We start from the raw sequence: 106,900 nt of genomic DNA, 5'->3' as shown, positions 1-106,900 counted from the left end.
AGTCTCAGTAGAGTTTTTGACAAGGGTTTACGTCTCCCTTGATTAAAAAAAATTCCAGGAAATGCAACATATTTTAAAACTATACCCCTAATACTTTTCATTTAAGTGTAAGTATAAACAGGAGTTGTGTTCTCAGTCCAGGTTTAGATGTCAAACTCTTTTGGCCCAGGTTTTAAAACCTGCATATTTTGCCTACACAGAGTTTGTTAGGATGTTGGAAAGCTCTGCAGGGGTTCAGGGTGTGGACCGGCCCTGTATATCCCAAGATGTCCTCTGTTCTTGGCCCCTGCCCAAGGGATGCCGGTTGTACTCCAGCTCTCATCATAGTGATGATCAAAAATGTCCCCCGAAATTTCCAAAGTAGACTTCAAGACTGGGCTTTTCCTTCCTTGAAAGCTCTCCTGTCTTTCTAAAGAAGGATCCTGCTCTACACTTCTTCAGGTTACCTAATACCACCCAGCACTGAGATATATTAAGGGTAGCTTGCTGACTCCGTTGAGTTGATTTTCTAAAGCTGATTCTGTTAAACTGAGTTTTTCTTATTAGCGCGTACTGAAGGACTGCTCCTAGGGCCAGATCTTCCAGGACTCTGTCTCTGATGGCATCACTAGGAACGGGGTCATAGGGCAGCACACTGCTGCCCAGAGGGCTGAGTACGCCATAACTTTGTGGCCAGCACCACCAAATGCCAGGGACGTTTCTGGAACATCCGCACCTTTTACTTATTTGGTTGTTAGAGTTCATCATACAAGTCATTTCCACACCTCCCAGGAGGCTGTCTGGCATTTTTAACCCCATTCCAGTGCCTTCCCAGTGTTGAATGGTCCAGCCTTGGTGCAGGGGATAGTAGTACTTGGGCGGGACCGGCTGAACGGAAACTAGCTGTTCACATCCTCTGCAGGCAGCACAGGCTCTCAGCTGTTCTGGAAATTATGGTGCTCCCAGATTCTTGTGGTTCTCTGTGCCCTCCTTTCCTGACCCGCCATTCACCATTCCCAGCTGTCCTCATCTTCACCCTGGAGGGATTTCCCTCCTGCCTTGCTTTCCATAGCTACCTTGGAAAGCAAGCTCCAGGAGCATTCTCCTCTGCCAGGGCTGCTGGGTGTCAGGAGGAAGAGAGGGAGCCAAAAGAAGGAAAGGAGGAATAGGAGATGCACCTTTCTCCCTTTCACTGTAATTAGATAGTAAATGCTTAGTCTTGGTCTTGGAGATTAGTAATCCCTGACCCCCATTTATCAGTTTTGGGGAATTGATAAAAGGCTGATTGACCACGTGATTCTTGGAAAGGCTGTGCTCTGCTCTCCAATGTCCTAAATCACGGACAGTGGCCCCCAATCAGGATCTTGTCGGGTTCCTGTCTCCTAGCACAGGCTCTCGCTCTGTGTTAGGTCTCACCTTGGTGGCTACTTTTCTGACCTCTGCCTCCAAAGGTTAGGAAATATGTCTGTGTGTTGTCGGGGAGAGTAGAACCCATCCGTTCCAGCCTCCAGACCACATTTCCAGCGGGTGCTCCCAGATGGCAACAAGCATTACCTCAGGTGGACAGCAGGGGGCAGGAGGGGACCAAGAATATCGTGTCCCCCATTTCTTGGATTCTTCCCTGGCCTGAATCTTTCCTTCTGCTACATTTCAACTTTCTGCCTCTGTTTAAACAGGATTTAGTACATGTGGCAAACATTTAGCTTTTGCGGTTCTACAAGGTGTTTGATTCTCTGATTCCTCTTAACAAGGCTGAATCCTGCTTCCATTCTCATTCAGATAGGCCAGCTTGAACCAAAGCGTATAGCTTTCAAGAAGAAACTTACCAGATGTAAAGAAATAGAAGCTAAACTATAGTATCTGTGGATATACATTGGTGTAATAAAACTTTAAAGAAGTCAGGAAAACGACTATTATAAAAGTCAAGATAGTCATTAATTTGGGGGGTGGGGACAAGACCATGATTGGAATGCCACATGGCTGGGGTGGGGGGCAGGGGCTTCTGAAGCAGCTAAGGAAAGTTCTGGGTGCTGGCAATGAGAGTTTTCACCTTATAATTTGTACATTTTTGTATCATTTCTGTATCTGTATTTATCTTAAAATAAAAATGTTAGAATAAACAATTCCATCAAAAGGCAGAGATTATCAGATTGGATTAAAAAACATGATCCAGCTCTATGCTGCCTCCAGGAGACACTTCAGAATCTAGGCAATAAGTAGATGGAAAGTAAATGATTAGCAAAGGGACATCATGTGAGCAGCTACCACGGGAAAGCTGGAGTGGCTCTGTTGATATCAGAAAACATAGACATAAAGGTTTTATAATGATACAAGGGTCTATCGATCAAGGAGATGTGCATTTAACAGTAGAGCACTAAAGGGACTGAAGTAGAACAGACTGAAATGCAGAGAGAAATATTTCAACAATAGTTGGAGACGTCAATACCCCTACTTTCTTTCCTTCTTTCTTACCTTTTTTTTTTTTTTAAGGATTTTATTTATTTATTTGACAGAGAGAGAGGTCACAAGTAGGCAGAGTGGCAGGCAGAGAGAGAGAGGAAGGGAAGCAGGCTCCCCACTGAGCAGAAAGCCAGAAGCAGGGCTGGATCCCAGGACTCTGGGATAATGACCCAAGTCGAAGGCAGAGGCTTTAACCTACTGAGCCACCAAGGCGCCCCAATACTCCTACTTTCAATAATGGATAGAGCAACTAGACAAGATCAATAAGGGAATGGAAGCCTTGAATGACTCAAGAAACCAAACTAGACCTAACATGTATAGAATCCTCCACCCCACAAGAGAGTATACATTCTCTTCAAGTGCACCGGACACCATCTGTTAGGCCATCAAATACACCTCAATAAATGTAAAAGGAGAGAAATAGTACAAAGTGTGTTCTCCAGCCACTGGTGGAATGAAATCAGAAATCAATAGCAGGAAAACAATTGGGAAACTCACAGATTTGTGGAAATTCGACAGCACACTCCTAGATAACCTATGGGCCAAATAAGAAATCAAAGGAAGTAGAAACTACTTCAAGATGGATGAAAACTAAGATACAAAATACCAAAAACTTACATTATGCAGCTAAACCAAGGCTTAGAGAACTTATCGCTATAAATTTCTATATTGAGAAAGAACAAAGATTTAAAAAGCCTTATACATGATTGTTTCTAGCAGCATTATTTACAATCACAAAAAGATGGACATCCCCCCCAAATGTTCAGCAACTGATGAATAGGTAAACAGAATGTGGTATAGCCATATAATGGGATCTTATTTGGCCTTAGAAAAAAATGAAGTACGGATACATGCTATAATGTGGATGGACCTTGAAAACATGCCCAGTGAAAGAAGCCAATCACAAAAGGCCCAGATTACCTGGCTCCATGCATATGAAATGTCCAGAACACAGAAATCTATGGAGACATAAAGGAGATGATGCTTACTTTTGGGGCTGGGGGAGGACTGTGAGCACAGAGGGATGATAATGAAAACACTTGGAGGTGTTTGTTTGTTTGTTTGTTTGAAACGAGGCAAATGTTCTAAAACTGTAGTGATAGTTGGAAATGTCTGTCAGTACACACACAAAAAAATCACCGAATGGTACACTTTAAATAGGTGAATTGCTTGGTATATGCCTTACATCTCAATAAAACTTTTTTTTTTTTTAAGTTAAAAAATGAAACACCACTATAAAAGAGAAACACTGCTCTAAGTAGCTTCGACTACATTTGACCAGACATATTTGGGTGGATCTGTAAATCCAGGCCTAACTACTACTACTGCCAATAAATGTAAATAGTAGAAGCTTAGTTTTTCTTAACTTTACTCAACTTAAGCTATACTTGTTCTGTGTAAATAAATATGATCATAGATTTTTATGCTTGATCTGTCTTCAGCATTTTTTAAAAAAATATTTCATATTAGCTTTTGTGATTAGTTTTTTTAAAAAGCTGTGTGCAATTTTAAGGCAAATATGCTGAAGGTTAGGTCATAATTCTCCCTACTCTGTGTAAAAAACCATCAAACTGTTTTCCAAAGGCTCTCTGCCCTTTTGCATAGCCAGTGGGAACCAATGGGAGTTCTAGTTGCCCTCCATCCTCACCAGCCCGTGATAGGTTTTTTCTTTTTTAAGCCTTTCTAATAGGCACGTAGTGCAGCTAAAGTTGCAGTTTTAATCTGTATTTTCCTAATGAATTATGCTGATGAATATTTTTTCATGTGTTTACTTGCCACTCGTATCATTGCTTCGGTTAAAGCAATGATAAGTAACCCATTTTTCAAAAACAGTTGGGTGATTTTTTTCCTTCCTATCGAGTTCTGAGAGTTTCTTGAAAAAAAATCTTCATACAAGTTCTTCACCAGATGCGTGTTTGACACGTATTTTCTCCTAGTCTGCAGCTCGTCTTCATTTTCTTAACAGCATCATTAGAAGAACAGACCTTTAAAAATTTTTATAAGGTTCGATTTATCATTTTTTTAATTTTTCAAAATTTATTTTGCTACTTCTGTTTTCAGAGACTTTTTATGCAATGAGAAAGATTTTGAAGCATTTCGAGCAGGGGGGCGATATACAGAAAAAGATGAAAAAAACCACTTGATCTGATTGAAGACAACAATATGAATTGGAGTAGAAATAAATTTAGAGTAAGAAAAATCAGCTGTTATAATAAATTAGGTGTGAAATAAATGAGGACTCAAGCAATGCAGTAACAACAGGAATTGCAGTTTATTAAAATTTCATCGCTGCTTAACTAGAATGTACTAATGATGGAACAGAGTTAGTTTCAGTCCGGGTTAGATCGTCCAGAAGGAGATCAAGAGTCCTCTGACTGGCAACATGAGAAGGATCAACGTCCTTAATTCCATCAGACTTGTTCCTCAAATGTACTCCTCCTCCTCCCCCTTTTTTTGGTATCGTGATTTCCTATGCAGTCAGGAAATAAATTTTCTTTATGTTTTAACCACGATGTTTATATCAGTTACCTATTACTGTATCACAAACCAACCCAAAACTTAGATTTTATTTAGCTCATGATTGGGAAGACCAGCTGGGTGGTTCTTGCAGTTCCTGCTGGGTCCTCTCACACCTCTGTGGCTGGCTTTGCTCATCTCCGTTGGGCTCTCCCTCATCTCTCAGTGCCTTGCTACAGTGGTGTCTCTGCTCCATATGTCCTTGCATGTTCCACAAGGCTGGTTTGGGGTTGTTTGCTTAGGGTTGTTGGCAGCTGGCAGTGTTCCAAGAGATTGAGCTGAAGTATGCAAGGTCTCTTGGGATCCAGGGTCAGAACTGATAAGTGTTTTCCATTGCGCTTTATTAGGGAAAAAACAAAAAACAAAAACAAACAAAAAAACCCCAAGTCAAACCCAGACCGGATTCAAGGAGTAAATGCAGGGAGGAGAGTAATTGTGGCTGTTTTTACAAGCTATTTCAGAGTCTGTCTTCTGACCTGGCCTAAGGTCATTTTGTGATTTTTTTTTTTTTTTTTTTTGGAAAGAAAAACATTTTTAGAGACCCTTTCTCTGAGAGTTGATGGTAAAGGGATTATTTCTAAGACCAACTTTCATTGGATTCATTATTGCAAAATCTGGGGCCCTTAAAAATGAGCCAGAATTACAATCTAATGTGGAAATCCCAATTCTTGTTATTTGCCTCCCCTAAGGATAAGAAACAGCCGCATTATTAAGTGCTGTACTTTGCTACAAATATTAACTAACAACAATTGACCCTCTCTGGGATTTTCCATTTAGTTATTTACTGGAAGCTGTTCCTGTAATTTTCAATAGCGCTGTTATCTATGAGATTGTCTTTCTTTTAACTGTGCTGGGTTTTCAGATGCATTAATACAGCTTAATATCTCTTCCTGTTGCTTCTCTAATTAAAAGCTTGTTGGATTTCCAAATAAGAAATACTATATCCCAGCACCAGCAATAAAGACTGCTAATAATTAGGAGAAAAACGTCAGCAAGGGACGACATTAATCAGACGTGAGGGATCTTCTGGTCAGTCCAAGAAAAGGGGCCAGGGATCTGGATAGGATTGTAGGGGAAATGATGAGGTTCTGAGAAACCAGCCTCCCGGGAGAGGGGCTGCTGCAGATGGAGGACCGCCAACGGGCAGCCTGAATGTAGTTCAGATGCCCTGTTCCAAGCCGGATTTGTGATTCCTGGGTCCCAGAAGGACAGCCTGCATGTGCCTTTTCAATCATTCTCTCTCTCCTTCCCTTGCTTCCTGAACTCCCTCACTCCCCTCCTCGGCCTGTGTGCTGACTTTGGTCTTCACCGCAGACCGTAGCTCCACGCGTTATAAGAATCAGCCACTAGATGGCGCCAGCTGCCTAGATTCCAGTGCTTTCCTTCGCTAGCTCCGCAGGTCCTCGCCGAGAACGCAAGGTCTGAGGAAGGCTTCTCCGCTCTGCCACTGTCCTTCTCAGTCTCCCACTTCCCTCTCTCTCCACCTTCTCACCTATCCCCCATCCCACGGAGAAAATTCTTTCTCCCGGCAGCAGCTTGTGCACGCGTGATCTCGAAGCCGAGGAAACAAGTGCGCGCGCGCGTGCGTGTGTGCGCGCGCGCGTGCGTGTTTGGCGTGGAATGGCGCTGAGTGGGGAGGGAGAGGGCACTTGCGGGGACCGCCAGATCTTTGGACGGCCTCTCTGAAGGCACAGCTTTAACTCTGGGCGAGAAAGAAGGGACGGCAACTGCTTCCTCTTCTCTCTCGAGTGTCCCCCGGGGCTGCTCCGCAGGCACCTTAGCCTACTACCATTTCAAAAAAGTCTGAACCCATTCCTTCCTTCTCTCTCCCCGGTCGCATCCCCGCCTACTCTTTCTTTGTGGAGCCCCCTGCCCCTTCATTACAGCCGTGAAACCCAGTCATTGCCACCAAAAAGCCGTCCAGCGGCCTATCCAGCTTTCCCGGTCCCATCCAACCTGCCCCTGGTTAATGCGGCCCCGCTTGACGGCTACCCGGGCCGTCCTAACGTCCTCGTCCCTGTGCCCAGAACACGGCGGTGTGTTGGAACAGAGCAGTGGTGTTGACCCTGGGGCCACAGCAGCGACGTTTAACCCGAAATCTTAAGGGTGGGCACCTGGATGGCTCAGCCTTCCGCTCAGGTCATGATCTCAGGGTCCTGGGATCGAGCCCCGCATCGGGTTCTCTGCTCCGTGGGGAACCTGCTTCCTCCTCTCCCTCTGCCCGCCTCTCTGTCTACTTGTGATCTCTGTCTGTCAAATAAATAAGTAAAATCTTAAAAAAAAAAAAAAAGAAAAAAAAAATCTTGAGGGTGAAAGTTAGCTGGAAGTTAGCCAGGTAAAAACATTCTCATAAACAGTGGTTCCTAACCCGGCGCCCCTGGATTTTGCCCCGCAGGGAACTTTTGGCAATGTCTGTGGACAGTTTTGGTTGTTACAACCAGGGGTAGGTGTACTGGGATCCAGTGGGTAGAGTGCAGGAAGGCTGCTAAATATCCCACAACACCCAGGACAACCCCCACAATGAAGAATTATTCAGGCCCCAAATGTCAATAGTGCTGGGTTGAGGAACTCCCAGAGGAAGCAGCACAGGGATGAGGGAACATGTCTTGTGTTTTGAGGAACTAGATAGTCTTGTTATGGTGGGAAGGCATGGTGGGGAGATACGGCTAATGACCTGAGTGTGCCCAGTTGCACTCAGGAGTGTACACTCTGTCCTCAAGCCACCAGAGACTCCCTACAGCTACTGGAGCCACACACTTTATTCCAAGGGTCATTGAGAGCCACCGGAGCCTTGGATATAGTGAATGAAAAGGCACAGTTTCAGTCACTGGTGTCAACAAGGCATCCTTGTCCAGACCTCTGTAGAATAAATGTTGGAATGCCATGATACTTCTGAAGAAAACTGGAAGTAATTATATTCATTTATGTCACTAAACAAACAGATGAATTGAATTTATATATTAAAGCACTGTTCTAAGTTTCATAAAGGTTTTTTACCATTTATCCTCCCAACACCCTTATACAATAGGGACCTTGTAAATTTTGCTTCTAAATCCTTGCTTTTTTTCAGATGGGGACACAGAAGCCGTGAGAGAATAAACCACCTTCCAAATGTCACATAACAGGTTGGTAGTAAGTTCAAGATTTTTCACCCAGAGCTGCAAGGCACAGCTCAGGTTCTTAACCAGAAGCTATGTTGTCATTGTACGATTTTGCCATATTTCCAAAGAGAAATGAGAAGTCAGTAGTCATCACCTTTTGTATATTTCCAGTAGTCTTGAAAAATAACACACGGGTTTCATGTCCTTTCTTGGACAACTTTGCATATGTGTATTTATTTTTAAATACTAAATCCATTAATATCTTAAAAGAATTGGGAAAAAATTTCACATACCCCCAACACTTATGGTCTTCAAAAATAAATGATGAGAACAAATGACTTAAGCATTGTTTCACAAGTTAGGAAATGGTAAAAACCAAGAAAAGTAGAAAAAAAGAATTAAAAGCAGAAATTAATAAATTGGAAAACAAAAATCTTTGGAAATTCTAAATTTTGTTATTTGGAAAACTAGAGACATAGATAAACTGTTAATCTAATTTTTAAAAAGGATATAAAATCACATATTAGAAAAGATAAGGTAGTACTAATTGAAAAACCAGAGGAAATTAGAAGAATACTATTTTTGCTTAATATTATGGAACTACATTTGAGCAGTGATATGAAATTTGTTGATATTCTAGAAACATACCTAGTAACAAAGCCAATCCTAGAAGGAGAATACATAGCTCAAGTACAAGAGAAGAAATAGAGAAATTTCCCAAAGAGGTACTATCAGTTCCCACAAAAAGCTCCAGATCCAGATGGGTTCATGGAAATAGTTTACTCTATCTTTGAAGAACTTGAAATTCCAATGTTGTTTAAATTTATAGGAAACAAGGAAAAATCTCCACATTTATTTTATGATGTGAAAAGTTTCAGTATCAAGATAAAAGTGAGAATTATAGACCGATCTTTATTTTGACTATTAGGAAACAAAAGTGTAAACAGAATTCAATAGCAAATTAATGCCAATAATATTCAACAACTAATACAGATTTATTCCAAAAATGTTAGGATTTTTTTTTTAAAAGGAAGTGTGATGATTAATGTGTCTACATGGCTGGACCACAGTGCCCAGACCGTTGGTCATAAGATAGGTATTATGTTAAGCTTTAGGAGATGGGGCCAAAAGCTTTTCCAAAGGTGCTTACTGTATAACTTTATGCTTCCCCTGGCATTATATGAAATTTAAAACTGCTTTGTTTCCTCACCAAGAGTGGGTACTATCAATCTCTTAAATTTTAGTTATTCTTGTGGATGTGGAACTGTGTATTACATTATGGTTTCAGTATTTATTCCTCTATTAAATAATGACACTGAGCATCTTATAGGTTTACTAGGACATTTGGATATTCTCTTTTGTCAAGTGCCTGCTAAAATCTCTTGTCCGTTTTTCTTTTGAGTTGACAGTCTTTTTTTGTATTGATTTGGAAATGTTTTGAAAATATTTTCTGTATACAAATCTCTTGAGAGTTATATAGATATTTGCTAATGTCTTCTACTATCTGATTTCTAATTTTATTCTCATGATATGATATTTCATGAATAGAAGTCCTTAATGTTAATGTAGCCCAACTTGCCAGTCTTTTCTCCTTTAGTTCGTTCTGTTGAGGTTCTAGTTAAGAAATCGTAGTCTTTCTCAAGTTCATGAAAATGTTTCCCTATGTTATATTTTTGATGTTCTTTTAAAAATCATTTACATTTAAGTTTTTGGTTTGTCTCAAGTTTATACTTGTGTAAAAGGTGAAGTCAAGGGCTACATTCATTTTTTTTCCTTATGGCTATTCAGTTGACCTGGCACCATTAATTGATAAGACCAACCTTTCCCCAGTGTTCCGTGGTACTTCTGTATTCATTTCCTATGGCTACTGTAACAAATTCCCACAAACTTGGTGAGTTCAGGCACCAAGACAGAAATTTATTCTCTCACAGTTCTAGAGGCCAAAAATTCAAAATCACTACTGCTGGGCTGTATGTTGTGATCTCTCTGTCCAATAAATAAATAAAAATCTTAAAAAAAAACTCTTAAAAAAATCAGTCTATGTCTGGACCTTGTGTTTTATTCCACTGATCCGTTTGTCTCTCTTTGTGCTGTTATCAAATTATGGTGATTTTATTTTATACTAATTTTATTATATATCTTTTTTTTCTGTATTTTAAAAAATTATTTATTTTCAGCATAAAATAAATAACATACCAGTATGTTGGCAGGGCGGCCCTCCCTCTAGAGACTCCAAGGGAGAAGCATTCCTTGCCCCAGCATTCCTGTTCATGGACTTATCACTGCAGTTTTGCCTCCATCTTCACATGACCTCCTGTGTGTGTGTGTGTGTGTGTGTGTGTGTGTAGTCTCCTTTTGCCTGTCTCATATAAAGACACTGTGATGGCCTTTAGGGCCCATCAGATGACCCAGGATCATTTCCTCATTTCAGTGTTCTTAATCAAATCTCCGAAGGTTTTACCATGTAAAGTAACATTCACAGGTTCTAGAGACTAAGATTTGATATCTTTGGGGGTACATTTTTCAGCCCAGTAGAGTCACCAACCATCAAAAATCGGGTGTTCAGGGGCGCCTGGGTGGCTCAGCGGGTTGGGCCTCTGCCTTTGGCTCGGGTTATGGTCTCATGGTCCTGGGATTGAGCCCCGCATTGGGCTCTCTGCTCGGTGGGGAGCCTGCTTCCTCCTCTCTCTCTGCCTGCTTCTCTGCCTACTTGTGATCTCTCTGTCCAATAAATAAATAAAAATCTTAAAAAAAAACTCTTAAAAAAAAATCAGTCCATGTCTGGACTTTGTGTTTTATTCCACTGATCCGTTTATCTCTCTTTGTGCTGTTATCACATTATGGTGATTTTATTTTATACTGATTTTATTATATATCTTTTTTTTCTGTATTTTTTAAAATTATTTATTTTCAGCATAACAGTATTCATTATTTTTTCACCACACCCAGTGCTCCATGCAATCCGTGCCCTCTATAATACCCACCACCTGGTACCCCGACCTCCCACCCCCCCTCCACTTCAAACCTCTCAGATTGTTTTTCAGAGTCCATAGTCTTCCTTGATTCACTTCCCTTTCCAATTTACCCCAACTCCCTTCTCTCTAACTCCCCATGTCCTCCGTGCTTTTTGTTATGCTCCACAAATAAGTGAAACCATATGATAATTGACTCTCTCTGCTTGACTTATTTCACTCAGCATATTCTCTTCGAGTCCCGTCCATGTTGCTACAAAAGTTGGGTATTCATCCTTTCTGATGGAGGCATAATACTCCATAGTGTATATGGACCACATTTTCCTTATCTATTCATCCGTTGAAGGGCATTCTTGACATCTGTTGGCATCTTTTGGTAAATCTTTTTATTTTTCCAGGGTTGTCTTGGCTTCTTTCCCCCCTTTTACTTTTCTTTATAAATTCTAGAATCAGCTTGTCAAAAACTGGGGCTAGGATTTTTTTTGACTGAAATTCCTTTGCATCTAAAAATCCATGTAGGAGGTAACTGACATCTTCAACAGTATCAAGTCATCCAGTCAATGAATGTGGTAATGTTCATCCCTTTGTTTTTTTAAAAAATATTTTTCAGTAATGTGTTATAGTTTTCTCTGAAGAAATAACACCTTTTTTTTTAAAAAAAGATTTTATTTATTTATTTGACACAGAGAGAGATATCACAAGTAGGCAGAGAGGCAGGCAGAGAGGGAGGGGGAAGCAGGCTCCCCGCTGAGCAGAGAGCCAGATGTGGGCCTTGATCCCAGGACCCTGGGATCGTGACCTGAGCTGAAGGGAGAGGCTTAACCCACTGAGCCACCCAGGCACCCAAAATAACATCTTAGAAAGCTATTCTGGTGATTAACTTTTTGATTTTTTTGAAAATGTTATTTTATTTAAAAAATTTATTTTCCATCCTTCATTGCATGTCTAAAGAAATAGTTAACTTTTTCCATAAAATAACCTTGTTAAATTTATTTATTAAGCATTCTACATTATCTGTATTTTAAAAACATTTCTGCACACAATCATGTTGTCTGCAAATCCTGACTTAATAAAATGCAACGTAAAATAGTACTTTTTCCACACTTCTGTTAATGCAAAAACCCCTTAGAATTACATATTTTAATTTTACATACCTATTAATTTCTTTAAACAAATATTATTTTTATACAATCAATATCAATATTTATTTAGATTCATGGTCATATGGACCTTTCTTATTTTTGCTCTTTATCTTTTTCTGCATTACCAGGATTAATCTGGAATTATTTTCCTTATGTCTTTGGCATTCTGTTTACTGTAGATCTGCTGATGAATTTTCTGTTTTCCATGGTCTGAACTGTCTTATTATTTTTAAGGATGTTTCTTTCTGGGGAAGAATTTAAGTTCAGCAGTTGTTTTCTTTCGGTACTTGAAGATGTCATTCCATTGTCTTCTGTATTCCATTATAGAAATTGAGAAGTAGGCTGTCATTCTTATTTTGTTTTTTTGAAGAAAATGTCTTCTTTTTCCTCTAGTTACTTTCAACACATTTTTTTGTTTGTTTTCAGCAGTTTTACTGTGATAAATCTAGGGGTGGCATTTTTTGTTTGTTTTGTTTTTTTGTATTTTCCTGGTTGGGGAATTTTCTGGTTGAGGTTCATAATATTTCTCAAACCTGTGACTTAATGTCTTTCATCAATTGAAGATAATTTTTATCTGGTATTACTTTACATATTGCTTCAGTAGTGCCTTTTGTTCTCTACATTCCCTCCCGGACTACATATATTTTTGCCATGGCTTACATGTCTCTTACTCCATCCTTCCTTCTTTTTCAGGCTTCACTTTTGATATTTCCTTCTTATCTACTGCCAGCTAATTTTTCTCTCCCTCCCCCATCTCTGTCTCCATCTATTTTATTTTTTTTTAAGATTTTATTTATTTACTTGACAGAGACATCACAAGTAGTCAGAGAGGCAGGCGAGAGAGAGAGGAGGAAGCAGGCTCTCCACCGAGCAGAGAGCCTGATGTGGGACTCGATCCTAGGACTCTGAGATCATGACCTGAGTCGAAGGCAGAGGCTTAATCCACTGAGCCACCCAGGCACCCTCTCCATCTATTTTAGATATAGACCTAGAGCTCTATCTATATATGTACATTGCTGTTAGACACATCAGTTGAGATTTTTAATTTCAGTTTTGCATTTTTAATTCAATTTTTCTATTGTGCAATTTATATTCTCCAATGAAATCTACCATCTTGTCATCTAATTTCTTGAACAACAGTAATCACTTATTTTAAAGACCATATCTGATAAACCAATATTTTATCACCTGTGGCTCAGGGGTTATTATCTGCTTCTTTCTTTCTTTTCTTGATTTTTTCTTTTAATTTTATTTGTTTATTTATTTGGCACAGAGAGAGAGAGAGATCACAAGTAGGCAGAGAGGCAGGCAGAGAGAGACGGGGGAAGCAGGCTCCCTGCCAAGCAGAGATCCCAATGTGGCGCTTGAACCCAGGACCCTGAGATCATGATCTGAGCTGAAGGCAGAGGCTTAGCCCACTGTGCACCCAGGTGCCCCTCTTTTTTTTTTATTTTTAAAGAAGATTTTATTTATTTTTGTGAGAGAGAGAGCAAGTGAGCACACAAGCAGTGGGGAGGGGCAAAGAGAAAAGCAGACTCCCCACTGAGGGGGGAGCCTGATGAGGGACTTGATGCCAGGACCCTGGGATCATGACCTAGGCCAAAGGCAGACGCTTAACAACTGAGCCACCCAGGCACCTTGTTTTACTTTCTCTCTTTCTCATGAAAGAAATCATCTTGTTTTATTTACTGATGTAACAATAATTTTTTATAATAATTTAAATTCCTTTATTGAACACAACACTTTGGAGATGCTCTGGATGGTGTTATCTAGGCCTAGAGAGGGTTTATTTTCATCTCTGGAAGGAAATTAGAGTAAGATACAATCATTTTAATCCAATCAGATATTGAGTTAATTTGAAGTCAGGCTTTGGTCTTTGTAAGGGATGTTTTATTTCTGGTTCATGCCCATTCCTGCCATGTAGGTCATTTAGGTCTCTCAAAGGAAATCCTGAGGAGTTTAATAGGGCTCCTCCTCCACTTATTTCCCTTATGACTTGTAAGAATGCAGGAAATCCTTGCTCAGCTTCTCTGTATCTTCATAACCACTGGTGAATCATCAAATTCCTTGATCAGAAAAGTAGTTTGAAATTAATGCCCAGCTCACCCCTTTGTAAGTTCCTTCTCTCCAGAATCTTGTTTCTTCAAGTTCTCACTGGCTTTGTAGTTCTCCAATGTCTTCAAATATATATTCAAAAACATATTCCTGCGCATTTCTAGGTGATTTTAGTGAGATAGTTGTTCTGAAACCAGCTACTCTGTCATTACCAGAAGGATTCATTTCTGATTACTTATATTTATAGTATGCACAGTTTTCCCAGAGGAGCTTTTAGAAGAGGTAGAAGAATGGTAAGTGTTCTGTGTGAAGCGAGGTGAAATTTTTCTTATGATGCAGGGTTTGGTATATAAGCTCATTTAACTTTTATTTCTTTTCTGTGAACTGGGTAAACATGTATGGGATTTTTCTTTTTCTTCACTAAAAGAAAATGTTTATGGCTTCTGTGTTTATGTTTCTCATTCTTCCTTTTACTTTACAAAGACTTTCAGGGAAATGAAGGAAAAATTCTAACTTTATAATGCTGTCTTCACATTACAAGTCTGATCTCATTTTCATTTTAGTTGTATCACTCTGGCTATTGTCTGGAACATTATTTCAGTAAAAGATTGGCATGAACCTGAATGTACATGAATGCAAGATGGTTAAATAAATTATGATAAATTCATATAATGAAATACAACCATTAAAAATAATTAGATAGCTTTCTATGTAATGATATGGAACTATTCCAAGAAGTATTAAGTGAGAAAACCAAGATGTGGACCAATGTGTGTGCTATTACTGCTACTATCTGTGTGGGAAAAAATGTTTATGCATTTTTTATAAGTAATTAAATTGTCTTTAGAATAATATAAAAGAATTTGTAAAATTTGTTACTTTCTAGAAAAAGTTACTCCTAGGGAGTGGGATGAGGCCACTAGGAGACAGGTCTCAGATGGACATTAAATTTTCAATGCATATCACTCTTTATCTTTTGAATATTGTACTGTGGGCATGTGTAACCTATTCAATAGTGGAAATAAAATGTTTTTTAGATGGAAACATTCATCTTTACTATACTCTAAAATAATCTTCATTTGTGGACATTATTATACTACCTATAACCTTCCATTATTTTTCTACTAATATACATATTTTATATAATTATAACCAGAATTTTGTTATTTTTAAATATCAATTTTCATATTTTTATAATGTTGAAAATTATCTTCAAATTTAGCATGATGTTTTGTTAGTTCATGTACCATAATTTACTAATCCTTTCCCCAGTGTTGGTCATTTATATATTTACATGTTTCCTTATTATGTGTAACATGGGGTTGAGTATCTGTGAATGTGTATTCATTTGGATTCTATAATTAGCTCTAAAACTTTATGGTTATTTGGTAAGGCTGAGTGAAAATAAAATAAGCACTCTATGGAGTAGAAAAAAGGTTAAGAATGATTATAGATGATACTTTGACTTACCCATGATAAGCATGGCAATTTTCATTTATTCTAACATTTGTCTATATGGACAAAATAAACAGAGTTGTTGCTCTTTAAATATACATACAGTGCAAATTGAACTCTTAGGAAATAATGCACTTAAAGAATCATTAATTATTACCTAATTACTTGCACCACTGTGGCATGGACAGAAAAGTGCTCTGCAATGATGAAGTTGTCAATTATAGTTGATAATTAAGGGGCCAGGTGCATGTTTAACTTAACAAGATAAATATCTGCCCAGATGTTGTTTGTCTGCTGCTTCATTACCAGGTAGGTTAGAAGATTTTCATAAACTAGAAAGACTATTAAATGCATAACCTTGCTACATCAAGAAATCTTTAACAAATCTGTTATTCTAACCAATATTCACTTAGGAAGACCGTTCATCAGATTTCCTGGAGAGCTGGAGTAAGAATTAGTATGTGTCTATAATACCATATTTGAAGATTATCAATGAAATGGCTATTTGAATATAAAATAGAGAAAAAATATAGCAGTACTAGAAGTTGGAGATGATGGCTTTGCATGCCAGAAACACGAAGGAATGTATGCAGTATTTAAATACCAGCTTGCAAGAAGACAACAAAGAATCAGTTCATGTGTGGACCCTTACAAGGAACCTAAGAGCCTAGCATGTGAGAGGTGAAGATTCTGGCAGACATATAGTAAAATAAATGACTTGTTATCCTAAAAATGGAGGCCAGACCATATTACTCCTTGTGTGTCTGCTCTGAACACCAGACAGATGGTGGCTCAAACAACAGGACCTTATTTTCTCAGAGATCTGGAGGCTGGAAGTTTAAGTCTAAGGTACTGGCAGGATTGGTTTCTCCAGAGACCTCTCTCATAGGCTTGAAGATGACTGCCTTGTGCTATGTCCTCTCATGGCCTTTTCTCTGTCCATGTGCATCTCTGATGTCTCTTCTTATAAGGACACAATCGTATTCTCTTAGAGCAACCAGGGTGAACAACAAACAGGAACTCTTTTAGTATTTTTTTTTCTGTTCTGTGATTATAAAATGATTTCAAAATAAAAAGTTAAAATTTCTATGTCCTGTATTCTTTTTTTATTTTTTTAAGGGTAAGCTCTACACAGGGCTTGAACTTACAAACCAAGATCAAGGGTTGCATGCTCTACCAACTGAGCTAGCCAGGGCAGGGCACTGTGTCCTCTATTCTTGAGTTCAGTTTGGCCAGATATAAAATATTTGGCTTATATTTTATTTTCTTGAATATGTAAATTTTACTGTATTATTTTCTGGTGTGTCATATTACTGACAAAAAATACATGATAATTTGATTTTCTTTCCCCTATCAGGGACTTAGTCCTTTTATTTGAGTATCTAAAACATGTTTTCTTTTCTTTTCTTTTTTTTTAAAGTTTGATAGAACTAGTAGAATATGTCTTTGTTTGGCCATCCCAGGCAAATTTTTCCAACATTTGGTATGTCCTTTCAATGAATGAAATGAAATTGAAAAATGAATTATACATTTTTCAATTTAGTTCATTTTAATTTAATGTTTCTGTAAAGGTTTCCCCAACTTTTTATTTTAAAAAATTTGTAGTGTCTAGAAGAATTGAAAGAATATCAGTGCAAATATCCATATACAGTTCATCAGTTGTCAAGATTTTACCAGTTGTCAAGATTTTACACTTGCTCTATGTCTGTCTATACATGTATGTGCATTATTTATTTATATTTGTCAAACTTTTGAGAATATAAAATGCATAAAAACTTCTTGGGAGCTACTACTTATTTAATAATTGGCCCTTGTGGCAAAATAAATATGAATAAGATCCATATAAAGAGGTCTAAACAAGTTGGGCCAGCAGTTCTTAATAGTCACTGGTTATTATTCTGGGGCTATGAAATAATCACATTTAATATTTTTTTCATAATACCATTCTCCTCTTAGTCCACATAAACTTAAGTAAAGATGGGGCAAATTTTCAATTTACTTGACTTATCAAATAATAATAATCCAGAAATTAGTAATAGCCACCATTTATTAAGCATTTACTATATAAGTGACATTAGATTAGGAGATTTCACAGACTGAAAGATCATTTATTTTTTACAAGATGTTGGCAAGGGAAGTAGTATTCTCCCTGTTTTTACAGTGGAACACATAGAAGCAGATAAGTTAAGGAACATACAGTTGACCACATCTTACTAAGTGATAGAAAGAGGATAGTAAGATCTGTCCCAACCCAAGCCCTGATCTTTCCACTACAGAACACAGAATATTTGGAAAACTCAATGCGTGGTCTAGAAAAAATGTCTAAAAGTCTGAATGACTCACATGGGCCAATCTGTACTGGTTGAGACGAAGGGCTGTTTTCTGAAGCTCATTCCTCTTTATGACGCTCAGATATCCCTTAATGCCTAGTTCTGTGGGTATCAGAAAAGAGAACATTTCTTATCCAGGGTGGTTCCTGTGTGAAAGGTCTCCATGCAGCTTGACTTCCCAGAGAATTCATGTTTTGCCCCTTTGGAAGTAGGTTTGGGATTTCCCTTCTTGGTGTGTGACGTTGCTAAGCTCTTGGTGTGGCAGGCAATCAGGCCAGCATTCCAGCACCCACTGTGTTCCACTTCAAGTAACGGTCCTGATTAGGTAGGAGCTTGAATCCATAGTGTGACCTCGAGGAGAAAGAATATGGCTTGGGCAATTCTAATTCTGTCTTTGTTTTTGAGATCAGCAGTTTACGTACATAGTTCCTTATTTTTTTTTTAAATCAGCTTTAATGAGGATTAATTTGCCTACATGTATTTTGGCATTTTCTCTTTCCCCTCCTTCTTTTCTGACTTACCATAACATATTTATTAAAAAATGCAAATAAGACAGAAATAAATGATAGAACTTGAAAGTTTCTTTCATTTAAAAACAAAGTTTGTTGGGTACTTATGATGTCTATATATATATATATATATATATATATTATATATATATTATATATATATAATCTCCTCACTCATTTCTTTTCTTTTTTTTCCTTTATTAACATATAAGGTATTATTGGTTTCAGAGGTACAGATGTTTGTGATTCATTGGTCTTACATAATACCCAATTCTAATGACAACACATTTCTTCCCCAATGTTCATTACCCAGTTACCCCATCCCTCTACCTCTCTCCCTTCCAGCAATACTCAGTTTGTTTCCTATGATTAAGAGTCTCTTATAGTTTGTCTCCCTCTCTGGTTTCATCTTGTTTTATTTTCCCTCCCTTCCTCTATGATCTTCTGCCTTGTTTCTCAAATTCCACTTATCAGCAAGATCATATGATAATTGTATTTCTCTGCTTGAATTATTTTGCTTAGCATAATGCCCTCTGGTTCCATCCATATCATTGCAAATGGCAAGATTTCATTTTCGATAGCTGCATAATATTCCTGTGTGTGTGTGTGTGTGTGTGTGTGTGTGTGTGTGTGCATGTGTATATATATATACATACATATATGTATATATATATATACCATATCTTCTTTATCCATTCATGTGTCAATGGATAACTTGGCTCTTTCCATAGTTTGACTGTTATAGACATTGCTGCTATAAACATTGGGGCACAGTGTCCCTTCAGGTCACTACATTTATATCTTTGGGGTAAATACCCAGTAAGTGCACTTGCTGGGTCATAGGGTAGCTCTATTTTCAACTTTTTGAGGAACCTCCATACCGTTTTCCAGAGTGGCTGCACTAGTTTGCATTCTCACCAGCAGTGAGGGAGGGTTCCCCCTTTTCCACATCCTCGCCAACATCTGTCATTTCCTGACTTGTTAATTTTAGCCATTCTGAGTGGTGTGTGATGGTATCTCGTTGTGGTTTTGATTTGTATTTCCCTGATGCTGAGTGATGTTGAGCATTTTTTCATGTATCCGTTGGCCATTTGGATGTCTTCTTTAGAGAAATGTCTATTCATGTCTTCTGCCCAACCTTGATTGGATTATTCTTTGGGTGTTGAATTTGATACGTTCTTTATATATTTTGAATACTAGCCCTTTATTTGATATGTCATTTGCAAATATCTTCTCTCATTCTGTCAGTTGTCTTTTGTTTTTGTCAGTGGTTTTCTTTGCTGTGTAAAAGCTTTTTATCTTAATGAAGTTCTAACAGTTCATTTTTGCCTTAGTTTCCCTTGCCTTTGGAGACGTGCCTAGTAAGAAATTGCTGTGGCCAAGGTCAAAGAGGTTGCTGCCTGTGCTCTCCAATATTTTGATGGATTCCTATCTCACATTTAGGTCTTTCATCCATTTTAAATCTATTTTTGTGTGTGGTATAAGGAAATGGTCCAGTTTCATTTTTCTACATGTGGCTGTCCAATTTTCTCAAACCACTTATTGAAGAGACTGTCCTTTTTCCATTGTATATCCTTTCCTGCTTTGTCAAAGATTAGTTGACCATAGGGTTGAGGGTCCGTTTCTGGGATCTCTATTCTGTTCCATTGATCTATGTCTGTTTTTGTGCCAGTACCATATTATCTTGATGATTACAGCTTTGTAATAGAGCTTGAAGTCCGGAAGTGTGATGCCACCAGTTTTGGTTTTCTTTTTCTTTTTCAACATTACTTTGGCTATTTGGGACCTTTTCAGGTTCTGTACCAATTTTAGGATTATGTATTCCAGCTCTGTGAAAAAAGTTGATGGTATTTTGGTAGGGATTTCATTGAATGTGTAAATTGCTCTAGGTAGCATAGATATTTTAACAATATTTGTTCTTCTAATCCATGGCCATGAATGTTTTTCCAATTTTTTGTCTTCTTCTATTTCCTTCATGTGAGTTCTATAGTTTTCTGAGTACAGATCCTTTGCCTCTTGGGTTAGGTTTATTCCTAGGTATCTTACAGTTTGGGGTATAATTGTAAATGGGATTGGCTCCATAATTTCTTTGTCTTCTCATTGCTAAATTCCTGTATGAGTTCTAGTAATTTGGGAGTGGAGTCTTTTGGGTTTTCCACATAGAATATCATGTCATTTGCAAAGAGTTCTTCTTTGCCAATTCAGATGCCTTTTGTTTCTTTTTGTTATCTGATTTCTGAGGCTAGGACTTTTAGTACTCTATTGAACAGCAGTGGTGATAGTGGACATCCCTGCTGTGTTCTTGACCTTAGGGAAAACGTTCTCAGTTTTTCCCCATTGAAAATGATATTCACTGTGGGCTTTTCATAGATGGCTTTTATGAGATTGAGGTATGTTCCCTCTATCCCTATACTGTGAAGAGTTTTAATCAAGAAAGAATGCTGCACTTTGTCGAATGCTTTTTCTGTCTCTATTGAGAGGATCATATGGTTCTTATCCTTTCTTTTATTTATGTAGTGTGTCACATTGACTGATTTGCCAATGTTGAACCATCCTTGGGGCCTAGGATCAAATCCCACTTGGTTGTGGTGAATAATCGTTTTAATGTACTGTTGAATCCTGTTGGCTAGTATTTTGGTGATAATTTTTATATTCATGTTCATCAGGATATCACCATGGTCTGTAATTCTTTTTGGTGGTGTCTTTATCTGGTTTTGGGATCAAGGTAATTCTGGCCTCATAAAAAGAGTTAGGAACTTTTCCTTCCATTTTTATTTTTTGAAATAGCTTCAGAACATATATATTAATTCTTGTTTAAATGTTTGGTAGAATTCTCCTGGGAAGCCATCCAGCTCTGGTCTCTTGCTTATTGGGAGATTTTTGATTACTGTTTCAATTTCCTTGATGGTGATGGGTCTGTTTAGGTTTTCTGTTTCCTCCTATTTTGGTTTTAATAGTTCATGCATCTCTAGGAATGCATCTATTTCTTCCAGATTGCCTAACTTGTTGGCATATAGTTGCTCATAATATGTTCTTATAATTGTTCATATTTCTTTGGTGTTGGTTTTGATCTCTCCTCTTTCATTTATGGTTGTATTTATTTGGGTCTTTTCTCTTTGCTGTTGATAAGTCTGACCAGGGGTTTATCAATCTTATTAATTTTTTCAAAGAACCAGTTCCTAGTTTTGTTGATCCATTCTACTGTTCTTTTGGTTTCTATTTCATTGATTTCTGCTCTTACCTTTATTATTTCTTTTCTCCTACTGGGTTTAGTCTTATTTCCTGTTCTTTCTCCAGCTCCTTTTGGTATAAGGTTAGGTTGTGTATTTGAGATCTTTCTTGTTTCCTGAGAAATATCCTAACTCATTTCTTGCAACAACTCTATGAACAGGCATTATTACTCCTATTTTGCAGAGAATGGAAGTGAGACACACGGATTAAGTCATCTTTCCAGAAGGCCTACCAGGTAACAAAATCATCTTCTTAATCATTGCACTGAACTGCATTAATTCTTGCTTGGCTGACTCGCAAGCTTTCTCACTTCGGCTCTGTTGTGGTCCTTCTGCCACATGATCCTTTTCAGAATATTTTCTCCTCTGTCTTTGACTTCAGTGGTATCTTTTTCTGATGGCTTATACTATGGGGAACTCACTAGCTAGGAGGCTTTTTAAGAGCAAGTAGTAATTCTGTTTACTTACACAGCAGCAGTGCCTGTAGCACATGGAGTTGCTAAGTAGTAAATCTTCATAGAAACAGTAAGTAAACAAACAGAATTTTTAACCAACAGTCCCTTTTATGCAGTATCTTACTTAGTCCTATGAAAGTAAAATAAACTCTGTTTTAAAGGGATAAGGTACACTGTTCACTGTTCAATTCAAGTCATGATTTTCATACTATCAATTGTTTATGCAAAGATTTTATAAGAATAATAACATGAAGAGTTTAGGATTTTTTTATGCGCTGTCTGGAGAAGCCAAATGTTCTTTTTTATATATTAATGTTGATTTGTCTTCCATCATCTTCTGTTTTTTCTATTTCATGTAGGCACTTTTCTCTCATGCCCAGGTTATAGCTCTCTTGCCCCAGACTTCTTGGTTTGCATTCGATGTCCTCTACCTCATGCCAGTAGTCATCGTGCCATCGGTAAATGTACTTTAAGAATCCAGTCCAGTTGGCCACTTCCCTCAGCCTCCTTTCTCTTCTAAAGCCAAAACTTTCTAGGGAAGAAAAGTTAAAACCCCACCTGAACTCTCTTCTATGTAGGTAGCTTGGCTTCATACCCCATATTTCTCCCTGCTTTGTATTTGTTTTCTGAGGAATCATGTAGGTGGGAACAGGCTGTGGGTTTGAAGAACTTTGGCAGCTTTTCCTTCAGAGGTTGCTGAGCACTTGCTGTTAGAGGACATTTTCACCTCTCTAGGGTCTTCACGTAGGCACCTTCTTTGGCCTCCAATAGATCTTCACCTATCCTTAGGACCCCCTAGGAGGTCACGCTTGCCATGCCCTATGCTCCTGTCTAATTCAGCCATGATCATTGAGGAGCCGGATTTCAAACCTGCCACTGGTTTGCAATTTGACCTTTTAGAAGTTTGTAGACCTTCCCCAACCTCATGGGAATCAGAACTTACTTCAGAAAGAGAATAGTGAATTGAGAGTTGTGGAATACAGGTCTTAAAAAAAAACTAGTAGCGAAAAAAGTTAATTATGCCAGTGTTTCTCCACCCAATTTGTTGATGAAAGAGCCTCCAAAATCATTACCTGTCAATCCCATCCTTTAGATAAAAGACTCTTCCTTTGAAAACAGTCATCACATGAAAATCTGAAAGCCAATATCAATATTTATTAGGGGACACACATCCCTCCTGTCCTGTCATATCATGGATTTATAGTACAATCAGTTATCCTGGGGTCCCTGAGCTCTTTCAAGGGTTGTGCTGAAATTAAACATGTCGGCTGTTCTTTGGGAGAATCACACAGTTTCAGACATTTGTGTAGCTGACTTGCGTGCAGAAGTATGAAAGTAGTTCTTTTGAATCTCTACTTGGCAAAATATTTCTTCTTTTATTTCCCCTGCCCCTGTTGTTGCTGGCACTTGGTATCTGAAGACCAAGTGCCTCTGGGAGTGGCTGACATGTGCTTCTGTGACTATATAGGTCAAAAGGGAGTTGAAGTTGTATGTTGGCCCCTGAGTGCAAAGAAGAAACAGAAAGATTAAAGGTCACTGAAAGATGTGCCAGAGGAATAAGAAACTTACAATTGAGAGGAAAGAAAAAATCTTTTTAAGAATTATTTTTGGAGAAAGATTAGGTCAATCAGGAATGTTAAAAACGTTCAATATGGAAAATAAGGAAGAGCAAATGGTCCACAGCAAATCTGTGCCACAACAGATTTAGGAAGGACCCGCATGGCTCTTTCCTAGAGGTAGCTATAACCTTCCCTCAATGGTCAAGGACTCTGAGTTGTGTATCGGGTATAATTCTCCTTTTTTCATCTTCAAGAATTTTCTAGGAGCAAGGATCAAAGGCATTTGTTGAATGAGTTAATGAGGAAGTAAATGAATGAAGGGAACAGAACAAGAACAAGGATACTTCCTCTCTGACCTGGTCAGACAGCACCTGGATCATTGTGCTCAAACCAAAGGACCGCTGAGATGGTGACGCTGTGGAAACCATGTCAGATGAGGGATTTCAAAGAAACTGGGCAAAGTTAGCTCTCAAGAGGGGACATTTTAAGGCTGTGGACATACTACATAGTTGCTTCCAAGTAGTTAAAGTCTCAGTGAATTAAATAAAAAACTCAGCGGCTGCTGGGGGCCAGCACTGGGCCTGGAACCCGGAATGTGGAGAAGATGAAAATGAATATGTCCTGCCTTCTGGACATCTCTCATGTGGGAAGGAAAAGGAGACTGATTCTGGCAGTTGGAAGATAAGATTTCAGTTTCATCGAAGGAAAAAGATCTTTACAAACAGACCCAAGTGACAAGGGGCTGCGTACAAGACAGCAAGGCTTCCTGCTGTGGTGGTTCAGTAGTGTAGGTGACAAGGAATTGTAGATGTTCTCTGCATTCCGGTAGGGACAGGATGACCACCTACGACAGGGCTATTCTTGGGCAGGATTCTCCATTCCCTTCCATCTCTCATGAACTCTGTGTTTTTGAATCATAAGGTTTGGGAGAGGAAAGAGGCTAAAATAGCCAATTAATAAAGGGAGCATAGTTTGAGTTCACTAAATCATACTGATAATAGCTAACTTCTGCTGAGAGTTTACCAAGTCCTTGGCGGTGGTGGGCAGCACCTCTCTGATGAGGTTGAACTATTTTGTTTTCTTTTCCCAGCAGGGAAAACAGCTGAAGTAACTTGCCCAAAGAGCCACAGCAGGTCACTCATCATGGGGACGGAGGGGACATGCTTGAACCTCCAGGCTGAGCCACCTCGCTTACTCAGACCTTGTGTCATTTCTTGACTCAAACCTGCACTTGTGTGCCTGCCAGGAATGATACCTTTAGGGATTGTGGGAGTGCATTTAATTTTGCTACAACTTGCAGAAGCTCATGTGAGGGCACACCAACTGTATGAGACTGTGGGAATGTGAAGAGCTCTGGAAAATTACTTAGAGGAAAGGTTCTTACCTGACTTTGTGTGTGTGCGTGCACGCTCACGTCCATCACTCTATGAAGAGATCTGTAGCTTTAAACATGTTTTTATAGGGATGACCCATAACCTCAAAAAAAGTTTAAGAAATGCTAATGTAAGGTCTGCCACAGCTCCCGCGGGGAAAAGAGAGAGCCCATCCAAGCATGGGCTTTTATTCACAAAAGGAGTCAGCAAGCTTGAAAAAGAAAAAACAAAACCAAACCCCAGCAATTGCAGTTATTAAACCAATTCATTCTGATTGTAGGAATCATCTAGATTTAACCTTGTGGGATTCACTTTACTAGGTCTTTCAGACTCTATGAGGAGGCATTTAATGGATGCTGCTGTTTCCCTAAAGGAAGTTGGGAGCACAGGAAGAACACAGGAACTAACTGGGCTGGGGAAATGAGGATTGCTCACTGTCTTGACTTCAGCACCCCTCCCCTAGGGTTTTGCAATATTCAACAGTAGAGTCTCTGAATGATCATTTTGTTTCCACAAAACTTCATTTCTCCCACCTTCGATCCTTGCCTGACACCATCAAGCATCGCATGGCAGTGAAAACAAAGGCAACAAAATGGAAACTGGATAGATCAAAAGCAATCAGATTTCCAAGTAGAAAATTCATCTCTGTTTCTGAGCATCTGAAGATGCTATTAACATTGTTGCTGAATGCTTTTGATGCCAGAAGAAAACTCCTTGCATAATAACTGCGTGCTCATTCATGCTATCTGTGAAGACTGTTTTTTGACAGAAAACTTCTGCGAAAGCTACTGGGAGAAGAGAGGGTTGATTTTATTAACTAGTTTTATATTAAACACTTAATGATTCTATTCCCATATTTCTGTTGACACTACATAAGAGATCAGTATCACTTGTCTTTGTGTTTATAGTCCCTTCTCTTACAGGAAATGACCCAGGAAAAAGAAAGAAAAGCAAATATTTTTCAACAAATGAAAAAGATCACTTCTGTTTTGACTTAGTTTCTTTTCTTTTCTTTCTTAATTCTCATACCTTCTTTGGAAGGATGGCCCCTTGCCTAAGTGTCCATCACCACTTTACATGAACTTGCTAACATCTCCCTTACTATGTACCCAGCTTTGGACTTCCCAGTATAGTTTTAGCAGATTAAGGATTTTTATTCTTTATCAGAGGTGGTTCTGGATTTGTTAGCCATGAGGCTGCGGATCAGTATATATTGGTTCTGTTGATTACATCAAGGTGCTAATAAGATGGAATAATATAATTGATGTACGAACAGTTGCCACACTTTATAAACTGCTTTCATATGCAGATCTCTTCTAATTTTAATAAATCCTGTTATCTTGGAAAAAAGTCCAACTTTCCTAGAAAAATATATTAGGTGATTATCTCTGGCGAATCCTGACAGATACCTATGGTACCTATGTCCATGTCTGTGTCTCTCTCTATTATCTCTCTGTCTCTGTTTTTGAGGTCACATCTCCTTTGCTACTAGAGCAGTATGTAGCTGAGACTTCTTTTCCACTGAGAAGAGAGTTAGCCCACATGCTTGCTGGAGATGGGGAAGATTCCAAGTCTTGATCCTCCTCTAATTTCTATGAGCCAGAGAGTCAGCTTGTTTCTCTTGACTGTTTTTTTTTTTTTTTTTAAGGTTGTGTCAGTTTTACAGATGAGTGGCCATATTCATTAAATGCAGGCTTAACTAGTTTAATGGAGAGGGTCTGGGGGCCAGAGAGGGAGTAGCCTATGGTTTGCTCTGTGGACAACAGTGCTAATAATGGAAGCACATATAGCCACTGCTCTTAACAGTATTAGCAATTATTTTTCTTTACAAATCTGATTTATTTTTATTAGACTTTATTTTTTAGAACTGTTTTAAATTTATGAAAAAGTTGCCAATGCAGTACAAAGTTCCCATACACCCCATACGTTGTTTCCCCTATTACTAACAGCTTACATCAGTGTGTTGTATTTGTTATAACTCATGAACCAATAATGGTATGTTATTATTAACTAAAGTCCCTAGTTTATTCAGATTTCCTTCACTTTTACCTGATGTCCTTTTTCCATTCCAGGATCCCACCCAGGCTGCCCTACTACATTTAGGCTTCTTTTTTTTTTTTTCTGTGACAATTTCTCAGACTTTCCTTGTTTTGATGACTTGGCAGTTTTGAAGAGTCATTGTCAGGTGTTCTGCAGATGCCCACAATTGGAATTTATCTGATGTTTTTCTCAGGATTAGATGGGGGATATGGGAGAAGGTTCATGGAGGCAAAGCACCATCTTCATCACATCATTTCAAAGTAAAAGGTCCCCCGATGATAGGTCCCTGATCAAAGGAGTGAGACTGATACAAAGCGAAAGTCAAGCAAAGCTTTATTTCACACCAAGCATCGAGAATCAAACTGACCATTTGGGGCCACCTCTTACAGAGAGGGCGACCACCCCCAACCTCACAGACTAACTTTTATAGAGCAAAGGCCATGTGGTTGAGCCTGACCACGCACAGGTCGCCAATGAGATTGCAAAACACAGAGAAAGCTGCACAGTCATGCTAGGTCACACACTGGGTGGCCAATTGAATTACAATTCACCCCATAGTAGCTATTTGAACTAGCCTATCACCTTGGTCAGAATTGGTGCCCAAAAGGCAGGGCCCACACTCCTTGGTAGCTAGGAAGACAGTATGCACGCCTCACTGATTGGATGTCTCCCCCTGACCTGACTCATCTCTGCATCCGGGCTCTGTTATCTCCGCCTGACCTGACCCACCCTTGTATTTGGGCTCTGTTACCTGGGACTGGTCGACTATATTATACTAGTTTCCCGGACTTGCTTTTCAGTAAGTCCCCTGGGGGGAGGTAGGGTCAGTTTAAGTTTTACTGCACAAACAACAAAATGGCTATTTAATCCAAGATGGAATTGCTCTGGCTAAATAGGCCCTTACAAAAGGTATATATTATCAACATGATTCCTGACTGTAGATGTTGACCTTGATAACCTGGATGACATGGCATCTGTCAGATTCACCCCTGGAAAGTTACTTTTCCCAAAACTCACTATGTGCTGCCCACATCTGAGAAATAGGGAGTTATTTTGCCCTCCTTCAGGATAGAGTCTCTACATAAACTATTTGTATTCTTCTGTATGGGAAATTTGTCTCTTTCCCCTCAGAAATCACTTTTCCAAAAGTTATTGGACACAATGGCATCAAAATTTTAGAAGGGAAATATACTATCATTTCTCTACAACATTACTAATCTGTCCATCCAAGGTATATATTTTGAATCACTCCACAAACCCACAATTCCAATCCATTGGGAAATGTTACAGGAATAGCTGGGAAATTCCTACGTGGGATCCTGAGATCCCCAGGGCAGCTTCAAGCCAGGCAGGTAGAGGGCTCCACAGTCACAGGTGCTGTGATAAGGACTGGTAATGCCAGTGTGGCTTAGAGTATGCCCTGGGGCCCTACCCTGAGCAGGAGTGCAGTCCCCTGGGGACATCTCAGTAGGTCCTAAGTGGTCAGTGGTGGAAGGACATATGAGAAACTGGTGGTTGACCAGAAGTGCTTTTAGAAAGCTTAAGTTGATCTTGAAGAGGAAGAGGGTAGGAGGGAGCTGATAGGACCAGGTGACAAGGCCTGGAGGGAAGGAGTTGGAGACAATTGCCCATCCTCCTGCTCTGTCCTTTGTCTCTGCTTTGTTATCTCTGTTGTAAGGATGGGAAGTAAGGACCTCTGGGGAACAGAATTGACTTAATTACTCTCCTTGGTTTAGCTTGGTTTTGTTTTGTTTTCACCCTTTAATCATTCTCCCCAGTCCCATTCTCCTTGCCCCATATGTACTCACTCTGCTATGTTCAAGCGGAGTCCTTTCCATCTAATTTCCTAATACTCCTAGTTTTTTAGTGCTTACTGCAGAGTTGTTTTGAGTTTGTCATTCTGTTTTACTTTTTTATTTACAATTTTTTTCAGTATAGCTGACACGATGTTACATTAGTTTCAGGGGTACAGCGTAGTCACTCAGCTTCTTGTATGTTATGCTGTGCTCATCACCTGTCTCCACAGAATGCTATTACAGTATCAGTGACTCTCTTCCCTATGCTGGACCTTTTATTCCTGTGATTTATTCATTCCATAATTGGAAGCCTGTATCTCCTACTCTCCTTTACCGATTTGGCCTATCCATTTAAACATTTCTATGATAGTAGTGTCATGCTATACATATTACTTTTTTTTTAACCTTTTAAAACGTTTTTTCTTACTTTATTTTTAAATATATCTATGAATTCTCCCTTACCCTGCCTTTTGTTCTATTCAGGCCAGGCCTCCAATGCATTGGATGAGGCCTGCCCACATTGGGAAAGGTGATCTACTTTATTCAGTATATGGATTCAAATATAAAACTCACCTGGAAATGCCTCACAGACATACCTAGAATAATTATTTTAACCAAATATTTGACTTCCCCCCTCCCCATGGCCCAGTCAAGTTGACACATAAAATTAACAATCAGAAAGAGAGAAGGAGGTGGGGGGCAGGTAATGCATTCAGTTCCTTTCGAGAAAGGCTGTTGAATGTCTAGTAGTTAGGACATTGGTCCTATAGGAAATATATTTAAGCATCATATTCAGGACAGCTGTAAATAACATTTAAATTTAAATAAAGGTTATTGACTTTCAACTTCTAGAACCAATTTATGGACAAAGAATGGATGATGTTTGCAGCTGGAGAAATCAATGTGAATGGTAATAAAAGTAGCAACGGTTAAGTGGAAGTTATAGGGTGGAAGGTGGAAGGGTAGAAGGTGGAGGGGAAAATGGAATGGGAAGCATGCCAGTATCCTTTTCATATTTAGAAGAGAATTAAGATACTGGACTTATGTTGATAAAATGAAAAATGGAGTCATGATGTTGTATGGAAGCCTGGTCATTCCCTCTCCCTTTCTAAAGGACTCAATGAAATGGTAATATAGGAATAATATAGGAATAATCTTACAACAGTGAAGAGAAAAGAGAGACATTAGCAGTAAACAGTGGTCTTAATAAATTTGTGGATAATGAAGATGTGGAAGCCCTTTGGTGGTTAAATAGAGCAGGAGAGCTATAGCTGAGAATATCCAGAAGGGGGCCCGCAACACCAGTGAGCATCAGTCTGGCAGGCCAGAGACCTGGAGACCCTCCGGAATCAGATGGTGAGGAACAAGCATAGGAGTGGGGTGCTTGGGTGGCTCCATCAGTCAAGTGTCTGTCTTCAGCTCGGTCATGATCTCAGTGTCCTGGAATGGAGCCCACATCGGACAGGGAGTCTGCTTCTCCCTCTCCCTCTGCCCTCCCTGCTTGTTTGTGCACTCTGTCTCTCTCTCTCAAATAAATAAATAAAATCTTTGGGAAAAAAAAATGTTGATGTGAGCACAAAGGAAAGCTGAGAGTGGTGTTGGGGAGAGGAGCATTTAATGGAAAGTCTGTCTAATACTTTCTCTGTGGAGGCACTACTGACATTTTGTGCTGATCAGATTTTATTAAATGGGACGGTCCTATGTATTGTGGGTCGTTTGATGTCCCTGGCCTCTCCCATTAAATGCTAGTACTAATGATCCCCCAGTTAGTATGACAACTAAAAATGCCCCCAGTTGTTTCTTTTTTTTTTTTTTTTTAAGATTTTATTTATTTATTTGACAGAGAGAGATCACAAGTAGGCAGAGAGGCAGGCAGAGAGAGAGGAGGAAGCAGGCTCCCTGCTGAGCAGAGAGCCCGATGTGGGGCTCGATCCCAGGACCTGAGCTGAAGGCAGAGGCTTTAACCCACTGAGCCATCCAGGCGCCCCAACCGCCCCCCCCCCAGTTGTTTTTAAATAAAATGGAAGCACTGCCTTCATTTAAGATGCACGGGAAGCAATGCCAGTACTGGTTCCATGGCCCTCTTTTCCTTCTGCACAGAGGACAAGTAGTCTAGGTTTTTTCCCTCCTTCCATGCCTACACATCAGATGTCTCTCTCAAGAAATTGGGTAAAAATCTTCTGAGAATTAAGGTTGAAATGTCGATGGCAGTGCCAGATTTTACCTTCTTGTGGTAATAGAATTCTGCCAGCAGTGAGCCCCACCCCTATGTGTAACACTAGTCAGATTTTTCTTTCTTGGAAAAGACCTAGTAATTGGGGGATGGATGGGGTGATGTACATATATGGGAGCAAAAAAATGCATCCCTCAGTTGTATAGGCAGCTGTCACTGGATATAAATGAAAATAAATACCATGATACATCAAATAGGCTAATTCTCCTAGAAGAAAATGGTTAAAGCAGAGAACATAAGACATTAAAAGAAATCCTCTACTTAATATCCTTGGAGAGGTTCAAGAAGGTTCTGTATCCATAAAATAAGTACAGAATATTATGAGAAAAGGAATAATCATTAATTAAGAAGGAGCTCTTGGAAATTAAGAATTTATTTCCCAAAACAAAAATTTCAAAAGAAGGATTGAAAGATAAAGTTGGAGAAATTTCCCCCAACATGAAAATAAAAAATGAAAAGGGAGAATACTTTAGATAAACCAAGCCACAAATCCTGAGAAATACAATATTTGATGAATACAGCCTCTATAAAATGCTTCTGTAAATAGATGTTTTATACATATTGATAGAAATAAATGAAGACAAATCTATTTGTGCGGAAAGAAATTTTTCATGCGGTTGTTTTGAATTTGAATAGGTTCTTTCATGGTCTAGATGTTTGGGATTAGGACCTCTGATTCGGTCCCTTCCCTTTGGTGTTTTGAGTGCTCCCGAAGCCACTGTCAACCAAAGCACTTCTGGGGTATAGACAGGGAGTTCTCCCAGTAAGGAGACCGCCAGGCATACCACACCTGCTTGCGGTGCCTGGATGGGCTGCTCCTGGGAACGGGAGCCCACCTTCGTGGTCCTGGCCCAGTGGGAGCCACTCAGGTACTTCCTTCTCAGAAAATGGTCCAGAAACTTCCTTTGAGTATTCAGCTGGATGCTTCTTCCTTTCAGACAGATCTCTGCTCAATTATCCTCTCCTAAAGGAAGCCTTTCCTGATCATCTGAGCAAGAGCCCACCTCTCCCACACCATCATTCTCTGCCTGCATAGCCAGCTTTACATTTGCTGGTATATGTTTTGGGTCTTCCCCACAGGAACGCATGTTCCAGGAGGCCCCGACTTCTCTTTGTCATGGTGTTCCTAGCACTTGCACACTGTATATGGTTTAATAGATGCTACTACTTGGCATTCTTTTTTCAGGGAGACCATAGGGAACTTCCATCGTATTTCTATATTACAGGGAGCCTCTCTTTCTGTTTTCTACTTCTGTGGTTAGCTCCTTTCCCACTGGAGTCACCGTGGGAAACAGAATGACTGGTGAGGGCAACAAAAGTGCTGACAGAAGGGCAGGGATGCCCCAGATGTGACTGTGGGATTAGTTTAGCCCCAAATGTTATCTTGATGGCAAGTCCGACCCACCGCCCTCCAACACGTTCAAACCACGTGGCTGTATAAAGTGCCAGAGTTCAAGCTCTTGGGAGTGGAAGTCTTTGAAGCTAAGAGAAAAATTTATAGAATTCAGATCATATGGTATTATCCAGCTTCAGTTAAAAATGAGTTAGCAAAACAAAGTTTAAAGTTCCCAACTGAGCATTTAAAATAAAAATAGAATTTTATAGGGAGCATAACACCTTTTATTTCAAGAAAGGGTAAGCAAACAATGAGCCTTTTCTGAAAAATGACATGACAGAAAAATCCAAGGTCATTGTTCTAGGTGACCAGAAATCTGTAAAGGAAACTAGAATATCCTAGCTATCAATAGCTTCCTTGCTCTTGTAGTACTAGGAGAGATGGTCAGCAAAGCCTGTACTGGGCTACAAATACCCCCTAAATTCTAATGTATCTAAGGACTGAGTGGAAGGGGCTTTTTAAATAGTGGCTATTTTAGCTCCATATCTTGCAAGTTGATTTCCTTGTACTTTTGTAGGTTCAAGGGAGGCCTTATTTTTCTACCATCTTATTCATTCCATCACTGATCCATAAATGAGCAATTATAAAAGTTAACAGTAACAAAACAAATCTTATGAGTGACCTAAATCATACATTTGGGAGGGACAACAATCAGCGCTATAAATCACCTGATATGGAATGTTCTGAAGCCATAAAGAGAGGCTGAAGACTCTTCCTTCTGTTATCAAACTTGCTGCACCTTTGCACGTGTCACTCCCATTCCTGGAAATGACATTGCCCTCAGCCTGCTGAAGCAATCTCATGTGGAGTCCACTCCAATGTTACTTGCATTGTGCAGCCTTCCCGACCATTGCCTCCCTGCAGATGGACTCATGTTCTCCTCTAAGTTCCCAGAGTACTTTCTTCCATGCCTCTATTGCAAACATGCCACATATTGTAAATAAGTGTTCATCTGTTTGTACCCTTCATTGGATCATCAAGTCATCAGGGGTAGGGAACCAAGTCCTCTTTATTCCTTGTCTCTGGTGTTTTTAGCAAGTGACTGGCCCAGAGAGTGGACACAGGAGTGGTGTTAGTCATCTGTAATGCAAATTGATCAACCCCCAGTCCAATTTTATGACCAAATTCTCCCATGGCACAATGTGCTAACCTCGGTCTGATGTTGCCATCCTGTACTTGGGTGGGGTTGTGGCTGCAGGAGTCCTCCTCTGCAGATCTCTGGGATAAGATTGCACAGCGCAGCCGAGGTGTCAGAGGCCATACTGGCTCCTACTGGTTCAACTGATCATCACCCCTAGGTACACTGCTGCGTGCTTCCTTCCCATTTTGACAACTTCCCAGCAGACCCCAAAGGCTTCCTCTTCAATCTGCTCCAGATGCAGAATCATGGTTTGGCAGGAAGCTTGGATCCATTTCTTGGTGCACTCTGCCTGTCTTGGATGACACATGCGTTCTGCTGAGATCCACCACCAGCAGAATGGAGCTGCTCATCCTGCTCCTTTAAATTAATTTTCCCTGCTGTTTGGAGTCTCTGCCTTCTCAAAAGAGTGACCAGATGTCTTTGAGTGCCTCTGGCAGGCTTGGCACCAGAAGACACTGCCATTTCTCCCAGCGTACCTCCATCAGGATGCCAGGCCAAGATGCTGGAGCAGCTCTCCTGCCTGCCTGAGTACAGAGACTTTTCCAGCACTGAGTTCTTAGATGTCTGCCTAGGGCCTAGTAAATCTGCACTCGTTAATTTATCAACAAGGCTTTAAAGTAAACAAACAAAACCTGGCCAAGATCGTCATGTCATGGAGTAGAGATATAAGGAGGTCAAGTTCATTCTTTCAGAACCACATACCATGTGCTCACCAAATTGCTGTAGAATATATCTATGCAAGTCTGGTGTTATGCCAGGAACCAAAGGCTAAGGCGCCCTCCCTAAAGGAATGCCAATTAACATGTTCATTCCTGGTAAAATTGCAAAGTCCAGTCACTTACCAACCAAGTCAGCAGACTGGTAACCTTGGCTGCTGAGCTGGCTTCTGATTTTTGGTTTCTTAATCTGAAAAATGTGAGAGATTAGTAGCTCACTGGAGAAATTATTAAGAGTGATTTTATTGCCCCAGAGGTGCTGTGTTTTAGAAACCTGACCTCTAAGCTGCCTCTTGCCAACATCTAGCTGTGAGATTTTGGACCAGTCACCTCTCTCTTCTGGGTTTCACACTCATTTCATAGGAGCTGAGAATTCCTTCCATCTCTAATAAATCAAGCATGGAGAGATTACTGGGGGATCAGAGATTCAATTTTTTGCTGGCACAGGAAGGTTCTTCCTGTCCCCGAAGAACTTTTTAATCTCTTCCTCAACAAACAAGCTCCAGGTGGTCTGGCTGTTTTGTCCAGATCTGTCCAGAAGGCCCTGTGCTCCAGAGAGCTCCATTTTCACAACTAGAATCCAAGAGTGCCCCTGCCATTGTGAGACACAAGAGTCCAGCAAAGTCTGCCTTTTTTTTTCTTGAAAAGATGTGTCTATTTTCAGTCTCATAGCTGCAATTAAATTGATAATGGTTTATAAATCATGGGACAAAGCATCGTTTTGTAAAATGTCATCTGAATATACCTCACAGCAAAAAAACTGTGCACCCAAGCATAGCTCCATCGAATATAATAGCATATCTGCCCTTTTCCCAGCCTGCACCCAGTGGGGTTAAAAGAATTCTCTCTAGATACCCTCCTAACTTCAGTGCTCTCTTTCTGGTCATTTAAGTCCAATCTGCTGTTGGATCCTTCTGTGTTCTTCCTCTCTTCATTTCTGGTATCAGTCTGTTTTCTGTCTCATTCCTTCATGCAATCTCTCCAGCTCTCATCTAGATAATGGCAGTATCTTTCAGTTTCTCCACCTGCACTCTCCCTTCCATGCCATCACCTGCACTCTTGCCTGATGCAGTGGTGAAGCCCACGTGGGGGCTGCGTAATCAGATGCTGCTTTGGATCCGGGCTCCTCAGCTTGCTAAGCGTGTACCTGCATAGGCAACCTACCTCCTGTAAGTGTGACTTTCTTCTTCCGTAAAATGGATCTAATTATTGATCTAACACTAAAGAGTGAGGAGACACTATGTTTGACACATTGTAATTGTCAAAAAAAATGTTAGCTGCTCTTTTTATTCTTGGTATTCGTGGCTCTTCATAATCAAAGCTTACTATTTCTGCCCAAACTTATGTGTTTCTGCCTTGCTTTACATAACCTGTGAGAGTCTGCATGGCTCTTGGTTTCTTGCAGATTGCCTGGAAGTTCCCACCTATACATCTGAACACGTGTGGGTTCTTTCACTTATTTATCCATGGTGAGATCAGTCACTCAAAAGCAGATATTACAGAAAATTTCATCTGTATCACTAAAAGAGAATAATGAAATGAAATGAACCCTCCTGTGCCCATCACATCCGCAATGAACACACACATGACCAACCTTGTTTCAACTTTATCCCTGAAAAGGTTATTTTATTTTTTACTTTTTATAAACATATAATATATTTTTATCCCCAGGGGTACAGGTCTGTGAATCACCAGGTTTACACACTTCACAGCACTCACCATAGCACATACCCTCTCCAATGTCCATAACCCCACCCTTCTCTCAACCCCCCTCCCCCTAGCAACCCTCAGTTGATTTTGTGAGATTAAGAGTCACTTATGGGGGCACCTGGGTGGCTCAGTGGGTTAAGCCGCTGCCTTCGGCTCAGGTCATGATCTCAGGGTCCTGGGATCGAGTCCCGCATAGGGCTCTCTGCTCAGCAGGGAGCCTGCTTCCTCCTCTCTCTCTCTCTGTCTGCCTCTCTGCCTACTTGTGATCTCTCTCTGTCAAGTAAATAAATTAAAAAAAAATTAAAAAAAAAAAGAGTCACTTATGGTTTGTCTCCCTCCCAATCCCATCTTGTTTCATTTATTCTTCTCCTACCCCTTTAACCCCCCATGTTGCTTCTCCACTTCCTCATATCAGGGAGATCATATGATAGTTGTCTTTCTCTGCTTGACTTATTTTGCTAAGCACGATACCCTTTAGTTCCATCCACATGGTTGCAAATGGCAAGATTTCATTTCTTTTGATGGCTGCATAGTATTCCATTGTGTATATATACCACATCTTCTTTATCCATTCATCTGTTGATGGACATCTAGGTTCTTTCCATAGTTTGGTTATTGTAGACATTGCTGCTATAAACATTCGGGTGCACGTGCCCCTTCAGATCACTATGTTTGTATCTTTAGGGTAAAAACCCAGTAGTGCTATTGCTGGGTCATAGGGTAGTTATATTTTCAACATTTTTAGGAACCTCCATGCTGTTTTCCAGAGTGGTTGAACCAGCTTGCATTCCCACCAACAGTGTAGGAGGGTTCCCCTTTCTCCGCATCCTTGCCAGCATCTGTCATTTCCTGACTTGTTAATTTTAGCCATTCTGACTGGTGTGAGGTGGTATCTCATTGTGGTTTTGATTTGTATTTCCCTGAAGGCGAGTAATATGGAGCACTTTTTCATGTGTCTGTTGGCCATCTGGATGTCTTTTTTGCAGAAATGTCTGTTCATGTCTTCTGCCCATTTCTTGATTGGATTATTTGTTCAAAAAGGTTATTTTAAAGCAGTTGCCATACATCATACGGTTTTGTTCATAAGTACCTCAGTGAGTATCTCTAAAAGATAAGGACTCTTTTTAAGCACAATACCATCTGCTTAAACCACATTGCTTTAGCCACAATACCATGATCAATCTAACAAATGAACAGCTTTTCTTTAATATCAAGAATCTAGGTAATTTTTAAATTTCCCCAATTATCTCATAAATGTTTGTTAATTTGTTTTATAGTTGATTATTCATATCAGGATTCAAAGTCCACCCATTAAACTTTGTTGATATATCTTTTAAATGTCTTTTAGTTTATATATTCCCTTTTCTTTTTGTGTAACTGATTTGTTACAGAAATGAGATTTTTTGTCTTGTAGAATTGACCACAATCTGCTTTCGAATTGCATTCCTAGAGCATGGTTCAATGCATTCTTCTCTCTCCCATATTATCATTGGCATTTGGGTCTACAAGCTTGATGAGACTCAGGTTTCAAATTTTGGGCAAGAATATTTCATGGACAGTGCCAGGAATCATTTCTTAGCCCCTGAGCCCTGGGCGCAGTTCTGGTTGTACAGGGCATGAAGCATATTTTCCACATCCAGTTGCAGACTTCTCCTCCAGGGCCCACCTCTACAATATTTTCCTGTACTTATATTTTTGCCTGGTATTAGGGTTCTTAGGTATGAATCTTCCTTTTCCCTTCTCTGTAGTGCTCCTTCCAAGGGAACTTTCCATGTGAAGATCTATTTCTCCACCACCCTGACCTGACTGTGCATAGTCAGGTTTCCTGAGTGTTTACCCTTTACCAGGCACTCTTAATGCCCTTAACATCAATCGTCTCGTACGATTTCCCAAGAATCTTCGGACAAATAGTATTTGCATTCTCGAGATGAGGAGAGCAAGAGTTTCAGAATCCCTCACAAAGGAACTTCTAAGCGATGTCCCAAATAACTGGGGTGGTCTTCAGTGTTGACTCCTTATTTGGTGGTGATTCAGCCCTGTGGATAACCTGTTTCTTTTCCTCTTTTGAGAGAAGCCGTAACTCTTCCTTGTGAAGGTGTTGGGTTGGGTTACCTGAGTGTTAGCAGGATTTTGCTAATTATAGAGGAAGTCATTGAGAGTATAAACAGGTTTGAAATACCTCTAAGCTGCAGCTTTAGAAGGGGTTGCAGTATAGTAAGTTAGAGAAGGGTGTGGCCTGGAATCCTAACCTTTCAACCTAGAGCTGTGTGACATTGGCCAGGTTACTACACCTCTCTGTGCCTTAGTTGTGTCATAATAAAATGTGTATGCCAAATGCAAGTACTTAGAAAGGCACCTATCATATAGCAAGCACTCAGTGAATGTTACTTGTTATTGTTGCTATTGTAGCCATTATCCAAAGTCTTTTAATAACGACCAGAAAGAAACAAGGAGCTTAAAACATTATTTTGTATCCTGTGTTGCGAAAAGGCCACCTGCCTTTTCCATTAACTAGTTATTTCTTTTCTTTCCCATAGAAGAATGAGAAAGAAGTACGGAGGTCTCCCCTCCTTCTTTCCCCCCACCACACACATTTTAATTAAGGTATCTTTTGAGAAGGAATACTTTAATCCAAAGTGATCACTTTGATACTCAAAGAGACACATTTGGAGGCTACTTGGCTAGGGGGAATTAAAGACGGAGAAGCTGAATAAATAGCAAGCAAAATGTTAATGTTTTGGCTTTGTGGTGTCTGCATCTGAGAGCACTTGTCGCAGATTTTTTGGCCGGCTCCAGCTGGAAGCTCTGGGGGCTTCTTTTGTGTGCGCGGGAGCTCTGACTGCGGAGTGCCCCGCGGCCCCTAGGGGTCAGTGTGGTGCAGGGATTGTCAGGATCTGCGCGGCTCTTGGACACGCTGGGGAGCTGGCGCCGGGGACCAGCAGCTTCCCTGAAGCTGTGGGCTGCAGGCCCCCCAGGGGGTGGGGTTGTGCAGATTGCGGGCCCCCCCCACCCCCTCCACCCCCCCCCCACCCCCCGGCCATCCCCGTGACTCCTCCGCTGCCCTGCCGGCACCCGCCGCTCCCACCTCCGTTCTCCTCCCTCCGAACACGACTGTTAAGCCAGGGTCAGAAGAGTGGATTGTTCTTTAACTTCATGAACGACTGGGGTTAGCCTCACTTCTTAATGGTAAAGAGAAAATAAAAGAAAGAAACAAGAGATGGATTTAGATGGCATAGTAATTTTATGATAACCTCTAATTTTTGCTGGTGCTACATTCAATCTATTGCATCCAGAGCTATAAAATGTTAGAGGTGTGAGAGGGCCAACGCCCATCCTGATAGCTCTTTATCTTAGAAAGAAACAGGCCCAGAGAAGAAAACCAAACAAGCAGTCCAGATATCACACCGGAAGTCCGAGCTGAGGGTTATTTCTATTAGCCATAACCTTATTCATTATTTAAGAAAATGATGAATGATGATTAGCTTTAAAAGTCATGAACTGATACAAAAATCAGTTATAAGGTGGTTAGCTGGCAAAATCGCACTGTGGCTGAGGTGGTGGGCTTCAGAGAGAGATACTCTGCTTGCAAATGGTGGGTGGGGCAGGGGAGCCATGGTTGCCACTGTCTGGGAGTTCCTAGGGCCTTCCCCGTCTTTTTGCCTCAGTTCTACTCTGTGAAATGAGCATAAACTGAGACAATTCATTAAAAAGAAGTCCTGTGGAATAATTTGGTAAACTAAGTGGATGTCGACTGGCATCAATTATTACAATTAGAAGCATAACAAAGGAAATTTTTGAAGTTAGAGGAGGGCAGGTACCCCATTTTTCATCTTGGGGAGCCCAATTTTACTCCTTCGGTTTGTCATTTGCATGAAATTTAACGTGAACTTTAAACACGTTTTATGAGTTCCTTCCCTTATCCCAATACAAAGAGCAGAAAGATTGAATGTCCCTTGGGAATTTGATGAAAGAATCAGAGGTGGGTGACAACTTTTAAGGTGACAGGTCTTAGCAAGAATCTGTTCTCAGAGACATTTACAAGGATGAATTCCTCACATTTAGAACCTTTCTCAAGTTCAAATTGCGGAAGAAAAGAAACCTTCTGGAGACTTTGGATATTTTATTTCTTTTTCTGTGGTTCAGTTGGCTGTGTGCTGTTCAAGCTCAGGTCATCCAAATGCAACTTCCTAGAGCACACACCCCACCCCTTGGCTTACTCCTTTGGACTATCTTCAGTACCATTCTTTCTCTGCAGACACCCCTACAAGAGAAGTGATAAGAAGGGCAATCCAACCACAGACCACTGCCTTTAGGCTTTTCTGTCTTCTTTCCATTGACTTTGCTGCACCGATGGTGTTTGAAGATCTTGCCACAAACTCTCTTCCCATTAGTACTTTTTCTGCTCTCTGAGAAGAGCTGGCATTGAATTCCCCTTTCACCTGGTAATTCTGGAGATATTTGGATTTCAGGAAGCTTTTTTGAAGGCCTTGTTAAAATCAAGATGAATTATACCCATGTCATTCCTGATAATCAAATGTAATAACCGAGCACAGGAAATAAGGTCAGTATATCACCACTTGAGTTTTAGAGATTTGTTGCTTTCTTAGGCAAATTGTTGCCCCTCTCAATGGTACTGCCTCTTTTAAGAAATATGGATAAATAGTGCTATATTATTAGGTTTTTGTATGGAGAGCACAATACCCCATAAAGACAGAGCATTTAGCATGATGTCTGGTACACAGTGTATGCTTTAAAATGCTAACTACTCTTTCTCATTATTACTTTTATTTGGCCAGCTATGAACCCACTCAACTGGATTAGTATCCAATAAATTGTGCATTCATTCAATCAAGTCTGTTTTGATTTTTGAAATTAGTTTAACCAGTTTGGTGTTCTATAGCCAGAAACCATGGTTGGCTCAATTTTTATCATATCAACCTTTTTTGTTTACTTGTTTGTTTTGTTTCTTTGCCTGGAAGAGACGAAGACCTGAGTGTGTTCCCTATGAGCAGATGCACATGTTTGTTTAAGCTGGTGACACAGGGCTGGGAAGGGAACGAGGTAGAATGGCCAAGAGAGAACCTTGTAAATATGGGGCAGGCCAATGCAAAGAAAGTTTGTTGGCGAAATCATTTGTGATTTGTGAAAATAAAAAGCATGGAGTTTTCTCCATCTCTCAGCAGAGTAGTTTAAGCATATGGGAAATGGTCTAGCATGTTTCATACAGCTGTATAAGTTAATAAAATCTAAAATCCACTACTGAATAAGGTGTGGTCACTTGCCTCTGTGTGGTTTGATCTGTGGAGTTTTAGTGTGTGAAGGATTTTTGTTGCTTCAGTTGAATGCACATCTTGATATCCTCGTCTGTCACAGGTGATAGTTCTAGGTAATTGTTAAGATCTACCTGTTGTGGGGCACCTGGGTGGCTCAGTTGGTTAAGTGTCTGCCTTCAGCTCAGGTCATGATCCCATGGTACTGAGATAGAGCCCCTGCAATAGGCCCCCTGGTCAGGCTCCCTGCTAAATGGGGATCCTGCTTCTTCTTCTCCCTCTGCTATTCCCCTGCTTTTGCTCTCTCTCTCTCTCTCTGTCAAAAAAAAAAAAAAAAAGAATAAAATCTTAAAAAAAAAAAAAGTCTACTGGTTGTGACCATGCCATTGTCTTAGATTTTTCCTAAATTGCCTTTATAGTCATGATATTATTTAATCCTCAAAACATTCTTATGAGTTAGATATAATTATCCCAACTTCCTAAACAGGGTAAATAATTTGTTTAAGGTCACGTAGCTAGTAAGGGACACAAGTTCTGTTTAACAGTTATTAATTTTTAATTATTGTGCACTATCAGCCCCTCCATGACATGCTTCTGTCTTTTAGGAGATTTCAGTGGCCTCTTCAGCTTATATGGTGAGCTCTGAGAATGCTTTATGGAAGCAGGAGTGATGTATATATTATTTTTAAAAACAAAAGGACCACATAACTTCTTGTTTTAATCTCTGGGAGAAGTAGAACCAAAGGAGAAGTTGGTTATAAATTATTCATAAACAGCCATTAATTACTTTCTTTGACTTTTGAAGTTTGATTCTCAGTTACTCAATTCAGAATTTATTAATTAATAATTTAATTAATGCAACAAATATTCATGAAGCACATATCATTTGCCTGGCACTGTCCGCAGTGCTGAGGATCCATGCTGCTCCAAAGGCTTTCTACAGAATTGGATAGTGCCCTAAACTCAATACTCACTTTTTAGAAAACTTAGTTTCTAAGCATCATTGCATCTTAAGTACCCAATGATTGCATTATTCTTTATCCTTCTAGTATAATTTGTATGTTGCTACACCTACCGCTGAGCCCAGGCCTCCGCTCAACTCTTTTGAACACTTAGCCAAACCCTATGTGTAGGCCCTTTCAAGGGGCCAGGGCCCACCTTCCCTTTGACAACTTCCCTGACCACAGGCTGCAGGCTACCGGTTCTTCCTCCTCTAAACCTCACATATATGTGGTGTGTGTCACACTCTTTTGTCCTATAAGAGCATGACTGTTGGACTCTTATAGTTCAAGGGTTCTTCACCCGAGATGAGCCCACAATCACTCAGGGAATTTTGTCAAAATTCATGTGCCTGGCCGTCATCTCACTGACTATTTTCTGATTCAATATTTCCGGAGCTAGACCTTGATTTTGTATGATTTGAAATAGCTGCGTGAGTCATTCTGAAAGCTGGAGCAGGTTAAGAAACTGTAGTCTTCTATTGTCATCAGGCATTACTACTGACTCCCTCCATTTTATATTCAGTTTTGCATGCCAAATATATTATCCCACCAGCTAGATTTAAGCACCTGGAAACATTGTGATTATAATTCTTTGTATTTTCCTAATTCCTAGCATGATGCTGAACAAATACTCAATAGTTAATCACTGAGTGAATCATCAATTAATTAGATTGATTCCATTTCCTCTTTCCTCACGACATACTCAGAAAATTTCAGGAATGAATTATATAGTCTGATACCTAAGTCTGATATTTTAGGGACAAACTCCCTGGCCTCAGCCTGTGCAGTAAACACGAGGATGGTTCACTTACCTGCCGGTATGCTTCCTTCCAGACTTAGTAGAACTGTGCTTCCCCAAACCCCTGAAGTTACCTGTGTGGCCATGTGACTCTGTTCCAAGATTTGTGTGTGAAAGGGATGGTGTCTCTATATGTGCAGTTCAAACTGGGTTCTGTTGTGCCAGCAATGTTGTGTATATGGAAGCTGTAGCCCATTGAGTTCCCTTGGGTCTCCTTTGAGGAGACATGAAGCAGACCCTCCAGCCGACCCATGTGGGATATGAAGCATGAGTAAGAAATAACCCCCTGTGGTGATTAAACCACACAAATTTGGGGGATTTTTGTTACTGTATTTTAGTCTTTCCTGACTGACTCATTGTGGGCCAAATCTATATTAAATTATTTGTCATATGCATTATATAAGACTTTCCAATTAAAATAAAAAGTGTGAAGAGTTGAACTATTTCTGGGAATGACAGTAGAAACAAAGCCCAAAACTAAAGCCTAGCATAGAAAGGTAATGGATTTGGGACTTTTGTTCATATGGATACTAAGATAATGTGTTTCCCATATATGTGCTTATTAAAAAAATTGATAGTTTTCTCACTGGGCTGGTAACAGAATGAAAGGTTGTTTGGTAAAAGATAGATACCATCTTCAGTCCTCAAATGTACAGGACTGGGAATTGGACAAAAGGCAATCATCCAATGAAAGAGTTAGTACCTTGGTTACACCCTTAATTAGTGATCTGGGATCAATTCTGCTAAATGAGATGACTGGGTGACAGGTGTGTCACTTTTCAAGGTTTTGGTACTTACTAAAATGTACCAGTAAGGTAGTTCTGCTTTCTGTAAAAACCAGTGATTTATAAAAAGCTGTATTTCTTTAAACTCTCCCCAGTCATGAGTATATTCTTTCTCTCAAGGTTAGGTAGTTTGATAGGTGAAGAACTATACCTTCCTTACTTTGCATTTCTTTGGTGGATAGTGAGGTCATCCTACACTACAGGTGCTGTTGAATCTTTATTTCTTCTTTTGTGAATTGCCTCTTTGGGTCTTTGCTAAGAGAAGTCTTTATGGAAGTGATGTCTCTTTCCAAGTCAAAACACAAGGCCCCTTGGGCTCTCTGCTCACCTCAGGGCCTCAGTACTGTCCCTAGGTGGCCCCGCCAGCATCTTGGCACACTGGCTGGCAGGACAGGGGAAGCCAACAGTGCAGCCCCTCCCAGAATCTCTGCCTCCCAGTTCTGATCCATGAATGTCCTGCTCACTGGACTCCCAAAGCTTCAGAGTCTGATCTGTTTTGTTTATTTGTTTGTTGGAATGGGAAGAAATATTAGAGAGGTTATGAGATGAGGGCAGCTCAGAAACCCAAAGGCTTTCACTTTCAAAAATGCATCTTTTCCCTCCATCATTTCCTTTTCCAACCTCTCCCTTCTCCTTCTTTTTCTACCAGGGCTGCCACAGCAGTGGAGACTGACCCCTTGCTTCCTTGGGAGCTTGTAGCAGCTTATTTCATACCACACACCTCTCTGCAGGTGGGTGGGATCACTCATAGGCCCTCCTGACCTTGTGGAAAGCCGTATTCCAAAGAAGATGTGGGACCTTCTCCCCCCCCACCTCTCCACCCTGCCTCTGTTCAGGCTACCTCCATCTGGTCTTCTGCCACACTGACATCTATGTGATCTTTCATTGTCCTCCTCTTCCCTTCTTTACTGTGAGGTCCTCTCACCTACAAAGCAGTTGAAGACCCCCCAACTTGATCACCTAACCCAACACTTGACCAGAACTATTGGCCATACCTGGCAGGATAGACTGAGGCCAGATTCTGATGGAATTTGAACTCCAGGCCAAGGAGCTCAGATAGAATCCTTTAGACAAGTGGGTACCTTATGATCAGAGGTGTGCCTTATAAGAAGACCAGGTGACCCACTGCCCCCTCTTTTGTTTAGCACCTGATGAGAAGCAAGTGGTCACCTTCCTGCATTGGGGTCAAACTCTCTGGTGAAAGAGTCTCAAGATCAGATTGGTCTTTCTCACAAGTGTGGGAGGGCTGGTACCCTGACATTACCTTCATCTTGGCAATAAGCACAAGGACAAGTGACCCACTGGTGAGAGCAGTGATTGGGCTTTCATAGCTCCAGAGGACCAGGAAACAGTTGGCCGGACCTTGCTGCCGATCCAGGAGAGAGGGCTTGGAGTAATAGGCATTTGGTGACTCCCTAGGGATAGGGTTCCTGTTCAAAGGCAGTGGTATTGCCTCCAAATCCATGATTGTTTTTTGTCTTCCTTGTGTATCTGTGAGGGTTCTGGTGAGAAAGCACACCCAAACTGGGTACTTTGAATATGTGACTATGTCCAAAGACGGAGCAGGGTAAAGGAAAATTCAAGAGGTGCTTGCAGCACTCGGGGATGGTGAGGACTCTATCACCCCTAGACCACAAGGAATAAGGGGAGCAAGAAGTTTCCAGAACCAGGAGCCAGAGAATTTGTGTGGAACAGGATGCTTTACAAGAGCAAGGACTTTGAGTTGATGGACAGTGCCCCTAGTGACCCTGCAGTGATGAGGGATTTGGAGAAATATAAATACCATGACTTCATTCTTCTTTCTCTGAGCTCTTTCAGATGCTCTCCAGTGGCCAAGCCCCACTGGAAACCAGAGGACAAGGGAGGCTGTTGAGTAGACCATACAGCAAATCTCTTTACGCAGAGAAAAGGGCAGAAGGGTAGAGGAGGTCTGAAGGGCCAAGTGGAAAACATCCAGCATATGCTGACCCCACTATAGAGGAAGAAGAACTTTTCCTCTATCCTGTTAGCTTCAGAATGTGGGGATTTGTGAACTAGCCTGACAAAAGACAGACTAGCAGGAGAAAAGACAGATTTAATGACATACTTCAGGTAGTTCACAGAAAACTGTGGCAGTTAGAATTTGGGGTCTATATACCATTTTAATAGGGGAAGAGAGAGGGGAGAAGAGCATTTATGGGAAAACAAATGACTTTTTGAGGGTAAATGGCCCTTGGGAGAAAAGATGGAAGACATGACAGTTTTATGACAATGTCCCCTTTCCAGTGATGACTTAATGTTCTCTGGTTGCAAAAACTCCTGAGTAGAAAATATATGACATGTGAGTTCTTTTGACTTCTTTTGAGGGATTCTGCTTTTTGATAGATAGGGGCTTTTAGGCACTAAAATGCCTTCTGCTCAAAATAATTTCTATGATGCTGTGGCATCTTCTGGACTCCTCTACCACCAGAGGTAGCAGGATCTATGAAGGACTGTAAGGAAACTAAAGTTTCCTATTTTCCTTCGCACAGAGAGATGACCAGGGGACCCTGCTTCAAGGGTGTGCTGTTCTGACCAGTCCTAGGCTATTCTGCATTATGGCTGAAGGACATCACACACCATTTCTACATAGCCCATGGAATATGACACATGGCCTTCCCCTTACTAGAAAGTCAGTGTCCTATTTGGGAATTTCAGGAAAGTTTACAGTGTCCAGGCCAGGCTCTGGCTGGAGTAGAGAATTCTAGAGCTCATTTTCTTCAGGGCTTGGGGAAGAAGTATGCAGAAATATTCAGAGCCCTTCTGCGTACTAATGAGAAAATTCTAGGCACACTCATAAAAGTTTCTGGAATTCAAGAAGAAAGTGAACTTCCCAGGTGGGGATGTGTGTGTGTGTTCTCCAGATGGGAGGAAGAGTAAAACAGTTAAGGTGATAGAATTTCCATTGTTAGATGCCTCTTGTTTGTCTATGAAATACACATGAAGGAGCTATACTGAGCCATGAATAGTGAAAACACTTGAGTGTTTTTCCACGTGTGAAAACGTTACCCTTTGAAAAATCCAGAGCCCCTCCCTGCACCACACATGTCGAATCCGGAGCTCAGCTGTTAGGAGCTCCTCACCTGCGCCAACAGCAAAAACAAAAGTGGTCCGGCACAGACATTGTTTAAAATGGATGCGTTAAAAATACCATCTTGATTTCACAGATTGCTGGAACTGTGAGGCGGCGTCCTCATTTATGTACTCCGATGAAGGTATGTCTGGGAGAAATGCACAAGCCAGTTAAAAGAGGTTCTCTAATTGGGTTATGCAACAGCAGCTTTAGAATCTCAGTGCTTTAAATTTCAAAGAACCACCAACTTCTCTGAGCTCAAAGTACAACCAAGAAGAAGGCTTTAGGGCATCAAAAATGGAAGGGCCTGGCAGCTTTATTGAGGTGTAATTTTGATGGTGGCTTCCTCTGTAAGATGTGGTAACAGGGATGCTGTGGGGAGGCAGAGAGATCTGTTTATGAGTAAGTTTATCCTAAGTGCTGAGGAGAAAAGAAGCTTCCAGCATATTGAAGAGAGGGATGCAAAGTCTCCAGAAGAAGACCTGGCCCTGGGGGTCTGTTCCCAGTTAAAGAAGTTGGTGACAGTCTTGGGTCAGGTTTATTTTAGAAACCAGGTGGGCTCTGCTCTAAAACTGAACATGGCTCTTGCTTAGTCAAGTCCCAAAGACCTAAGTCAGCTTCAAGAGCTTAGTCTTCCTTTTCAGAACACAATCATTTTATGTCCCCAAGCAAACATTTACCAAAGCCCCTTTTATCTCAGTCTTAGCAGCAATCTTAACTGCAATCTTAGCAGCCCACCAGCCATCTTCCCACTTGTTTGGCACAAGGTTGGCCCGGCCGGGTTCCATTCCAAGGCACAAGGCTGATAATCTTGTCTAGGACTCACAGACCTTCTGAAATGGAAGACCGTGGCTGTAAATACAGTGGTACATCTGGCTCCAAACCAAACTCTCTCTTGTCTCTATTACTTATTTCTCTTACTACTTTCTACTTTAGTCTCCCAACTGGCCTTCAAGGACTAGTCAGAGTTGTCAGTGTTTCTGAAGTGGTGGAGATTGGTGCTGAGGCGAGAGGGAAAAGCAAAGGTGTAAGAAAGATGGCCAATGTGGTGACCCCATAGGAAGAGAACCTCTTGTATATACTTCTGAAAAGTGGAACAGTTGGCAAACCACCCAGAAGTCAAGGAAAAGGATTGTAAAAAACAGAAGAAAGAGGAAAAATACTCAACATGTGTTGATTATGAATTTTAATTACTGAGTTATCTGTTCAGTCAAACAGACTGGGAAAGAAATGTGGGCAGGAAGAGCTCTATGAATGTTACAGATGATACAATTCTGTTTTTAGGAAATGCACAATTAGACTGTGTCTATACAACCCAAAGTAAAAGCAGATGTATCCGTCATCAGACTATTTTGATTAATGGGGAAATCTGGAGCTTAAATTATCTGGTTCCGCCAGCTATGTTGATCAAATGAACTGGATCATTGCCAGATCTCCATTTTCCTCAGTGGGGTGTAGACACAACTTTTTGGGTGAGGCTGTTTCAGAGACAGGACTCATTGTGTGAAGTAGCAAAATTGAAGTAGAGAGGAAAACGTACCACAAAGCAAGGGATAATGATATTCTTATATTTGGATAACTGATATGAGAGGTCATAGATTTAGTTTATTTCCAGATCACACAGCCAGCTCAGCAGGCCTCATGATCTCTGGTGTGCAGTCACACTCCTCATAATCTTCCTGAGAGATTGTTCTCCAATTAGGAAAAAGGCCTTCATGTTATTCGTCTGTGATGAGGGGACTGAGTGGTTGGGCAGAAATAAAGGAGGAGATAAAAAGCCCTTCGACACCCAGGGTAGAACTCTCTCATGATAGCTCACTCCAGACAGGGGACTAGGGCCATAAGGATGGACCACTTCTGCCATCTTATTGACTGGACAAAAGTTCTCTCTTGATATGACAGACCGCATCATCTGCCTTCCTAAGTTCCCATGGAACCACTCTGGTGTTTGTTGTTGTTGTTGTTGTTGTTGTTTGCTTTCCCCTTCTCTAGTACATATTTGTTGTTTATATATGTTGGTCACTGCAGATTACGAGGTCGGGGTATTCTCTTACACACCAGGGCTCTTTTTAGGGCACACATCTTAAATGGCACCACTCTCTGAGAAAAGAGAATGATTTGAGTTATGGGGGATGCTGTTGAGCCAAATATCTTTTGAAATAAGTTCTATTAGAATGTGGTTTCTTTAACATTAACTGACATATTGAACAGACTGAGATATGTATTATTGCAAAACAAGAGAGGCGAATTAAAAACAAAAAGGAGTAACCACAGTAGATCATCACAATCATCACAGTAGAAATCATTACAGATCATGGGTGATAAGAAATGGCTATGACAACCCAAATGATCATTATGTATTAAAGGATGAACAAATCATGGTCAAGGCATTCTATGGAATATCACTTCACCATAAAACAGAATGAAGTGCAGATATTTGCTACAGCAGAGATGAACCTCAAAAACATGCTAAGTGAAAGAAGCCAGACCCAAAATATTACATAGTGTATGATTCCATTTATATGAAATATCCACAACAGGTAAATCCATAGAGACAGGAAACATTGGTCATTCTAGGGAGGAGAAATGAGGATTGACTACTTAATGATAGGAGAAATGTTCTGGAACTATATAGAGGTGCTGGTTGTACAACATTATGAATGTACTAGATGCTACTGAATTGTACACTTAAAAATGGCTAATTTTATATTACATAAATTTCACCTAAAAACGTGGCTAGAAAAGCAAACATGTTTGAATCATGCTATTTCCACCCATTCCCTTTCCTGATGAAGTGATACAGAGAACTTAGGATCATTTTGGAGATGGTTCTTATAGTTGAATTAGGTCAGTGCTTTAAAGAACCTGAGAGACCATTTCCTCCCACCCTTCATCTTGTGGATGAGAAATGATGTGGTAGTTTCACTGGAAGTTAGGAAGAGGGCCAGGCTGGTATCCAAGCTGCTTGATTCTTATGTCTGTGTCTAATCTAGGAACTCACACTGTGTCCTAAGAGTAGGTGATATAATAGTCTGAGATACCCACTCAAAGTGGTACAGAAAGTTTTACTAGCTTCTTTCCTGCTATGATTTGGACCAATGTATTAATAGGAATAATACTAGCAATAATAATAATAATAAACCAATACCAACATAAGTTTTGAGCTCTTATTAGATTCCAGATATGGGTGAAAGAAACACTTTCTACTGAATATCATTTAATTTGCCCCAAACTCTAGGAAGTCACTGAGGAAACTGAGCTCCCATGAAGGGTAATTAAATTTCCTCCAGATATTAGTGGTGGAGTTGGGGTTGGAACTATCTCTAGGTCTTACAGTGTTGATAACCAATACACTAGTGGGTTCTAAACTTTGTCTTTCACAAACTAATAAAATTCCCAGAAATGAACAGAAGGTAGTCATATTGTATTTTGCCAAGTATAAACATTGAGTAACAAATAATAAAGGAAACAAACCCTAGTATTTCTTACCATTATGTAATCAAATAAAAAATGTTTTCATCTTAAAAAGTAGAGGTGGGGTGAGCCTGGTGGTGGGTATTATGGAGGGCACATATTGCATGGAGCACTGGGTATGGTGCATAAACAATGAATTCTGAAACACTGAAAAGAAATTTAAGAAATAAATAAAAATCAAAATAAAGTAGAAGGACCTAATCACAGAATAGAGAATGTCTTATAAAGTAGAACTATTTAGTTTTATGATAACTTCTTTAGCACAGTACGAGGAGCAAGTACTATTGGAGTCTGAGTGACCTGTCTGTGCTCTTCCCCTGTTCTTTCAGACTTGCTTGGGCCTAGTCTTATGCATACCATTTCCACTTGACAATGGGGTGCTGCTGTGTATATCCATTTTTTTCTGATTTGATCAATCAAATAATACCCAGTGCATGACAGGTAATCACTTGATGTCCCATGGTCAGGTATTCGGTCTCTACTAGGCTCAGTCGCAGGTTTGAATCTGTCTTTCTAGTAGAGAATCATTGTTTCCAGAACATGGCATGGCTGTACCCCAAACAAACCCCAAGGGATGTGTTCTGCACTGCTTGTAGTGGGGCTTTCCAGAGACTCCACTGAGCATCCCTATCTGCCACAGATACTCCGATCCAGTTGGATATGATTGGTCATAAAGTCCAAGTGCATAAGTAGTTTGAATGGCAGCCAAGCTTTAACAGAAATTGACAGCCTCACAGGAGATTCAGAACTTGGGTCAGAGCAGTACACACCTATGTTGTTTCTAGAACCCAAAGAGGCTCAGCAAACCTTATGTCTCTTTGTGGACAGGGGGTCAGTTAAAACATCTGTCTCATACTATAGAAGAGATACCCTGCCATGTCCCAGACTATGTACCCTTGGAATCATACCAATGTGCTAGACCCCTGAAATACTGTGGAGATTTTCTACCATACTCTGGCATGCTTATGTCTTTCTAAGACATCTGGGGTTCTCAAGATCCCATTCTCAAGATCCAATTTACATAATGTCATTGATGAACTGGACCACTGTGCTCTTCTGCAGAATATCAAGGCATTCAAGATCCCTCTGGACTGTTTTATGACAGAGGGCAAGAGAATGAGAAGAACCGTTATAAAGTATACAGTTGTCCCTTCCACTTGAAGGCAGTCTCTTCCTACTTAGCTTTTCTGAACTCTTCCCTGGCTTACTGGGGGTAATTACATATGATTAAGTACTGTCATATAATTCCCACCAACCTGAGATTCCATTATTTTCATTGAAATCAGGAAGTTCAATGCCAGCTTCTACCCCTACCTCCTAACAATAACACCTCAGGGGCTTTCAAAGATGTGGGTGCTTCTCTTGCCAATGAATTTCTAAGTGCCTTCACAAAGCATCATCCAGGTCTTCTTATCCAAATGTTTAGGGGATAATGATAATTTGAGCATTAATGATGGCAGCACATGCCATGAACTTCTATGTATTAGTCAAGATCCTGGCAAGAAACGGATGACACACTTAAATGGGATAAAATTGAAAAGTTTAATAAAGGGAAGCAATCCTCAGGGGGCCTGAATCGTCAAGAGGAGAAACTGTAACAAGAAACTGGAAAGTGCTACACTTATGGGAAAAGGAGGCCTCGCAAGAACTGTGACTTTAGGCCAAGAAACGCGGCCATTTCTCTAGTGCCAAAATGGTGCCCGAACTATATTCTGGCAGTGAAGGATAGGTGGCTCTCTCTGCCCCCACATTTCAGTTAAGGTCCTCATCAGGACCTTTTGGGACTTCCCTTTGGTTAAACCCAACTAGAAGCCTCAGAGCAAGAGCCCCTCTGTGGAGGTGAGACTGCTGGACAGAGCAGAGTAGAGTGGATCTAGAGGGGCAAATGAAGAAGACCCAACACTAAGGCTAAGGATTCTGCATTCTAGAGTCACTGAGAATTAATGGAAACTTTCTTTCTTCCAAGTTTTTATTTAAAGTCCAGTTAGTTAACATACGGTGTAATATTTCAGTGTAAAGTTTCAGGTATAGAATTTAGTGATTCAACATTTAACATGCAACACTGAAACACCCCGTGCTCATCACAAGTGCCCTCCTTAATCCCCATCACCTATTTCACCCATCCCCCTGCTCACCGCCCCTCTGGCAACCATTAGTTGGTTTTCTATCACTACAAATCTATTTCTTGGTTTTCCTCTCTTTCCCCCACCCCCGCCATGTTCATTTGTTTTCTTTCTTAAATTCTACATGTGAGTGAACCATATGGTGTTTGTCTTTCTTCTCTGACTTATTTCACTTAGCATGGTATACTCCAGCTCCATTCGCAACACTGCAAATGGCAAAATTTCATTTGTTTTGATGGCTGAGTAATATTCCAATATATATATATATATATATATATATATATATATATATATACCACATCTTTATCCATTCATCAGTCAGTGGACATTTGGGCTTGAAAACCAATAGTTTGGCTATTGTTGCTAATGCTGCTATAAACACTGGGATGTGTGCATCCCTTTGGATCAGCATTTTTCTATCCTTTGGGTAAATACTGAGAATTACAATTTCTGGATCATAGAGTAATTCTATTTTTTAACTTTTTGAGGAAACTCTGTACTGTTTTCCAGAGTGGCTGCTGTAGCCATGCAGGGAAATTTGTATTTCTCTGATGCTGTATAATGTTGAGCATCTTTTCATGTGTCTATTGACCATCTGTATGTCTTCTTTGGAAAAATGTCTATTCATGTCTTCTGCCTATTTTTTAACTGGATTATTTATTTTTGGGGTGTTAAGTTTTATAGGTTCTTTATATATACTTACCCTTTATCAGATATGTAATTTGCAGATATCTTCTCCTGTCCTGAAGGTTGCATTTTAGTTTTGTTGATTATTTCTTTTGCTGTGCAGAAGCTTTTTATTTTTATTTATTTTTATTTTTTAAGATTTTATTTATTTATTTATTTTAGAGAGAGAAAGTGAGAGAGTGAGTGGGGGGGAGAGACAGAGGGGAGGCAGAGGGAGGGGGAAAAAATCTTCTTTTAGACTCCACAGTGAGTGCAAATCCCCAAGCAGAGCTCCGTCTCACGACCCTGAACAGGACCTGAGCCAACACCAAGATTAGATGCTCAACTGCTTGAGCCACCCAGATGCCCTGAAGCTTTTTATTTCAATGACGTTCCAATACTTTGCTTTTGCTTTTGTTTCCCTTGCTTCAAGAGACACGTGAGAAGTTGCTATGGCCAATGTCAAAGAGGTTACCACATGGCGACTTTTTGAGTTGAGACATAATGTTTTTGGTCTATGTTTCAGGGTAATGATAACATGTGATTGAATTTTGGGTCGTTTTAAGAAGGAGTATCTGCTGGAGTCCAACAGTTGGAATGCTCATGACACTCAGGTGTTGCAAGGAGAATGGAAAGGATGGGAAAGATGCTTGGAAAGAAAACATTTAGTGTATACAAGTCTTTCATGCCAATCAGGTGATGCAGAGTTGCTGTGTGAATACTAGAGCTTCCATCTGATGCTATATTAGTGAACCCAATCAGGAGGCTGTGAGGACTGCATGCAGCAGCAGATTGCCTCCGAGTTTTGCTTTTGAAGTTAGAAAGCCAAATAGATGTGAAGAGCATTTGGTCTATCCTCATTTCTATGCACATAGAGAGCTCATATTAATATCAAAGGAAGTCAGTTGTGTATGTGAAGGAGAAATAATTTACTTTGGGGTTCTTATTTGTCAAACCCTATCAGGATTTTCTTCTTCTTGCTCATGAAAATGACAGAATTCAATTTAAAAGCTTTGACAGCCTGTGATGAAATTTGGTTCCAGGAGTGGTAGCAATAATAATAATATCTAATATTTATGGAGTGTTTAGAATGATCTAGGAAATGCACTTTGCCTTATTAGTCACTGACAGCAAACCTAGGAGATGGTATTCTTTATCATCCCCATGTCTCAGATGAGGAAACAGAGACTTAGCTGAATTAAATATAAGCTCACACAGTGAGGAAGAGACAAAGTTGGTTCTCTAAGGCAGAACTGGTCACCTCTGAAGGCTTTACTCCTCATAACTCTTATTCTCTGTCATATCTTGATAAAATTTACCCTGATCTTTATCTATTGCCTTTTAATTATGTATGCTTGTGCAGTGTGTATTCAGTACCTTTAAAAGTTTGGCTATCCAATGCTGCCATTAAATTCAGGTTTTAAAAAATTAATAATTAATATAATTAATTTTCTATGGGATGAGAAATTGACCAGACTCTGAGTTATTTGTTATAGTGAACAAAATAATTATTACTGATATTAACCAAGTACTTACTTTGGACCAGGCACTGTTTTAAGTGCTTTGCATGTATTATCTCATTTTATCCTCACAACGAATTCTAGGAGAGAGAAACTAATAGGGTCTTCTGATATTTAGCAATTATTAACAAGGTGGGAAAATTGCCTTCAGATGGAAAGACGGTATTAACACTTATTTTACTATTTTCACATAAAATGACTCTTTGAAAGCAGAATTTTGTCAGGATCAGTCAATTCCCTATTCACACTTTCAGGTCCATTCATTCATCCATTCATTCATTCAAAAAATACTGGCAGCTAATATTTGTTCTCTATAATGAGTCTATTCTCAGTAATGGGACACACTCATGGGTAAGACAACCTCCACTTTGGAGATGCCTCCTTCTTAGCAGGGGAAGAACTGAGGCCCATCTACATGCCACCAAACTCCCAGTCCTAGAGAAAAGTGAGTGAAAGGAACTGGATGAATCCAATCTTGATTGAGGAAGAGATACAATAACATTTTCTTAACCTTTGAGATTAAATTGTTAATTGAGCTTAGGTTGATAATACAGCACTCTGAGTATGCTGCATTGTCCTAATAAAGTACAGGATTTTGGCTCTCCTGACCTCTAGATCTAATAAAATTCCAGCTTTCCTGCCCCACTCAGAGGTCCAGAAAATGAACCCCATTCAAACGTCATCTTTAAATGGGACTACTTTTACTGGAAAGAAGTTACTTTTCTTTGAGAAGAAAATAATATTATTATATACCAATGTCTATTCTACCATTTAATGTGAGAACTACATATAATTATTTAAATAATCATTGGGGAGTGGCAAATGCCGTTAAGTCACCCACATGAGCAGGGACCACTAGGTAACACTATGCAAATACTTCTGTTGTTTTCTTCCTTTAGGAAGAAACAGAAAGAAATGAAAAGAATTGAAAATCTCTTCTACACATTGGATTAATATATTTTAATAATCAATGTGGATCAGAACAGTGTGACCGATCATATTGATTATAAAATGTCAATGCCCAGGAAAAGTTTAGCTTGGAAAACTTGCTACATCGATAATGTACACTGCAAACTATTTGTGCAAACCATTGCTTTGATACAGCATCAGACTTATCTAGGAAGAAGTCACAGTTCGTCAGAGAACAGGTTTTCCATCTGATTTGTGCCCAGAACATGTAAAAAACATAGCAGATTGCATGCTGCATTGACTAGGGAACATACATATGCATTTAAATCACTTATGTTTTACTTTTTTTATGGGGCATTGGTGAATTGTATTCCTTTTGCATTTGTAATTAGAAGGCGGAACAGATGTGATGGCTTTGTTTAAAGAGATATGTCCATTTAAATAACCTATATTATCAAGTAATTGTTTCTTTCGCAAGGGAGTCTGTCCGTTGTGATACCATGTTTGAGCCATTTAAATAGATGATGGAGAAAACATGGTATCTTCAGGAAATATTGATTGATAATGGATGTCAGAAATTTTTGTGATGAGGTTCAACTATTTTTATAAATTTGTTCTTTTTATTTTCTTCTATCTAGAGATGCAACATCATCAAAGAAACATTCATTCTTTCCAATCTCACTTTTTGTCCTCAAACTGAGATGAATTACCAAACTTATCTGTATTTCAAAAGACGCCAAGACTTTTAATAAGCCGTGGTACAGTAAAACTGAATATTCAACTGGCACACACTTGGTGATCAAATATAGTTGATATTAGCCTTGGCTCTTTGTTTGAACCTAAATAAAATGTGGATTTTTATTCCGATCAATAATAGCTTTCTGGAGATCTATAGTTATGCTTGATTTAGACAGATTGTGACAGCCCATGCAATAGCCGGAAGACAATTCTTTAATATATGAACTCGACTGACCCAATTACCCACCTCTCACCGCCAATGCAAAGAACATTTCCAGCAAACCTTTTTGCCATTTTATTCTTGTAATATCAGTGCACTTATGATAAAAATTTAACTTAGTCTTTGTGGAACAGATGCATTTTAATTTCTTGTACCGCTATAATTAAACACCTCTGTCTTGAAGTCACCAATGCTGGTAGACACATCCTCAAGTTCAAAGTTGCCATTTATTTTTAAAAGGAAAATTAAAATCAGAAACACTGTATGGCCTGTACACTGCTGAAAAAGATAGTTGGTTTCACACAAAAAGATGGTTTCACACAAATTCCATTTAGGATATATTATTGCCAAAAATATTCTTCGTTGATATAAAACTTTCAGAAAGGTTTCATACAGGAAGAAATGGTGGTATCAATCATGGTATGATTATGATGTTCAATCTAATAACTTTCACTTTCATCTGTGAGCCCCAGGGAAACCAGTATTATGCCCTATGAGGCGGATGGAGAGAAAATCCTTTCAAACTCCTGTAACCAGATCTTGGAGATGGTCAGCATGGTTATATGATTAACACTAGCAAGTGTATTTGAGGCTTGCTTCTGTTGGCTTGGTGGTTTTGTAGGGGGGGAATTTTTTTCCTCAGCCCTTTTAGAGTCCCTGGATGGATCTGAAAATGAAATTGACAAGGACAGATTAACAGAAGAAAAGCACACAAATTTATTAAATCCAAGTTTTGTGTGACACAGGAACTTTCATAAGGAAATGATGACCCAAAGAAAGAGTTGGGCCTGAGCATATTTATGCTAGGTTGGATGAAGAGTGGACAGCCATGTAGGAATATAGGTTAAGGAGTACAAGGGGAGTATAGTAAGCTGGGGGAAATTTAGCAAGGCCTACTTGTTAAGATGGCATTTTCAACGATAAGGTGCTTCTTTCATCCAGGTGTAGAGAGGTCTCCTTTCCTATGAAGGTTTTATGACCTGATTGGAGAGAAGGGTGGAGAAAGACCAAAATGACTTTCCGGCATCTGCTGTTTCCTCAGATTCCTTCAGCTTAAAATATTTGGTATGCCAAGGTGCCAGATTTAGGGGGAACATGCCCTAAACCCCACTGGTTTGGAGTTATTAAAAAACAGAACAGCTAGCTTTTTGGTTTTGCTGTTGAGATTTATCTCCATTCCATTTTTCCTTGTTATACTCAGTCCTGGTTCTGGTTTTCTATTTCTGTAATAAACTTATTGAATTTACACTGTTGACTATACCTTTTATATCTTATTTGGAAGGAGATACATAGACATAAATAGGTCAATGATTGTGAATTGATTTGACCAAACAAATAAAATCTTTATTTTTTTTTTACTAGCCAATTATTTTCCATTTGCAAAAGAGAAATGCTGGTAAATTTTCTTCAGCTGCATTATATAATCTGTGTTTCCTATAAATCCATATTTTATAAGTGCTTTAAAGGTTTATTCAAAAATTCCAATTAAGTGGTTGTTGGCAAGTGATTGATAGATACAATTAGCAAAGATGGTACAATAGGAATAATAAACTCAATTTATTAAATTGATATTCTATTGGTTAGTTAATTATTTCTGGATATCAGATAAACAAACACTCAGGAAGGATGTTAGAAAGCCTCTTTGTGGAATAGCTTTCAGTATGATAGAAATCCGTCTGTTTGAGTTTATTTAGATATAATCCTATCTGAATCTTTGACTTTTAAGGATCATTTCTAAAGCTTTTATTTGATTGTTTACTTAGACTAGTTTCATGTTAAAATTTAACATTCATTAGAAAGTAAAGTAGATGTCATTACTATGATCTTCAAAATAAAAAAGTTGAACTCTCCCAGATTTGTAAGTTAATTTTAAACTAATTGATATTAAGTGTAAATTGCCTTTATTCTATAATAGCCAAAAATGCACAGAAGGCTCAGTATGCTATAAAGCTTACAACTGCTCATAAATCCCCTCCTATAAAATATCATTATCCCTTTCAAGCCCAGGGGTTTGGGGAATGACAAGGAAGAGTTTAAAGACAGTTCTCTAATCAATGGGAAAACTCTCTTTTGGGGGCTGTGAGTTCTCAGCACACCTCTTCATGTTCATCACCTTCACACTGTGAGCCCCTAACAACTATGGGCAGGTTCTGTCCCTCTGTCCATTGCAGATTGGATGGACACTAGGCAGTCCCTGAATGTGGTTATAAGTGGGGATATATTTCTAAATGTAAGTGCCCTGGGCAACCTAATTCAGAAAAAAATCAGAGAAAAGGCCAGACAATGTGCCAGAGAGAGGAGTTTTATAAAATTTGATATGTATATCAATGTTCTATCATTGATGGAATGAACATATGAAACGCCAATGTTTAGTAATGTAAACTCCATGGAGTTCTTTGATTTAAATCCCACCACTTGGGAGAAAGAGGTAGGGTTGGATTGCTTCTAAGGTAAATATTCTATGAGGCAGTATTTGAATATATATTTCTTCAAATTTTATGAAAACACATTTATTCCATTAAAAGAAATTTTGAGATAAGTAATAGCTGGTAGTCATGAGATAGCTTGATTTTTAATATTTCTATTTAGATTTACCATAGCTGAGAAGAAATCGAGATTCCTGTTTTCTGATGATGCAAGTAAAAATAGATCTACTTTATTATTTACAACCAGAGAAACCCTTTCATCTGTTCCATTGAAAATTTTAATCATTTAAAAAAGAGGATACGAGAAGAGGGTTTTTTTTTTCAAGGTTCTAGAACAACTACCGTAGCTAAGTAGAGGTTTTCTGCCAGGTAGAAGCCCTCCTTCTAGCTCTCCAAAGAATGCATCACTTACTTCTCTCTTTTGACTTGTCTCCCATAAAGGCTCTCTGTGGGCTTTGCCCAAATTTCTCTTCTCTTTTTCTATTATTTCTCTTGGCAATTTAATCTCTTCTCATGGCTTTAGTGATGATCCAAACTTCCAAACTTATAGCTTCACCCTTACTTTTAGGACTGTAAAAGTCTCAAACATATATAGAAGCAAACTTTTCCAAAAGGGTATATGTTATACATTTCCAAACAAATACTGTGGTCGATAGGACATGTGTGTTTATATATATATATGTATATATATATATATATATATATATATATATATATATATATATATATGTCTATTCATTGTGTATTTCTGACCCATTTCAAATTGCTGGTCCTCAGTAGCTCTAAAGCCGCGCTGGTCATCATCCTCCCTACACCTGTTTTGCCACTCTCTTCCTACGTCTGTAGTTATGCATCATCCCATCCCTCCAGACCATAAAAATCAGAACCTTCCAGTCATCACTCAGTTCTTCAGTTCTTCTTCCTCCCCCTGCCTCCCACTGCCAATCCATCTCTTGGGTCCTGATTATTTTACCTGTTCTGTGTTTGGCTCTTCTGAGCCTTCTCTATCCCCTCACTGTACTCTGTTGCCTTGGGTTGCCAGCTTGTCTGCCCCAACTCAAAACGCCTCCCTCTCGCAGCTGACCATCACATCACATTCAGGTTAACCGTTTTCAAGCACAACTGTGATTTTGTTACAGTGCTTTCCTTTGCATTCAGCCTGAAAATCCAAGCTTGTTATGTTGGCTCTAACCTGCATTCAGTCTTTCTTCCCCTCTGTCCAGCTGGCACCTCTACTTTTCCGCAGCCCTGTGCTTGACATGTGAAAAGCAGCCAACTCTTCCAGCTCTGTGTGCCCATCTTCTACTCCAAAGGACATTATCAAGTCACCTTGAGAGAGCTTTCTCCAAGGCTTCCAGCTGGAAGGATGCTTCCAGTGCTCTGGTCAAGGCAACATGCTTTTTTCTTTTACCTACTATATTAATTTACTCCAAAGACAAGGCAGCTCAAATAACAGAAATGTATTTTCTTACAGATTTGGAGGCTAGATGTGCCAGATCAAAGGGCAGGCAGGGCTGGTTTCCTCTGAGGCTTCTCACCTGGGCTTGCAAGTGGCTGTCTCTTCCCTGCATCTTCACGTCTTCACCTGCTTTTCCTTCTGTGTGTGTCTCCGTTCTAATCCCTTCTTCTTAAAAGGATATCCATCATAGTGGATTAAGTCCTATCCTAATGACCTCATTTTAACTTAATTACCTCTCCAGAGAGCCTGTATCTAAATACAGTCATATTCTTAGGTACTGGGGTTTGGGCTTCAACATATGAAGTTTAGGGAGATGCAGTTCAGCCCCTAACATGGGGGCTTTTGCAGCCTGTCTCACTTTAGACACTGCATTCTAGCCTTTTTGTGTGTACACATCATAAATTTCCTAACATATTCCTCGTGTGAGGAGGCAGTCCACATTTTCTCCATGACATATGTGTGTGTGTGTGTTTTTTGTGTGAAAAAATATATTTATATAGAATAAAGAAGACAATGCACAGCATTTTTTTTAAAGATTTTATTTATTTGTCAGAGAGAGAGGGAGAGAGAGTGAGCACAGGCAGAAGAATGGGAGGCAGAGACAGAGGGAGAAGCAGGCTCCCCGCTGAGCAAGGAGCCTGATGTGGGACTTGATCCCAGGACGCTGGGATCATGACCTGAGCCGAAGGCAGCTGCTTAACCAACTGAGCCACCCAGGCATCCCAATGCACAGCATTTTATTCAAGTTTATCCATTTTGTTATAACCTGCCATATCGTTGGTGTCACCATTAATATTACTGTCATTACTATTTCTCTTTTGAGAAGACCATGCTTTTAAAAAAGTGTGGGTTGGATTTCCATGATGTTTCGCTCTATGATTAAAAATCTTTTTCCTTACCAAAAGGCAACCCTTCATCATAAGAGAAACAGAAAAGACTGAGATTTAGTTGTATAAATTGATCTCCCCCAGAAAGAATTCATAGTCCATAATCTTTCAGGGTTGTATTTCTACTTGGGGCTTCTTTTTTGGGAGAGGGGACTGTCTCTTATAGATGTTTGTTTAAAACAGAGAATATCATCTACTGCATCATAGAAGGAAAATAAGGTCTATTCCCTAGATAACATGCAGATGGTCCTCCAGGAAAGGAATCTGTAAGGACTCCTAGGTGACAGTCATTCTGCCAAGGTTAGAGGACAGAGTCAGTGACCCTCCTGCTCTGGCAAGTCAGTAGTAAAAAAGTCTAACCAGGTGAGTGCAAGAGGTAGTAACTAGCTTCCAGTTAGAATCTCTATCCAGGAACGTCTGTGTTTGAGTAAGCCAGAGCTGGAGGGAGACGTTACAGATTCTGGAGAAAATGACTAAAAATAGGCATGTGTGAAAAAGATACAGGTTTCCTCCCAAGGGACCCACAGAAAGGGGGACAACCAGTCAAGGGCAGCCTTGTGCTTTTCTTTGAGAAGGGAATAAACTAAGTGGGTTCTGAAGTTTTCAATGAACAAGTGGAATGATACTGAACAAGTGGAAAGTTTATTCAGAGTTTCCATCCATGGTTCAGAAAACACTGATAGAATACCTGTGTGCCCAGCAAAGGGACAGGTGCTGGAAGACCATCAAACTGTCTAAGATGTGATCTTGACTGAAAGGAGCCATCTAGCAGTGGCCATCAGACCCCTGCACACCACAGAGTGCTGTCCTTGGGGCCACATGGAGGAAAGATGGCTGGCTGGCCCCATCAAGGACGGCATTCCTCCATCCTCTCTTCTTGGTACTCAGCGTGCCCTCTCTGCCTCCAGGTTACTGCTCAGTTTGGCCCATTCCAGGCACTTGCTTATCTTCCTTATCTTTCTTGGTGGTGGAGGTGGAGAAATGGAAGTTTAAGAGAGTAAGATCCTTCCTGTTTCAGAGGTGCCTGGTGTGGAACTGATGTGTCGTGGAAGTGTCATTCTGCCTTGGTTCAGAAAGGTGGAAAAAATTCGGGGAAAGGAGGGCTAAGTTGGGGTATAAGGGTATGGTGTCTTAGTCAGAAGGTGGGAGCAAAGTTATACCAACAAGCAGTTTAAGTACACAAATTAAACCAGGTGATAGAAAGAGCACCAACACTGCCAAGTACTTCAAGAAGATAGCTGGAAGCTTAAGGCCAAGTAGGTAGGTCTGCAGAACTGGGGAGGTTAAATCCTTTCCTGTCATTTAGTCAAGCTCATCCAGAATGCATGAAAGAATAACGAATAACTAGAGCATCTTCAATTTCTGGAAAGTAGAAAGATCAAATAAACTCAGCATCTCCCCTGCTCCCAAAACAGTGAAGTCAAATGTCAAAAGTGTAGAGAAAGCTTTTGGATATCTTCTTTAAGTGTGTTTTTGGTATTTTTGGTCAGTAAGCAATCAAGATGGAGAGATGCTATCCCAAAGATGAAAGTTGGTAGAACAAGAAGTAGTTGAGCCCAAGCATTTGTGATGCCTTTAGACTTACACAAAACCATGGCTAATGTCCATATGAATCAGCCAGGCAAGCCAGTGGCCACTATGCAGAAGTGTGTTGGTGATGGTCTACTTATCCTGAGTGAAGGGGCCCAGGGACCCTAGGCTCTGATCAGGGATACCTTAAGGCCAGAAGATAACACACTATAATACCCAAAGAAAATACTTCTCTGGAAGTATGCCACTCTCCCAATTGTTGCAGCACATGCCCAAGAAAGCTCCATGACATATTTCTGTATAAACCCCAGAAACACTGAATACAGTACCTTGTATATAGGAGATATGTGATACATTTTTAAGATGATTTTAAAAAGTAGAATTTTTTAAATTAATTTTTTATTTTTTATAAACATATATTTTTATCCCCAGGGGTACAGGTCTGTGAATCACCAGGTTTATACACTTCACAGCACTCACCAAAGCACATACCCTCCCCAATGTCCATAATCCCATCCCCTTCTCCCAAACCCCCTCCCCCCAGCAACCCTCAGTTTGTTTTGTGAGATTAAGAGTCACTTATGGTTTGTCTCCCTCCCAATCCCATCTTGTTTCATTGATTCTTCTCCTACCCACTTAAGCCCCCATGTTGCATCACCACTTCCTCATATCAGGGAGATCATATGATAGTTGTCTTTCTCTGCTTGACTTATTTCGCTAAGCATGATACGCTCTAGTTCCATCCATGTTGTCGCAAATGGCAAGATTTCATTTCTTTTGATGGCTGCATAGTATTCCATTGTGTGTATATACCACATCTTCTTGATCCATTCATCTGTTGATGGACATCTAGGTTCTTTCCATAGTTTGGCTATTGTGGACATTGCTGCTATAAACATTCGGGTGCACGTGCCCCTTTGGATCACTACGTTTGTATCTTTAGGGTAAATACCCAATAGTGCAATTGCTGGGTCATACGGCAGTTCTATTTTCAACATTTTGAGGAACCTCCATGCTGTTTTCCAGAGTGGTTGAACCAGCTTGCATTCCCACCAACAGTGTAGGAGGGTTCCCCTTTCTCCGCATCCTCGCCAGCATCTGTCATTTCCTGACTTATTTATTTTAGCCATTCTGACTGGTTGTGAGGTGATATCTCATTGTGGTTTTGATTTGTATTTCCCTGATGCCGAGTGATATGGAACACTTTTTCATGTGTCTGTTGGCCATCTGGATGTCTTCTTTGCAGAAATGTCTGTTCATGTCCTCTGCCCATTTCTTGATTGGATTATTTGTTCTTTGGGTGTTGAGTTTGCTAAGTTCTTTATAGATTCTGGACACTAGTCCTTTATCTGATATGTCGTTTGCAAATATCTTCTCCCATTCTGTCAGTTGTCTTTTGATTTTGTTAACTGTTTCCTTTGCTGTGCAAAAGCTTTTGATCTTGATGAAATCCCAATAGTTCATTTTTTCCCTTGCTTCCCTTACCTTTTGCGTTGTTCCTAGGAAGATGTTGCTGCGGCAGAGGTCGAAGAGGTTGCTGCCTGTGTTCTCCTCAAGGATTTTGATGGATTCCTTTCGCACATTGAGGTCCTTCATCCATTTTGAGTCTATTTTTGTGTGTGGTGTAAGGAAATGGTCCAATTTCATTTTTCTGCATGTGGCTGTCCAATTTTCCCAGCACCATTTATTGAAGAGGCTGTCTTTTTTTCATTGGACATTCTTTCCTGCTTAGTCGAAGATTAGTTGACCGTAGAGTTGAGGGTCTATTTCTGGGCTCTCTATTCTATTCCATTGATATATGTGTCTGTTTTTGTGCCAGTACCATGCTGTCTTGATGATGACAGCTTTGTAATAGAGCTTGAAGTCCGGAATTGTGATGCCACCAACGTTGGCTTTCTTTTTCAATATCCCTTTGGCTATTCGAGGTCTTTTCTGGTTCCATATAAATTTTAGCATTATTTGTTCCATTTCTTTGAAAAAGATGGATGGTACTTTGATAGGAATTGCATTAAATGTGTAGATTGCTTTAGGTAGCATAGACATTTTCACAATATTTATTCTTCCAATCCAGGAGCATGGAACATTTTTCCATTTCTTTGTGTCTTCCTCAATTTCTTTCATGAGTACTTTATAGTTTTCTGAGTATAGATTCTGTGTCTCTTTGGTTAGGTTTATTCCTAGGTATCTTATGGTTTTGGATGCAATTGTAAATGGGATTGACTCCTTAATTTCTCTTTCTTCTGTCTTGCTGTTGGTGTAGAGAAATGCAACTGATTTCTGTGCATTGATTTTATATCCTGACACTTTACTGAATTCCTGTATAAGTTCTAGCAGTTTTGGAGTGGAGTCTTTTGGGTTTTCCACATATAGTATCATATCATCTGCAAAGAGTGATAATTTGACTTCTTCTTTGCCGATTTGGATGCCTTTAATTTCCTTTTGTTGTCTGATTGCTGAGACTAGGACCTCTAGTACTATGTTGAATAGCAGTGGTGATAATGGACATCCCTGCCGTGTTCCTGACCTTAGCGGAAAAGCTTTCAGTTTTTCTCCATTGAGAATGATATTTGCGGTGGGTTTTTCATAGATGGCTTTGATGATATTGAGGTATGTGCCCTCTATCCCTACACTTTGAAGAGTTTTGATCAGGAAGGGATGCTGTACTTTGTCAAATGCTTTTTCAGCATCTATTGAGAGTATCATATGGTTCTTGTTCTTTCTTTTATTGATGTGTTCTATCACATTGACTGATTTGCAGATGTTGAACCAACCTTGCAGCCCTGGAATAAATCCCTCTTGGTCGTGGTGAATAATCGTTTTAATGTACTGTTGAATCCTATTGGCTAGTATTTTGTTGAGTATTTTCGCATCTGTGTTCATCAAGGATATTGGTCTATAGCCCTCTTTTTTGGTGGGATCCTTGTCTGGTTTTGGGATCAAGGTGATGCTGGCCTCATAAAATGAGTTTGGAAGTTTTCCTTCCATTTCTATTTTTTGGAACAGTTTCAGGAGAATAGGAATAAGTTCTTCTTTAAATGTTTGGTAGAATTCCCCCGGGAAGCCGTCTTGCCCTGGGCTTTTGTTTGTTTGGAGATTTTTAATGACTGTTTCAATCTCCTTACTGCTTATGGGTCTGTTCAGGCTTTCTATTTCTTCCTGGTTCAGTTGTGGTAGTTTATATGTTTCTAGGAATGCATCCATTTCTTCCAGATCGTCAAATTTATTGGCGTAGAGTTGCTCATAGTATGTTCTTATAATAGTTTGTATTTCTTTGGTGTTAGTTGTGATCTCTCCTCTTTCGTTCATGATTTTATTTATTTGGGTCCTTTCTCTTTTCTTTTTGATAAGTCGGGCCAGGGGTTTATCGATTTTTTAATTCTTTCAAAGAACCAGCTCCTAGTTTCGTTGATTTGTCCTATTGTTTTTTTGGTTTCTATTTCATTGATTTCTGCTCTGATCTTTATGATTTCTCTTCTCCTGCTGGGCTTCGGGTTTCTTTCTTGTTCTTTCTCCAGCTCCTTTAGGTGTAGGGTTAGGTTGTGTACCTGAGACCTTTCTTGTTTCTTGAGAAAGGCTTGTACCACTATATATTTCCCTCTCAGGACTGCCTTTGTTGTGTCCCACAGATTTTGAACCGTTGTATTTTCATTATCATTTGTTTCCATGATTTTTTTCAATTCTTCTTTAATTTCCCGGTTGACCCATTCATTCTTTAGAAGGATGCTGTTTAGTCTCCATGTATTTGGGTTCTTTCCAAACTTCCTTTTGTGGTTGAGTTCTAGCTTTAGAGCATTGTGGTCTGAAAATATGCAGGGAATGATCCCAATCTTTTGATACCAGTTGAGTCCTGATTTAGGACCGAGGATGTGATCTATTCTGGAGAATGTTCCATGTGCACTAGAGAAGAATGTGTATTCTGTTGCTTTGGGATGAAATATTCTGAATATATCTGTGATGTCCATCTGGTCCAGTGTGTCGTTTAAGGCCTTTATTTCCTTGCTGATCTTTTGCTTGGATGATCTGTCCATTTCAGTGAGGGGAGTGTTAAAGTCCCCTACTATTATTGTATTATTGTTGATGTGTTTCTTTGATTTTGTTATTAATTGGTTTATATAGTTGGCTGCTCCCACGTTGGGGACATAGATATTTAAAATTGTTAAATCTTCTTGTTGGACACACCCTTTGAGTATGATATAGTGTCCTTCCTCATCTCTTATTATAGTCTTTGGCTTAAAATCTAATTGATCTGATATAAGGATTGCCACTCCTGCTTTCTTTTGATGTCCATTAGCATGGTAAATTCTTTTCCACCCCCTCACTTTAAATCTGGAGGTGTCTTCGGGCTTAAAATGAGTTTCTTGGAGGCAACATATAGATGGATTTTGTTTTTTTATCCATTCTGATACCCTGTGTCTTTTGACAGGGGCATTTAGCCCATTCACAATCAGGGTAACTATTGAGAGATATGAATTTAGTGCCATTGTATTGCCTGTAAGGTGACTGTTACTGTATATGGTCTCTGTTCCTTTCTGATCTACCACTTGTAGGCTCTCTCTTTGCTTAAAGGACCCCTTTCAATATTTCCTGTAGAGCTGGTTTGGTATTTGCAAATTCTTTCAGTTTTTGTTTGTCCTGGAAGCTTTTAATCTCTCCTTCTATTTTCAATGATAGCCTAGCTGGATATAGTATTCTTGGCTGCATGTTTTTCTCGTTTAGTGCTCTGAAAATATCATGCCAGCTCTTTCTGGCCTGCCAGGTCTCTGTGGATAAGTCAGCTGCCAATCTAATATTTTAACCATTGTATGTTACAGACTTCTTTTCCCGGGCTGCTTTCAGGATTTTCTCTTTGTCACTGAGACTTGTAAATTTTACTATTAGGTGACGGGGTGTGGGCCTATTCTTATTGATTTTGAGGGGCGTTCTCTGAACCTCCTGAATTTTGATGCTCGTTCCCTTTGCCATATTGGGGAAATTCTCCCCAATAATTCTCTCCAGTATAACTTCTGCTCCCCTCTCTCTTTCTTCTTCTTCTGGAATCCCAATTATTCTAATGTTGTTTCGTCCTATGGTGTCACTTATCTCTCGAATTCTCCCCTTGTGGTCCAGTAGCTGTTTGTCCCTCTTTTGCTCAGCTTCTTTATTCTCTGTCATTTGGTCTTCTATATCACTAATTCTTTCTTCTGCCTCATTTATCCTAGCAGTGAGAGCCTCCATTTTTGATTTCACCTCATTAATAGCTTTTTTGATTTCAACTTGGTTAGATTTTAGTTCTTTTATTTCTCCAGAAAGGGCTTTTATATCTCTCGAGAGGGTTTCTCTAATATCTTCCATGCCTTTTTCGAGCCCGGCTAAAATCTTGAGAATTGTCATTCTGAACTCTAGATCTGACATATTACCAATGTCTGTATTGATTAGGTCCCTAGCCTTCGGTACTGCCTCTTGTTCTTTTTTTTGTGTTGAATTTTTCCGTCTTGTCATTTTGTCCAGATAAGAGTATAGGAAGGGGCAAGTAAAATACTAAAAGGGTGGCAACAACCCCAGGAAAATATGCTTTAACCAAATTAGAAGAGATCCAAAATCGTGAGGGGGGGAGAAAGGGGATAAAAAGAGGTTCAAAAAGAAAGAAAGAAAAAAAAAAAGAAAAAAGAAAAAAAAAAGAAAAGAAAAGAATTAAAAAAAAAGAAAGCACCTAAGAAAAATGTAAAAAAGAAAATATATATATATTAGATAAACTAGTAAAAAATCGTTAAAAAAGAAAAAGGTAACAGTTAAAAAAAAAAATTTTACCCGAAGGCAAGAAAAAAAAACCAAAAAATGAAAAAGAAAAAAATTAAATTAACTGCAAGTCTAAAAAAAATCACAGGGAAAAAGCCATGAGTTCCGTGCTTGGCTTTCTCCTCCTCTGGAATTCTGCTGCTCTCCTTGGTATTGAAACCGCACTCCTTGGTAGGTGAACTTAGTCTGGCTGAATTTCTTGTTGATCTTCAGGGTGAGGGGCCTGTTGTAGTGATTCTAAAGTGTCTTTGCCCCAGGCGAAATTACACCGCCCTTACCCGGGGCTGGGTCGGGTTTGCTTTCAGGAGCTTTTGTTCCCTGAGCGCTTTCCGTAGAGTTCCGGAGGACTGGAATTCAAATGGTGGCCTCCTAATCTCCGCCCCGAGGAGCCGAGAGCCCAGGGCCGCACTCCTCAGTGCGCCCTCAGAGAACAGTGCCCAATTACTCCCTTCTGCCTGACCTCCGGCCGAGCTCCGAGCTCACTGAGCCTGCGACCGGTTCAAGGTCACCCCAAGCTGTGAGCTTACTGTCCGCTCTGTCTCTGTAGCCGGCTTTCCCGTTCCAATACCCGCAAGCTCTGCGACCCTCAGACACCCCCAATCCTTCTGTGACCCTGCGGGACCTGAGGCCACGCTGACCCCGCGTGGGCTTCGCCCTGGTTTAGCCTCTGGAGTGATGTCCCTCAGCGGAACAGACTTTTAAAAGTCCTGATTTTGTGCGCCATTGCTCCGCCGCTTGCCGGGAGCCGGCCCCTCCCCCCGGGGTCTATCTTCCCGTCGCTTTGAATTCACTTATCCACCGGTCCTACCTTTCAGAAAGTGGTTGTTTTTCTGTTTCCAGAATTGCTGTTCTTCTTCTCTTCGATCTGCTGATGGATTTTCAGGTGTTTGCAATCTTTAGATAAGCTATCTAGCTGATCTCCGGCTAGCTGAAGTAGTCTCAGCCTGCTACTTCTCCGCCATCTTGACTCCTCCCTCTCCCCAAAATTAGAATTTTTGAAGATACATCTGGTATGTAAACAAGAGCTACAGCAGACAAATAGATTTGGATAGGTGTCAATTATTTGGATAATTCTTGCAAATACAGCTACTAAGAAATAGGAAGAATTTTAGCCAGGATTTTTCACCTTGTTAGCATTAATTACGCTAACTAACTAATGTCTGCGTATTCTGCCAATGGGGCAGAAGGAGTTCCCTAAAAGAAACTACTTCAGGGGCACCTGGGTGGCTCAGTCAGCTAAGTGTCTGACTCTTGATTTTGGCTCAGGTCATGATGTTGGAGTTTGAGTTTGAGCCCCACATTGGGCTCTGCACTGGGCATGGAGCCTGCTTGAGATTCTCTCTCTCTCTTCCTCTCCTTTTGCCCCCTCCCACCTATAAAAAAAACTATTCTATTAGTAAATTAAAAACTCAATAATAAGAAGACTTCATCTTTCCTGAGCCTAGCTTATGTACGAGGGACTGTTTCAAGAACTTTTTTATTATTAACTCCATAAACAATCACAACAACTCTGTGGAGTAGAAACTATTATTGTCCTCATTTCGAATATGAAAAAACCGAGAAACAAAATGCTGAAGCAATGTACCCAAAGTCACATCAATGACAGTAAGTGGTAGAACCAGGTTTTCAACCTTTAGAAATCTGTTATTGGTTTATCTTTGTGTGTGGTGTAAGAGAATGGTCGAGTTTCATTCTTCTATATATATAGCTGTCCAGTTTTCCCAGCACCATTTATTGAAGAGACTGTCTTTTTTCCACTGTATATTTTTTCCTGTTTTGTCGAAGATTAATTGACCATAGCGTTGAGGGTCCATATCTGGGCTCTCTACTCTGTTCCACTGGTCTATGTGTCTGTTTTTATGCCAGTACCATGCTGTCTTGGTGATTACAGCTTTGTAATAAAGCTTGAAATCAGGTAACATGATGCCCCCAGCTTTATTTTTGTTTTTCAACATTTCCTTAGCAATTCGGGGTCTCTTCTGATTCCATATAAATTTTTGGATTATTTGCTCCAGCTCTTTGAAGAATACTGGTGGAATTTTGATCGGAATGGCATTAAAAGTATAGATTGCTCTAGGCAGTATAGACATTTTAACAATGTTTATTCTTCTGATCCAAGAGCATGGATTGGTCTTCCATCTTTTTGTGTCTTCTTCAATTTCTTTCATGAGTGTCCTGTAGTTTCTTGAATACAGATCCTTTACCTCTTTGGTTAGGTTTATTCCTAGGTATCTTATGGTTCTTGGTGCTATAGTAAATGGAATCGATTCTCTAATTTCCCTTTCTGTGTTTTCATTGTTAGTGTATAAGAAAGCCACTGATTTCTGCACATTGACTTTGTATCCTGCCACATTGCTGAATTGCTGTATGAGTTCTAGTAGTTTGGAGGTGGAGTCTTTTGGGTTTTCCATATAAAGAATCATGTCATCTGTGAAGAGAGAGAGTTTGACTTCTTCATTGCCAATTTGGATACCTTTTATTTCTCTTTGTTTTCTGATTGCTGTTGCTAGGGCTTCTAATACTATGTTGAACAAGAGTGGTGAAAGTGGGCATCCTTGTCTTGTTCCTGATCTCAACGGGAAGGCTGCAAGCTTTTTCCCATTGAGGATGATATTTGCTGTGGGTCTTTTATAGATAGATTTGATGAGGTTCAGGAATGTTCCCTCTATCCCTATACTTTGAAGCGTTTTAATCAGGAACGGATGCTGGATTTTGTCAAATGCTTTTTCTGCATCAATTGAGAGGACCATGTGGTTCTTCTCTCTTCTCTTATTAATTTGTTGTATCACATTGATTGATTGGCGAATGTTGAACCATCCTTGTAGCCCAGGGATGAATCCCACCTGATCATGGTGGATAATCTTTTTAATGTGCTGTTGGATCCTGTTGGCTAGGATCTTGTTGAGAATCTTAGCATCCATATTCATCAGTGATATTGGTCTAAAATTCTCCTTTTTGGTAGGGTCTTTGCCTGGTTTGGGGATCAGGGTAATGCTGGCTTCATAGAAACTCAAAATGGATAAAAGACCTCAACGTGAGACAGGAATCCATCAGAATCCTAGAGGAGAACATAGGCAGTAATCTCTTCGATATCAGCCACAGCAACTTCTTTCAAGTTATGTTTCCAAAGGCAAAGGAAACAAAAGTGGAAATAAACTTTTGCGACTTCATCAAAATCAAAAGCTTCTGCACAGCAAAGGAAACAGTCAAAAAAACAAAGAGGCAACCCACGGAATGGGAGAAGATATTTGCAAATGACAGTACAGACAAAAGGTTGATATCCAGGATCTATAATGAACTCCTCAAAATCAACACACATGAAACAGGCAAACATATCAAAAAATGGGCAGAAGATATGAACAGACACTTCTCCAATCAAGACATACAAATGGTATCAGACACATGAAAAAATGTTCATCATCACTAGCCCGCAGGGAGATTCAAATTAAAACCACATTGAGATATCACTTTACACCAGTTAGAATGGCCAAAATTAACAAGACAGGAAACAACATGTGTTGGAGAGGATGTGGAGGAAGGGGAACCCTCTTACACTGTTGGTGGGAATGCAAGTTGGTGCAGCCTCTTTGGAGAACAGTGTGGAGATTCCTCATGAAATTAAAAATAGAACTTCCCTATGACCCTGCCATTGCACTCCTGGGTATTCACCCCAAAGATACAGATGTAGTGAAAAGAAGGGCCATCTGTACCCCAATGTTTATAGCAGCAATGGCCACGGTTGCCAAACTATGGAAAGAACCAAGATTCCCTTCAACGGACGAATGGATGAGGAAGATATGGTCCATATACACTATGGAGTATTATGCCTCCATCAGAAAGGATGAATACCCAACTTTTGTACCAACATGGATGGGACTGGAAGAGATTATGCTGAGTGAAATAAGTCAAGCAGAGAGAGTCAATTATCATATGGTTTCACTTATTTGTGGAACATAACAAATAGCATGGAGGACAAGGGGTGTTAGAGAGGAGAAGGGAGTTGGGGTAAATTGGAAGGGGAGGTGAATCATGAGAGACTATGGACTCTGAAAAACAATCTGAGGGTTTTGAAGTGGTGGGGGGGTGGGAGGTTGGGGTAGCAGGTGTGGGTATTATAGAGGGCACAGATTGCATGGAGCACTGGGTGTGGTGAAAAAATGAATACTGTTTTTTCTGAAAATAAATAAGTTAAAAAAAAAAGAAATCTGTTATCGGAATGCAGGTTCTGAGATCCTGTAGTATGTTAGCTTAGTCTTATGATAAATTGTAAGTTTCTCTAAATTATTACCAAAAAATGGTTCAAATATCTCTGACTGAGAACATTAACTCCCAAGGGTACAGTAGAGTTCCAGGCCCTTCTTAAGACTTTGGAAGTATGTATACAACTTAAAGTTTTTTTAAAAAAAGTTACATTCATTATCATAGGCAAGCAAATTAAGCAAGTCAGGCCTGGGAGTGGATTCTTTGGTCTCAATTATCTGGATAGCATTTCACAATGATCATTGCCAAATGTCATATTCAAAGTGTTACCAAACAGGCCCAGACTATAAAAAGACTCAGTTTTGTCTCATGGCCAATCTTTCTAGTATAGAAACTCAACTCTAGTGTATAATTACAAATTGATACATTGCTATGATGGATGGAGGATTTCTCATGACTACTGAAATATTTGATAAATACAAATCAGTGACTAAAGTGACACAGATAATTAAAGATGGGCTGGTGGACAACCCTTTTAAGATCAACATATATGGATCTTCTGAAATATTGATCCACTTTGCCCTTGTAAAATTTGAATAAAAATACTACAGAATGAAGAAATGTCAGTTGGTGCATACTATTCCTTCTGACTCTTGCAGATGTCTATATTAGGACAATTACCCAAGTCAAAATAGTGAGACAGAGAGAGAGGGAGAGGAAAAGAGGGAGAGAGAGAACTTTTAGGCACCTCTCAGTGAGAAGTCCTAGACAAGCTGACCTGATACCAACTTTCTGACTCTCTCTTCCTCTTTCTCTCTCCCTCTTTCTCCTCTGCTTCCCTGTATGTCGGTTTCTCTTGGAAAAATTTCGCTGCTCACAGCAGTCAAGATCCATAGGCCCTCCCTATTCATCATTTTAGAAGGAGAAAGAACTTTTTCCCTCTGACATATTTAAGCCCCTCTCAGGACTCCAGGCACCCACCGCCCCATGAAAAGGACAGGGTGGGGAGATGCAGCCTCCCCAGGACAGCCGCATGGCAGGTGGGGAGGAAGTGCAGATCCAAAGAAGGAGAAGCACAGGTGAAGCAAAAGAGGAACAGATGCCTCCTGCAACTGCTCAACTATTTACAAACAAAATCTATTTAACCTCCTTCTTGGGAATATTCCCCATTTTTTTAAAGTCAAAATGCATCCAAGTAGAAAAGGTAATCCTCTTAAAAGATAGGAAGTCCATCCTTAATACTCTGCAATACGATACAATGAAATCAAGCTGAGAGGGCTGGGTCGTACTTGGTGACAAAAGTAAATGCTGAGATCCTACAAGAATATTAAGTGTTGTGTATATTTTGGCCTTCCAAAGATGAGCTTTTGAAGAGTAGTAGTGGTAGTCAGGTATATTAGAACACTTGAAAGCTTTGGGGTAAAACAAACAATTTGGATATGTTTTCTGGCTCCAATCTTGCTCCTGCTGCTCGTTTACTGGAAATTTTCATTTCTTTCTTTTTTATGGAGCAAGGGGCTTAAATTCTTCGGGTTTGGGTGTTGCTTTGTTCAGTTATCAAATGAGGATAATTATACCTTTCTTGGTTGACAGATGCAAAGATTAAGGAGATGCCCACGAAACACAATGATGTAGTAGATCCTCAATAAATGGCAGTTTTCCAGCACAATATATCTCCTCAGCACAGTGAGGTTTGAGTCCCTGTTTTCCTTATTAGCCATTTTTATCTGACTTAAGAGCATACAACACAAATACAAATGGAAACAAAAGTAGTTTGTTCCGGTAGTATGGAATAGGAGCAGAATTAATAATAAATTACACTCACTGTATTTCTGGTAATGAAAAAGACAAGCCTATAAAAAAAATTAATTACATCTTGTTATATGTCAGAAATCCCGTAGAAAGGAAAGACAGAGCTGGACACCCACTGAGTCACAATCATGGTATGGCACGCATTTTGAAAAGAGAGAATATTATACGTCACATTGTCACCACTGTTCTGTCAGTCATCGGTGACTGCGGCCATATGAGGCCCAGAACCCTGCACAGCTGCTCAGCACAGCATCCAAACCAAAGAACAGAGCAAGATCTCATGTTTGACCCATTATTTTAAAGACCGAAATAATAGTTTCCTTTCATAGTGCCGAAATTAGTTGAATACTTTGTAGCTTTGGATTTTGTGTTCAAATTTTAAAGATGACACAACCTGTCATCTCTTATTTATGCTCTTATTTCTCAAAAATAGGTTACTGGTAGCTGAAATATGTTTTTGGATATATCTGAAAAAATAGTCCCTTCTACTTGCAAAATGGCAAGCCTCTCTTATAATCCTTTGAAAGAATAGTTAAGGGAAAGTTCAATAGTGTTAGTTTTATGTAGCTGTCACTCCTTTGGGCCCATAATTGAGGTTAAATGACAGGTATGAGATTTTCATTAGAAGGAATCTCTGGAAGTTTGATGAAAAACAGGAAAAAAAAACCCTGAATTAATTTACACAGCCTAACATATGATCATAATTTGGGGGGGATGCGACTTGTGGCTGGTAAAATTTAGAAAAATCCACACATATTATTTTAACTGAAATATAGTCTCATGAATGTACATGGTTGTGTGGTTAAGTGTTTATGGAAACTTCTCAGTTTTTGCTGTTCGGCCTGCTTTCAAAATATTCAAATATATTTGGCTTTTGTAACTTTGCTAATTAAACCTTCTAAAACAGATGGAATTATAGAAATTACAGGGTTTAAAATATCATTTTAATTGGTTTACGATCTATGTGACACATAGTGCCATTCATACTGTATAAAATATATACGGATGGCTCGAAAGAGATAGCATACCAATTAATTTTTCTTTAACTCTCAATTAAATCATGTTGTCTTCCTTATTTAATCCCCTTTCCATTAGCTTGGCTCTAAGCTGGTCTGATCAACCCTAACTGAAGATATAGGTTATAGCCTGCAACAGTATCAGTGAGTTCTTTTAGGATGACTGATGGGGTAGAATCTGAATTTACCTTCTTTCCAAAGGAAATAAATGACCTTAAGAGAGACCTTTAAAATGCATATGGCAGTCCCCTGAGTGACGCATAGATCAATCTTTCTTCTTTTAATATGACTGTCTAATGTATGCAGGCAACCATAGTCCTCTGATTTTCTGCAAGTCTTGATTTCAGGTATTCTATTCTACTGTCTCACTAAGAACACTTGCATTTATCAGACTCCATGTTCAGATTTTTGAGTTGAGATGGGAAGTAATAATCACTGCACATAGATTTTTGAAAGATTTCTATAGGCTGCTTTGTACGTGTCTATGTGCCTTAAGATCAAGAATCTGGTTGAATAAAGCTCACTCTGACTCACAAAGATTCTAATTTTGAGGCCCACAACGAAGGTCTCAATTAAATAAACCTGCTTTACCCAACAAAATAATGTGCAGATTTGAAAAATACTACGCTACAATTTTTTTGGCTACTGTTGGCTAACAAAATTAAACCCAACCGTTTCTTTCAAATATCTCAATTTGCCATTTAGATGTGATTTTAAACACACTATTCCCCTTTGTTGCCATGGTTACAGGTTTGGGCCCTCATGGGTGACAGAAAAGTCTCACAGTACTGGTTCCTGTTTGAACACACATGTTCGCTGGGTCTTGCCTTGCAGCAGGAGGACAGAGAAGGCTGGAATCACCGCATTCCCACAGCAAGGTAAACCCATGTATCAAATGACACTCAGAGCTGGGGAAATCGCCCACAGCAGGGACAGATTACCTCTTACAGTCACTATGGAGAACGATTCAAATTCTGGCTTTAATGATCCCAGATAGAGCCCTTCTCCTCCCCACCAATGTGACACTTTGCAGACATTTTATATATCAAGGAAATATTTAACTGAAATGTGCTTCCGAGGATGCCTACCGAGCTGGCTCTAGGCATCTTCCAACGTTGCAGGGGTCAATTAAAAGAACCAATCAACTGTTTTTAAAACTTTAAAATATTAAAAAAAAAAAAAGTGGGGGGAAAAGAAAGTGGACAAAAAGTAATGTTAAATAGCATGGAGCATGACTAATGGCGCTAGCATGTTAAAATCATTGGGAAAATGTCCTTGGAAGACAAATGAATTTTCAGCAGAATAATTAACTTAATTAACAAATTTGCATGCATATTCATCAGGCTATTGAAGTCTTTCCAGCCCAGCTTGATGAGCGTTGGTGTAATAATTGTCTCATTTACATTCTGCAATCTACTACAATTTAGGGCATGCAAAAAAAGCCGACCTCTTCCCTTTGACTTTCTTTAGGACCCACATACTCCTAATAACACAGCCATCACCCACTCAGTGGCCTTAAGTTCTGGCCTTTGGAGAGAACCCCCAGAGAGAGTTGACGGTGGGTTTGCCCCATCCCCCAGCCTTCCTCCTCTTTCTTCTTTTATTTTTTTTCCTTTTGGCCCAGGTTCTCTGTTTTTGCCTCTGCTTGCTCTCCTGGGTAAATCTTGGCACCAGTTCTGACTTCAAATCTCCTGGGTCGCCAGACTGCATCATGTAAAAATTGCCATTTCCCTCTATCTCTGCAGGGCAATCTTTAAAGGCAGTAAGGTGTGACGCTCCAGACTGGCAGCTTGGCAAGACGGAGCCCATGGATACCAGCACACGGGAATCTGGACCGTTCACTCTGACAGCAGTCAGCACTGGGAACAAAAGGAATGGAGGAAAAAAAGCGCAAATGTATTTTTACATATTGTAGGCATATGGCCACAAGACCAGCAGAAATATATTTAATTACCAATTGCACGCATTGAGGAGAAAAACACTAGGAAGGAAAAAAAAAAAAAAACTGTGTACACAGCAATATTATTCTACTTTAACTTTTCACCTCCTTTTTTTTTTTTTTTAATTGAAGATAAAAGGGATGTGGATTAGAATGGAAAAGGGTTATCTGTTGGAATCCTAAGAAAGGTGATGAGGGTTTTTCATGCGCCTTCCTCAGTAGTGTAACATTGTGGTGGGAAATCTAAGTTTTCTTGTAATGATTTTAGTTATAAAATAATTTTACTAAGGCATTTTTTGAGGGAAGGCCCGGGGGGAGACCCAATTTTAACTGTAACAATTAGACAATTTTACCATTCTGTTGAAACTATACTTCCAATGTTACGCATTAGTTTAGGCCTCAACCATGAACAAACAACCCTTGCAAAATTATAGTCCCGTTCCTTCCTATGAAATCAGAGCAGTTCAACCCACACGTATTGCCTACTTCCTGTCTGTCAGGCACTGTGCTAGCCAATGGAGGGAAAGGGATGAATCAGATATAGTCCCTGTACTCCAGAAGCTCACAATCTAAGATAGGAGACAAATACATAGGTGCATAATTATAATAGTAAATTATTGAAATTATAACTATAATTATAATACACATAATAAAACAGCTGCAATATGATGAGGTAGGTATACCGATCCAGGGGCCACAGAGACCTATTCTCAGGTCAGCCTGGGAGTCAGTCACCTAGAAAGTCCAGGGAGGTGACTTCCTCTTGGAGGAGTTAATGAAAAAGAGCTTTTGGCCTGGGTAAAGTGTAGGTAGGTGGTCCCATGGTATCCCCTATACTGTCGATCCTGTTCCATCAGTCACAAACCTGGTGAAAAACTGTATCTGAGTCAGTGTGTTAGAACATCCCGCTCCTCTAATTCCCACCATCTGGGGTTGGAGCTCAGAGCTATGTCTCCTGAGAGTCTGTGTCCAGTGGGTCACAAGTATGCTCTGAGAAATGCTGGAGAGTGACAACCATAGTAGGTAGTAGCGGTAGCAGCCCCAGGATTGGGGTCGTGCTGGGGGACTTGGCTGAATGACCTATTGGTGGCCATGGACTCTAGTCAGGAAGAGACAGCTCAAGGATCAGAGCAGGAAAATATGTCCCAACAAACTAGTGGCCAGGCATCGAGTCTCCCAGCCATGACTGATGATACCTGGCAGGTGTGCCCCTCAGGCTGACATTTTCTCCCTGGTCTCTGAGGCGTTCGTTGGAAGGACAGGTATAGAAAGGGCTCCAACCCTGAGGAGCGTATAGTTGCAATAATTGTCAGAAGCTAGAATTGTCAGAAGCTCCACTTTCACTGGAGCAAGTTTGGTTTATTTTGGGAATTGGCCTTGGAGAGGTTAACACTTAAGGAAAAGGCCAAGGTCACTACATGGCTCAAAGGGATCCATTTTCTTGTACAGGAGTTGTACTGACGTAGTTATTTGTGAGCTCAAGTGGCACTAAGTGGCAGAGTCTAGAGTTTTTCAAAAGCCAAAATCAATGTTTTTAATCACTCTGCCCCACCATCTATATTGAAATTATTATTTAAGAGGCCAAATACTGGACACAAACCCATAGGGTGCCAGACTGCAGATTTGGCTGCTTTATTCACCATGTGGGGTTTGGGGCTTCAATTTCTTATCCAGTAGGAAAACAACAACAAAAACTAGTCCAAACAATTAGGGAGTAGAGGGAGCTAGCTAGAACTACCTGCACAATACAGATTTTTGACTGTACCCGGAATAACATATTCCAAATAACCTTCCCATTGCCTAAGTAAGTCCACACTACTGTTTCTTAATTTGGTTGAAATAGGCAAGTTTCATTGATTCCATGAACCTTAAAGTTACCAGGTTGTGTAGACAATACATGGTAACTTTTAAAATTTGCAGAGTAAAGTAAGAATGACACTACCACAAGTCTAGAGCAATGCCTTGGTAAATTAGACACCTACTTTAAAGTTCATAAAATTCATGGCACCAGATATGTTTATATTCCATCTCCCAGAAACATATGGAATGTTCTTTAAGGAAACATAATTCTTTAAAATTAAGATATAAAGGGATTTTTTTAAACAAAAGAAGTTAAATTTGAATAGAAATACATATAAAATTGGTTTCTGGGCTTGCTAGAAACCAGTGCAAAAAGAGAAATATGGAAAATGGCATGCATAATTTTTCATTGTCAAAAAGGAGGAAACATATTAGTTCCTCAGGAAGAAAAAGCATCCACTAAGACACAAGCATTAAAAGTAATCTAACATAGACTAACCTTTGAAAGAAAGAAGGAACAGTTTAAAGTCTTTGTAGGTGGATTGTCGTACAATTCAAGAACTGTAATGAAATACACTCTTTAAAACTAGCATAAAGAAAGTATTCTTAAAGGCATTAAGTCAGAGGGTCACTAGGCCCTGATGCACAGATCTCAGTCCCCAAGGCAGCACTATTTTGGTTATGTATTCCTAAGGCAAACATTTGTTGATTACCTGATCTGTGCCATTCACATTTCTAGGACTAGAAACGAGTAATAAAAAAGAAAAAAAAATCCCTGTTCACAGTCCAAATTAAAATGATTCCAACACATTAATATAAAATTTTATAGTTTCAATTGTTACAATGATGTGTGATGAATGAATTATGGGTTAATCAACTTACATGATGCTTTATGGTTTACAAAATGTTTTCATACATCATTACAACACAAGTATCCTTATGGAAGCATTGGGACATGCCAGGTATTGGACTGATGTTCCTGGCCATAGAGCCTTGATATGTCATGAAAGTGATGTTCGTGATTATGTTTTATTTCCATTAGAAAGAATATGCTTGAGAGCCTGTTGCAGAACTTAGCAAGAAAATCAGCTAGTTAATGTCACAAGAGACCTTAACATACCTTGATGTGTTTAAGAGTTGAACACTACACTTAGTGACACTTAGTTTAATGAACATCTTTGCTTTTTCACATCCCATGAAGTATTGCAGGACTTTTGGCAAAATGTGAGATCCCTGTGCTAGGCACAGCGAGAAGCTATGAATAACTTTTAGATGATAACCACTCATCCTTATCTCAAGGCAACGATTGCAAGTCTTTTGGTTCACTCAGGCTGTCGAGCCCTTTATTCTCCTTCCTCAGCATCCCTATTGTGCACAATGGGTGAAGAATTCTGCTTCTTTTCCAGCTAATTAACCCACATGCTAATGATACTGTTCCGTCCTTGGTTGATTCAGAGCAACCTCCAGCTGTCTGCCTCCTGTCTGTTCAGAAACTTTTGGTGATGAAGGTAGAGCCCATAAGAAGGAAACTGCTGCATGAACTCACCAGCACAGGCAGGCAATCTGCAGGTAGGATGATCATCTCATCCCAGTTTGCCCAGAACTTACTTGATTTTCAGCACTGCAAGTCCCAAGTCCTGGTAATCCCTTAAGTCCTATGCAAATAGGATCAGGATTGGTCACTCCCAGTGCTGGGAACCATCTGTGTAATCAATAATAACAAGTGAATATCTCCATCGTTGAGTAAAATACAAGGGCGGAAGTGATATTTGGTGTCTTGGTTTGGATTCCCTTGGAAGTAAGCCATGAGTCAAAGATTCCTAGTGAAAGTAGTTTACTGGGAGGTAATCCTAGGAAACAGTGGTAGGAGAGTGGAGAAATGAGGCAGGAAAGCAAGTTGCCACCTGGAACTTAATCTTATACATTAAACTGGGGAATGGTATAGAGTCATGCCACTCATGGGGCAGAAGGGTTGGAATAAGCACAGTCATTAGTTGAAGTCTCTTCCTACTAGTGTAGGATGAGGTCACTAATTTGGTCTGCTGAGCCTGGGCAGAGTGGACCTCAGCAGTCAGAGAAAGCCCTCTGACCAAGAGACACAAGTATTGCAGGAGGAAGCTGTGCCATTGTCCACTAAAATGGTAAGGGACAAAGGGATATGGGGAGGCCACTGACAGTGCTGTTACAGTGGGTCTACTTTGCTTTCCAGATTAACACATTCCATAGCATTGATCCCCTGTGAGGACCCAGGCTCAGAGATGGATGCTTGCTTGGTAAAGGGAGAAAGAAATGTGCTGGATATGGGGACATTCAGAATGTGGGTGCACATGTAAAAGGCATGGGACTTTGATGCCTCTGAGTAATATTTGATACATATTCTACTCATTAATAATTATCATATGACCAAATTATAGATATGTGGGATTAGTTGGAATCCTACAAGGTAGGCTTCAGTAATGTCACTCAGACAGTCATTGATTTTTAGGGACAAGACTTTTGAACACCCCTTAGGGTCTCATCGTATAGCTTATCAGGTCTCATTATTATGAAGAATTTGTTTCTTTTTCACTTACATCTTCCCCTTAGCCATTAAAAACTATTTTTGTATTTCTATCTTTGAGCTGGACTAAGTTTGTCTCTGGTGTCCCTAAAAACACCTAAAACAGGACTTCTTTCTGAAGACTGTAAAGTGTTCAGAGTGGAATGCAAGGGAGAGCTCTGTATCCAGGAATCTTGGCCAGGTGCTGAGGGTTGGTGACCTAGCCACCCCAGCCATCTAGGCTGATCATCAGTCACCCAGGTGACCTGACAAATACCTCTGCCAAATGGAGATGCTTGAATCTAGTTAGGAGCTGGAGATTCAGTCAGCCATTGTTCAAGATTAACAAAGACAGTAGGTGACCAGAATCCATGAGTCATCAGAAACTTTGAGGCAGAGACTACAGGAAGAGTCTGTCAGTAGTGGAGACATCTTAGGAAATAGCAGCTATGTGAGGCTGTGTGGCCATAATGGCAGGTCACTGGAAGGAGCATCAGAAGTTTACCTGCCATGGAGAGAAAAGGGAAACCAGGTGACTCAATTTGGCTTGTATCTTTAAAGTTGAACCAGGGTCCATGGGTGTGACTTGGAAGCTGTTCTCTGCATTCTTCAGTTCCTGCGTTCAACCTTATAAGAAACCCTGTTTATTGAAGTAAACTCGAAAACCCTCATCTACCTAAAAGAGCCCAACAAACATATATTTTATATGCTTGAAATCATTTTTCACTTTTCTTTGATTTAGGCTAAATAATTTTAATTCTGTTAGTATTTTTTATTCTCACAATTATTTTTTGATAAATTTTCATTAGCCATGCTCTTTCTCATCCTGTCATTATGCCTTTTGGAATTGTCCTATTTATTTTTATTTTTAAAAATGTTTTCACTTTTACTGAGGTATAATTGTCAAATAAAGTTGTTAGATATTTAAAGTATGCTGTGATGATTTTATACATGTATATGTTGTGTAAACTGACAGTTTTATCTCTTTTTTTAATGTTTCATTTACTTACTTTACAGAGAGAGAGAGCACAAGTAGGGAGAGTGGCAGGGAGAGGGAGAAGCAGGCTCTTTGCTGAACAGGAAGCCTGACATGGGCTCAATCCCAGACCCTGGGCTCATGATCTGAGCTGAAGGCAGATGCCTAACCGTCTGAGCCACCCAGGCGCCCCTGACAGATTTAAGTAAACTCTATGCCAGCGTGGGGCTCAAACTAACTACCCTGAGATCTAGTTGCATGCTCTATTGAGTGAGCCAGCTAGGTGCCCCTTTATAATTTCAGTAATATTTTCACTTTAAATTGAGTTTAAAACCTCATAGATTCAATTCACCCTCTTCAAGTTCTCCTGCCTATGAGGCACAATGTAAATAGGCATAGAGTAGAATAGGGTAAGATTGGGGTCAAAGACATAGATTAATTCATTTATTATTATTATTTTTATTTAAAGATTTTATTTATTTATTTATTTATTTATTTATTTATTTATTTTTTTATTTTAGAGGGGGAGAGAGAGAAAGAGAGAGAGTGAGGGAGCCAGTTGAGGGGGGTCCAGAGGGAGAGAGAGAATCTCAAGCAGACTCCATGTTGAACATGAAGCCAATTTGGGGGCTCCATCTCACAACTCTGAGATCATGACTTGAGCTGAAATCTAGAGTTGACCCTTAAACAACTGAGCCACCCAGGTGCCCCAGAAGACATAGATGTAAATCCTGGTCCCAAAATTCACTATAGAATAGTGAATGAATGTGCCCACAGGCAAGTTACTTAATTTCTCTGACTCTTAAAGGAGGACAATATTTATTATTATTATCATTTCCCTACAAAAAATGATAGGTGAAAATTTTTCTCTCCCCTCATCTTTACTTCTCAAAAATATTCTGTAAAGGATTAAAGTTTATCATATTAAAACATACAGTTTGAGGGCCTGGGTGGCTCAGTAAGTTAAGCATCTGCCTTTGGCTCAGGTAATGATCCCAGGGTCCTGGGTTGGAGTCCCACATTAGGCTTCCTGCTCAGTGGGGAGTCCGCTTCTTCCTCTTCCTCTGCCTGATGCTCCCCCTGTTTGTGCTCTCTCTTTCTCTCTCTCTGTCAAATAAATAAATAAAAATCTTAAAAATATAAAAATACAATTTGATAATAAAAAGAAAATAAAAGACTAAGAAGCAAAAACTTGGTAAAAGGTTGAGGAGAGAAGCTAAGAAAGTCTATTATAACTGAGTTAAAACCTTAGCAGTGAGCTTCTCACTGCTAAGAAAGAAGAAGGAAAGAAGAGCAAAATATAATAGTCATATCTTACTTTAATAAAATAAAATAAAAAATAAAATTTTATAAGGTAAGGAATAGGTTTTTGGTTTAATTTTGACATGAGTTATTACATGTTTCTGTCTAGAAGAGACATTGAAACACAGTAGAAATTTTGTGGTAGACAAAGGGCCTCTGTGTCCTATTTCTTACCCTGACTGCAAATTAAAAGCCATGAATGTAAGGTTGTGTTGAAGGTTTCTGGAAGGCGTTTCTACAGACAGCTGAGAGAAGATAGCCAAGGCATCTGTTTTTTAATCACATTATAAAAGCAGCAATACAACCTGAAGGAAGCAGAAAAATTGGTTTATTCCCTAATCCTTTTCAAAGACATGCTGGCCGCCTTTGCCTTGATAGTACATCAGCCTGCTTACTGGGCCTACTGGGTGACAGGTTTGCCCGCCTCGGGCCCTTTCTTTCTTCTGCAGCCAGGGCGGGGATTTCTAAAACACAACTCGGTGTCGTGTCACTCCCTGGCTTCAAGAACCTTCTATGGCTCACGTCTCAGTTATTGCAGTTTCTCTGCTATGCCGCATGTTTTCTCCTTCTTTGCCTGGAGTAGCCATCTCTGCTGTCAGCCGCCATTCCCCCAGCCCCTCCCCAAAGTGACAAGTTAATAACTTTTCGAAGTCCATTGCTAGGGCCAGAAAAACTTCCTTGCCAACTCCAAACTGCTCACCTGGATTAGTCTCCCCTCTTCTGTGTTCCTTGGGCACTCTAATCCACAGAGCTGTTACTTTGTCTTTACTGTGTGTGTCCCCCACGAGACTGAAGGTTTGTGCATTGGGGAGGCCTCCATCAGAGCTTCATTGAGCTTTTTAGCAATAGTGAAAGCTCAATGCTTCTCCCCAACTCTCTCTGCCTGCCTCTCTGCCTGCTTGTGATCTCTGTCTGTCAAATAAATAAAACCTTTAAAAAAAAAGGTCACTATTTCATTAGAATATTAATACCTCCTGTGTTGTTTTCAATTAATAAACTTGTGTACTATATGTTTTTTTAATATTTTTTGGTGTGTGTGTGTGCATGTGCATGAACACACAGTACCTGCTGGAACTAATTCCAAGCGACACCACCAGCTACTTGTGCATGGGCTTTTACTTTAAATTAGGAAATGCAATAAGGAGGCATCTGTCTTCATGATTATTTACATTATTCTGCTATTCTGCAAAGTGTGAGCCAGTGCAGTAAGACCAAAAAAGAAAAAAGAAAAAAAAAAAAGGAAAGAAAAAGATGAAGCACACAAAAATGAAAAGATGACGATTTTGCAGATTATGAGTCAGCTCTGAAAATACAAGAGCACCAACTGGGACAACCTATTAAACTAACAAGAAATATAACTGAAGCTGAAAAATAAATATACTGAAAATGACTATATATACTACATGAATAGTGGTGATCAATTTTGGAGAATATGGGAAACATTTAACAGACTAACAAAATACAACAACTTAGAAATAAACTTCACAAAAATATATATGAATTAAATAGCCCAAATTAAAAAAATTAATATACAGAAGATGAGTAAGTTCAGAGGTCTGCTTCATTCCTGAATGAGATCATTCAATATTGTAAAACATATCAAGCTATCGATTAAACACAATGCTATTTAAAACCCCAGTTCAGAACTTGAGAAAGTGTTTCTGAAGTTCAGCTGGAAGATAAATGGAAAAAAGTAGCAAAGAACCAAAGTAATAAAGATGAGCAATTAGGAGAAACCAGTAATCTCAGTTTTTAAAATATATTAAAAGTTACACATTTTAAAACCTTACTATATGTTGCAAGCTAAATCCAAAAGAAACTAGAATATTACAAGCATTTTTATACCTAAAGACTTAATGTGAAATGGAGTCACACATAAATGTAAGAATGGGTGTTGCTGCTACAGAAGTTGGTTGATAATTTCTCAATTAAATTTAGTTTCTCATTTCATGCTATATACGATTCCCAGATGGCATAAAGATTTACAGGTAAAAGAAGCAAAATATAGGAAAACTAGGAGAGAATGCAGACATTTTGTTTGCTTTAAAATTAATACTTGTTCTTTTTTAGTTTTTAGAGTTTTAAGCTTACAGAAGGACTACATAAGAAGTGCCAGGCTTTCATACACCTCGCTCCCCTTCTCACAGGTCCTCCTATTAGCCCCTCTTGCAATGGTTTGGTGCATTTGTCATCACTGGTGAACCAATTCTGACTCAAGTCCATAGTTTATGTCTGGGTTCCCTCTTTGTGTTAGGTAGTTATAAGGGTTTTGACCAATGGGTAATGCAATACGTCCACCAATACAGTATCATACAGGTAGTTCCTGTGTTCCACCTGGTCGTCCCTTCTTTCCCTCCTTTGTGTCAAAGATAGAGACCATCAGTCTTTTTGATACCTCTACTTTTTGTCTGTTGCAGAGTGTCATACAATAGGAATGATTCAGTATGGTGCCTTCGCATACTGGCTTCTTTCACTTAGCAACATGCATTTCAAGTTCTCCTGTGTCTTTTCATGGTTTACTAGCTCATTTCTTTTTTATCATAGTCTAATGTTCCACTGTGAGGATGTACCATAGCTTATTTACCTGCTCACGTACAGGAGGACTAAAATACTTTTTAAAGAAAGTTTGGTAATATTCATTAAACAAAATAAGACATTTATTGAGAGCCTACCATGCACCAAGCCGTCTTCTAGAATCTTGTGATATTTCAATGAGCAAAATACAACAATCTTGACTCTTGAGAAAGTTACATAAAAGTAGAAGAACACAGAGACACAGAAAATGAAGAATAAAAATAATGAATAGGTACATTTTAAAGTATACAAGAAGGTGGTAATTTCTGTGGCAAAGTAAAAGGCAAAGGGAGTAGGAAGTATGGGGACTGGTGAGATTAGGCTGAAGATGGTAATTCTGTACCAGGTGGTCACTGGCCCATGAGAAGGTGATACTTTCACCCAGATTTGGTGGAGAACAAACAGATGGCCTGCAAGTGTAAAATTTTACAATTTACTACCAATAAAAAAAGGCAAATTCAAACAATGTTATAAGATCCCATTTGTTAATTTAGCATAAACTTTTAAAAATATAAGTTTGGTTATGATAGATGGAGATTTGACAAGGTAGGAGAAAGTATTAACTGCTATAATTGTTTTTGAAGGCAAAAGGTTAATATGGAATAAAAAGACTGCAAAATGTTTAAGCAGCGTCTCTGACTTTCTCTCTCTCTCTAATAAAAGGGAGTGGGGGAGCATCTGGGTGGCTCAGTTGACTAAGCGTCTGACTCTTGATTTTGACTTTAGTCATCATCTCAGGGTTGTGAGATCGAGGCCTGTGTCAGGCTCCATGCTGGGTGTGGAACCTGCTTAAGATCCTTTCTCTCCCTCTAACTGCTCGCACCCTCTAAAAAACAAAACAAAACTAAACTAAACCAAAAAAATGTTTGAACAGTCATTCCACATCCATAAAGTGATCAGGAATGCTAATAAAGTTTGTGTAAAAACTATTAAAATTTGAAAATAGCATATATTTTCTATAATGGGAACACATTAAAAATTATTATGGTACATTCAATTAATGTAATGCTATGCAATCTTTAAAAATGGTGAAATCATTTTTGAAGAATATTTAATGATTTGGGAAAGTGTTTATGCACAGAAAATGTTCCAAAAGAAATATACCAAATGTTAACAGTAGTTATAAACCTCGGGTGGTGGGATTATGGATGCTTAAAAAATACTTCTTTTTGATGTGAATGTATAATGTATTATAAAATTCATGTATAATACATACATATTATAAAATTCATTATTAAAAATGAAAAGTACAGAAAAGTAAAAAGAAAACAAAGGCGGCTTTGGCTTATTTCTCCCAATTCTGTTCCTCCTTTTACTTTCTTCTTCCTCAATGATTATGACTTTTCTATTTTCTTTGCTCCTTGTTGCGTCCCTCTCTCCCAGTATCTTTCTCCTCCTCCATCATCTCCATCTTCTTATGCTGTAGTCATGCATCAAAGGGCAACCACACATGAATAACTTCATGGCCAGACAGCACTCCAGAAGGTTATTTATAATCCCACCCTTTCTCCTCATCCTCACCAGCACTTTTTTTTTTTTAAGACTTATTTATTTATTAGAGAGAAAAAGAGAGAGTACAGGGAAGGGACAGAAAAAGAGAGAGAATTTCAAGTAGACTTCCTACGGAGCACAGAGTCCAACCTGGGGCTCGATCCCGTGATATTGAGATCACCACCTTAGCCAAAATCAAGAGTTGGACGCTTAACTGCCTGAGCGACCCAGGCACCCCAGTACTTTTTAACATATAATTGAACTTGCCTGTTTTTGCTATTTGGACAGGTGAAGAGTGATGTCTTGTTTTGAATTGCATCTCTGTGATTTCCAGTGAGGCTGGACTTCATTTCATGTAATTAGTCACTTTGGTTTCCTCTTGTAATGAATTAAGTCTACACATCCTTTACCCACTTTCTGGTCAGGATGTTTGTTTGTTTATTATTTCATTCATTCATTCATTCATTCATCCATCTTCGCACTTCTGGGTGGTAATCTGTCAGTTTAAGCAACTCAACAATCTTCTCTCAACTTCTGTCCTTCCTGTTAACTTTGCTGTGCTGCCCTGAATAGAAAAAATTCTTGAACTTTGATCCATCAGTTTTTTTTTTTATTTTTTTTATTTTTTTTTAATTTTTATTTTTTATAAATATATATTTTTATCCCCAGGGGTACATCAGTTTTTTAATTGACTCACCAATATTTCCATGTAGAGCATCACCTAGATCTTCAGTTAGATCTCTGTTTTGAATTTCTGTATCCATCATTTGTCTTTCTTCCCGTTTCCATTTTTGTCTTTTTCCTCTTTATTCTATAACGAATTCTCAAGTTTGTCCTCCACATTACTTATTCAGTATGTCAATGCCAATTCTGCTATTTCTGCTTTCTGAAATTTTTGGTTTCCTTACGGCATTTTCAACTTCAGTAAACCTTACTTTCTTCTCATCTTACTGCTTGCAGGTCTATTCCCTCGCTAACCTTCTTTTTCCACCACATCTCATCATCTTTTGAAACACAAACAACTCACGACTTTTTCTTTTACTTCCCTGAGCTAAAATGTCTGGACATATTCTTTCTCTGAGTACTCCAGTAGGTGGTCCCCCTGCTTTTCACTGTTTCCATCTCACCCAGGAAACCCACCATGGGAGGGGCCCCCAGCCCCTGTGCTCTGACCACTTCTGCAGAGGCTGAGTCTCTTTCCTGGAGTCACAGATGGTAGGTAGGTTGGTGAGCCCAGTGCCTCACACATTTCCTGTCTAGTTTTGCTCCCTCAGACAGAAATGGGATCCACTCCTACGTCCATCGCTGGCTCTCCAGCACATGGAACAGATGGACCACATGGAAAACTATAGCCCTGGTTTTCACTGCTTCTATTTCTATCTACTCCCAGGCCCATAGTGTTTATTTATGGAGACTACTATGCTGGTAGCCCACAACCCAAGTCTTGCCCAGGTGTTTTCTGAAGAGTTGAAGTCTCTGGATGTAGATGAGGGTGAGGTAGGAGTGACTGAAATGAGAAATTACCATCTGGCTGTCCTAAAAAAAATAACATGAGCTCAGTGAGGGTCTAGCCGGCTAGTTTTCTGGTAGGTGCAGTTCACGTGTTTCTCAACAAAGCATCATGCAGTGGAGGAGAAACAAAAGATTTTTCTCCCTTCTTTCAGCTGTGCAGGATTTCTTCCCTTTAGAAGAAAAGCACAACGTGTCCCCCCTTGTGGCATGGTGCTTATGAGTCTGATTATAGTTACAGTTATCTGGTGTTAGAGCCAGATTCTCCAAGTTTTGGAAGTAGATTCATTGTTCTAGCTTTCACTGATGTTATGAATTTTCATCTTTGTGTGTCTTCAAAGAATTTGTAATAAGACACTGAGAAAGGCCAGGTGTCACTTAAAGCTGATCCATTTATTTAAGAAGCCATAGTTTCATTTCTTGCCCTGGAGGGGAAAGGGACTTCTGCTTGGAAAGTTCTTCAAATGACACCTCAGGTCAGGCATAGCCAGGCCAGTTCTCAAATAATAACAGGCTTGAATGCTCTGAATATTTGGGCAAGCAATTTTCCACAAAGAGAGAAATTTGCCTGAGCAATTCTGAAGTCTGGTATGATGAATGCCTGCCTCCACTACATAAAAAGGTATAATATAGCTTCTCCTAAAGGTATGAACTTTAGGTAAAGATGCACCAAATTGCATCTGATGAATCCATTCTATTAGATGAATAAAAAAAAAAATGAGTAGACTAGCCTGGCTGTGTGGATATAGAGTTAGAGAAGGAAGAAAAGAGTGATCCAAATGAGAAAAATTATACATGGTGAGTGCCATGTGGTTTAGCATGTTGTTCTGTGGATGGACTTATTTGGTATTACTGCCCTTTCTTTGAGGCCCAAAGAAGAACATTAGGTGTTAAGTAGTCTTCATTTCAACACAAGGTCTATATCCACTATATGTAAGTTTACCAAGTAAAATGAAGCATGCTCCAGTTGAATTTGAATTTCAGATAAATAATACCTAATTTTAGTATGAGTATGTCCCAGATATAAAGGACATGGAGGCCAGGTGATAGAATTTTGGAGACATTTTCTAGAATTTGGTATCGTTCCCACTGTCTCCAACCCCCAGTTGTGTGCTGGGAGGGTGTGCTCCCTTCTTCAAACACCTCCTTAGAAAGAGCTGAAGAATTTGAACGCTGGAGACAGAGGGAGCTGGTGGGGTCACATGCCTGAAGACTCAATTTAAAGGTGGTAGGAGAGAGACATCTGCCTAGCAGCGAGCAAGGGAAGAGGATGCCCTTGAAAGCAAGTGGTGCCACATTGGGGTCATAGTACCCACAGATCAATCACAGGTCCCTTGGCAGAGACTGGGCCTGAGTTATTTGAAAATGAACTCCACTAAGGAGGGCTTCCTTCCAGATGAAGAAACGCAGAAAGGGCCCCTCCAATTGCAAGCACTGAGGAGGCTGCCATGAGTGGTCACTTGGAGGAAAATTGAGAGAGGAAGAAGATGACATTCCCAGAGAAGAACTTTCTGCAGGATTTGTGAAAGTGTCCCAGAAAAAGAACCATACCATGGCCAGGAAACAGTGGAGGTGAGCCACTCCTTCATTCCTTCATTCTCAAAGATCTGTACTCCACGCTAGGCACACACCATTCTTGGTGCTTAGGATACATCAGAGAATGTGGTGGACACAGAAACTTTCTCTTAAGGAGGAAAGGGGTGGCAGACAGTGACCTAAACCTGATCAATATATACTGTATAGAGTATGTTAGAAATTAAGAATTGTTATGCTGTAGTATTAGAGCAGAGTCAGGGCCTTGGGAGTACCATGGGAAAGGGTGGGGCAGGTATTACTTAGGTGGGTAGGTACTGATTGGTGTCAAAGTTCCTCATGAAAGTCTGGGTTATTTGTTGTGGTATGTCAAGAGGACATGTATTCAGTTCTTTTAAAGTCACCAAGAATAAATTCATGCATATTACCAATGGTCACATGTCATTCTAAAATATCTTCTCAACTGGACAAAAGAGAAGACAGTAATAGTAATTAGTAAAACTCCCTAGTCAGCACTGTCATTTATTACAGAGAAAGCTAATGGAGAGTCAAGAAAACAAAAAAGTCTGGGGAAAAGGTTAATATCAGCCTTTCCCCTTTTGTTCCTCTCACTACCTTGCTCCTGGCTAAGGTGGTGTTAGTAGGGATGACAGGGGCAGGAAAGGAGCCAGAAACTAAAGGATGTGTTCTTTTGGAAACAGAAGAGAAACTAACCCAGGGAGGAAAGAATGACCCAGAAAAGGGAGAGGGTAGCAGTGGAACACACCCAAATTTCTAAAGGCAGGTTTGGGTGAGTGTTTAAAAGAGATTTAAACAGGAAAAGAATATATTTAAATACTTAAACAGCCTTTCAATTATTTCAGTTTGTTAAAACAGGACATCCCTGAATATGATTCTGTGCCAAGGCTGACTTCAAAGTTAGGAAGCCAACTCAGCTCACGTTCCTAGCAGCACAGTTTGAAGTAGTTTGAAGGAGTTGAAGATCACCGGGGAATGCATAGACAAAAAGTGGTATGTACCACTCAGTCATGGACTGAGTTTACATATAGCAACATGGTTAGTTTTCAACTATGGGGTGACATAGAAATGGGAACAGATTAATAGCATAATGCCATGAATATAATTTAAAATACACATACACATACACATACACACACACACAAACTATGTTTTTTACATGTCATGGTGTCTACACAGATATATCAATGTAGATACAAAGGCTAACTAAGAAATATACTCGAGAGATGGGCAAAGGAAGGAGTGGTAAATGAAGAGGGGAGATGGGGAGGAAACAGTGCTGAACAGTCACACCGTGCCATATTGGAGCTTGTGGGAAGTGTCCTGGATCATCTTTCAACAGTTAAGGCCATTGCCTGTGCTGTTCAGGGGCTCAAGTACTTTGCAAGATTTAGGTTGCCTGTTCTTTATATGAATGAATCTGGAGCCCAGTGTGCCCTTGTATGATCCCATGCATCAGTGAAAGAGCAGTAAGGTATCTGGGTTGCCAGTGTAATTCTCTGGAAGCAGCAGGTTGAGCCCAGGAGTAATAACAACAGAAGCAGGGTGTTAAATTCTGATGTTTAATCATGGCTCTTGGATGGGCATCCCTTTTCCTGGTGATCAGGAAGAGGCTGCAGGGGAGATCAGAGGGGCTTTGGGGCGCACTGCCAGATGCCTGAAGCTGATGAAAACCTCAGGTATCTCCTGGCCAAATTCCTAAGGTAAGTTTGCGACTTCCCAATAATGGGCCACAGCTGGGGTTCTGCAGGAGGTTGTGGGTACTATGGCAAGCCCCAATCACCATCTGGTTCCAGCTTGAGGGGAACGAGGCATGGGGAGTGGCCTTTCCTCTGGGGCAGACCATGAGACCTCTCTTGCAGGGGAGCTTTGGGTCTAGGTCCCTCTCCTTCATCTTCCATTTCCTTTACAACTCATTGACAGTGGTAATGAGATGGAGAAACCCTCCTACCCTCTTTACTGATTTCTCAGTACGCCAGCTTGCTTCTAGCTTTCTTGCCAACTCAGGCTTGTGTTTAATCCTACCAGCTTCTCCTAACAGTGCATGTGAAACCTAGAAAGAGATGGAAACTGTTTGTCTTGTGCCCACTGTTGGAAGATCAAACTGCTTGATTCAGATCATGTGTGGCTTATATAATAACACCTATTTTGCCATATATTAAGTTTTAAGTTGGTTTGCATCCTTAGGAAAGAAAGCACGCTTTGAATATTTCAGTATGGAATCATTCTGTTTTGCAAAGGTAATATATTTTCTCATTTCAGCCAAGAACTTGGACAAATTCACTCATTAAACAATATTGACAAAACATCTATTTTATATTAGGACCCGACATTTAAATGCTTCTAGGCTTATACAGATAAGTCATGGTTTCTGCCTCCATGAACTTATCTACAGCCTACCAGGGAGACCATTATAATATGTTAAGACAATTGCTATCATTGGGGGGATAGACAGAAGCATATGTTTCTTGGAGAATCAAGATAAACTTTACAGAGGAGAGAGATCTTCAGCTAAGTTTTGAGGGAAAGATGGACAAGAGATGGGAGCTGTGAATGGGTTCTTGATGGACACAGTGGCCATCTCTGTTTCTGGACACCAGAGGAGGCAGGAATGAGAAGCTGGAATGGAGTTCCCATTCTGGCTTTTGCACAGGCTTTGCAAAGTGCTTAGGTCTTTGAAGAACTTTGGTTGAGAATTATTTATAGATCAGTGATTCCTACAGACCTCAATAAAGCTTTCCGTTTGTTTTAAAAAGCAGCATGGCTTTGAGAATCAGTGTGCATGGCAAAAGCTCCAACTAATGTATCACAATTATAAAAACACCTGTTCTAGATATGGCAATATTTTTGTTGTTGTTGATCCACTAGGCTGAGCACATCAAAACTAAATTCTACATTAAAAAAATTAATGAGTAAATGATAATCCTAGCTTTAATTTTCCCCTCTGAAATTTAAAAATCATGAATTTTTGGATTTCAAAAAAAAATCTCACAGTGAGCATTGACATAAACTACTTATTGTAGAAGCACCATTTTCTTCAAAGATTGCAATTGATTATGAAGAGTAAGTTTAGGTTTGACCTCAAGGATTCCAGTTTCTTACCAATATATCTAACATTATCCCACCTCAGTGGGATGAAGATTTTATTTTACTTTTTAAATTAAATATTTTAATATATTATTAATAATGTTAAGAATATGTCATAATAGATATATTATTAATATTAATATTTATGTAATTAATATAATGATTAATAATTATATATCACAGAACATGAATGTATATATCACAGCTCAATGAATCTTAACACTGTATGTATGTGTCTTATCAACATCTGAATCAGGAAATAGAATATTATAAGCACCTCAGAAGCCCCTGTAAGCCAATCTCCCAATCACTACTGCTACTTCCTTCATGACTTTCTGTATCAGTTAAATCTTCTGTGTAACCAACCACTCCAAAATTTAGTGGCTTAAGAAAATAGTCATTTACAGTTCTGTGGGTTGGCAGCTTTGGCTCAGCTCAACTGGGAATTTCTGTTGATCTAGACGAGGCTCAGCTAATCTTACGGTGAGAGCACCCTCCTGCAGGTGTCTCCTAGATTGCCTGCAGGCTGGATGACTTCTGACTGGGATGTCAGGTTTCCTCCATGTAAGCCTTCCCAGGGGCCAAGTCAGGCTTCTCCTTCTAGGGGCAGAATTGTAACAGCTTATTTCGGTTACAAGACTCAGGCTTCATGGATACATCCATTGGTCACGTTGTATCTGTCAAAGCAAGTCGGGAGGCCAGCCTAATTTCAAGGGGTGATTCTCCACCTCAAAGCAAGGCCTTCAATGTATTGTGGCCATTTTTATAATCAATCACAATCACCAGTAGTTGGTTTTTGCATTTTGTGTAAATGAAACCATACATCACATACTACTTTTTGGGCAGTCTGATTTTTTATTTGACATTATGACAACAATGATATATTGGTATTATTGACAATAGTAAAAAAAGTACAATATAACATTTTTGTCTATGTCTTTTGGTGAACATATGTACATGTTTGTTTCTGTTTTGTATAAAATCTAGAAATGAAATTTCTAGGTTAGAGTATACGTACATATTCAACTTTAGCAAATAAGGCCAATTTTCCAATGTGATTGTAACAATTTACATTGCCACCAGCAGTTTATCAAAATTCCAGTTGTTACATTCTTGCTTAAACTTGGTGATTACTTAATATCAGTGTTTTTAATTTGAGCCATTCTAAAAGATGTGTGCTTCTGGCTCATTGCTGAATTTACATTTCCTGGATGAATAATGATACAGAGTTTCTTCTCACGTGTTTCCTAGCCATTCGGATATCCTCTTTGGTGAAGTCCCTATTCGAGACATTGTCCTGTTTTTCTACGCAGTGATTTGTAATGCCTGGTCTATCTCTGCTTTCATTTAATTCCTAGCATGTGTTTTTCAGGGATCCCAAAGGAAAACTTGGGGTGTTTATCATAGTTCTTTTCTTGGAAGGCCCAGAATATCAGTAAAAAGAAATTCTCCAAAACCTCTACACTTCTTGGCTGCCACTCTGTGCAGCCCACAAAGCAAAATAAAACTCTCTTGGCCCAGCAAAGCAGGGAGGCATCAGTGAGTGCATCAAGGGAAAGCTGCACACTGTCAGTTCCACATGACTCTGCTGCCTTTCTCCTAGACCCTCAGCCCCGGGGCATCTCAGCAGCCCTTACTCCACTTTCATTCTCACCAGATCTTGAGTTTGCTGAAAGCTTCCCTCAGCTTCCCTGGTTTCTCAGTCACTTCTTTTGGCTTATCTCCCAGCTTCTTTTCCTGTACTCTGTGCAGGGTGGCAGACCACCTGAGGCATCTCGGTTTCCCTTCTATCCAGGACTTTGGCCTTTCACCTGCTGGCCACTTTGGTACCTCTCTATGGTCTTCAAATTTCTTGTTAATCTAGCTATTTTAGTTGTTCTTAGTGAGAGATTTGGTCTGTTATGAATTAATCCCCTATTACCTAGCACAAGATGAGCGTCTTTTTCTTTTCTTGTCCAACTACATAGTATATCATTGTATAGATACTCTACAGTGTTTTTATGTACTTCCCACTTATGGATACTCAGTTTGTTTCTTATATCTGTTATTGCAAACCACAAAGCAGTGTGTAAACTTATATGTCCATTACTTCACATATGGGCAAATATATGTTACTAAAATTCCTAGAATGGAATTACTTGGTCAAAGGGAATGTGCATTTGTGTTTTGATATACATTGCCATACTATTATTCATAGAACTTCTAATTTATATTCTAAACATGTTACAAGCATGCCCATTTTCTCACAGCTTAACAACATGGTGTTATCTTAATTTTGGTATTCACCAATCCAGTAGCTAAAAATAATGATCTCTCATGAAAATAATAGTATCTCATTATAGTTTTAATTTGCATTACTCTTATTGTGGGAGAGATTGAACATCATTTAATATGATTAAAGTCTCAAGTTAACAAACTCCTCTATAGATTTGTGATCAACATTTCCCAGAGTATATTCCACTAAATTAACATAACATTTTCTGGAAAAAAACTAAAAGTCACTGTATCTTATGCTTCCCCCTTTTGGCAATTCAAAATTCATTATAAAAGCCTCTGATAAAATCAACCCATTTAACTTTTCTTATTGTGGCATAGTATATATAACATATTACTTATTTTAACCAATAGTTAAGTGTACCATTCAGTGACATTAAATACATTTACAATGTTGCATAACCATTTCCACTATCTATACCCCAAATCTTTTCATCATCTCCAACCAAAATTCAGTGCCCTTTAACAATCCTCCCTCCTCCTTCCAGCCCCTGGTAACCTCTCTTCTACTTCTTGTCTCACTGAATGTGGCTTTTCTAAGTAATTCATGTAAGTGAAATCATATAATATTTGTACTTCAGTGTTTGGCTTATTTCACCAAGCATAATGTTCTCAAGGTCCATCCATGTTGTACCACACACAAAATTTCATTCCTTTTCATAGCTGAATAATAGTCCATGTTATATTTTATTGTTTCTCCATTCATCTGCTAATGGTTACACAATATTTCCACCTTTTGGCTATTGTGAATAGTGCTACAGACATCGTGTACAAATTTTTTTTAAATTTTTTATTTCTTTTCAGCGTAACAGTATTCATTGTTTTTGCACCACACCCAGTGCTCCATGAAATCCGTGCCCTCTCTAATACCCACCACCTGGTTCCCCCAACCTTTCCCCCGCCTCCCCGCCACTTCAAACCCCTCAGATTGTTTTTCAGAGCCCATAGTATCTCATGGTTCATCTTCACTTCCAATTTCCCTCAACTCCCTTCTCCTCTCCATCTGCCCTTGTCCTCCATGCTATTTGTTATGCTCCACAAATAAGTGAAACCATATGATAATTGACTCTCTCTGCTTGACTTATTTCACTCAGCAGAATCTCTTCCAGTCCTGTCCATGTTGCTACAAAAATTGGGTATTCATCTTTTCTGATGGAGGCATAATACTCCATAGTGTATATGGACCACATCTTCCTTATCCATTCGTCTGTTGAAGGGCATCTTGGTTCTTTCCACAGTTTGGCGACCGTGGCCATTGCTGCTATAAACTTTGGGGTACAGATGGCCCTTCTTTTCACTACATCTGTATCCTTAGGGTAAATATCCAGTAGTGCAATTGCAGGGTAAAAGGGAAGCTCTATTTTTAATTTCTTGAGGAATCTCCACACTGTTCTCCAAAGAGGCTGCACCAACTTGCATTCCCACCAACAGTGTAAGAGGGTTCCCCTTTCTCCACATCCTCTCCAACACATGTTGTTTCCCGACTTGCTAATTTTGGCCATTCTAACTAGTGTAAGGTGGTATCTCAATGTGGTTTTAGTTTGAATCTCCCTGATGGCCAGTGATGATGAGCATCTTTTCGTGTCTTTTCACATTTGCAAATGACAGTACAGACAAAAGGTTGATATCCAGGATCTATAAAGAGCTCCTCAAACTCAACACACACAAAACAGACATTCATATTTAAAAAACAGGCAGAAGATATGAACAGACACTTCTCCAATGAAGACATACAAATTTATTCATATCTTTGTTTTCAGTTCTTCTGAATGATTATCAAGGAGTGGAACAGGTGGGTCATATGGTTTAACCAGTCAAGAAATTGCCAAACTGTTTTCCAAGTGGCTGCACCATTTTTGCATTCCTCCCTGCAGTGTATGAAGTGGGAATCTCTTCTTGTCATGTCCTCACCAACACCTTTCAGTTCACTTTATTTTTTCTTTCTTAGTTATAACCATCCTATAATCAGGTTTGAAGTGCTATCTTGTGCTTTTGACTTGCATTCTTCTAACGATTACTCCCTGAGTGCATTTAGGCTCCTACAACAAAATGCCATAGGCGGGGTGGGTTTTAAACAACAGAAATTTGTTTCTCACAGCTCTGGAGGCTGGAAGTCTAAGATCAGGGTGCTGGTTGGTTGGGTGAGGGGACTCTTCCAAGTTGCAGACTCCCATGGCAGAAGGGGCTAAGGATCTCTGTGGGAGCTCTTCCATGAAGGTGTTAATTTCATACATGAAGGCTCCAGCCTCATGACATAGGCACATTTGAGTGGCTCCACCACATTATACCATCATACTGGGCATTAGGATTTCAACATATGAATATTAGGGGAATGGAAACATTCAGACCATAGCAGTTAGCGATGTTAAACATTTCTTCACGTTTTTATTAAACAAGTGTACACCTTCTTTGGAGAGGTGTCTACTCAGTTCCTTTGTCCATTTTTTAATTGGGTTGTTTTGTTGTTGAATTGCGGGAGTTAAAAAAAATATATTCTGGGTATTAATCCCCTACTAGGTATGTTTTTATACATATTTTCTCACATTTGGTAAATTGTCTTTCACTCTCTTGGTAATATCTTGGATTCATAAAGGTTCTAATTTTGATAAAGTCCAATTTATCCATATATTATTTTATTAAAAGTGTTTTTTTTAATCAAATTTGTGAAGTTGTTTCCAAATTCAATGTTACAAAGATTTTCCCCAGTGTTTTCTTCTAAAAGCTTTTCAGTTTTGGCTTTTTAGTTCTTTGATACATTTTTAGTTAATTTTTGTATATGGTAGGTATACATGTGGAGTTACATTTTGCATGTGGATATCCAGACTTCCCAACACCACTTCTTGAAAAGACTGTGCTTTACCTATTAAATGGTCTTAGAATCCTCGTCAAAAATCAATTGACCATTTACATGAAAGTTTATTTCTGGGCTATTTTAGTCCGTTGATCCATATGTCTTTTGTCCTCTAGTACCCCATACTGTTTCAAGTACTTGAGTTTTGCAGTAAGTTTTGAAGCCAAGGGTGTGAACCCTCCAGCTGTACTCTTCTCTTTCAGATTGTTCTGGTTATTTAGGGTCCCTTGTGGTTCTACCTGAATTTGAGGATCAGCTTTTCCATTCCTGAAAGAAAAAATTATTTATTTATTTGAGAGAGAGAGAGAAGGAGTGGTAAGGGCAGAGGAAAGGGTGAGAGAATCTCAAGCAGACTCTGTGCTGAGTAGAGAACCTGATGCAGGGCTAGATTTCATGACCCTGAGATCATGATCTGAGCTGAAACCAAAAGTGGGACACTTACCTGACTGAACTGCCCAGGTCCCCCAAGGTTGTTGAAATTTTGATAGTAATTACACTGAATCTGTAAATCATTTTGGGTATTAGTGAACTTGTAACAATGTTATGTCTTCCTATCCATGAAGATGAGATGTCTTTCTGTTTACTATTGTCCTCTTTATTTTCTCTCAGTGATGTTTTATAGTTTTCACCATAGAAGTTTTTTCACTTTCAATGTTAGAATCATTTCTAAGAATTTAATTATTTTTGATGTCGTTACAAATGGAATTGCTTTCCTAATTTCCTTTCTGGATTTTTCATTGCTGGTCTATAGAACCACAACTGATTTTTGTGTTCTTTTACCCTGAAACTTTCTCCAAATTTGTATATTCGCTATAGTAACTAGCCATTATGTGGCTTCTTTGGAATTTCTTATGTATATAACTGATGCTCTCACCCATGAATACAGAGTATTACTTCTTCCTTCTCAATTTGGATGCCTTTGTTTCTCTTATTCTTCTAATGGCTCCAGTATGGTGTTGAATAGTAGCAGTGAAAGCAGGCATTCTTTTCTTGTTCCTGATCTTAAGGGAGAGATTCCAGTCTTTTACCATTGAGCAGGGCCTACTAACTTTATTTTAAACCAAGATCATCCTATTTATTTGAAGAATAAACTATTCGCATTGGGAAACACTTTTACTGGTAGATTAATACCTGGAATGAGTCTATAGTATCTTACAATTAAAATAAAAAACCCCTGTGCTCAGGGAAATACGTGGCATTTAGATTTCAATTTTTTATTCCAACGTTTTGATGCCACCATTTTGCAGAAACCATTCTATCTGCTTAATCAACTTCTTTGTGTACTTCAGCTCATTTCACAAAACGAAACAAAAAAAAAAAGTACTTTTCTCAAGCAACTAAGCAGGATGTGGCTACTAATTAAAATGCAGAGTGAGTTGTATGTGGCACTGTTAATATAGGGAGGACTGTCACACATATGACTTGGTACTCTGTGGTGTTCTATTGTTGGTGGTTGGAGAAACTCAGCAGGAACACTTAACAGCTGAAAGTTTTATAATTTGCCTTTTAGGGAGAAAGGTGTGAGGTTGATATGAAAACATTGGGTGTTGTTTCCTCTTGCCAAAAAATCCTTGATTTTATCTTCCTCACTCCAATCACTACTCATTAATTTTCACCAAGCACCCCATCTCCACATTCATGCTTTCTCTCAAAAAATCCCCAGTGAGACTCTGCCAAGACTCTGTTCCTCACCTGAACACATTACCTCCTTTTACACATTACAGGTACCTCTGACAAAGGCCAGGAAATGAAATGATGAATAAACAAATTGGCTGAAAAATCAGAGTTGTTGTAAAATTGGCAGCAGTAAGGTAAGCAAGCAGCAGAAACTGGCAGTAGTGAGATAATCAAACAGTAGTGTCAAAATGGCTGGGCTCAAGCTGGCCTCATCAGAACTTTCTGGCCATGTGGGCAAAGCCAGATGAAGGGCACTTTTTGCAGCATTGAGTCATAAAACCAAAGTCAAAGAAAGTATTAGGTATTTCACTGATGCCTTGGCTTTGTCATGTCTCTGCATAAGTTGTATCTATACTTTTAATAGCAGTACCTAGTTTTGCATATAGTGGAAGTTGAATAAATGGTGGTCAGAGAGTCAATGAAAGAAAGATTATCATGCCTTGTGTTAGGCGCTCCACAATGGCCTCCTTGTTCTTCCTCAGATACACAACACACTTTTCCTTCTTAGTTTGGACTTTCTATCTCTCCTAAAATGATCTACCCCAAACACATAGAGAGGATTTTACCCCTCATTTATTTAGGTCTCTTCTCACAGAGGCCCTCCCTAATGTCCCTTTCTAAACTACCCCCAAATACTTTCTTTCCCATTACCTGCCTGGTTTCTCTGGGTCTTCATTTTTGGCACTCTGTTAGTTCATTGATATGTATGTGTGTTATCAGTCTCACAAGGGCAAGATTTTGTCTTGCTCACTGCTATATCACCAGCACTTACAATGGTGCCTTGCACATAAGCTAGGTACTTAGAAAATATTTTCTGAATGAACAAGCTAATAAGTAAGCCAAAGGGAAAGTCATTTAACATAAAAAGAGAACTTACCGCCTCTTTGAAATGAAGCCTTATCACATGAAGGTAGATTATAGCTAGATCATACCCTCCTATAGGGTCCTCAGCACTCCTTCTGCCCCTGCCTGTTGGCCTTTTCTCTGGCAGACTCTTCCTTCATCATGGCGCCTGCATCCTAGGCTTACATCATGCTAAGTTCAAATATCCAGAGAGAAGGTCATGCCCTTTTCCCATAGCACAGGCTGGATTTCAGGGCTTTTCTGGGCTCTCCTGAGCAATATCCCTGAACCAAATGCTCTGACTAAGGAGCTGAAACATGGTAATGGGGCAGGCCTTGGAGACAGGAGGGTAGGTCCAGTCATGCCACAGGGACCAAAACTGAGGAAGGGCAGCTTTCCAAAGAAAAATCAGGGTACCGATACTAGAAGATGCATAAAGAGTGCCAAGAGGGCAAAAAAAGTTAGAGCGCTCTGTGCTCCCCATGACTGAAAAAGAGAAAAATGAACAATGAACAAGTAAAAACAAGTTCTTTGCTGCTCAATTACTTAACTTCCATTAAGATCTCTCCCCCAGGAAATTAATAGAAATAAATCAAAATTAAATCCTTGTCTTCTTTATGCTTTGTTGGCACCCCAAAGGTGCTTTTAAAGATTCCAATGCTAACCACATGCTTGTGACTCAGACATGTGGAACTCTTAACTACTGCCTTTTCAAACACTCTTCTATGTTTCAGGGGTTAGTCCAGATGGTAGGGACAAATTGTACCTCCCACTCCCGAACCCCTTTCCCTGCTCTCCTTTCCTCCATGACACATCGCTTTCTAACATATTTTATGATTTATTTATTATCTGGGTCCCTTCTACTTCCCAGAATGCAAATTCCATGAGCACAGGGATTTTTGTCCCTTTTGTTCACCAGTGCATCCCCAAAGCCTAGAGTTGTGCCTAGCATCCCACAAATACTTGTTGAATAAATGAATGGTGAGGGATTAATGTCTATGTTTGTTTATTTAATACTTCTCTCTTATTCAATAGGTTAATATTACTCCATCTGATATATTCTGCTCATTTCTTTAAGAAAGATTCTGTTTTTTTCCCCTTCATATTCATTTCTTATAGTGTTTCTAGCTTCTATGTTGTTCAAGAGAATAGAGCTGTTACCTAAATACATACTTAAATGATCTTCTGATACTGTTTGTAACTGAAGCAACTTCATCAAAAAAGAAGAGAAGAGAAAAGAAATGGGCACACACATGCATGTGTACTCACACTAAGAAAAAGCTATGTTCTGCTGTCTTAGAGCAATTCTCATTATAGTTTGTGCCAGGGAAATAACAATCTGTTATTACATAAAAATTTCCTGATTTGTTTTGTCAGTTTAATATTAGATAAGGACAGAGAAAGGGCTGGCTGGGTGGCTCAGTGGGTTAAGTGACTGACTTGACTTTGGCTCAGGTTATGATTTGGCTCAGGTGGTGAGATAGAGCTCCAGGTGGGGCTCTGTACTGAGTGTGGAGCCTGCTGAAGATTCTTTCTCTCCCTCTCCCTCTGCCTCCTCTTTGCTTGTGCCCTCTCACTCTCTCACTATCAAAATAAATGATAGATAGATAGATAGATAGATAGATAAGGGAAAAAAAGAATGGGATTCATTTTTTAACATACAAAAATTAGACATTTAAATAAAATTTTTTAAAAATATGGGCCCTGACGCACCTGGATGGCTCAGTGGGTTAAAAAATATGGCCCTTGGCTACTTGTACCTTTCTCAAATATCCTGACATTTGAGATTAATAACCTAGTATAGTCTGCCCATCTTGCATATTTTTCACTCTGCAGGACAAAATTGGAAGTGGAACTTCCTTTACCTTAACCTTATTTTCTAATTTATGACATGCTTTTTTACCCCTCCATAATCCCTTGTGCCTCCCTCTAAAAGCCTGGAATCCTGTCTACTTTTCAAAAAGAAAAGCTACATAGCATGTCTTATTTCTCTTTTTGTCATGGTTGCCAAATTAGAATCACTGAGTTGCAATTAGGGTTCATAAACTTATATAGCAATGTAATTTCAGTCACCTTTTTTTCTATAATCTTAATTTTTTACTCCTATTTAATTTACATTTTTGTCAGTGATTTTGGTTATATTATACTCAGAAGGTTTTATGGAAAGAACCAAGTTGTAAATAAGCCAATTAAAATTTTAGAGTATATTTATATACTGACCACTGTAATGTAAATTAAGAGTGGGATAGAGGATTATAGCAAAATAAAAGACCTCCTATGTTCTTGAAGAGTTTATGGTAATATTTGTGGAATGGGACTAGTGCAGACCCAAGCAGGCTAGATATGCTCTGCATCATCCCCTGTCCTAGGATTGCAGAGGTCATGATGGCTGTCAGCTAGTCAGAAAGTGGCTCAAAATCTTTTCACATATGGAAAGCTCTTTCAAATATCAAAACCCACTATAAATTGTATCACCCTGGATAGGCTATGCTATGTAGTACCAACAGCTTCAAAATGTCATTGACATCAAACCACCAACTTTCTTTCTGGATCACACTACTGTCCACCCTGAACCAATGGGGGCCCCTGATCATTCTCCTTACTCTGGCAGCCAAGCTGATGGAGCAGCCATCAACTCTGACCACAGAAGCAGAGGGAAGAGCAGAACACTAGAGGGTCTCCCACTGACAATGAAAGCCTGGCTCAGAAGGGGCAGCCAGCACTTATTTTCACAACTCACTCACCACAGCTAGTCATACAATGCTCCCCATAACAAGAGGGCCAAGATGTATAAACTATGTATGGGCTCAGAACAAGGAGAGAACCAGAAATATTGGGTAAATGGCACTAATACCTATGCAGATCTACCTGCACAACAGCAGTTGTCAATTTTTAATCTTTGTTGTTCAGCAAATGCATAATGATAAAAAGTTGCTATGAATTTGAGGAGGACTTGAAAATTAATTTGTATTATATTAATCATATTACTATCTAAGTAAGTATAACAAGACTAAGACATTTTTAATCTTAAAACTTAGGCTAGGTGAAGATAGAGCAGGATTATTTCTACGGAGTTCACTTTGGGAAAATAGCCTGATGAGTATGTAAGGGACATGGTGGAAATGCAGAGGACAGGAGTGTTGGCGGGTGAGGAGGACACTGATCTCCGTAACACAGAGAGAGAAGTTTGAACTTCGGGAGGCAGTGCAAGAAGATGAAATGGAGAAGAAGGAGGGTGGGAAAGCAGAGAAAGGATAGAGAGAGGAGAGTCTAGCAGAAAAGGAGAATTATTTAGTGTCTGAAATGACCCTTCCTTTAAACTTTCTCCACCCCTCTACAGAGTTCAGTTGCTTAGTGAGCTCAGAAATGCATGATGTGACCACTAGAGAAGGAGGCAGGTGCCATGCTGGGTTGAAGCAGTAGGCATTTAGACAGTAAAGATACAGGAAAGGACTGGACACTGTAAGCTTCTCAGAAGTTTGCAAAAGTCTCGAAGAAGCCTTTCAAGGTCTTGGCCATAAACTGCTGATTTCATGTCACTCTTGAATGTTCCCAGCTGACATTTTTGTTAATACATGCTATTATTGTTAAATAACATTAATTCATACTTTAATTGTTAAATATGACATTTTTGTTAATTCATACTATTGTTGTTAAATTTATACTATTATTAAGTATTGTTAAAATAAATATCATTAAATGACTTACTCATTTAATGATATTTACTGAGTGCAGACAAGACAGTGAATCATACAATAAACAAGGTTTGTGTCACCTCTCATGGTCACTCAGGAGGGGCAGACATTAAACAGATACATATGGAAACAAACTTATTTATTCAGTCTATAATACTCAATGGTTATAGATTCATAAACTTCCTATGGATTATAGGGCCTGTGGGTTGAAGAATATAGTTCCTGGAGTTTAGGCTGTTCCTTAAGAGGCCCGACATGGATAAATGAAGGACCCCCCCTAACCAAATTCAATGTTTATATTTTTAAGAGCCCTCAAAAGGATTTCTTAATTTCAATGCCATAAACAATTCATGCACGATGGTTAACCAGTATATTAAAGAGAAGAAATTACATTGGAGGGACAAAAGATAGTATGTCAATTAGAAAGAGACTTTAAAATAAATATTTTTAAAAATAGTTAAAGAGATCATGGGATACATAAAACAAAATTTAGATTACATAAAAAAAAAGAACAGGCAAGTTTGAATAAGGAACAGATGGAAATTCTGGAGACAAAAATATAGTCATTGAAAAAAATTTTAAAATATTCAATAGCTAGATTCAAAAGGAGCTTACATACAGTTGAATGTGGAGTTAGTGAAATGAAATATGGATCTTGGGAAATAAATCAAATGCAGCTCAGAAAGGAAACAAGAGATTTAAATATGAAAGAGAAGGTAAGAGCCTTGGAGAAATGAAAGAGCTCAATTTATATAATAGTAGTTCTGCATGGCAAGACTCCAGCCTATAGGTTAGAGGCATGTTGAAACAAGTGAAGACTGGTAAGTTTCCATAATTGAAGAAACACATGAGATTTCAGAGTGAAGGAACGTACAGAGTCCTAAAAAGTTTAAGTAAAAACAAATTCTGTCTGAGTCGCATC

The 106,900-nt window shown here is 39.5% G+C and overlaps 1 long non-coding RNA gene across 1 annotated transcript; it reads left to right on the top strand.

The window, feature by feature from the left end:
• Window positions 1-6,584: 6,584 nt before the first annotated feature.
• Window positions 6,585-77,853, top strand: LOC309845068. Its single transcript, XR_014301014.1, has 4 exons — window positions 6,585-6,757; window positions 8,027-8,081; window positions 76,621-76,748; window positions 77,616-77,853. It is a non-coding gene; the product is annotated as an uncharacterized lncRNA (long non-coding RNA).
• The last annotated feature ends 29,047 nt before the right edge of the window (window positions 77,854-106,900 follow it).

Source organism: Mustela nivalis (assembly GCF_964662115.1).
Source record: "Mustela nivalis genome assembly, chromosome: 12".
NCBI classification, from domain to species: domain Eukaryota; kingdom Metazoa; phylum Chordata; class Mammalia; order Carnivora; family Mustelidae; genus Mustela; species Mustela nivalis.
Note: the sequence above shows the minus strand (reverse complement) of the source record. Positions and strands in the feature narration are given on the sequence as shown.